Below are 144,179 nucleotides of genomic sequence, written 5' to 3' on the forward strand. Positions count from 1 at the left end.
TTGATCCTTTTGAATGGTGCTGGTAAGTCAATGGATACTGACAATGGCATGGAAGGTGATTTTCCTGGAAAGCAAGGGAGCCACCTGGGGAGGTTAAGAGGGGTAGGGGGAGATTTGATTCCTGTGACGGCAGAGATGTCAGAGGTTATCTAATTCTACACATCTGTCCTATGATACAAGTTGGGAAATATGAAGATGATAAAATCACCAGCCAATTAAATGGCAGAGAAGGGATTAAAGCCCAGCTCAACAAATTCTCTGATATTCTTCTGCACTGTGATGTCTTGTTTTCCCCACTGATGCCTCCTCCAAAAAACAAGTAATTCTTGTGCCCTTCTGAGACTTGTAGTCACTGAAGTTGGTTAGAATTATTAGTTCTGCACAGGATAAGTTGCATTACATGATACAATTGTCAATACTTTACAGTCATCGATGACAGTAATGACTTTATAAAAAGCAGCTCTAGACTAACCATATGCTCAGCCTTAGCTCCCACATCATTTACTTCCTTGGTGAGAAATCAGTGACACACGGGCCACATGTACACCTGCACCAAGCTTGGCAGGGTGGCCTCCTTTCTAGAGTTTTAGGAAATTGCTCATCTTACAGATGGGGAAACCAAGGTCCAGAAAGGGCTAAACTCAGCCACGTCCTGGCCCAGACCCAGCTTCCAAAGCTTTGTGCTGGTTGAGAGCTTTAGCACTTACCGGCTAGGTCTGGCAGACAGAGGAGGATAAACTGATAGGGCTGGGTTTGATTGATGGATGGCTAGAAGCCACAGGTGGATCTAATGCACTCAGTCTGGGAAGCAAAAAACAAACATTAATTGCCTGATGGTGTTAAGAGTGGAGGAGGTTGTTTTCTAGATGAAATTTAAAACTCTGCTACACAGATGCTGTCAATAAGTGGACTGAGAAGTACAATAAGTACTCCTGTGAAGGTGGTACTTCTTTCACATTAAAGATGGGAGGCAGTGGTTAAAAGTGTGGTGACTACCCGAATTTAATTCCTGGCTCAGTAACTTAGCTGTGTGACATAAGGCAAGTTACCTAACTTCTCTAGACTTCATTTTCCTGACCTGTAAAATGGGAAAAATGATAGTACGTTACACAATTGTTAGGACTAAATGAAAAACGTCACCGAGAGAGAACTCGACATGCTCCACGATGCTTGCTGTTATCATGCTGTGGTTAAAAGAAAAACAACTCTTGTGTTACAGAACATAATAATCAGAATTACTTGAGATACCCTTAACCTTTTGAAATGTAATAGTTTGTCAAGTTAGTGAAGGGACAACAAAACCTTTCAGTCGAAGGTGTACATACTGGTCAATAAAATTTGTTTGAAATACAGCATTATAGTCAAATACAGCAGTACACACTATGGAGCAATTTCTGAAATGTTACTACTTCTTACTACTCTCCCCCTGCCTCCCCAAAACACAACCCTGGCAATAAACAACAAACAAAAAAACCCCACTAGGCACAGTTGCAAATACCCTATTCAACATTTTTTTAGAAGACAGAATGTGTGTGTGTACTGTATATATATTTTATTTATTTATTTTCTGTATATATTTTTTAAATGTGTCCTCCAGATATTTTAATTTTTCCCTTGGTCTTCTGCAAAAGGAAGATATATAACACATCTTCAAATATACTTAGAGCTTTATCTTAATATTAATCATAACGATGATCTTGAATTACCAGGAGAAAAAAAGGGCACTCTCTTTAGAAAGGCAGAAAAATACAAGTAGTAACTATTTTTACCTATACTCAATTACAAGATATCCCAGCACATGAAAGTTACCCCTTTGTTTAAAACAAACAAACCACCCCATCAAAAAACACACTCCAAGGACTCTAGAAGCTTACTGAACTACAAGTACCAACATTAGTTTCATCAGAAAAACCAAGAAATGGTGGTATTGTCCAGTGGAGGACCTGTGCAAAAATAAACTCCTCAATTTAATAATGCAAAAACAAATATGTCACTTAAGTTCTTGAAAAGCACTGGAAAAATGTGTGTGCAAGTAACTGAAATCTGTGAAACAGTTACAATCACCAAGATATGGAAGGCTTAATTTTTCGATTTTACTTAAAAAACAAAAACACAAACTGGTGATCAGTTTTTGATAAATTCTGGATTTGCCACATCTCCAGAAACTGTACAAATACAGTTCTTTGTTTTACTTATATTATTTATAACATGTGTATCACAAGGCAAATTTGCTTCATGCTTTACTTCTGTAAAATGGAAATAAAAACCTTTCTCCGAAATCGGCACTAAAGTTGTTTTGAGTTCTTAATAGCAAGGAGATACATCCAACTAAAAGCAGAATGAACACAGTCATACTACACGTCAAATCAAAATTGTTTTCTTTATATCATCAGCAATGAGTAACTCCAGAGGTAGTATGGAAGAAACGAGCATGGATCCTATCGGGTCACAACCAATGAAGAAATTAAATTTATTTTTTCCTATGGTTTTGACCATAAATTGCTTTACATATTCAGGACCTGAATAAAAACCACTCTCAGCAGAAACCCTGGTCCATTAAATCAACTGACATATCAATTTACAACTTTCAGGACTGCAGATATAAAAAATGTAAAGTATAAAATTATGAAGTTTGAAATGGTTTTAATCATATTCATTAAAAATATTTACATTTCCCAGTACTTACTTGACAAAACCCCTTGCAATATAATTCTACTCTAAACTTTTATTTATAAAATGAGGCTCATTTATGAGATTTCAATGAATGTTATACTGCAAATTACTTACATTCTGTAAAATATTTTAAGAGCTTTTCATATCAAAGGTAGTTTATATTGGATTATCTGAAACCCAATAGTGCCCACAGATGAGCTTCTTATAATTCTTTTCATTAATGCTTGGAAAGCACTGTGAAAATGAAAAGTGCTGTTAAGTGCTATCATCTCCCTTAAATTTTAACTTATACTGTGTGCACATTGTGAAATAAACACATATGCAGCATGTCCATGTTTTGATATGTATTTTTATTTCCCTGCAGTTTTCACTTATCAAGAACAAGTAACAGGGAAAGTTGTCTGAACTAGTGCATAAACAAACATTCTGAAACACCACTACACGTATCTAATATACAAGAACCGTATAAAAAAAGTCACTAAAACACTACACTGTGAAGGTGTCCAACGCTTACAGTCAGACGTTTTCCAACCCGTTACTTGCCTTGTAGCCACAGGAAACCTCTCCAAAACTGAAAAGACAAAATCTTGCCACGACCCCCCCCTCCCAGCACCCGGGATGGCTCGATATCTAGACCTCCAATGGTTACTGCAATCACACAATGCAGTACATACCTGGCAAAATATCCTTTATGTGGTGTGGTACAGGTAAAGCCAGTTAAAATATGCAGTCTTCAGATAAAATGTAATCCTTGAAAAATGTTCATACCTGCACAGTTTAAATGTGCTAGATGCATAATTTTTCCTAGTCCTTTTTTCTGTGTAATCATTTTTTATAAACTGGTATTATAAATAGAAATATACATTCAAAATATATGGAAAAGTGAGTTACTACATTAAATTTGCATGTATCGATCCATCCCTTTCCCCTGCACAGTAATAGAAAATACTATTTTGCCTTGAACTTCATATTTGACAGTGAAATGCCACTAAAGTATTTACCAAAAAGTCCATCTAGTCAAATTGTGAAACAAAATGAACCAAGTGAAAACTTTACAGTTCCTTTAGAAAAAAATTACAAGAATTTCATTTCCTAGCTATGAATCTTTAACTTTTTAGACACAAAGTTGGATTTATTTTTACAAGATACAAAATGTAAACATGGCAAAATAAATAGTTAAAACAAGTGATGCAGGATCCCATTTCATGCTCATGATCCCATTAAAGAATTATTTTTTAAAATCCATTCAGTTGCAAATTCAAGTGCAAAAGCATGATGATGAATATCTACTATTCAAGTAACAGAAATAATATTGATGATACAAATAAACTATATTACAAGGTAGTGATTTTCCCAATTTTACAAAATATACATCATATATCGATTTAACATCCGATATACTCTAGTCCATTTAGGTCCATTGTTACGCTCTGTGATCCACAGAGTGTCGCCTTTTGCATTCAGCTGGAATATGAATGACTGCACACCATCAGCACAGGTCAAAGCCACATGTTTTAGGTTATGTCACTTCCATAGCTACTGTTGTCTCTGCTATTCCATTTAAACCCAATCTTTCTGGTTCATGGTTCTCTCTATAATAAGGCAAAGAGTAAAATAAACATTAATACTCTCTAGAATATGATGTGTATCAGTATTTATAGATACATTTTTATGTAATTACAACAAAACACATACTGCAGAAGAACATCTCCCATTTTTATAATTTCTATACAGGAATGAGGAAAAGTTTTCTTCAGCTAAAAAATCCTAGTAATTCCTAAGAACTTGATTATAACTATTTACTTAGGAAAGACAGTAATTTAACACAATATTTCAGTAGAAGCCAATGATAAATTACTTATGAAATATATAACGTATGAAAACCCAAGTGTTTTTACAATAGATGGAGCATATGATGCTCAAAAAGAATAATCATTTGGAGAACAATATTACTTATTTTTCTACTATAGTTTAATTTTACAGGTTTAAGGTCATGTAGTTATTAATCCGTGCAAATCAATTTTTTTTATTCTCACGCATTAGTGTCACAGAAAGAAAAACTCTGAAATACATTATCATGGATTTAGTTAATTTCAGAATATTCTCAATTTTAAAATATACATAGAATAATTTACTTTCCCTTTGTGTATAATACTGAAGAAAATACAAATTTTGATTTGAAAACTAAAGCTCTGGAAGCTAATAACAACTTTAGCCTTCTGGACTGTCTACACTACAAAGAAGTAATAGAAGAATAAATTAAGCTTCTAAAATAGACTGATGTATTTTTTCAGTTTGATGGTTCCCAAGTTGATGTGGGTTTTTTTTCCTTTTTTTTTTTTTTTTTTACAGTTCTGATTGGCATTTAAACATCCTACCAGTGACCTCAAACAAATGATCTAGGTCACAGAGCTTTAGACTAAGCAGATATTCAGTATCTGTTGAAAAGCAAGTCAATCAATTGACAAGACATCTATTGCTTGAGCAGTTAAAAAAAAAAAAAAAAGTATCTTTCCTCCCACAGGATAGCAGAAAGGGACAGAATGATACTTGAAACACACACACACACACACACACACACCTTGCTATGCTGCTGATGGCACTGCTAGGAGTAACCTTTGGCACTCTGTCCATACTGGCAGCAACTGTGGCAAGTTTTAAGGCTGTTGGCGATGGTGCTGAAGTCCGTGTATTGATATGCACATTGACTGGAGAAACAACACTGACGTTATTGAGGTGCACTGCATTTGTCAGGCAGGAATTGTTCATGGGAAGTGTTTGAGGACTGCTTGTGCACAATGCTGGGATTAAGTGGTTTGTAGTGGTGTGGCCAACTGTCCTTACAAGTTGTACAGCTGAAATCCCTGGGCTGGATGATAAAGCCATGTTGGTGGAGTATAATGTTTTAGAGGTTCCTGAAGGAGAAGGAAAAAAAAAAATCGTTCCATTCAAGTCATGAGACGTTAAACTTTTTAAAAAATTAGCTTAAAAATAAAAAGAAATGCAAACATTTGTAATCTAGTTAAATACCAAATTAACCTTCCACATAACGGCCTCTCCAAAGAGACCTTCTGATTGGTAACATATTCACCTGTTTCAACCCCAAAGACACCCTCTTTCTACTAGCCTACACAAAAGGGTTTGCAAAGTATTGTCCTGCCTCCATATTTGGAAACTGTATAATAGGACAGAGAGCTCCTCTCTGGAGATTGAGGGCAGGTGTAGATGAAGGTTGGACTTCCATTAGAATGTACACATGCAAGAACATCAGTAAGGAAGGGCAATCACAATCATGGGTATATGTAAAAGCAAGAGGAAAACCCTAGGGTCTGAGCAGTAGTTGAGGGTTGATAGGAACAGCAAATCTTTGAGGACTCGGTAGTAAGCAGCAGAAATACGTTCACAGCAATACTGTATTTCATGAGGAGGAGTCAGAGAAAGCAGGCCTGTGAGTATGTAAGACTGGGAAGGTAAACCCAATTTCCAATTTACTGATAAATTGTATTTCACCTTTTTATAAATGTACAAATGATTCAACGATGATGGTTAGCAATTAGCTCGATGTGTTGCCTAAGATGTGAGGCAACTGACAGTATGTGGATAAAACGAGGCAGGGTGAAGTGTTACATAGGTAGGAATCCAGTGGGTGTGGGAGGAAACAGAGAGCAGGCTCTATGTGAATTCTAGAAAACATCCAGCTATTCCACCATACATATCCACAGATATTATGAAGAGTCCAGATTGATTTCTTGTACGATGTTTTCCCTTGGATTTGAAAACCAAAAACCATACCTCAAATCACTGAGTTGCAACTTTGAGCTAGTAAGTATCACATGAAACAACAGGCTTACCTGAAGGCTGGACTACACCGTTTATGTTGTTGTGGCCAGTGTTCTGTTCCTTGGTTACCTCACTGCGACTTGGAACAGGTGCACTGACCACCGCAGATGCAGCAAAATGGGCGCTGGCTGAGTCAAGTGTTTTAGACATACAGTCAGAGGTGCTTGAGCCCTATAAAATAAACAAAATTAAACTCTCAGCTTTTTAGACATGAGTTCACGAACATATTAAGAAATGAGCAAACTCAAGAGGCTGCTGCCTTTTTCATCTTGAACAGTTATAGGTGTTTAGGTTAAGAGATCTAGGACTCGATAGGCTATTTTCATCATATGAAACAGGTAAGCGACTAAAAACTGGAAAGCAATTATTTATGAGAAAGAGCTAGGGTAGTAAACAACCCAAACCTTTAATGCCCTATTCATTTTGCCAATAAGTGTTAATGAATGCCTTTAAAAATACTTGACAGTCTACATACTATGGGCAAAATGAAATAACAGAGATGACTAACAGTCATTTTTGTCCCAATGTAAAACTGTGTCTTAGCCTAATGTTTCAGTAGGTTGGACATACCTGAGATTCAGAAAAGGCAAACAAAGGCAAATTTAATGGTCATATTCCTTTTGATTCTGTATTAAACTGCTTAGCTGTTACTAACAGCTTTTTAGTGGCTTAAACAACGTAAGTTTATTCTCAAACAGTTCTGGAGGCCAGAAGTCCAAAATCAGTCTTACAGGCTCATATCAAGGTGTTGGCAGGGCTTTTTTTCTTCTGGCAATACAGTTTTATAAGGTATTTTTACTCTTATCCCAACTGTCAATCATTTAATGGTGCCTAGGAAAACCTCACCTAGTGGCAATTTTTTTTTCTTCAGGGAAATGTGATTCAAATAGGCAAAGGGCTATGTTGTCTGGATTTATGGCACAAGTCGAGACAATTACCTCTCAGCTCATGGGGCACGTTCACATGGCACTTAAATGCATAGGTTAGGAAGGAGTTAGGATAGTCATATCCTTGACAAAAATATTTCTCGGGGAGTAGGGGTGGGCGATGATGGTTCTAAGAGAATATAATTACTTCTATGAATTCTTAATAACCCTTCCAAAAATATGTACTTATTTCTTTCCTAAATTAAAAATACTATATTTGGCTCTAGTGCTCCTCTCATAAAATATAAACTAGTCACTTAAAATTATGTAAATTAACTGAAAAGACACTTAGGTTTGATCTCCAGAATCAAGAGTGGTAATGACAAGGTTATCTTCTGTGACCTGACTAAAATTTTCAAAAAAAGACATAATTATGAAAGAAAGGGACAGACATAACCATGATTAAAAGACAGGTTTACCTGTGCTTTTGGATGTGTCTGTTGCGAGGAATGCTGAGATTGCTGTTTCTGCTGAAGCTGAGCAAGTTGCTGCCTTTGCATTTGAACTAACTGCTGTTGATGAGTCTGAAATTGCTCTTCTGTGATACCCCCTGTCACTGGAAAAGGACACTCATTTTAGAAATACGTATGTTTTAAAGTACCTTTAACAACACAAATAGAATACAATATGAAGTTATTCCACGATTAAGATGAAAAGCAATTTCAAATCACAATATACATCAGCAGCAAAGAACTGAATAAAAACGACAGATCTTTCAGCCAAAGTGGCTTATGCTAATATCTATGACCTTCTAATATCACATGCTAAAAAAGTGCCTATATGTAGATTTTACTGTATAACGTAGTTCAAATATAAGGATTCTCCCTTTTATTCAGACTTAAACCATAGTTTAAGCCAATAGATTTGATGTCTAAAAAAAGTCCTATCTATGAAAACACGGGCTGGAAATCAGAGGAGTGTTCAGCATCCTCGGATGTAATCAACTATGCTGTTACCAACTGTTAAAAGTTATTAAATGTCAAATAAAGACATTTAAAACTTTTATTTAAAAAATTACTTAAGAAAAAGTTACAATAAGAAACACTTTTTTCAAAGAAATGTAAACAAACTTTCATTCACCACTGATATTTAAGGAGATCACTGATAAACTGATTTAGAGGACACAAAGCTATCTCCACAGAAGTCAGTATGTTACTAGAGTCACAAAACATTAAATCACATCAGAATACATGTACTACTAGAGTAATTTTACTCTATTTTTCTTTATTGCTTTCTTTCCTCTCTCCCAACTATTTCACTTAATCATCAAGTATTTACTATCTATGACGAAAAGTGCTGCATTAAGAGTTAAGAATGAATACAGGGAAAAAATAAATTAAAAAGAGGGTCCCTGCTATAAACTCCTACAGTGTAGTTGGGAAGAAAAGATACATATAAAGAAACACCAACTAATATGAGCCAACCTTTAAATGTAATCTAGCTATCTAATCTATATGACCTGAAGGAGTTTAGATAGGAGACTATACCTTCAACCTATGTTACGTAACGAGCCCCGGTCCCCAAGTTCTCCATTTAGTAGGATCATAAATGAGAAATTTAAAAAAAAAATTTGATGGTAAATTAGACATATAACAAGTTATGCAAAGTACAGCTTATTTTCTATGAAAAAGGAATTAGGCCCCAGAGATGGACAAAGCTTTATATATACCTTCATTTCTGTTCTACAATGTTATCATTAAAATTAGTACTGGACTATCAGGAAAAAACAGTTCTGAGATAGCAATTTTATTTTTAGAAGATTAAAAAAACTGGGCCTATGATAGTGCTCACTCTAAAATTTTACTATTACCTGTATATTTGAAGTACACATTAGTTATCTTACTGAATTACCAACAAAATCAAATGTCTTTCTTTGCACATGTTAAGTTCACTGCAAGTATTCTATTTTTAGATGAAAAAAAATTTAATTCTAAATTTTAAATCTTCAAAATGAAATGAAAATGTGAAGTATTCATGAATTTCCAGCTGTTTGAAAACCTTGGGAGAGATGAAAAATAGTTTATTAGATACAAAGCCAGGAAGGAAAATCTTAAGTTAAACCCAAATACATCTGTTTAAGTCCTATGTGTATAAACAGCGTACCAATTCAAAAGAAATGGACTTGGAATCTGATGTATGGTCTACTCACTCAAATTCAGCGTTATGTTTGTCCAGAGCTAAGATTTATGTTGTGATGAAAAGGTGAGAAGTCACAGTGGTTAATTTTAAGTGAGGAATAAACCAAATAAAGAGAATACACTTTTAGTAGCTATTTAAAAATTGAGAGAGAAATGAGAATCTTTTCTTTTTCCAAAAGCTTTTAAGTCAGACAATTATAAAATCTTACTAATCAGAATAAAGTATACATATAAATTACTAGAAAGAACAAATTGTATTCTTTTAATAAAAAAATTACTTTTGGTTAGTAGTCATTAGCTAACAAAGTGTTGCCAACTAGAGGTATTCTACTTGCTTTTATAAAAAGATGATCACTTTATATAGCTATTAAAAAGGGATGCTAATAAAATTTCCTGTTTTCTGGGGGGATATGTCTACTTACTGCCCTGACTTGTTGAAACCATTAATTTGCTCAGGAACCCCATCCTTCTCCCCATAGAAAACTCATAAAATCCCAACCAAGACGCAACTGAAATTACTCAAATTAATGTTCAAGTGTTGCCTAACTTTTTAAAACTCAGGCTGACTTTGATACCAAAATTCTCATCCCTGATTCTGTTATTAGTTGAAAACAACTGATATAAAACTTAATTCCAAAATATGGATATGCTTAAAATATTACATTCACTTTTTTCCTCTTCCCCCTCACCACAAGCTCAGCACGTTGGATTCATTCTTGACATCTAGTTCTTTTTTTACTAAAAGGTGTTTTGTGCTTGAAAAATGCTTATGTTGCCCATTCAGAATTTTCTAGAGCATTAAACACTTTTAGACAAAAATAGCAATTAGTAATCATGACACAGAATTGGAACACATACAAAACATCCTCCCTAAATGACCTCTTTCATTTTGTTAGGGTGAGTGGAAAGTGGTAAGAAATGTATGGTTTTAATGACACAGACACAGTATTGAATTATCATCTTCAGGGTTGACTTACTAGTAGGTGGAGGATGGTAATGTGATTGAAAGCACCTTCTCCACTAATTATTTTTCCTTTCATAAATTACTGAAATACTTCCATAAGAAATTTATTTCTTACATTGGCTTTGAGTTATCAAGAGGCAAGCATTAAAATAACACCAGGAAAAGGTCATACTTAACAGTGTGAAGAAATCTCTTTAGGAATGAGATACAGAATAGGGGTCCAGCTATGGATGGGTGGTAGTGGCATAAAGGGGAAGTGGGAATGTATGAAAAGAGAAACGATATCTGCTTCTCTTGCTTAGGGCCAAGCCAAGTTGTTTCTACTAGCTGCTCTCATGAGTTGCTAGCTTAAAAGTAAAATCCATGCTGGTCATCCATCTCCCCTACCCCACACCTCCAAGTCCTGTCAGTTTAAAAGTAACCACACTCTGATTGTTTTGTGAAGGCAATATTTCACTATTCCAGACAGACAGGAAGTGTTCCTTTCCCTAAGTAAGGAGTTTTGCAAATCTCCCTGGGTAACACATTCTAATAGGTCACATATTACAGAATTTCCCCTTTTACGTATGCAAATACGTTATTCTGTACATTAATAACACACTTGCATTTCTAAATATTTTGTGTATATAACTGACAGTCTGTTTTTCACTAAGCCTCTAACCTTTCTGGCTTTCTTTGTACCTGGCTCTTTACCTATCTTGGGTTTATCAGTCTGACTTACTCCTCAGATGAATCCATGTACTTTTTCTTAGAACACTTGTCACCATCCTTAGAATGTTGATTCTGTTTTCAAAGATCCTAGGTATCCCTCATTTCTTTCTTCACCTTTCAGGCATGTGGTTCCTATAAGGTGGTTCTGCTAGGTTGGTCCCTCATCACCTTTCCCTCTCATAATCTGACAGTGATCCATCAAAAACATACTCTAGGTATCTCCACTAGATTTTACACTGCTGTATTGATTCTAAAGCCCTAGATCACTGTTCCTTAAACTTGGGCCCACGGAGAATATATTCTTGAGTATGTGTGAAATCTTTACAAGTATTTGTCAACTTTGTATTGATGTTTCATTGATAAACTAATAAAAAGAAAAATCTAATCAAAACACCTTCTGTATTTTCTGGATGACCACCCCACAACAGAATATAAACATATGATTTTTGGGCTTGTACCTGCTGCCTTTTTAAAATAGTCTTTTAACTTTTAATGCAGTGTTTCTCAAAGTGGGCTAAGATGATTTATTCTTGGGAAGCCATGAATTTTTAAAAACACTAGCTTAGACCAAGTTTTTGTAGCTTAATGAAGAACATCTAATGTGGTAGGAAAGATTATCTAAAAGTCGAAATGAATATATTATTCAGCACTTCTTCACCTACCAGGCAGGTCTTTGTTATAAAAGTTTTAATACATGCTTTGTTGAAGCAATGCTGACTATACGCAGTTTTTGTTTGTTTTAAAAGCTAGATCTGGGGCTATATGGAGGGGGAGAGAGATCCTATTTTAAACCTTCTAGGTCATAGCAAGGAACCAGGTAAAAGTTCACATAAAAACACTGGAGCTACTCTGAGGACAAATCTTCCAATCCATGAAAGATGACATTACCTGTCCAGCACTACACATCCTATAATGTAACTAATGAATAAACTGAAAAACTGTGGGGATAATAATGAGGGTGAAGATGGGAGGTGAGAGGGTGAAGGGGGTGGGGAATGAGGAACAAAGGAGATGTGAAGATAAAGAAAACAGACTAAAGATCCATTTAAACTTCCGACATCCAAACTAAATAGTTATAACTGAAATTTCAATATTATTTCCTTTAGCAGTCAAACTAAAATCTTTTAAACTCCTGAAGTCTGAATCCATTTCCCACCCTTAGAAGTGACCCTAACTAAAAAAATAAATCCTTGTGAGTACCTTAGCTAGTTGTTAAAAACATAGTTTTACATTTCTTAAAACTTTTATGCTTGCAAACATTTTATGGCAATTTTAAAAAGAATGGGAAAAGACACTGGAAAAATTAAAAACCAGGAATTTCTCTTGGAAAACTGCCCAAAATGTTGCTGATTTTACAAACTGGTAATATTAAGATATTTGAATCTGGTCAAAAGCTTCAAGAAGAGTTGCCAGTATCTATCTATTCAGTATACAATACAAATGAGAAAAAAAAAAACATGTTAACTTGCAACCATACTTTGGTCTAAACCAAGATTAAAAGTAAATTAATCCTTAAAGATGCTAAAAAAAAAAAAAAGCAAATTAACCCGGCCCTTCAAGTCTGAACAAGCAATGCTACTTTTAGATGTGAAATATATTTGCTTAAGGTTAGGATTTAAGAATAGTGTCTCAAAAGAATAAATACTGCAGTTTCAAATGACTGAAAACTTTACCACCTATTTATATAAAGAATATCTGTCATGTATAATCCATGTATAAGCTCCTTGAAGGTAAGGATTATTGTCTTCTAAAACTCTGCAACTTTTAAACACTTAACATAGTGCTTTGCATATATTAGATCCTAAATAATTATGTATAAACTTAATTTTCCTTGGTTATCCACTTGCCATGTTCAGCACATCTATCCTTCCTTTCTGTCCTGCTTCTATTCTTTGAGAAGAGATTTTCAATTAAGAAAACATACTTTTATTTAACAGTTAACTAAATGAAGTCTTTAGTTCTTACTAATAACTATGACACACAGTTCTATTTGTTTCCCTTTAAGTCCATTCAGTACCGTATAGAAAATAATAATTAGAATACGTTCAGGACACAGAGATTATGACTTGAAAAACATTAACTGGGTTAAGAACAACATAAAAGTAAGAAAATACTTTGCCATTGGTCCTCAAGTTCAAGGTGTTTTTTTTTTTAAAGAACTAAGGAACTTGTGATACAAATAAATATTATTGTCAAGTATATCAGGTTTCTATTTCTTTTTTCCCCATTATTTATTTATTTTTAAAATTTTTATTGGAGTATAGTTGCTTTACAATGTTGTGTTAGTTTCTACTGTGCAGCAGAGAATCAGCTATACGTATACGTATATACATATACGTATGCGTATATACATACATACATATACATATATGTATATACATACACATATACGTATATACATATACATATCCCCTCTTTTTTGGATTTCCTTCCCATTTAGGTCACCACAGAGCACTGAGTAGAGTTCCCTGTGCTATACACTAGGTTCTTATTAGTTATCTATTTTATACATAGTATCAATAGTGTATAATATGTCAGGTTTCTATTTCTGATTAAACCCTTTATTTGCCAGGATTTCCCAGCTGTGAAACAGAAAATTCAGTACTTGACTCTCTGCCAGGTAACTGACGAATATCAGTCCTGTTACTCTTAAAGACAGGCATGCTTTCCTGATCAAGTCCACAAAGAGTAAGCAGAAGCCAAAAGTGTTAGACACACAGATTAAAAGAAACCAAATATATGAAGATTCAATTCTTTTGTACATGTCCATCAAATATAAAAATATAACTTTAAAAAATTCCTATAACCTTTTCTTTAGGTAGAAAAGGAATTTCTATCAGTATTTACTGAATTATAACTGAATCCACTTAAAATGATCTATCCAGAACTGAGAAACTATGTAATGAATATAACTGGTACAGGTGGGTACTTAAAACTGCCACGGGAGAACTCCCTGGCAATCCAGTGGTTAGGACCCCGCACTTTCACTGCCGTGGGACCAGGTTTGATCCCTGGTAGGGGAACTAAGGTCCCGCATGCGACATGGCGCGCCCCATACAAACAAAAATACTGCCAGAGCTTTTCAGTTGTTTACAAAACTGTTGTTAAAAAGACTTGTTTCATTATGAATTTATACACCGTGCCTAATATTTTGAAACAAAAGAAATTTGTTAAAAACAAAACACCTTGTGGCCTCAATGACTAGAGGGTCATAGTTAGCAGAGAAAAAAACTTGAACAAAATCCTTTACTCTAGTAATAAATAATTAAATACATATTTGAAAGACCTGATTCTAAAACACTGATTCTAATGTAGCTTAGGTGTTGCTTAAACCTTGAACTTTTTTAAGGGAAGAAAGAAATGGTACTAAGTTGAGACATAGTACCATTACATAACATACATAAACATAAGGCAGGAAAAATTACACAGACCAAAACTACTATTTTTTTTCTGATGGTAGGGGAAAGGCAAAAATAAAAAAAGTCTTATTATCTACGATGTTAGCATTGCATATTTGTGATTTAAGTTCCCTGAGAAGTGCATGCATGCCTAAAATAATACTTTAAATGCTTATTTTATGCTGATATATGGTAGTGTCATAAAATTCTAGAACTGATTGTATGGAATTATTTACGTTACATTCTGAATCCACACATACAGAGTACTGATGATACAATAACATGCGCAACAAACATTTTCTGGAAAACAGTCGAGTCACATAGATCTGGAGTGTATCAGGAATGTACAGTAGAAAGCTGCAAATATTTGGCCATATTCAACTTAAGAAGGAACATATTAAAATCACTTTTTTGTTACGGTATTCATTGGTAGAGAAAAACTTCAATCTATGGTCAAATCTAATTATAAATGCCTATATATGATGTTTTTAAACTCACTTTTTGGCAAAAGCTATTGTGAGTAAATTTTGGTACAGGAATTCCAGTTAAGTTAAATAATTTGAACAATGTCTTAGAGTTGGCTCAAAAAAAGATTTGACCTAATATTCGTCAACTTCCTACTATTTTTAGGTTTCTACGAATCCTACAACCTGAAGTCATAATAGGTATTTATCCATTTGAGCTTCAAAAGGTCATTAAACTTCACAGACTCATGAACTTTATATAACGGGATGCCATTTTCCTTACCTAAATTCGTTTGGGAGAAAATTAACCAACTAATTTGGAGAAATGATATGCCACCTTCCAATCATTCAAACAAATCCAATTTTCCATAACAACCTTTAAATAGACAAATGTCTAAGTCAAGTTTGAAAATAAACAGTTCAGTAATTAAGAAAGACGGAACACTATTGAGACCAAATGTCAACCTAAAATGATTTAAAATCACTTTGAAGAAGTTTAACATAACAATTTTGCATACTAAAATGCACCATCTAGGAAATAATTTAGAAATATATACATTTTAGAGAAAGAAAGAATATCAATAGTATAAGTCAAGCCACATCTAGCTTTGCCTCTGGATACCACGCATTTTTTTGCAATGTATACATTACAAAGACATTTATAAATTATACATACTTGTATACATGTGATAAAGAGAAGACTATCCACAGAAGAAAACAAATCAAGATTACATTTTAGATCCTCTAGATGTTATACATTATTTTATAATGCCTATGTATATTAATTTGAATACAATGTCTCTTAAGAGGAAAAAAACTTTCCAATCTCAATTAGAGAGGTAAGTTATCAGACCAAAATTACAACTATTAATAGGGAACCTCTTTAAAAATCATTTTTCAGAAAGAAAACTTTTAATGGTACTCCTGAGAAGCAATGCTTACATTTAAGCAAAGTTAATATAATAAAATGAAAATTTTCTTTAACAAAAGCAGACAGTATTGTGCTATGATGATCTGACAGCAGCTTATAACCACTTTGCCCATAGGGAATTCCTTATGCATTGTGGCTACACATTCACCATACCAGGCACACACATTCAAAATACAAGCCAGTGGTTTTATAGGTATCAGTTAGGACATTTTGGTTAAAATGTAAACCACAATAATAGAGTTTAGTTTCTTAGGTTGGAAAAAAAATGTAATAGGTTAAGATAAAGTTCCTTTCCTCGGCAGGATCATGAAAAGAAACCTTCAAAATTCACCCTGAGAGTCTATTTAGTGGATAATGAAAAATTAAGGAGAAGAGGATATACTTTTAACAAAGTGACAACTTACCTGATATGCCATTCTTGCTGGTGTTCAATAAAGCTACAGATGCTGCAGAAACTCTTTTATTGTTCACAGTCTGCCCTGGTTTTCTTGAGGTACATTCTTCACTATCACTGTCCTGTAAATTTAGTAGCCTTGGCTGGAAACACTGTAGTCGACATGATCTGATATTGCTTAATATTTCAGAAAGGGACAGTCTATTTTCACAATGTTTACTGGAAGCATTGGTCCGAGAGAAATTAGAAGAAAAGTCTATAGTTTGGGAAGCGCTTGAAAAACCATTCAGCATTTCAGGGTCTATCTGTTTCAGGACTGGGTCATGTTCTGTGGATATCCGGTCCATTATGACCCTGAAAAGCAATATAAAGCCAAATATTACCTAGAAGAACTTAACAACATTTTCTTTATACCCTCCCTTCCAGCTTGTAAACAAAAACCAGGTCAAAACACATAGTTTACCTTCCACCTCTGCCAATTCGCCTCCTTGCAAATCCTATACATCTTCTCGGGACTGTGAGCATTGTAAGGCAATGCCTGTATCTCAACTTATCCAAATCTACCAATTCTGAATTTTCAAACAAATGGTTAGTTTGGTCCAAACGAGGCTGCAAAAAAAAATATTAATAAATAAAAATAAAATTTAAAAAACCTCATGGAATGATTCTGAAATGAAGAAAAGTTAAATCATGATAAAAATAAAGTAACTACAGCATTAGCAGAGCAATTAAAATTTAGATATAAAACTTTAAAATTAGGGTTTAAATATTAACCAGGTAAAATTCTACAAAACTGACTTAAAAGTTCACTCACCAAAATAACTCAAACTAAATTTAGTTTATGACTACAAATACATTTAAGATAATATTATATTTTAAAAGAAATATATCTTTAAAGAATAATGTGGCTTTTAACATTTATGTAGAAAAGTAGAGATAATGAAGTTAGTAATTTATAGACTTCCTACAGAGATAAACTAGAAGGAAATTTTTTGGAGTAAAAATTGCACTTCAAGAAGGTATGCATGGGTCAAATTCATACTTCCTCTTTACTTGTAAGAACATACAGTCCATTTCTTTGCCTTCCTATTTCTTCTAGCATTCTATTTTTCTATGTTACCACTTTCTGTCTCCTTTTTCTTAAACACATAACTTATAAACAATTCTCTACACCTCTCCTACATTAAATACATACACACACACACACACACACCCCTGAAAAAGCTATAAGTGTATATGTTTACCATAATGCAACAAGACAAAAGGTCTCCAAAAGCCATATATGAGAGCCATCCTCACTACTCCATCGTTACACCTTACTTGAAACCTTAGTATCTGGAAGTGAGGGTCATTCCTTGATATAATATGCACCAAAACTTGACTTAACAGCACAAAGCATTTTCTAAGTGGGACAAAAAGTTATGAATATAATTATTTGACAATATATTGCCATGGGGGAGGTTTAAAAATTATTCCTTTATGTTTGTTACTTACTGGGTTTGTATGGAAAAGATGGGCTTGCCCAAAAGTAAATTTCAATAAACACTCATCAGCCATCTAGGGTTCCATTAGAGATTCTGGGCTCACCTAACTCCAGCAATGACATAGTGAGTAGCTGTCGTAACTGCTGAAGTTATAGTTAAAGCCCAAAGTGAGCTAGATTTCTAAAATATGAGCAGTTATCAATTTCCAAATAAAGGGTTCTGATCTCCTTTGAAAGGACTCAGTACCTTCGAACATCTTTTACTGTTATCTGCATAGGGGATATTAAATAAAAAATGCTGATTGACTTCCCATTTTTAGATCAAGACTAAGTCACCTTGACATGAGTTACCTGTTAATTCCAGTTCACAAAAACACCACAAAAAATAAAGTTCTTACAGCATAATACTGGCATCCTGCCCGCCTCCTGAAAGCACAGGGACCATCAGGATCATTTTCTTCTTCGGGTTCTGATATTGGGGACGGTACCTAGAAGAAGAGGCATGAAGCATTCCATTTAGGAGTTATCAAAAGTCAACAATCTTTGTAATGGTCTAAAATTAGAATCTGATCACAAACAGTGAATCACTCCTATATTACATACAGTAGGCAGTGAATTCCCCAAAACATTTAAAGATTAGCAAAATTTTTCTATGGTTAAAAATCATTATTCTTAATGGACTGGTTCTTGCAGGTAAGCTCACATGGTATTATTGCTTAACTGTTTCTGAACATGCAAGGATTATAGGCTTAAAAAGAATTAGTATGGTTTTTATATATCCCATTTACATTTTGTAAATATTATATGTGGCCATAAATACTTTGTAATAATAGTTATGCTTCACCTATAAGTAGAGATGTTTTTACACAATAACTTTATTTCTCTATAATAAAGCCCAAAACTAGGAAGATAAAAAAGGTTTATGAATAGCCTCCCATCCCCAAAAGCCACAAAGGTCATACATTTCACTCAAAGGGGAGTCCCTTATTTCCCCTCATTTTTATAAATCACTTTTTAAATTTAGCAGATCAGAAGCAGAGAATCAGAAGAGGAAAGAGGACCCGCTAAAAGGTAAGCAGACTGGTTGCAGAGAGAAGTACTAAGCCCACCAGACAGCAAAAGAATACTTTCAAAAAGCTGTCACATATTAAAAAGCATAGGACCAAGTGATACTAGGTCAAATATCCCTACATAATCTGAGTGGACCTCTAGGGCAGCACTGATATATTATACAACAGCAAACTTTATAAATGTCATCAAAAACAGATTAAATGAAATACAAATATACTCTGATATGGCAGGGAAATAATATGGTTTAGATAAATTTCTACCCATAATGGTTAAAATTAAAAAAACAAGTTTTAGTACTTAAGTTTCAGTTGTCTCGCAATTTCACTTTGGAGTACATCTCTTTTTCTGACAACGCTGACTCAACCATATTTACTTGCAAATTACCTCACGAATCCCTCTCTTCCTATTTTGAGAGGAAAAATGCTTTCTCCACATTATTTCCAAACTGTGGTAATTACCACTGAGCAGGGTCATCCAGGGGAGAAAGGCATTTGTTTGAGGTTCCAATATACCTCCACCAACACTATGGGGGAGACACAGAAATAGTAAGCTGGGGCTAATTCTTCTTCCTGGGGAACCAAACCCAAACCTGAAATTTGAAAGGAAATCCCAAATGTGAATTTTACACTTTGATTCCTTTACAAATCATCTACCTCTTTTAAAATATATACAGGAGATGTCACAAAGCCTCAGAAATTTTTTGCATCCCTTCCTCCTGACTACCCCAGGAGGGGATTCCAGGATTTGGTCTGAGACATAGGAAGACAGAGCTGATGTTAGGAGAATCAGAAGCATGATCGAGAAGAGACTGGGTTTTTATTCTGCTCTGCTGCAAATCAGTTGGAGAAGTCTGGTTAAAATGCTTGTTCTCTTAAGGCTCCCTATTCCTTTGTTCTTGTTTATTGGACAAAGAAGAAGCATATATTATTTTAACTATCTTTTTAGCAATAAAATCCTGATTTTGTAAGAGCTACCTTCTAAATAGCTGCCTCACTGAATAATGTCCAACTTTAGGTACATGCCTGCCTACAGTTTAGCAACAGGGGGATACCATTATAAAAATTAATGTTGTCAAAGACGTAGTATAAGGGCTCAGAGGAACCTAAAAGTTTCAAAATGCAATTTCATGTGGGAATGGGGACTATATGAATAAACATATGAATTTAGAACAGAAATGAAGATCCCTTAATAGATGAGGAATATATGACTAGTATGCTGAGTGTGTCTATCAGGATGGATGGACTGATTCTAGCAATAAGGGAAAAGTTTCTACTGGACATAGTATCCCCCTGGCATCACTCTTAAAGGGCTGGGAGTGTATAGCAAAACTTTACTGGCTTTTATAAATGCATTTATCTAACTATGTCATTTCTTACTTAAAATTCTTTAAGAACTTCTCAGTATATATAATGTCGATAGAGGCCGTTTGCCATCCGACTACTACTCCAGGCATCATTCCGTTCACCTCTCTTCCCCTTTGTGTTTTATGCTCCAGCAATGCCAAACTGCTAGCAGTTCCCTCTAATATGCTGTTTTCTCTGCCTTGAGCCCTTCCCTACATCTTCTACCTGGGAAAGACCTACTATTTGTTCTCTCATTCCTTCAAATGCCATCTAATTAATGTCCCATGACTATTCAAAGCCCTGCCTGAGTCTAACTACATGATCCTCTGACAATTTTAATAAACGATTTCATTTAAGTGCTTTTTAAGGGCATACGAAATTAAACACATTTTTGTGCATTTGTTACAACGCGTATGAATGCTAAAATATTATCTGGGGTAGAAAAACTAAATCATCTACAAAAGAATAAAACTAATATAATCTAGCCAAAGGGGACAAGTTTTATGTAAACTCTAGATTTTAAATAGTTACAACAACAAGGTGTTTTATGAACTGTCTTGATTCCAAACATATCTGTCATTGCTTCCAAACATATCTGTCATGTTGGTTAAAAAAAAAATGTTTTTTAAATCAAGTAAGTCAAAATGTTAAAATATGATAAAGCTTGTTATAGTACTCTCTTTAGGTTGCCTACAACATACGGAAAAGAAAAAAGGAGGGCATTGCTAGATCAGGTGCTAAACAATATATGTTTTAAATTGATCCTTTAATATATAAAATAAGGTCTTGTTTTAAAGATAGCACATATGAAACAAAAATTAAGATTTTAAAACTGCAAACATTTTGCTATAAAACTGTTGTAATATAACCAAATAATTATTTTCACAAGTTAAAACTTGAACCAGTTCTAAATTTTCTTTAGAATCAAATAGTTATTGCCAAACAAATTAGCAGAATTTACATTAAAAGTTGTAAAATACAATGCTGGTGGAATTATTGTTGGTGAATATTTACAATGATGTATTAAATGTCTTAAAATATTTATAATCTTTAGTTCAGGAATTCCATTTCTAATAATCTATTTTAAATACAGAGGGAAGAGGTAGAGATGCTAATTTTTATAAAAGGGAAAGCTGAAAACCACCTAAATGCTACACAACAGAATAAACTTTATTCAACTGATAGAAAATAACAGAAGCAAATACCATTTCAGTAGCTAACATAAATAACGTGGAAACTGTTTATGTCATAACATTAGGTGAAGAAAGCAAGAATCAAAACTCTAAGATGTCAATTATGTTTTAAAATATAGCAATACAAAAGACTAGAGGAAAATGTCTTTAAAAATAGTTTTAAAACAAGCACCTGTGGAAATTCATCTTCATCTGAGCTGTGAAAGTCATACTGCTTAATGTCACTCTTATTGATCACAGGCAGTGTCTCAGGAGCGGGCTGCTGAGACGCTAGCAAAGCCTCTGCTTTAGGCTTCTTTGGGTACTTCTTCTTTTGACGAACCACATCAGAAGCCTCTTCTTTCAAAGACAAATGATGCGGGTGCTGTTTACATGACGATTTTTCCCCCAAAAGGAAGAAATGAAAATCATTTTAGAAAGCATGAAAAACTATACTGCTCTTTAAAAAACATACATTTTTACCCCAGAGGTGATTTTACTTTCTGGTTTTAATATGCAAAAATTATTATGTGACCATAAACTGAAAAATGTTTTGCTTTCACAAATTACAGTGAAAAATAATTATGACACTTAAATTTACTTTTTACATTGTTATCAATACTTAAACTAAGATGCTAATGATTTTTAAAAATTGTTCTATTATGCAATCCAGCATTTAAAAACTATTTATATTTTAATTTTATTTAAATCTACTAATTAATGATGAAAATTAACTATTTTTTTTAAATGACTTGAATTAGATTATAAATTCATAAATTCATTTCTATGCTCATTTTCAATTTTTAAAAATGTCTACATGTGGGGTAACTTTTTTGAGACAGATAAGCTTATTAATTAGGAAAAAAACTTCACTTTTTCAAATGAATAATTACTGCCTCAACTGAACAATAATCAAACTGTTCTCAGGTACCCCAGAGTTGAGTGGTGGTATGTGAGAGACCATCTGGCAAAGAAACTGACTGATGGGGTGGGTTCTAGCACCCACCTCTCCTCAACAGAGCAGCTCTGTTTCTGTTTTAACATATTGCCATTCTTTTTTTTTTTTTTTTTGGCAGTACGCAGGCCTCTCACTGCCGTGGCCTCTCCCGTTGCAGAGCACAGGCTCCAGATGCACAGGCTCAGCGGCCATGGCTCACGGGCCCAGCCGCTCCGCGGCATGTGGGATCTTCCCGGACCGGGGCACGAACCAGTGTCCCCTGCATCAGCAGGCAGACTCTCAACCACTGAGCCACCAGGGAAGCCCTTGGCATTCTTTTAATAAATAGAGATCTACTACTTTAAAAAGCTTGAAAATGACTGTTCTAAGCATCAAAGTACAAGCACTATGAAAGTGTAAAAATATTGAGGAAGTTACACCTTTCCCCATGTAGCTCAGGTTTTTGTAAAAACTACTTTAGGGTCAAAAATGTTACACATGATGAAAATGTCGCTTAAATGCCAAGTTACTGAGATATAAATGGTTTCATACAATGGATGTAGCTATGACATCAAAAAGAAACCCCCAACTTCTCAGAAACTAGTTATATTTTAAGGTGGGATGTGTGACAAAGGAAATATAGTTAACTATGTGAAATAGGGTAGAGCAACAATGGATGCAACCATACTTCTAAAATTAATATTTAAATAGGGTGGGTGTTTAATCTTAAAGATGATCTAAAATAAGAATCAATATATAACAAAGGCTGATTCTGTCAGTAATTTGGGGTTGAGATTTTCATATTCTATGCCTACCAATAATATGTCTTGGAAAAGCATTGATTTATATAAAAAGGCTTTTTTAAAATAATGTACAAAATGACATTTATTGTATTGTTTATGGCGAAGCAAGTGTGATTTAAAGGGTAGGTGGGCTAGATGCCTGTGATTAATAAGAAAGAACTTTGTTGTTTGAATTGACATGAGTTGAATAATGGAGGAGTCTTCCTGCTCCACATCCTTCCTTGACCTTTAGGAATGAACGCATGAAAACTGAGGATTGTGCACATTTTTAAAAGATGAATTTTCCACAAACACCCTAAGTCACTTTTAAAATCTTGCTACACAGTACAGCTCTACTGTCTAAATGCTCAGCCAATAACCTGTTTCTTTTTAAAATCTAAGCTCCTTAAAGGTTTTATTAATTTTTGTATTTCTCAACTGAATACTTTAATATTCACTTGGAACAGTGAATAATGAATAAATATAATTCTTCAGTCTAAGAAACTAAAGTAATTACTAGTGCTCTTTATTAGGAAGAAACTGTGATCCAGAAGTTATAGGACTTTTTCAAGTCAAGATAGATAGCAACTGATAAATGCTGGTTATGGCAATAGTGATGACAAAAAGAATAACTTCCAATAGTCTCAATGAGGAAAGCTTTAATTTTAGATTTTGATGCCTGCCACTATGATGCAGGATTTGCTAAGGCTCGTGATAATAACTAAGCTTTAATTACCCATATTCTATAAAGAAGCAGACAGCATAGTTGAAAGCACACTGTCTTTGATGTTAGACCTAGACTCAAATTTTGAATCTGCCACTTAACAACTTTACGATCTGGAAGTCACATAGAGGTAAAAATCTATCTCAAAGGGTAGTTATAAGGATTAATGAATCAACATGTGTATAAAAAATCCTAGCAAAGTGCTTGGCAAAAAGTAGGAACTCAAGCATGTTAATAACTTTCTTCCTTAACCAAACTATTATAAGACAACTTCAGAAAACAACTGTCTGATCAATACTACCATACATGCTTCTCCCCAGAAGATATTCACCTTAGTTTTACATTCTTGGACTTTGTGATGATTTCCATTATGGTGAGTTGCTGGAGTGGCATATAACTCTTTTTCTGATCTATTGATCTTCACTTCATTAAGGATTTCACCACCATAGTCTCCCAAATGATATCTTGAAAAGGAAATAATATATAAGAAAATGTTACAGTTTAAAAATAAAGAAGAAATAAAAAACCAATGATACTTCATTTACTTGGAACACAACTAATCAAACAGAGCCAACAATTAATCAGATTTTTTTTTTTTTTTTTTGCGGTAAGCGGGCCTCTCACTGTTGTGGCCTCTCCCGTCGCGGAGCACAGGCTCCGGACGCGCAGGCTCAGCGGCCATGGCTCACGGGCCCAGCTGCTCCGCAGCATGTGGGATCTTCCCGGACCGGGGCACGAACCCGTGTCCCCTGCATCGGCAGGTGGACTCTCAACCACTGCGCCACCAGGGAAGCCCAATCAGATTATTCTTAAGAGAGAAAACTTACGGGAATAAAGAAGCCCATATTTGGGATTTAGTAAAAACAAAACCATCCCCCACCCCCACCCACCTAATCTCTAAGGGACACAGAAGACGGAATCCTCATATATTTTATATTTTCAAGCACTAGGAAGTGATGTTTAGAATGCCTACCTCAGCAAACACACAAAATTTTGTTAGGTTTAGCACAGTCTACTTAATTATGTAGGAAAAGGATGATTACATCAGAGGATACATTTTCAAAATGCAATGAAACAAGTATTTCCTAACTAATCAGAAAATAAAATCAAATAAACATTTCTCTCTCTCAAATTTTGTTTAATAGAAACTTTAATTCAGAGAATTGGATAAGATGATCTCCAAGTTCTTTTCTAAATACAACTCAATGATTCTGCAACAACAAAAAATTACATATAACAGAGGATCTACACTACACACGAAAATATCCCCCAAATTTGCAACCCGAGCTGGTAACTTAATCTGATTTTTAAAACAAAAAAGTAGTAATCACAATTTTCAAAAAATGTAGATTTTGTTATATAATCAATTTCAGTTGTTATAAAGCTTAAATTTGGTTACATTTTGCCTATCATTTGACTAAAGCTGTTACTGGTTTGTAATAGTAGCAATGTTACCTTTTTTCCACAACTTCTAAGGTTAAGTGCAATAATTCTCGTTTTGTTTTCTCTCTTCTCTTAATCATTTCCAAAATTGTTATGGCTCTACTAAACTCTCGTCTCAGCTTCAACATCTTTTCATAAGAGGCTTCATCATTCTTACGATTCTATTGAAAATAACAAGTTTAGAAGAATAAATCCAATTGTCCACATTTCCAGCTTCATTCAACAAAATCTTATCAGACCCAAATTCATTCTATAAAAGCAAAATGTTAAAAAATCATCTAAAAAGCAACTACATTAAGAGAAACTATTTAACTCTGAAAATAAAAGTATAAGCAAATATCTCAATAAATATTAAAAAAAAATGTTGCCAGCTGTTGAAAAGATGGAATGACATAGAAGGGATAATTCCAATGTAAACAAAATTTTTAAAGTCTGTCTGAAACAAAACCTACTATATCAGAAAAATGCAGTCTTTTCATATTGTTACAAGGTATTTTGCAATGACAGAGGGAAAGAGTTGTCAAATCAAGGTTACCTAAAAATAGCTAAAATGAGAGGCTTATTTGGGGGCTGGACAGTTCAATACACTACAGTGTAAACAATCATAATGATAAGCAAAGCTTCACTTCAGAAACTCAGATATAAAACTGATTATGGGATATAAAGGATCTCAAGGAATCGAATGATCATGCTTCAGTGTAGTAACACCTAATTACAGAGTAGAAAAGACATCCAGTGAAAAGTCTGAATTTCATTAGAAGTTCTTACTTTGAACTGTAAGAAGTAACTTGAACTAACTCACAGGTGAAAGTCCTATCATAACTAGAGAAGGCTCAATTGTAATTAGCAGCATCATTTGCATATAAAAGTAACTGTTAATAAAAATATTTTGTTCAATCAAATATCCACAGAATACTTACTTTATATTAGGCATGGAACTATTTGTTTTAAAATAGACCACTACCACCCCTCATTCTATATGTCTAGACAGACTGCATTTAAGCAAGCTTTCCATACCTGACTTAATAAAGCAATATGACATTAGAAGGAACCCAAAGAAAGCCAGGTTTCATACTGGAGGATTATAAAAGAGAAAATAAAACTTGAGAAAGATTCAAAGTTTTACTTTTTTCTTTTTGTGTATAGTTACTTGTATTTGAAAATTAATCATCACCTATAAAACATTACCTAAACTAAGTCCCATTAAGGTAGTGCATACTGAATATTAAAAAATACTATGTTAATAAATCATTCTTTTATCTTATCCAAAGGAAATCAATCTTTTTCCCCCTTCAGCAGTACTATGTGAGAAAAGGCAAAAATCTAAAGCATGGTATTAAGCAAATGTTTTTTTGTAACCAGGCAGCAATAATACCTTCCGAATGAAAAAAAACTAACATTACCAAGAGCAAATATTAAAAGTGCTCACTCTGTACAAAGTATTGCACATGTCCCCTACGCTCAAAAGGCTTAAAGTCTAATAAGAATGAGAGATATACAGATTCAAAAGATGAATAATAATAGCAGCTGAACCAAAAGTGCACCAGAACCTTTTAAAATTGTCCTCATTTTCACTAAGGGTTTCTCTTGGACTGTATGCTTCTCTCCCATCTTACTCATTCATTTCCCGCTCTCTTTAGGCCCAAATAACTAGTGTTCCTAATTTTTCTTTACCCCAGTCCTGCCCTCTCTGCTCTACTTTGTAACCTTTTATTGTGAAATAATTTCAGATTACAAAAAAGTTACAAAAAAGTATAAAGAATTCCCATATATCTTCATTCAGATTCTCCAAAGGTTAATATTTTACACTTGCTTTATGTATCTCTCTCTATGTATGTATCTATGTATGTATGTACATACACATTGTTATGGACCGAATGTTTGCATCTCCTGATAACTCATATGTTGAAATCCTAACTCTCCAATGTGATTTTTATTTGGAGGTAAGGCCTTTGGGAGTCCTGTAGAATGGATTAGTACCCTAAGAGACCCCAGAGAGATCTCTTGCCCCATCTGCCATGTGAGGACACAGCAAGAGGACCATCTATGAAACAGAAAGTGGTCCCTCAATAGTCAACAAATCTGACGGTACCTGGAACTTGGACTTCCCAACCTCCAGAAGTGAGAAATAAATGTTTGCTGTTTAAGCCACCCAGTCTAATGTATTCTTGTTACAACAGCTCAAATGAACTAAGACACATGTATATATACAAACACATACACACATATATAAACTATTAGCAATGGTGTTTTAAATATTTTTCGAGAAAAGTTGAAGATATAATGCTCCTTTATCCCCTAAACACTTTAATATATATTTTCTAAAAACAATGATAATCTCTTATACACAGTACCATTATCAAAATCAGAAAATTAACATTGATATAAAAACTATTACTTAACTTACTGACTTTATTCATATTTTGCCAATTGTCCCATTAATGTCCTTCACAGCAAGAAATAGTTATATACATGTTTTATACATTTATATAATGTTGCTATAAAGGACATTAATAGGACAATAATAACTTTATTATTAAAATTCATTAATAGTAATAAATTCTTTTTCCTGGTCTAGGACCCGATTCAGGATTAAAATTGTGTTTAGCTGTCATGTCTCTTTACTCTCCTATAATTTGGAATAGTTCCTCTGTCTTTCTATGGTGATCATAACCTTGATAGTTTCAAAGAGCAGAAGCCACTTATTTTTGTAGAATGTTCCTCAATTTGGGTTTCTTTGATGTTTTTCCACAATTAAATTCATGTTGCAAACTTTTGGTAGGACCATCACAGAAGAGATACTGTGTCTCTCACTCAGCATATCAGGAGTTAAATGATACCTATTTGTCCCATTACTGCCCCATTGATCACTTGATTAAGATGGTGTTTGCCAGATTTCTCTAGTCAAATTAGTATTTTTCCTTTTTTAATTAAAAAGTATGCTGTGGGACTTACATAAGCATCTTGTTTCTCATCAAATTTCCCCCATCAGTTTAGCTTCCATTAATTCTAACTTTTGCCAGAAACAATTGCTACTATGGTGGTTGCCAAATGGTGATTTTTGAACTCCATCATCCCACTGACATTTATAAGTTGGAAATCTATGGTAAGGAAAAGTGTTCTCTTTCATCTATCAATCAATCAATCAATCAATCAATCATCTACTTATCCATCTATCCATCCATCCATTTATATCAGTATAGACTCATGGGTTACTTTATGGGTTATAATCCATTACTCTCCTTATTTTGACATACAAACTTGCCCACATCTGATCAGCAGGGTCACCCTTTAAGCTCGCTCCTGAGGCCTTCGAACATGGCTCCAACATTCTCCAATCACATTCTTATATTCTGGCAAAGCAGAATGTTCCAAGCTTATCTTTATGCTTTCCTAGCACCAGACCTAAAATCATTTTTCTAAGGAGTCCTGGTTCCCTTTAATGGAAAACAGTATTTAAAATCAAGATTTACATGCTAGTGTAATTGCTTCTATACCCTCTTGCAAACAGAGCTAGGAAATAAGCCTGTAATATATTTATGTACATACCCATGCATAGATCTATATCTATTTCTAGCTATATCAATATTAAAAGCTGTAAGTTCATACTGACATCTTTTCTGTGCTTTTAAGATGGCCCTACTCCCTATATTCAAATCTACTCAATTCCCTTTACCCTTCTTCACAACTGTCTCTGCTTGGAGCAAATTCCTGTCTTCTTGTTCCAGTTACATATTATAGTTCTGACCAACTGCCAAATCTATAGGGAAGTGGTTTTCAAACTGCTGTAATTTAGAGTTAACTATAGATCTTTTTAAGCCAAGGCTAATTCACGAGTGATTGTTATGTGCAGCCAGACTGAGAACCACTACCCTGGAAGTTTCCTCTCCTAACTATCTTGCCACACAGAGGGAGGAGAGAAGGCACAAACGCTAACAGTTTTACCTATGGGGTTAAACATATGAACGTATATGCTGATTCAAGACTTCCCAGTCAGTGCACTCAGAGATGCTGGTACCTTAACACCATGTCATTTGAGAATGTCCTAAAGCACTTAAGCACTCCCAAACTAAACATTAGTTTAATGATTAAAATTAAATTATAGACTTCCAAGCAAATATTTCAGAAGTCCTTTACTCTAGCTTTTGCATCAGCTATATAAATGTTTTTACATTTGTGGGAATAGAAAAGGAAGCAGAGGACCTCTGTTAGCTGGTATTCATTTTTGCATATCTCAATGCCTGACCACCTCCTGAACACCTAGGGTGTCCACTCTCGATTGCTTTCCTAACTTTCTCATTTTAAAACTCATAGACATTTCTAAGCAGCAAGAGTGTACATGAAGGGGAATAGTTTTTGGTCCCATAACTGAAAACAGAGAGGAATAAAAATACCATTGGAAAAGAAAATATACCACCTTGGAGAGGAAGATGAAAATAACAGGTAAGAGAAAGGGTAGGAATCAGAGTGTCAGGAAAATGCTGGCCTAGTTATTACACAATGGAGAAATGCCTAAACACAGGAACCTATTTCTAGCAATTCTCAAAACACACTGGTTAGAAAATAGTGATTTAACCTATTTAAGAATAAAACATGTTTAAACATTTGTAATATTGTTTATATGTCAATAAATACTGATAATTTTAAGTACTTCATACCCATTCACTAAAAGAAGCCCAACAGTACTTTTCCTTCAAAAGACATTGCTCTAAGTCTATCTTTTGCAATACATCTGAATCAATTACATTTCTTTTAAAAAGTAACTGGAAGTTCAGATTTTTTCAATAATCCACATAAACCTCTCCTTCCTCATGTCCATATTTATAAAGCTTTACTGTATTTACAAACTCATCTCATTATAGTCTTTTCTAAACAATGCACTAAATCTTCAAGAAATAGCTAATATTTCCTTAGCTAAGAACCAAAACACCAAATTGAAAATTCAGTCTGGGTTAGGGAATGTCATACACAATTGGGAAATCCAAGAAAGAGTTATAAAAACTCTGGTTGTTAACCAGTAGGGAAGTTTCCCCTATAATGTACTATCCCTGGCAGCTGTTATGCTTCACAGCTGTTATATTAACAGCTGACAAGGACAAGCATTCAAGAGAATGAGAAAGCATTCTCATTCAGGAGAAACAGGAATCCACGGAAAATGCTTTGCCTCCAATTATAATTCCTCATGGTTTTTACATTTATATGTTCCTAATATTCTGCAATGTTAGAGGATGTGTTACCATGTCTGATGTTTACCGTTAATTATGAGAAATGGAAGGCAGCGACTACCAGTCTGAAATAATGCTTTCTTCTATACTGTATCATTTCACAGCCTGAGACCCCATTTCTCTTAAAATTCTGGCTCATCTTGCTTCTGAAAGCCAGATTAGGACAAGTTTGTCAATTCGAAATCTGACACAACCAACAACTCAGAAAAGGAGAAAAAGGTTCCATTGTGTTACTTGCGACTGTTAGCAGAACAGGCTTGAAAATGAACCTTTCCCAACTTCCCATGACCCCACAGTAGTTAGAGGGAGTAAAGTCCATTTTCACATGCATGATTTAGAATATGGTTTCAAAGGAACTCTTAAGCTTCCCAAACAGAGGATATGTATAGAATGTACAGTTTACTGAAGAATTCAAAACTTCAGAGTTTTCTTCCTAACACGAATTTCCTCACATCACTTCAACTGCAAGCCTAAAATGGTATAACCAATAGATTTATAAAGCCCATAGGTATTAAATAAACATTGCAAACAACTGGGGGATAGAAGCTACTGAATAGCAGGCTTTCTAATATAAAGTTCAACAATGTCATTAGCTTCTCTTTATATTCGAATTACTGAAAATTACTCAAGCTATCAGCAAAAAAAAAAATATTGGTCTTAAATACTATCAAGGTACATTCAGTTAAATCTAATTTGCATATTACCTTTCTTTCTTCCTTTTTTTTTTAAACATCTTTATTGGAGTATAATTGCTTTACAATGGTGTGTTAGTTTCTGCTTTATAACAAAGTGAATCAGTTATACATATACATACGTTCCCATATCTCTTCCTTCTTGCGTCTCCCTCCCTCCCACCCTCCCTATCCCACCCCTCTAGGTAGACACAAAGCACCGAGCTGATCTCCCTGTGCTATGCAGCTGCTTCCCACTAGCTATCTATTTTACGTTTGGTAGTGTATATATGTCCATGCCACTCTCTCACTTTGTCACAGCTTACCCTTCCCCCTCCCCATATCCTCAAGTCCATGCTCTAGTAAGACGCAGACCTACTAGAGCATATTACCTTTCGAGTTTGCATTTTCTCTGTTCTCCTCCGAAAGGCAACATAAGGGTCGTTGTTGGTAGAGCCATCTCTTTTCTCTTGTTTTATCTGAGGAATGAGGGATGGTCCCCTGCAGTTTTTACGTTTTCTCACCCAGTAGTCATATACAGCTTTAATAAGGTAATCATCTTCGTTTAGCAGCAGTTTTGCTTCTTGAAGTGTTACAAGCTAAATAAAAAATAAAAAATGTCATCAACTACAATGCTTAAAAAAAATTAAAATTAAACTATACCTACAGGAAAAAATGTGATCAGTCTAACAATTATGATCAGATACCATGATGGCAGAAAACACAATTCAAACAAAGACTTTATTAAGATTTACCAAAATTAGAAATTTGCCCTAAGAGGTAGTGCGTTCCACCACTTAAAATATTTAAGAAGCCTGGATTAATGATAAGACTACAACAGATTTATGACTCAGGAAAGTCTTGAACTGGAAGACATCCAGGATCCTTCAAAATTCTGATATTCTGGGATTCCACACATTGGAGGATCTACTAGTTTTCAATAGTCTACTAGCTTCTTTCAGTGTTTTTGTTTTTCAACAGAAACTAGAATTTACAGGTGGTTTCTTTTTACCTCCCTCCAAAATAAACTATGAATATTTTCCAACGTATTGCAACTAAATAAACACATGCCTCCTTTGAAACTGAAAAGGACAAACTTAGCATGTTTCCAGAAGTCTCAACACTAGGCAATCTTGAATTTCTTGTACCAATTACATATATAAACAATTCCTCTAACAAAGCTGATTAAATACTAGAGAATCCTTGTTCTAAACACTCATTTTGTTAATGACATTGTCATGTCTGGGACAGTGGCATCTCAGGGATCTATTTCTCCTTTATCAGTGCAGCCAATATATGCTGACATTATCTCAAAGTAAAGTTTGTAGAAATTTGCTTGGTCACATCTGTTTCCTTGCTCCTTGTGAAGATCAGAGAGGCTAATCAGCTTTAGTAAGATGGATTAGGGGTTACACATATCCATTTATAGTGAAGCTTAGAAAAAGATTATGGAGTTTTAGAGCTGTGAACCCTTACTGAAGTGATGCTATCCCAATCTTTTTACTTTTATCATTCTAGGGATGAAGATTCATTTTCAAAACAAATTGAGATATCTCTTAAAAACTTGGAAATGAGGGGAAAATTTTTATCACTGAAATTTTAAGATCAACATACTAATCAATCTGCAGGTTGTAGGAATTCATTTGAAGAAAGCATGACTTAGCAAATAAATTTTTGCTATGATCTGACTTCTCATATTGGTATAACTTCATGGAATAAATGTAATAATCACTTGGACTTCCAGTCCTATGATGGTGCTTACTAAAGCTAATTAGTTGGTTTCTTATTATAATTTGGCTGCCAAGATGGTTTGACCACAGGAAGAGAATACAGATGGTATCAACTCAAGTATTCTAGTCCACATGACAATAAAATTATAAGTGGCCATTCTTTGGTTTATTCAAAGTCTCAGTGGAGTCAGCTTAACTGCATCTGAGACGCCGAGTAACTTGACCTTTAAAGTGGAAAGCCGGAGCCTGAAACATGAGATCAAACCAAAAGAACCAATATTTCCAAACATCAACTTTAAGTGGACACTCTCCCACTGTTAGCTGAAGTTCTCTGGAATGGTGATGTGTACCTCCAAAGTCTACAAGGACGGTGGCAGAATAAAAATAGAGCTTTCTGGATCTAACAAAATTCCACCAAATGCTTAGAGCATAGCATAACTGGTAGCTCTCATGTGCTCTGGGGACCAAAGGGAAACAATGCTGTGATATGCTATACGTGCTTCAGCTGTTTGGTCATTCTGCTTCTGATAAAATTTTATAACCTTCACTAATTAAATCAAGAACTTAATCTAACCTTTGAGTGGGGAGGAAGATAATCTCTTTCCTTCAACCAGCAGAGCAGTGGTGAGTTTCTTATATAACAACATTATCAAAATAACACTGCTTCCTATCTTCCTGCAGGAGGTGTCAGGAGATTAAAACACTGCCTCAGATTTTCTTCTCTGGTGCTTCTTGCCCCTGCTTTCAGAAATGTCCTTCTGCCTGGTGCTTAAGTACCCTCTTTATATCTGAGGTAATAAGAATTCAATACACAGTTTAAACATCCTGACATTACTTTCCTATGTTAGCTGTAAGTCAACAACTGCTGTTTTTATATTGTCACACGGCCAATTTTTCTTTTATTGGATAATTTTGGTTTTAGTCATTCTGTAAAACTTATCTTTAGCTATTCTAGGGCAACTGGTATCAGTGCCTCTCTGCTATCATGGTGACAGCATCAATTTGAGTGGACAAGAACTATTTACAGAGAAAGTAGTCACAAATTATGTGACATGATTAAAAATCCACAAAAATCAGAATCCTACTACTTTTATACCTAAGGAAAAAGTTCTGCCATTTAGCATTTCATCTACTAGAAAGCAGTAGAAACCAGTATTCAAGTGGCAAAGGGGTCTGTGATAAATTTATTATTTCCAAGGCAGCTCTGACTTACTTTATTTACTTATTTTGGGGGCTTAGGGATGGGAGATAAAAATTCTTCTTTTTCTAGACTGCAACAAGCTCCATCATTTAGTTTGCTTATATACAAAACTCATGGTCTAGCAATTTCAATAAATGCACAAATTTAATACACAAATGAATAAATTACATGTAAAAATTAATGCTTTTACATATAAAATAGCCAATTAAGCAGTAAGTAGTTAATAACTACTATCAGCCCATCATTTGTGCTACAGGTTGTGCGGAAGATAACAAAAAAAACTTTAAGACAAATCCAATCCTTAAAGAAACTTACAGTATGGGAATTAAGGTTAGACAAATACAAATTAAACAATAAGAGAACGTAAGAACTTTGCAACTGGGTATTAGTGCAGTAAGATAGAGGACACAGTCACAAAAAACTCCATCTGAAAAAAAAAAAAAAAAAAAAACTCCATCTGAGAGTGCCTGTGTTGGCAGCTTACGGTACAAGAATAAATTCTGAGGATAGATACCAAAGGAAAAGAACAAGAGGTAGAGGAGCTAAGGAAGAGGAGATGAAGAAACAAGAAGAATCCGGAAAGATGGAGGTCAACAAATCCAATACTACAGGGATATTAAGTAGGACGCAGACTAAAAAGAGACTCCTGGATGATAATTAGGAGGCCATCAGTGACCTTAAACAGTGCAGTATCAGTAAACTAAAATGGACTAAAAGGTAAACAATATGGCTTATCTTTTGAAAATTTAACTGTGACTTAATAAAAAAGGAGAGATGTAGGGTAGTAGTTTATTGAAAATTTAGGGACTAAAGGAAAAGGATTTTAAAAACCCACAAGATCCTGAGTTTTGGGAGTCACTGGAGAGAGAATGAATACAGTATAGGATCATCTGGAGTTAAGAGAGTAAGTTAAGTTTTGAAAAGGTTAAACTTGAGAGGTCTGTGGACCATCTAGATGGAGATGCCAACAGTCAGCACAAAAAGAGAAAAAAGAAAATCCTGGGGCTTGAGAAAGTGGTCAAGCCTAAAGGCATAGGTATTACTATAACCACAAAAATGCTCGATGAGGTGATATTACCCCTCAAAATAATCAGGACAAGAATACCAAGAACAGAATTTCAAGAAACTGATGTTTGCAGGAGTTGAATGAAACGGAGTCAGTAAAAGAAAATTAGAAGGAATGGTCATAAAAAAATCATAAGAAAACCAAAAGGGAATGAATTGTATTCAAAAGAACAAAGGTGAGGACAATTTGAAGAAATAAGGAGAACTCAAATAAGACAAAGGATGGGAACTGAAAATAATCACAGACTTTGGCAACAAGAGTTTTCAATAATGACTTCATTGCAATAGTCTCCACAGAATAATGCCAGCAGAAGCTTCTGCCCCAGTCCATCTTTTATGTCTTTCTCTACCAACTTAATAAATATTGGTTTAACCACACACTTGATTCCTTGCCCTGGGATCTGGTACTATCCTAGCCCCCAAAAAGAGAAACTAAAGAACTCCATGAATCCTCCAGATCAGACACTTGGAATGAGGGGAGGCTTTTGCTATCTTTAATCCTTGGTTCTATTCATAAGACAATTTTCTTGTTCCTGTAACAAAGCCTTCACCTTAATCTCCTCTGCAGAAAGCAGATGCTATCAAGCTCTGAGAACCTAGCCAGTTGTTTTGGAGTCTGGAAGCTTGCCACTGAGCAAAGAGAACTAAAATAGGATGGTGCTGATTATAGTGCATAGTTAATTTGCTGTTTACATGCTTTTTGTTTATCTTGTACCCACTTAGATGATAAGCTCCACAAGGGCAGAACTTCTGTCACTTGTCTTACTCACCTGAGCACTAAATAAATATTACTAACTGAATGAAAAAAAGCAAATTACAGAACACACAGAAGAAGGCTTCTGATGATATAATTTCAACCACCATGAGAATTTTGGAGCAATCATGGAAAACAGAAGAAATGCCAAACGTCTGATCAAGCCTAGGTTTGCTAGGAAAATTTACACATAAAGAAGAAAAACTGAAATTATATCTGATGCCAGTGATCAAAATCCTAGGCAAACTGTGAGCACTAATTATAATGAGTATCAATTTGATAATTAAACAAATTTCCAATAAAAAAAAGACAATCCCTCAAAAAACAAATTAAGTTGAATTTTACAAACTTCAGTTTTAATGTACTTTTTTGGACAGTACACTAGATATTACTTTCCATCTAAATGGGGGACGGGTCCCATCCAAAAAAATGAGATGACAAAAAAATATGCTACGGACGAAGGAGCAAGGTAAAAACCTACAAGACCAAATAAATGAAGAGGAAATAGGAAACCTACCTGAAAAAGAATTCAGAGTAATGATAGCAAAGATGATCCAAAATCTCGGAAATAGAATGGAGGCATGGATTCAGAAAATACAAGAAATCTTTAACAAAGACCTAGAAGAACTATAAACAACAAACAAAAGGGGATGAACAACACAATAACTGAAATGAAAAATACACTAGAAGGAATCAATATTAGAATAACTGAGACAGAAGAGCAAATAAGTGAGCTGGAAGTATGGTAGAAATAACTGAGGAAGAGCAGAATAAAGAAAAAAGAATGAAAAGAGAATTGAGGACAGCTTCAGAGACCTCTGGGACAACATTAAATGCACCAACGTTCGAATTATAGGGGTCTCAGAAGAAGAGAAAGAGAAAGGGTCTGAGAAAATATCTGAAGAGATTATAGTAAAAAACTGCCCTAACATGGGAAAAGAAAGAGCCACCCATGTCCAGGAAGCACAGAGTGTCCCATACAGGATAAACCCTAGCAGAACACAGCGAGACACATATTAATCAAACTAACAAAAATTAAATTCAAAGAAAAAATATTAAAAGTGGCAAGGGAAAACAACAAATAACATACAAAGGAATCCCTCTAAGGTTATCAACTGATTTTTCAGCAGAAACTCTGCAGGCCACAAAGGAGTGGCAGGATATATTTAAAGTGATGAAAGGGAAAAACCTACAACCAAGATTACTCTACCCAGCAAGGATCTCATTCAGATTTGATGGAGAAATTAAAAGCTTTACAGACAAGCAAAAGCTAAGAGAATTCAGCACCCCAAACCAGCTTTACAGCAAATGCTAAAGGAATTTCTCTAGGTGGGAAACACAAGAGAAGAAAAGACCCACAAAAGCAAAACCAAATCAATTAAGAAAATGGTAATAGGAACATACATATTGATAATCACTGTGAATGTAAATGGATTAAATGCTGCAACCAAAAGACACAGACTGGGTGAATGGATACAGAAACAAGACCTGCATACATGCTGTCTAGAAGAGACCCACTTCAGACGTAGGGACACATACAGACTGAAAGTGAGGGGATGGAAAAAGATATTCCATGCAAATGGAAATCACAAGAAAGCTGAAGTAGCAATACTCATATCAGATAAAATAGACTTTAAAATAAAGAATGTTACAACAGACAAGGAAGGACACTACATAATGATCAACGGATCAATCCAAGAAGAAGATATAACAATTATAAATATTTATGCACCCAACATAGGAGTACCTCAATACATAAGGCAACTGCTAACAGCTATAAAAGAGGAAATCGACAGTAACACAATAATAGTGGGGGACTTTAACACCTCACTTACACCAATGGACAGATCATCCAAACAGAAAATTAATAAGGAAACACAAGCTTTAAATGACATAATAGACTAGATAGATTTAAATGATATTTATAGGACATTCCATCCAAAACCAGCAGATTACACTTTCTTCTCAAGTGTGCATGGAACATTCTCCAGGATAGATAACATCCTGGGTCACAAATCAAGCCTCAGTAAATTTAAGAAAATTGAAATCGTATGAAGCATCTTTTCCAACCACAACGTTATGAGATTAGAAATCAATTACAGGAAAAAAACTGTAAAAAAACATAAACACATGGATGCTAAACAGTGCACCGCTAAATAACCAAGAGATCACTGAAGAAATCAAAGAAATGAAAATATTTCTAGAAACGAATGACAATGAAAACATGATGGCCCCAAACCTATGGGATTCAACAAAAGCAGTTCTAAGAGGGAAGTTTATAGCAATTCAATCTCACCTCAAGAAACAAGAAAGTATAAAATAAACAATCTAACCTTACACCTAAAGCAACTAGAAAAAGAACAAAGAAAACCAAAGTTAGTAGAAGGAAAGAAATCATAAAGATCAGAGCAGAAATAAATGAAATAGAAATGAAAACAATAGTAAAGATCCATAAAATTAAAATTTGATTTTGAGAAGATAAACAAAATTGATAAACCTTTAGCCAGACTCATCAAGAAAAAAAGGGAGAGGAACTCAAATCAATAAAATTAGAAATGAAAAAGGAGAAATTACAACAGACACCACAGAAATACAAAGCATGCTAAGAGACTACTACAAGCAACTCTATGCCAATAAAATGGACAACCTGGAAGAAATGGACAAATTCTTAGAAAGGTATAACCTTCCAAGACTGAACCAGGAAGAAACAGAAAATATGAACAGACCAATCTTAAGTAAGGAAATTGAAACTGTAATTTAAAATCTTCCAGCAAACAAAAATCCAGGACAAGATGGCTTCACAGGTGAATTCTATCAAACAGAGAAGAGTTAACACCTATTCTTCTCAAACTTTTCCAAAAAACTGCAGAGGGAGGAATACTCCCAAACCCATTCTACAAGGCCACCATCACTCTGATACCAAAACCAGACAAAGACATCACAAAAAAAGAAAATTACAGACCAATATATCTATCACTGATGAACACAGACGCAAAAACCCTCAACAAAGTACTAGCAAACAGAATCCAACAGCACATTAAAAAGAGCATACACCGTGATAAAGTGGGATTTATCCCAGAGATGCAAGGATTCTTCAATATATGCAAATCAAACAATGCAATACACCATATTAACAAATTAAAGAATAAAAACCATATGATCATCTCAATAGATGCAGAAGAAGCTTTTGACAAAATTCAACACCCACTTATGATAAAAACTCTCCAGAAAGTGGGCACAGAGGGAACCTACCTCAACATAATAAAGGCCATATACAACAAACCAACAGCAAACATCATTCTCAATGTTGAAAAACTGAAAGCATTTTCTCTAAGCTCAGGAACAAGACAAGGTGTCCACTCTCACTACTATTATTCAATAGTTTAGGAAGCCCTAGCCACGGCAATCAGAGAAGAAAAAGAAATACAAATTATAAAATATGAAGTAAAACTGTCACTGTTTGCTGATGACATGATACTATACATAGAAAATCCTAAAGATGCCACCAGAAAACTACTAGAACTAATCAGTGAATTTGGGAAGGTTGCAGGCAGGATACAAAATTAAGGCACAGAAATCTCTGGCATTCCTATACACTAACAATAAAAGACCAGAAAGAGAAATTAAGGAAACAATCCCATTTACCACTGCAACAAAAAGAATAAAATACCTAGGAATAAACCTATGTAAGGAGGCAAAAGACCTGTATGCAGAAAACTATAAGACACTGATGAAAGAAATCAAAGACAATGCAAACAGGTGGAGAAATATAACATGCTCCTGGATTGGAAGAATCAGTATTGTAAAAATGACTATCCTACCCAAAGCAATCTACAGGTTCAATGCAATCCCTATCAAATTACCAATGATATTTTTCACAGAACTAGAACAAAAAATTTTACAATTTGTATGGAAACACAAAAGACCCCGAATAGCTAAAGCAATCTTGCAAAAGAAAAACGGAGCTGGAGGAATCAGGCTCCCTGACTTCAGACTATACTACAAAGCTACAGTAATCAAGACAGTATGGTACTGGCACAAAAACAGAAATATAGATCAATGGAACAGGATAGAAAGCCGAGAGATAAACCCACACACCTATGGTCACCTAATCTATGACAAAGGAGGCAAGAATATACAATGGAGAAAAGACAGCCTCTTCAATAAATGGTGCTGGGAAAACAGGAATACTACATGAAAAAGAATGAAATTAGAACACTACCTAACACCATACACAAAAATAAACTCCAAATGGATTAAAGACCTAAATGTAAGACCAGACACTATAGAACTCTTAGAAGAAAACATAGGAAAAACACTCTTTCACATAAATCACAGCAAGATCTTTTATGACCACCTCCTAGAGTAATGAAAATAAAAACAAAAATAAGCAAATGGGACCTAATTAAACTTAAAAGCTTTTGCACAGCAAAGGAAACCATAAATAAGATGAAAAGACAATCATGGAATGGGAGAAAGTATTTGCAAATGAAGCAACGGACAACGGATTAATCTCCAAAATATACAAACAGCTCATGCAGCTCAATATCAAAAAAACAAACCACCAAATCAAAAAATGGGCGGAAGACCTAAATAGACATTTGCAGATGACATGACACTATACATAGAAAAGAAGAAGACATACACATGGCCAAGAGGCATATGAAAAGATGCTTAACATCACTAATTATTAGAGAAATGCAAATTAAAACTACAATGAGGTTATCACCTCACACGGGTCAGAATGGCCATATCAAAAAATTTACAAACAATAAATGCTGGAGTGGGTGCAGAGAAAAGGAAACCCTCTTGCACTGCTGGTGGGAATGTAAATTGATACAGCCACTGTGGAAAACACTATGGAGGTTCCTTAAAAAACTAAAAATAGAACTACCATATGGACCCAGGAATCCCACTCCTGGGTATACCATGAGAAAACCATAATTCAAAGAGACTCATGTACCCCAATGTTCATTGCAGCACTATTTACAATAGCCAGGACATGGAAACAACCTAAAGGTCCATTAACAGATGAATGGATAAAGAAGATGTGATACATATATATAATGGAATATTACTCAACCATAAAAAGAAATGAAATTGGGTCATTTGTAGAGATGTGGATAAACCTAGAATCTGTCATACAAAGTTAAGTCAGAAAGAGAAAAACAAGTATCGTATATTAACGCATATATGTGGAATCTAGAAAAATGGTACAGATGAACCTATTTGCAGGGCAGGAATAGAAACGCAAACACAGAGAACGGACGAGTGGGCACAGTGGAGGAAGGGGAGGGTGGGATGAATTGGGAGATTAGGTCTGACATAAATACACTACCATGTGTAAAACAGATAGCTGGTGGGAACCTGTTGTATGGCACAAGTAGCTCAGCTCGGTGTATAACTGAATCACTTTGCTGTACAGCAGAAATTAACACAACATTGTAAATCAACCATACTTCAATAGAAAACTTATTTTAATTTAAAAACATGGGGTCAGGGGAGACTGGTAGAAAGGCTAAAAACGCAAGAAAGTTACTTTACAATGGAAAAGTTTGGGAAATGTTCTGAAGAGTTGGTAATGCCTCAGGGATTTAAAGGACTTACTTGGAAGTTGGGGGGAAAATAATGAATTTGTATAGGTAAACAAGTGAAAACTTTTAACAGTCTAGTGTAAAAAGCTTATTTATTTATAGTGGTAACTTCTTACTACATTAATAAAAATTAGCATATTAATATACCACAGAGGTATACCAACAATTATTTTTTAAAATAGTTTTAAAATGTAATTGTAATATCATCACATGCCCATTATAGTAAATTTTGGAAAATACAGAAAAATAGAATAAAGAACATAAAAATCACCCATAATTCCAGCACCTACATATAACCATTGTTGGCATTTTGTTGTACATTCTTGTTCTTCTATGCACATGTAGAAATGCTTTAAACAAACCTTCAATAATCCTGTGTCCTATTTTTGAAATCTCACATTATATAATGATCAACTTCCTGTGCCACTAGATACTCTTCAAAATAACAATTTTTAATGGTTGTATGATATTCCATCCTACAGACAACTTATAAGTTATTCTTAACAACCCTGTTCAGAAATCTTTGACACCTTCACTAATTATTTTTCTTGGGAATGATTCCTAGAGGTAGGACCACGAAATCAAAAGGTATAAACATTTTAAGGTTCCTGACATATGCTGCCTAACTGTTTCCCAGAAGGAACATACCATTTTAAATTCTCTATACCATATATAGAATGTCCCATTAAAGAAAATTCTTTATTACTTTGTGAATAATTTTTCCTTCACTTAAAATTTTAAATAATATATAAATAAGTAAAACTAAAATACATTTTAAATGATAAGAGTAACTTAATATAAATCTGAGTAACTGAATTGGTATGAGGTGTCTACCTAAGACACCCAGCCAAGCAGTTAAGTTACTGAGGCACCAGAAAGATAGCTCCATGAAAAGGATCAAGAAGATATTATAAGAATGTAACTAGTATTAGTTTTATATCCAAATAAGAAAAAAGTCGGAATTGTACTCTTCATGCTCCTATTCAAAGAAAGTACGCTTAAGTATTCCTTAAGGAATATTGAACTGTCAAGGAATATTGTAAATAGAAATTGTAGGATCTCAGGAAAAGAAATTCAAGAGACAGTAAAATGTAATATACTCAGGTCTAAAGAAAATGCAAAATAAAGCTGCTAATTAGATTAACTGTTAATACAAGAGACATTTTTACAAGGTACAGTACCTGATTAGAACTTGCTTTTTCAAGTCTGTCAATCATAATTTCAAATTGCAAAGGCTTAATTTCCATCTTTCTGTTAAGTCTATTTAATAAGGTCTCATCTTCTGAATCCATATCATAATCTGGTTGTTCGTTGTCTAGATTAAAGGCTAGAAAAGAAAAAAAAATTCTTCAAACTCAGGAGAAATCATGGAGTTATATAGAGTTTATATTCAACCACAGGATACTCCCAAAGCATAAAGCATTGACCAAAGAGGAGTTCACGAGCAGACATCAAAAAATTGGTTTTACAGATTCCGTTGAAGAAAAAATAAATTTTAATTCACATATGATTTAAAGTTTCACAGAACAGTAAAAACAGCAACTAGAATTTTTTATTTTAAAAAGAAAGGGTCACAAATATATATATTAAAATATAAAGTAGCAATTATAAAAAAAGATATTTATTCACATGGTAGTTGGGAGCATAAAGAGAAGCTATGGAACTAAATTATCAGTCCAGAAATAAACTCAAGTATAAAATATATGATGGGAATGGCATTTCAAATCACTGGAGATAAAACAGATTTAAACAAACAAACAAAAAGAGGTGCTGGCCTGACAGACTAGTTTCCTTTAAAAATAAATAAATAAAATTAACATTTGCAACATTATAGATGGACCTGAGGGCGTTATGCTAAATGAAATAAGTCAGAGAGAGACAAATAATGTATGATCTCACTTCTGTGTGGAACCTAAAAAACAACCCAAACTCATAGAAAGAGATCAGACTTGTGGTTATCAGAGGCAGAGGGTGGGAGGAAAGGGAAACAGAGGAAGGTGGAGGAGGAAGAGTATGAAAGATAAGCAAAAATTGATAAGAAAGTATAATTTTCAAAATTTCACTTTTTTGGGGTACAGTTTCTTCTCTTGGCTATCTCTCAGGCTTTATCATCCATTAACAAAGAGAACAACCAATATGTCACATTATCAAGAGATACTGCTTGGAATATTCTTAGGGGTGTGAGCTAACAGCAAGAAATATGCTGTTTAAAATGAAATCTTCTGTAAGGATTGCCTAGCTCTGAGAAGTTGAATTCTGAATGTGCCCAGAAATTTATTTCTGGGCTCCTGAAGTCAACTGCTTCTTTTTATGAACTGACAAAAATCAGCATGAGGTACTCACTAATATTTAGAATGGACCACTATAATTTGATTTACATTAGTACTATAAAAAGTATAGACATTCCTGCTATAACATGATATATGAGTTCCTCAAAAAAAAAATCCTCTATATGCAAAATTGTACACCAAAAATAACAGGCTTATGTAAAATCTATGTAACTTTGTGTTATCAGAGTCCAAGCAAACCATAAACGTTACAGTAGATGGCCACGTCTACTACCTCAAGGGATACTAAAAATGCACAAAAATAACAGAATGGAATTGCTGGCTTGTGGATACTGAGAGAACACAGACTGTAAGGGAACTTGGCGCGTTGGGGCTCCAGCAGGAAATGCAACCTGCCTCTATATGAGAGCTGTGCAAGGCTAGGGGGTATACTTTTCTGGGAAAGTCATCTTAGGTGCAGGCACTCATTTTTAATTTTTTTTTTTTTGCGGTACGTGGGCCTCTCACTGTGTGGCCTCTCCCGTTGCGGAGCACAGGCTCCAGACGCGCAGGCTCAGCGGCCATGGCTCACAGGCCTAGCTGCTCCGCGGCATGTGGGATCTTCCTGGACCGGGGCACGAACCCGTGTCCCCTGCATCGGCAGGCGGACTCTCAACCACTGCGCCACCAGGGAAGCCCTAAGTTTTTTAATATAGAGTTGAAAGGACTCTTTCCATGTTGAGCAGTCAAGGAAAAGCCTTTGCTCCTCCCTACTGAAGATTTTAATCCTTCTGTTGCTATTCCAGCCCCCTCTGGCAAAGAAAAATCATAGAAGAACCAGGACAACTTCCATGTAGTATTGACCTCATTCCCCCCTTTTATTGATTGTTGTTGAGCTAATTGGTATCATAAACACTTGTGCAGAGTAGTCTGTACAGCAAATGTGTATTACTAAGGACAAAAGTAATAATTTTATCCAGATCACCTGTCCTGATATTATTTTTCTTATAAAATCCTAAACGATACAGATTCCCCATGTCAAAGCTCTTTTTGTAATGAATGAGATATTGTTTATAAATCTACCAATTGATAAATGAGAGAAATGTATATAAAAATATTTCACAGGCAATCAACTACATAATTATATAAGCATCTACGTTACTACTCACATTCAATTTGCATTCAAAGGGCTTTTTTTTGGATGGGGGTGTCAAGAGAAAGTGTTTTATTTTTTTAATGTGGTAAAATACAAGTAACAAAATTTATTATCTTAAGCATTTTTAAGTGTACAGTTTAGTGATGTTAGGTACACTCGCAATGCTGTGCAGTCATCACCACCATCCATCTCTAGAAAGCATAGGAAGGATTTTATAATTTCCTACTACCATTTCTTGCTTATGCTACCAAAAATATGGATATACTTAGTACTGTCTAGAAATAATACCTACCTCCTACATGTATCACAGAAACAATTTACAGAGTAAATCAAAAGATGTTTGTAAAACATACAAAATCCTGGTTTAGTACTAATTCAATTTATTAAGTGCTTACTTAATACGTCAGGTAGAAAGCTAGGTATGGTAGATGAAGAGATGAATCCCTGTCTGTAGTTCCTCATTTGGAGTATGACAGTATTGACTTATACTTGTAAACACTCCTGTATAGGAAAAGAACTTTCCGTCTCTCAAGATTTTCCTCCCAAACACACATACCTGGTGGTCACTGGGCTTAGAACATTGTTTGTGTGTGTGTGTGTGTGTTTAAAAATCATTACTTATTTCTCCCGCAGTGCATCCCAAGTCTCTCCTACACCTGGTTAGTTCCAAAACTATTCAACTCCAGAACTGGTCCAGCAATGCAGCTGCCTGCAGCCGAGCCTGGGAATTATCAGATATCTGCCAAGGTGTTGTAAGGCATGGGCTGTGTCCAGAGATGGAAGTGTGGAAAGCAGTCCTCCCAGTACCACTCAGCTCCACATCTGTCAAGCACCTGGCTCAGGTGGGGCTTAGAATACTGTTTGTTCGTCTTAACAAAGCATTATAATATATCCTTTGAATTACATGACCATATCCCAGTTTACATCTTTTCTGTCCTCTGATTTAGAGGAGCAGTATGGCTATATATCATGCTTCTTTTGGATACTTGCAGTAAAGAGGTTAACTTGGGTACATATTTCTGAATTCTAGTTCTTTGGAAGGGAATTGCACCCCTGATGGATACTGTGTGCTACTGATGAGAACGATTCAATTTCCATTCCAAATGAGTAAACCCTTTTAAAACAAGCCTGGCAATATCCCTCATGTTCTTCCTTTCCTACCAGGTCCCAGGCAATATGGCTCTAGGAAATAAAGAGAAAAAAGGCCATTCTGCCATCAAAAAGAGAGTGACCAGAGAATACACTACGAATATTCACAAACACATCCATGGAACACGTACCTCATATATCGAGAAATCTGAAAACTCACTATGAAGGAGATGGAAACACCTCATGTGTATACTGCTAACAAGCTCAACAAAGCTGTCTGGACTAAAAGATTAGGAATGCACCCAACCATATTTGGGCTTGTTTATTCAGAAAACATCATTAACATGAAGATTTGCTGAAGAAGCTCTATACACTGGTCACCTATGTACATATCCTCACTTTCAACTTGCAGAGGGACAGGAGAGCAGTTTACAAATCTGAAGACCAGAAGGCTTTGCATTTCTTCCTTCTACACAGCATAGAGTAATAGGCATCTTGTAAAACAATGGGCAAACTAGGGTCATCTGTGTGGTCTACAATGCATCTAATAATAAGCTGGTCTGCACCAAGACCCTAATGAGAAACAGAATTGTGCTCATCAATAGCACACAATACCTAGCAAAGGTACAAGTCCCACTATGCACTGTTCCTGAGTCACAAGGGGCAAAGCTGACTCCTAAGAAGAAAATTTAAACAAAGGCAGTCAGGGCTTCCCTGGTGGCGCAGTGGTTGAGAGTCCGCCTGCCGATGCAGGGGACACAGGTTCGTGCCCCGGTCTGGGAAGATCCCACATGCCGCGGAGCGGCTGGGCCCGTGAGCCATGGCCGCTGAGCCTGCGCGTCCGGAGCCTGTGCTCCGCAGCGGGAGAGGCCGCAACAGTGAGAGGCCCGCGTACCACAAAAACAAACAAACAAACAAAAAAATAAACAAAGGCAGTCAAAAAATTTAAAACAAATATGACTAAGAAGGAAAATTTCTGAAGGAGTTCCTCCTCCACAGCAGACAAAGCTTCCTGAGAGCTTCGCTTCAAGGTCTGGCCAATGTGGTCAAGTGGCTAAGCAGATCGCTTTATGTGCTCAAGAGAGAGAAACTGGAGTTCCATCTAAGGAAGATCAGGGCCCACAGAGGCAGACCCTTCTCCCTCCCATCTTAGTTCAAAAACCAAACAAACCCCAACAGACAGTTATTATGAAAAAAGTAATTGTTTAAAATCACAAAGTTACTAACAAGGAGAAAAAAAAGGGCTGTCCAATCCACCTTGAATACTTCCAGTGAAGGGGCAGACAAATGTATTGTTTGACAGCTGCTTCTTACACTGAGTCAGTATCTGTCTTGTATTATTTCTTCTTCCACACCTCTAACAATTAAGTTTACTTTCATATTAAAGAAAAAATTTTCACCTAAAAATTCACTCATACACACATTTTTATCTTCAATTTGAAACAGAAACAAACCATAAACAATACTCTTGAGATTTAAAAGTTTCACATGTAGATAAAGTGATATAAACAAGAGAGCAGCAATTCCTGATTTTAAATGTTTTTTTATTATCAAAATTACTCCATTTTTATTAGTGAACATTTTTTTACCTAAAGTTGCTTGTCTTCTGAACAGGAATCAAAGAAAAGGCTGCAGACACTAAAGGCCATGAGAATGGAGACAATATTTATTACTATGCTTTCAGATTCCTTTCCTTATGAGTTTATTTTCTCTGAAGATCAACATATATCATTAAGGGTCTATAATGTGCTAGGTTCTAAAAACAGAAAGGAAGAATGGGAATACTCAAGATTGTAAAAAAATTTTTTAAATCTATATGCAACCTGTCAAGAGGAAAACTAGAATAAACAAAATATGCTGGGAGATCTAGACTCCAATTACCTTTACCCAAATTATATAGTAGTTACTCTTCTCTAGTAAACAGAGGGTAAAAATCTTAAAAAGTAATAGTTCTGGGACTTCCCGGGTGGTGCAGTGGTTAAGAATCTGCCTGCCAATGCAGGGGACATGGATCGATCCCTGGTCCAGGAAGATCCCATGTGCCACGGAGCAACTAACCCCGTGTGCCACAACTACTGAGCCTGTGCTCAAGATCCCGTGAGCCACAACTACTGAGCCCATGCACCAAAACTACTGAAGCCTGCGTGCTCTAGGGCCCATGTGCCACAACTACTGAGCCCACATGCTGCAACTACTGAAGCCCACGTGCCCAGAGCCTGTGCTCCACAAGAGAAGCCACTGTAATGAGAAGTCCGTGCACCGCAACGAAGAGTAGCCCTCGCTCGCTGCAACTAGAGAAAGCCTGCATGCAGCAATAAAGACCCACCGCAGCCAAAAAAAAAAAAAAAAAAAAGGAATATTTCCTAAGGATAGTTGCAGACCAAAACCCCGATGTTCAATTAATCATGTAATTCCCTTTCCTTGTGTTGGTGGAAAAACAACAGGCGTGGAGGAAAATTACGTAACTAAAAAATGTTTACTCAACAATATTTAATACAGTAAAAATCTCACTGTCATAAAGTAAACTGGATAATTTTCATTTTTAAAAAGTTCTTTTTCTTATTCCTGGAATCCATTTTGAATTTTCTCTTTCAAATCTCCTTGTTATCTTTTTTCTTTTTCTAGTACACTAGGGTCACATTAAAAAGCAAGACAATACAAAAAAGTTTACAAATAATAAAAAGTTACATGACCTAGAGTTGGAAACATCTTATCTTACAGATCAGAAAACGGAGGTTAAGAGCTTCGGTGAGTTGAGCACAGGTTTCAGGGTCTTGACTCAGAGCTCAGTGCTTCTCCCACTACACCACACAGATGCTAAGTTAAACCCTTCTAATCATAATAGCTGTAATAAAAAGTTCTTTGACTGTCAACGGGAAATAAATTAAAAGACTGTTTTTGTTCAGCCATGGACTTAAATTATTAAGATAATAAATTGCATACATTTAATAACCAAAGATAAAAAAGATTAATTTACAAATAAAACAAATGCCAGTTGACTACAATGCATGTAAAAGAAGATACTGCGAACCCAGTGCACCAGGCACTCAAGGATTTGTTAAAAACAAACAATAGGGCTTCCCTGGTGACGCAGTGGTTGAGAGTCCGCCTGCCGATGCAGGGGACACGGGTTCGTGCCCCGGTACGGGAGGATCCCACATGCCGCAGAGCGGCTGGGCCCGTGAGCCATGGCCGCTGAGCCTGCATGTCCAGAGCCTGTGCTCCGCAACGAGAGACCACAATAGTGAGAGGCCCGCGTACCAAAACAAAAAAAACCCCCAAAAAACCCACAAACAATAAAAATTAAAATGAGAACGAACTCTAATAAGACTTTCCCACTTAAAGTTATTTTACATCTAGAAAATGTCCAACATTTACCTATGAATCATCAATGATAATTTTTTTAACATAAAAAGAAGCAACATTATACAAAGCTCCTACTTTCATGCATCTTTAAATTTCTTAAATGCTTACTTCTGGACACTATTTGCTAATATCCAATCCCTTTTTGTTTCTTTTTCTTTTCTTTCTTTCTTTTTTCCCCCAATCCCTTTGATGCAAGCAACAAAATAAGACAGAGGCACTAATGCACCTTGTTTTGTAAAGTTTCTTCTTTGAAAGTATTAACAATAACACTTATAAGAGTGTCATTCACTTAAAAACTCTCTAGTCTACCTCTTCTTCCAGCTCTGCATTTCCTTTCTTATACAACTTTCCAAAATTATGTTTATTAATCCTTTGAACCCAGTAACAACAAACACTGACTAACACCCACTAACAACAAACACATGTACAACATGAGTAACAGGCTCCCTGATAAATTAAGATAGATAACAACACCATAAAGCATAGAGAAAGTGGTGAAAGGTAATTCCAGACAGAGAGGGTAGCAGGAAAAAAGACAGAGAATATGCTTAACTACAAAAGCCATAAATTAACAATAATGAGTTTGGATAGGAGGCTATATGATTCCAATGTACCTTCAAATAGTAGGACAAAAATTCAAAACCATATGTCCACGGAAGCTGTATGCACATATATAAAATGTATATATATATTTTAAAAGTAGAGTTGAAGAGTTTTACAAGTCTAGCATCAGCAATGCTACTGCATATCTAAATCTCAGTTAAATGCAACCCAGTGTACAATAAAGTGGGCTCTGACCAGGTAGACCTATGAACTAGGAAGCAGTTGGAATAAAACATCTTCCTAAGATCCCATATACTTAACTCTAAGGAAGTCCAGGGATCTGACAAAGGCTCATAAGTCTCTCCTTGACATAAGTAGCATCAAAGCCTTTAAAACAGTGTTTCTCAAACTTAAGCATTCACCAGAATCATCTGATTGAATCAAACAGATTGCTGAGCTTGATGACCAGTTTCTGACCCAGTAGATCTGGAGTGTGCCTTGTGAATTTGTATTTCTAACAAGTTCCCAAGTGATGCTGGACAACATTTTGAAGACCTCTAACCTAAACCCAAATCTTCACTCTTAAAAGATTATAAACTTTACTTATTCCTAATGTGAAATACAATGAATTTTAAAAATTCTTGTATTGTTAAGATCCTCAGGCTTCAAATAACTTTCAAAGATACTTAATGATGAACTAGTATATCTCAAAGTTCAGAAGCAACCCAAGCACCATCTCCTCCTCTGCTTGGAGCTCTCCAAGGTTCTGATAACCTCCAAATCTAGCTGTTCTAAATGTTGTACCAAGAGATCATATGAATCTTGATAAAGTCAGAATTCTTGACTTTGATTCTCCAAGATTTCCTATTGTTATAAGACTTGACTAGAGACCTTACTTACACTTTCCTCCCAATGTATAGAAAAAGAAAGTGAAGTGCAGAAGAGTTCAAGGCCACTTTTTACAAGATTATATAGTGATCCAAGGCTGTCTACCAACTGATTTATTCTGTAAGGAGTTCCAGGTTTATACTATAATCAGGATTATTCTCGTAGTCTTTCTGCTGACTAGCCAACAAACTACATTCCTCTCCCACTTTGAAGAATTCACTTTTTATATATAAAAAAAGTATTACTGGTCAAAATCAGTAGCAATGACTACAACTATGGGAATCCCAGACCATGAGAATGGGTAAGTGGATACTCTGAATTTTCAGATAAGAGATTTTCATAGTTAGAGAGGGGAAAGAGCCTAATGATATTAGATAGGACCCAGGGGGTGTGATAATGATTTTTTTAAAAAAAGGTGTATAAAGACAATGATCCCTTTATTCTCCCTCAAATTATGCTTTTTCTTATTAGTCTTCTCTTTTCTCCTCCTTCAGATTCTTCCTCCCGTGTTTTCTAACAACTCAATAGACAACTGGACAGTAACAGTTCAGGACATAAAAATGCTAATGGATTCTAATCACATGAAAAGACCCTCAACCTCATTCATAATAAGAAATCCAAATTAAAACTATACTGAGAAATCAGAGTAAAGTTTGGGTTTCAGGTAATGATAATAATGTACCAGTATGATTTCTTAGATTCAACACATGTGCCACAGTAATGCATGATGATAATATTAGAGGAAACTGAAACTGGATGAGAAGTATACAGGAACACTCTGTACTACCGTCACAACTTTCCTGTAAATCTAAAGTTTTTCCAAAATCAAAAGTTTATTTTAAAAAAATTACTACTGATACACTGAGGTGTATCATCTCTTACCTACCAACTGGCAAAAATCAAAAAATTCAAAAGCAATCTTTTGACCAGGATATGGGGAAACAAGCTCTCTCATACTTTGCTAGTGGACATACAAACTGTTATAATCCTTACAGAGGGCAATTTGATAACTTCTGTAAGAAAAAGATATAATCGTACCCTTATGAAATTCTTTATATTCAAAATTATTCACTGAAGCACTATCTGTAATAACAAAAGACTGGAAACAATCCAAGTTTCATTCCATAGGAAAATGGATAATAAACTGGCACAACCCAAACACAAAGGACTACTTATGCAGCAGTAAAAAGGCATGAGGACACACTCTACACGCTGATACAGGACAATTCCTAGACTACACTCTTACACACACACGCACACACACACAAAATATGCTAAAAAGTACATATAGTGTGCTAATTTTTCTGTAAGAAGGGGTATAAGAATATAATTTCCTATGTACCTCAATTTGTGTAACAAAACCCTAAAAGAATAGATAGACTAATACAAGTGGTTACTTATAAGGGGAGGATGACTGGAGTAGAGGGTAGACAGGGATGAAGTTGTTTTTGTATATTTTTATTTTGGAATATTCTAAATGCATTATCTATTTAAAGATAAAGTAAAATCACGTTACTTTGCGACTCTAAAAACGATTTTGTGCTTTAAGAAAATATTCTGGGTCTGTGATCCCTATGTACTGTGATCCCCAGATTCTTCTGTTCAAACCTCTTATCTTATTCACTCTCAACCAATCTTTCAACAAGTACAGTAGGAGGGCAAAAAGCCTCACTCAGACATCTGGGTTCATGCAGTATCTTGGCTTAATTAGTACAAACTAATTCTACAATTATATATTTTATATCAGTAAGAACACACATTCTATTAATATCTATAGTGTAAAATAATTAATAAATAAGTCACAGAAAGAGAACATATCTCTCTAGCCCACTAAATGGTCAGGAACTTGAGAAATTAAACAGCAGTATTCTTTTTTTTTTTTTTTGCGGTACATGGGCCTCTCACTGTTGTGACCTCTCCCGTTGCAGAGCACAAGCTCCGGACGCACAGGCTCAGCAGCCATGGCTCACAGGCCTAGCCACTCTGCGGCATGTGGGATCTTCCTGGACCGGGGCACGAAGCCGTGTCCCCTGCATCAGGAGGCGGACTCTCAACCACTGCACCACCAGGGAAGCCCTAAACAGCAGTATTCTTATAAAGAGAATTGCTTTAATGTTAGCAAAGTATTAAATGGACAATGGAGGTAAACTCAGTATACAGAAGATATCAGAAAGATTTAAAATAGAAATCTTAATAGATCTGAAAAAATCCAAACGTATAAAACATGAATTAGAGAGCAATGAATAATTTCCTTTACAAAAAGAGACTCTTTAACTAAAGAAGATTTCACCAAATATTCTTTGCAAAAATCAGCCCTACGGTAAATATATCTCATTTTTAAATACACATTTTAGACTTCAAAACATATTGCAATGACACAATAATCAAATCGGTGTGGCTGCCATAAAGACAGACATACAGACCAATGGAACAGACAGCAAAGAAATAAACCATTATGTATATGACCAAATGATCAAAAAGGGTGCCAAGGCTAAACAATGGAGAAAGGATAGTCTATTCAACAAATGGTGTTGGGAAAACTGGAAATCCACATGCAAAATATGAAGATGGACACTTATCTTACATCATATACAAATATCAACTTGAAACTCCTAGAAGAAAACAAAGGCAGAAAACTTTGTGACACTGGATTTGCCTATGATTACTTAAATATGACACCAATAGCACAGGCTACAAAAGCAAAAATAGACAAATGGGACTGCATCAAACTTAAAAACTTCTGCACAGCAAAGGAAACAATCTAAAGAGTGAAAATATGGAGTGGGAGAAAATAGTTGCAAAACATATCTGATAAGGGTATAACATATATCTTTATGTAAGAATATATAAAGAACGCCTACAACTCAAGAACAAAATACCAAATAACCGATTTAAAGGATATGAATAGACAATTTGCCAAAGAAGATATACAAATAGCCAACAAGCATATGAAAAGATGCTAAACATCACTAAACATTAGGGAAACACAAGGCTACAATGAGATGTCATCTCACCCTCATTAGGATGGCCACTTCTAAAATAAAACACAACACAAAAAATTACACTTGGGGTGAAAGTGGAGAAATTGGAACCCTGTGCATTATTGGTAGGATGATAAAATAGGTGCTGCCACTGTGGAAAAAATATGAAGTTTCCTCAAATATTAAAAGTAGAATTACCATGTGATCCAGCAATCACACTTCTGTGCATATATCCAAAAGAACTGAAAATAGGATCTCAAAGAGATATGTGAACACCCATGTTCATTGCAATGTTATTTACAACTGCCAAGATATGGAAGCAACCAAAATGTCCATCAACAGATGAATGGATAAACTAAATGTGGTATGTACATACAGTGGAATATCATTCAATCTTAAAAAAGAAGGAAATCTTGTCATATGCTACAACATGGATGAACTTCAAGGACATTATGCTAAGTGAAATAAGCCAGTCACAAAAAGACAAATACCACAGGATTCCACTTAAAGTAGACAAATTCACAGATACAAAAAGTACAACGGTGGTTGTCAGGTACTGCGGGGAGGGTGTTAACAGGGAATTGTTTAGTTTCAGTTATACAAAATAAAAAATTCTAGAACTTCCCTGGTGGCGCAGTGGTTAGGAATCCGCCCGCCAATGCAGGGCTCACGGGTTCGAGCCCTGGTCCAGGAAGATCCCACATGCCATGGAGCAACTAAACCCATGTGCCACAGCTACTGAGCCTGCATGCCTCAAGTGCTGAAGCCCGCATGCCTAGAGCCAGTGCTCTGCAACAAAAGAAGCCACCGCAATGAGAAGCCTGCGCACCGCAACAAAGAGTAGCCCCCGCTCGCTGCAACTAGAGAAAGCCCGCACGCAGCAACAAAGACCCAACACAGCCAAAACTGAATAAATAAAATAAATAAATTAAAAAAAAAATTCTAGAGATCTGTTGTACAATGATGTGTACATAGTTAACAATACTGTAATGTATACTTAAAAAGTGTTAATAGAGAAAATTTGTTATGTGTTTTTTACCACAACAAAACAACAACAAAAACCCCATTTTAGGGGTCCAGCAGTTAAGACTCTGAGCTCCCTACACAGGGGGCCTGGGTTTGATCCCTCGTCAGGGATCCCGCATGCTGCAACTAAGAGGCCACATGCTGCAACTAAAGATCCCGCACACCGCAATGAAGATACCGCACGCTGCACCAAAGATCCTAGAGCAGCCAAATAAATAAATAAATATTTAAAAAACAAAACAAAAACACCCATTTTAACCTGAATCAAATCCCAGGAAACAGGCAAACCCAAATTGAGGAACACTGTACAAAATAACTGGCCTGTACTCAAAAATGTCAGTGGCATGACGCACAAAAAGATTTAGGAATAGCCCAAAACCATCATGTGATGGCTGGATGCAACATATCATCTGAAGTTTTCCTTCACTATTAAGAATATTACTGGGGCAATTATTAAAATGCAAATGAGGTGAACAGATTAGGTAACTGCAGTGGCAATTACTGATTTTGGTAACTGTGCTTTGGTTATGTAAAAGAATGTGTTTTTAAGAAACACACACTTGGGCTTCCCTGGTGGAGCAGTGGTTGAGAGTCCGCCTGCTGATGCAGGGGACATGGGTTTGTGCCCCGGTCCGGGAAGATCCCACATGCCGCGGAGCAGCTAGGCCCGTGAGCCATGGCCGCTGAGCCTGCGCGCCCGGAGCCTGTGCTCCGCAACGGGAGAGGCCTGCGTACCGCAAAAAAAAAAAAAAAAAAGAAACACTTAAGTATTCATAGATAAAGATCTGTAACTTACTCTAAAAGGGTTCAAAACAAAAATAACGTGGAAGTAAGGACATTGCTGAACTCAACACCACTATCAATCATATTATGGATATAATGGACATCCACAGACCACATCAAGCAACAACACAGATTACACATTCTTTTCAAGCTCACAGGGAACACTGACCAAGATACCACATCCTGGGACATAAAAAAACACCTTAATAAATTTAAAAGAATAAAAATCATACAATATCTGCTCTCACATCACAATGGAATTAAACTAGCAATCAATAAGAGAAGCATAGCTGGAAAATCCCAAAATACTTAGATATTAAACAATACACTTATAAATATGGTCAAAGATGAAATATCGAGAAATTTTAAAATATTTTGAACTAAATGAAAATGTAACTCATCAAAATTTGTGGGATGTAAAAAAGCAGTGCTTAGAAGAAAATTTAAGCATTGAATGCATAAATTAGAAAAGAAGAAAGATCTAAAATCAATAATCTAATCTTCCACCTGTGGGAACTGGAAAAGGAAGAGCAAATTAAATCCAAAGTAAGCAGAAGAAAAAAAATAGAGTAAGAAATAGAGCAGAAATCAGTGAAAGTGGAAACAGGAAATCAATAGAGAAAAATATCAACAAAACCAAAAGCTGTTTTTTGGAAAAGATCAGTAAAATCAATAAGGCTCTAGCCAAGCTAACTCAGAAAAAACGAGACAGAACATAATTACTAATATCAGAAATTTTAAAATAGGGAGCATCACTACCGAATCCATGGACATTAAAAGGATGGTCAAAGAATATTGTGAACAATTCTATGCCCACAAATTTGATAACCTTTATGAAATGGACTAATTCCTTGAAAGACACAATCTGCCAAAACTCACACAAGAAAAAATATACAATCTGAATAGGCCTGTCTCTATTAAAGAAATTGAATCAATAATTAATAATCTTCCAAAACTGAAAGTACCAGGCACAGATGGGCTCACTGGTGAATTTTACCTAACATTTAAGGAAGAAATCGTATCAATACTCTACAATGTCTATCAGAAGATAGAAGCAGAGGGAATTCTTCCTAACTCATTCTATGAGGCCAGCATTACCCTAATACCAAAATCAGATAAAGACATTACAAGAAAACTACAGACCAATATCTCTCACGAACACAGAAGCAAAAATCCTCAATAAAATCGAATCTAAAAATGTATAAAAAGAATTATACTCCATGACCAAGTGAGATTTATCACAGTACCTGTGATAAATACCTTTTTTCTCTGCAAAGCTGGGGGAAAAAAATCAATGAATGTAATCCACCACATCAACAAAGAAAAAAATCAAAATTATATCAATAGATATAATTATTTCTGCTCTATTTTGGTTTCTGGTCAAACCAAAAACCAAAACTATTGGTATCAGTAGATTTCTGCTCTATTTCTTATCCTATTTCTTTTCTTCTGTTTACTTTGGATTTAATTTGCTCTTCCTTTTACAGTTCTCACAGGTGGAAGATTAGATTATTGATGCAGAAATAGTGCAGAAAAAGCATTTAACAAAAAAATGCTTTTTTGTTAAAAAGCATTTAACAAAATCCAACATCCATTCATGATAAAAACTGACAGCAAACTAGGAATAGAGGGAAATTTCCTCAACTTGATAAAGAACATCTACAAAAAACTTACAGCAAACATCATACTTAGTGGTGTGAAACTAAGAGCTTTCCTACCAATATCAGAAACAATGCAAGGATGTCCCCTCTCACCACTGCTTTTCAACGTTGTACCAGAAGTCCCAGCTAACACAGTAAGACAAAAAAAGAGGAAACGAAAGCTATAAAGACTGGGAAGGGAGAAATTAAACTGTCTTTGTGCACAGATGATAAGCTTGTCTATGTACATATGTATATACATTCTATTAAAGAACTGACCAAAAACTCCTGGAACTAAGTGATTATAGCAAGGTTGCAGAAAACAAGGTTAATATACAAAAGTCAAACACTTTCCTATATACTGCAATGAGAAAGTGGAATTTGAAACTAAAAACACAAAACCATTTACATTAGCATCCAAAAAAATGAAACATTAAGGTACAAATCTAACAAAATATGTACAAGTTCTATATGAGGAAAACAACAAAACTCTGGTGAAACATATCAAAGAACTAAATAAATGGAAAGACAGTCATGTTTATGGGTAGGAAGACTCAATTTGGTTAACACATCAGCTTTTCCCAACTTGATCTAAAGATTCAACACAATCTCAATCGAAATCCCAGCAAGTCATTTTGTGTATCAATCAGTACTGACAAAGTGATTCTCAAGTTTATATGAAGAATCAAAAAAATCCAAAACAGTCAACAGAATACTGAAGAAGAATAAAGTCAGAGGACTGACTTCAAGACTTACTATGAAGCTACAGTAATTCAGACAGTGTGCTATTGACCAAAAAATAGACAAAAAGATCAGTGGAAGAGAACAGAGGGTCCAGAAATAGCCCCATACAAATACACTCAACTGATCTTTGACAAAGGAGCAAAGACAAATTCAATGGAAAAAGAATAGTCTTTTCAACAAACAGGGCTGGGACAACTGGACATCCATATTAAAAAAGATGAATCTAGGCACAGACCTTACACCCTTCACAAAAATTAACTCAAAATGAATCACAGACCTAAATGTAAAACAGACCTATAAATCTACTAGAAAGTAACATAGGAGAAAATCTAGATGCTCTTATGTTTGGTGATGAAATTTCAGAAATACCACCAAAAGCAAGATCCATGAAAGAAAAAAATTAAGTTGGACCTCTTTAAAATAAAGAACTTCTCCTCTATGAAGGACACTATTAAAAGAATGAAAAGAAAACCAAAGACTGGGAGAAAATATTTAAAAAACTCATATCTGATAAAGGACTCCAAAATATACACAGAACACTTAAAATTCAACAGTAAGAAAACAAAGATCCAAATTAAAAAATGGGTAAAAGATCCAACAGACACCTCACCAAGGAAGATATACAAACCGCAAATAATGATATGAAAAGGTACTCAACATCCTAGGTTATTAGGGAATTACAAGTTAAAATAATGAGATACCATTACATACCTATTAGAATAGCTAAAATCCTAAAATTGACAATACCAAAGCTGATGAGGATACAGAGCAACATGAGCTCTCGTTCACTGCTGGTAGAAATGCAAAATGGAATACCCACTTTGGAAGTCAGTTTGGCAGTTTCTTACAAAGCTAAACACTGCCTTACTGCACAAACCAACAATTGCACTCCTAGGTATTTACCCAAAAGAGATAAAAACTTACGTCCACATAAAAACATGCTATTACTTAGAGTACATTTTTCATAATTGCCAAAAATTGGAAGCAACCAAGGTGTCCTTCAATAGGTAAATGAATAAACAAACTCTGAATTATCCATACAATGGAATATTATTCAATGATTAAAAAAAAAACTATCAAGCCAAAAAAAAATTAGAAGAATCTTAAATGCAAACTGATAAGTTAAGGAAGCCAGTCTGAAAAGCCTATGTACTGTATAATTTCACCTATATCACATTTTGGAAACGGCAAAACTACAGAGAGAGCAAAAAGATCAGTGGTTGCCAGGGATTTGAAGGAATGAATAGGTGAAAATACAGGGAGTTTTTATCGTAATTCAACTATTCTATAAGATAATGTAATGGTGGATCTATGACATGGATTTTTAAAAATCCATAAAACTGTACAACACAAACACCAAAGAGAATGGACTTTAGTTAATAAGGTACTGACTACATTAACTGTAACAAATGTACCACACTAATGCAAGATAATAATAGTGGAAATTGTGTGTGTGTGTGTGTGTGTGTGTGTGTGTGTGTAGGAGGTAGTATATGGGAATTTGCTGTACTATCTGCTCAATCTTTTGTAAATCTAAAAATGTTTAAAAAAACCCCTATTAATCCACTTAAAACTATGTAAAGGACCTGAACAGGCATTTGTCCAACGAAGATACATGAATGGCTAACAGGTACATGGAAAGATGCTTGGCCTCACTAATTATTAGGGAAACGCAAATCACAATCACAAGATATCACCGCATGCCTGTTAGAATGACCAGCACCAGAAAGACAAGAGATAACAAATGCTGGTAAGTATGTGGAGAAAAGGGAACCTTTTCCACTGTCAGTAGGAATGCAAATTGATACAACCACTATGGAAAACAGTATGGAGGTTCCTCAAAAAGTTAAAAATAGAACTACAGTATGATTCAGCCACCCCACTTCTGGGAATAAGCCAAAGGAAATGAAAACACTGTGTTGAAGAGATATATGCACCCCCATTTTGCAGCAGCCTTATTTACAATAGCCAAGACAAGAAACAACCTAAGTGCCTATCGACAAACTAAAGTTGTGGTACAATGGAATATTATTCAGCCATTAAAAAGCAGGAAATCCTGCCCATTTACGGGCATTATGGATGGACCTTGAGGGCATTATGCTAAGTGAATTGACTCAGACAGAGAAAGGTAGCAAATACTGTATGATCTCACTTAGAAGTAGATATAAAAAAAAAAATTTCCAACCCCCCACCCCAAACTCATAGAAAGAGAGATCAGACTTGTGATTACCAGAGGTGGGAGGCTGGGGGAGGGAGAACTGGATGAAGGTGGTCAAAAGGTACAAACTTCCAGTTATGAGATAAGTAAGTTCTGGGGATGTAATGTACATGATGACTATAGTTAACATGGCTCTATGTTACATATGAAAGCTGTTAAGAGAGTAAATCTTAAGAGTTCACATCACAGGGGGAAAAATATTTTTATTCTTTTTTCTTTTTCTGTATATGAAGTGAAGGATGTTAACTAAATTTATTCTGGTAATCATTTAAAAATATGTGTAAGGCAAATCATTATGCTGTACACCTTAAACTTACACAGTCCTGTATGTCATCTATATCTCAATAAAACTAGAAGAAAAAAAAAAGCATGGATTCTGGAATCTGACTGCCTGGTTCAAATTCTGGCTCCCTTAATTACAAGGTCTTGGGAGCATGCTTGGGAGCAGTATTTCATTGTGTATATATACCACATCTTCTTTATCCGTTCATCTGTTTATGGACACTTAGGTTGCTTCCATATCTTGGCAACTGTAAATAATGCTGCTATGAACATTGAGGTGCATGTATCTTTTCAAATTAGTGTTTTTGTTTTTTTCAGATATACACCCAGGATTGGTATTGCTGGGTCGTATGGTAGTTCTATTTTTAGCTTTTTAAGAAACCTCCATACTGTTCTCTGCAGTGGCTGCACCAATTTACATTCCCACCAACAGTGTATGAGGGTTCCCTTTTCTCTACATCCTCACCAACGTTTGTTATTTTTTTTCTTTTTGATGACAGCCATTCTGACAGGTGTGAGGTGACACCTCATTGTGGTTTTGATTTGCATTTCCATGATGATTAGTGATGCTGATCATCTTTTCATGTGCCTGTTGCCCATCTGCATGTCCTCTTTGGAAAAATGTCTATTCAGTTCTTCTGCCCGCCCCCCCTCGTTTTTTTTGGCCATGCCAGGCAGCACGTGGGATCTTAGTTTCCCTGCCAGGGACTGAACACGCGCCCCCTGCATTGGAGTGCTGAGTCTTAACCACTGGACCACCAGGGAAGTCCCCTTCTACCCATTTATAAATCAGGTTGTGTTTTTGATGTTGAGTTGTATGAGCTGTTTATATATTTGGATATTAATCCCTTATTGATCATATCATTTGCAAATATTTTCTCCCATTCAGTACGTTGTCTTTTCATCTTGTCAGTAGTTTCCTTTCTTGCACAAAAGCTTTTAAGTCTAATTAGGTCCCATTTGTTTATTTTTGCTTTTATTTCCTTTACTTTAGGAGACACATCCAAAAAAATATGGCTGCAATTTATGTCAGAGTGTTCTGCCTATTTTTTCCTCTAGGAGTTTTATAGTATCCAGTCTTACATTTAATCCATTCTTAGTTTATTTTTGCATATGGTGTTAGAGAATGTTCTAATTTCATTCTTTTACAAGTAGCTGTCCAGTTTTCCAAACACCACTTATTGAAGAGATTGTCTTTTCTCTATTGTATATTGTTGCCTCTTTTGTTGTAGATTAATTGACCATAAGCAAGTGGGTTTATTTCTGGGCTCTCTATCCTGGTTCATTGATCTACGTGTCTGTTTTTGTGCCAGTACCATACTGTTTTGATTACTGTAGCTTTGTAGTATAGTCTGAAATCAGGGAGCATGATTCCTCTGGCTCTGTTCTTCTTTCTCAAGATTGTTTTGGCTATTCAGGGTCTTTTCTGTTTCCACACACATTTTAAAGGTATTGTTCTAGTTCTGTGAAAAATGCCCTTGGTAATTTTTTTTAAATAGTGGACATAAGTAAATGCATATAGGCCCAAGGGGCATGCTCCTTGTACTCAGACTTCTCTATCACTTCTCTATCCCAGACTGTCAAATGATTATTTCATTTTCCCAAATACCTGGAATGACTTAATATGTAATTTTCTAAGTTTTAGGGCTCCTCATCCTTTCCTGGATTAGTAGTTACCCAGATACTGCTCTACCATTTTAGCACTACTGCCCACACTCACAGCTTTATCCAAGGATAGGAGGCTCAGCACAATCTTGAGAAGAGAGGAAGACCCTTAAAGCCAGCTAATCTGAATGCAGGTTGTCCTCAGGGCCTGACCTTGCTCACTGCCCCTGATATCACTCCTCTGACCACCTCAACCTGGAATCTAGCTTCACCTGGAATGTGTTGTTCATAAATCTGATACAATCCACTCCTATACTTGTGGCCTGGCTTTTCTGGTATTTATTTAAATGTGTGATGTCATTTCTGCTCAATTTGATTTCTTAATAGATATCCAGTGACATTTTTACAAGAAATGATGTTCCTAGAATGCACCCTTTCCACCAAAAAGTTTTACTGTATAAACAAAACAATGCTCTTCATTTGGTATCTTCTCCAACTCCTTCCAATCAAAACATATTTGCCCTGCCAAAGCAAAAGGTCAGTTATCATCATTTTTGTTTAATAGGGAGAACAGCAAAAAAATTCCAAGGATAATGAAATTAAAGTTGGATGTTAGATCAGCATCTGTCTCGCTCCTGTTGAAAACCTAGTAGAATACATACGTCCACCTTACACTAAATAAGCAGAATTTTTCTTCTTTTCCAATTGTAGACTTGACAATGGCCAGCTTCACTGAACTGAGGAGTCAGTTTCAAGTGTACTGAGGTGTACAGCAGTGTACACGCATGGACAGGCACCTTCCCAGGGCTTAAGATGTTGGCTGCAGACACAAACAGCAGAATTCAGTTTCCTTTGAGTGGGTTCCTCTCCCTGCCTGACAGATAACAAGGGGTGCTACCCCACCAATTCTTTCTCCTGAACTCTTTCTTTCAGCCAAGAAACAGGTGAGACATTCTACTGATCTGTGTTTGTAGGAGTAATGCACTGAGAAGGGGAAGTGAACCTTCATTTCAAAACAAGCAAAGGAGTCCTGTTTCAAAGAAGCATTTAATTGAGTTCAAAACTGGATATAAATTAACTACAGAATACTTATGAAACAATATCTTAAGTTCCTTCACTTTCTAAAATTCTGAGATACTGTAAAATATATTAAGTAAAAGGGGTAATGGGAGGTCAAAATAAAGAATTTATTGCTATGTAAACAGTCATTTCCTTAAAAAAAAAAAAAAAAAAAGGTTTGGATCTTGAATTTAATGAAGTTCTTAAACTCCTAAAGGAATGAAAGAATTTTAACATCTGGGTTGAGGTACCCAAAGTAAATTTGTTATAACAGTAAGTAAAACAGAAGTAGCATTTTCTGTATGTTACACAACTGACCAATGTGTAGAATTAGCTTAAATGAGGAACAGTTTGAGTATCTTGGGTCATCAATGACTATAGGTCACCAAGATGCTTTCAACCTGGTCAGAACACCACAATGTGTTGTGATTAAATAAGTTCCCCTGAATACCAATATGGGTTACTATGGCGAACTGGTACCAAAAGGGACAGGAAAGAATAGGCAGGTTTATCTCACATCCACACCAAGACTGGAGTCATTCCACTCCTAACTCCTTCCTGGCAGATAATTTTTGTCCTAAAATGACACTGTTGGTGAATAAGTGAGCTCAATTTTTAACCTGATCCACAGAGCAGGTCTCTCAATTTCACTGTACACACCAATAATTTTATTCTTGTATTTAATTCTGTATATAATTTTGAGTCCTACGAGATCAATGTCTCAAAAAAGTCATGATGTGTACGCTTATATCTTCACCATTCATTCACTGATTTATTTATTTGGCAAATATTTAACTGCATACCTAATCATATGCTAGGTACTACAGTAAGCAGTAAAATTAAAAGGGAAAAAAGAAGTCCCTCCTTTCAATGAGCCTTATGACCTAGTGAAGCAACAGAGGGCAAACAATCACAACTGCAGGTGGTCGATGCACACAACACAGGAGGGCTTGAGGTAAACAGTGCCAAGACCTCTGCTTAGAGGGGTCAGGAAAAGGCTCCTAAAGGTAGTCCTGGAGATGAGCCTTGAAGAACAAGTTGTATTTTAAAAAGAGGAGAAGAGAAGTAAAGGGCTATGTAAAGCCCTGGAGGCATGAAAAAATAAGAGATAAGCCAGAGATCTAAAAGGAGCTCATTATTATTGTATCTGGAAGTGTGAAGGGTTAGAGGAATGGGGGGTGGGGTGTGGTGTACTGAGACTGTAGTGTAGGACTGTATGGAGAATGAGATGCAGCTTCTGTTCCTGAGGAACTTACAGTCTAGTGGAGGAAACAGACCTCCAACAGTTCATTTCAATGAGGCTGATGTCATGGTGGAAGAATACACAGCAAATTGTGACTGGACAGGCACAAAGGAGGGCCTTAAACACCATACAAATATGTTAAAATTTTATCCCACAGGCAACAGTGAGTCTTTGAAAAATTCTAAATGGGTACCAATCACAACAGTGGCAGTGTGGATGACTGGAAGGTACAAAGACAAGAGCAGAGCAATACAATACAATACTTTGGCAGACCAATACAAAGGTGTCTGCCAGAGCCCAGGCAAGCAATGTGATGGGCCTGAGCTAAGCCGCCCCACTGTGGCAACTATGCTTTTCTAGCAAGGGAAATGGGAGGCGATTCTTTCAAATCTATCATTAAAAGAAGAAAAAGAAAAATCCAGAGCAATATTTTCTGAAATTCCTTGTATTCAAGGGCTTAGAAAGAAGTTATATCAAGCCTTCCTTGAAAAAAGAGTCAACAATAACGAGTTTAAATTTTAGTACAGATAAACTTAAGGTCAATAATAGGCACAGAGGTAAGCAAATAATGGAATATAAATTTGATAGAAAATTATATACACATTGAAAATGACAATAGGAGACTACAAAAACCTGAGGAACTTAAAATATATGTAGAAAAGGCAGGAAAAAAACTGTATGTGTAGTACAATTTAGTATAGTATATAAAATATATATATGCTGACAGACTAAAAGAGAAAAAATGAAAGTTAAAATAATTTTCTATTATTTTTATTCCATTTATTACAACAATAGAATAAAATGAAATGAAAAAAACAACACAGATTAATGTTTATTGTATCTAATGGGCCCCACCCAGATGGGTTACATCCAATTTCTGGTTCCAGTTTCCTACAATGGCTTTTACAAATGGTCCTATTGTCCAGCTACATTGTTATTAAAATACAAAAAAAGGGGGGAGGGGATACGTTGGCTTAAAAAATCCTTAAAATTCATATTAAGAACAGCTATCTCATTCCTGATACAAAGACAAGGAAAATTCAACATGCTAAAGGGACTCAAAGTCAAAGACATAGTGGAAACAAATCACACAATTTTTGCAAGTGTATTTCTCTTGAATCCTTAGGGGAAAAGTCTCTGGAAAATGCTTTTGACACCTAAGGGCTTTTAAGCCATTTAAAAACAATTGAACCAGTCAACAAACATGCCATTTATTGAGCATCTATAAGCCATGCATTTAACACTAAAGATACAAAGGGAAAATAAAACATAGTACCTGCCCTCAAGGAGCTCACAGTCTAAAAGGAGAGAAAGAATGGCTACAAACAATTGCAATCAAGTATGCTCAGTCCTCTGTTAGAGGTATGTACAAGGTACTAAGATAAGCAAAGAAGAGAGGTAGAATGAGAAATCAGGGTAAGCTTCAAAATGGAGTTAGGTCTTCAATGAGCTACAGAAAGGGAAAGAAGACTTGAATAGCATATGCAAGGAAATGTGAAATGTGAAACAACAAGGCAAATGTGGTTAATTTTAAGTTATTCCCTATGATGCAAAGAGTGAGGGAAAGAGCAACAGGAAATGAGGTTAAAGGGGTAGCAGGTAACAAATCACAAAGGGCCTTGTATTCGAATTAGAGAATCTGGCTATTACTAAATTTTGTCAAATCTATATAAGATGCACCATTACTTTATGTACTGCAAGAAAGAAAAAAAAAAGCTTTATATTGGGGTCTATCAATAAATTTAATAGAATACTCCTGCATAAAGCTATACTACCAAAGGGCAACAGCCTCAGTGTAAGATAAAGAAATAAACCAGCCATGTAGAAAGGAACAGCATGAAACTATATTTCTCAACTTGCCCTTAGGTGGAAGGAGGGGAGAAAAAACCTCTCGCTGAGAACTGAATTCCAAGCTGGTCTACAGCCTACTTGTGTGGTCTAAAAAAACAAACAAATAAAACTAAAGCTACCAGTGTGGTCCAAAAACAAACAAATAAAACAAAACAAACAAGTAAAGACTTTAAGGTGGTCTCAGGTTGGTCCCCAGACGCCTGGCAAAAACAAGTAGAAATTCTCTTTAGACAAACCAGATTTTAATCCACGAGAAAAGCAATTTAAGATGTAATCTCATTTCAAATATGGCAAAGGCACATCTTAGAATCGATGAAAAATAGTAGATCTTACAGCCAGCCTTGAATCTGGAGACGTTTCAGAATCACCTGGAGAACTTTTTAAAAAAACTTATTACCAGGCTGCATACCAGAGATTCTCATACAGGGAGGCCTGACACAGCCCTAGAATCTCTATTTTAACAAACTACTAAAGGTTGTTTTTCTTTAAACACAGCCAGACAAGATACCAAGACACCAGCATTCTGTCTGCAAAATTAGCTGAAAATTCCTATTGTAGAATAAAGAACAACAGTAGGATTTTAAGCCACATCATGATTTGATCAGATGGACACTTTAGGAAGACCACTCTGGTGCCAGTGGACCTGTGGAGAAGATAGGTTAGAAGAGGGTAAAGATAGGAGATGGTGGATAGTAAACAGAACAGTCAGGAGATCAGTGAAACAGTTTTAAGGCAAAAGATGGTGATCATTTAAATAGTAACGATGGGGACAAAAATAAGAGGATCGAAGGAGGCAGAATTAGAATTCCATAAAAACTACATGAAGGTAGAAGTGTAGGATCTAATTCTAAAAATTTTAGAAGACTTGCCCCTAATCAGCATAATTGCCACTAGGCCTTGAAAAATAAATTTTTATTTGGGTATGGTAATCTACCACCTTTTAGCTGTATAATAAAGTGTAAGTGCTATAGAAAATCTTGTACTACATAACTATCAAATGTTCCAAATGCAACTCACACTCCAAATGATCTTGAAGTTGAGATGTAAGCATAGAGGGATTTTATTCTTTCATGTTTAACATTTCTATAAATCAGTGCATACGAACTGAAAAATTAAAATCTCTTTGGGCAAAAAGAAAGGATTTTTCACTGGTTGATAAATTTAAATTACAAACAGAAAACAATGAATTAACAAACTTACGCTGAATATGAATGAACTGCTTTGGCTGTTTAAACTCTCCTTTGTACAAGCGATTGTAATAGTTGACATTGCTCTCTGCCTCAGGAACTGGAATGACCATGCTCTCTTTTTTTTCTCTGAACACTTGCTGTGCTGAAATAGCTCGCTGTAAATGATGTTCCTGGAAAATGTAAAGTAGGCAACATGAGTTGTTTTAATAATGTCAATTCAATGCAAAATTCTATTTACAATTTATTTTGTTTAATAATTGCACAGTGCTTTAAGAATCAATTCTAAACAGTTCCTTTGCCACAGACCTTCAGAAAACATTGCTATCATTCTCCCTTAATACTTGTACTCATACTGATACCATGTTAGATGATTACAATTTTAATAAGTAGGATTTTTAAAAAAAAGATTAAATATTCACAAACTAGAATTTAACATCTCAAGAATTTAACATTGCAAGAAAATCGATCCCCTGTTTGCTAAATTAATTGAGGTGTTTATCACCAATAACAAGATGACAGAAAAACATGCAAATAACAGGAAAAGAATTTGTATCACAGATTTTAAGTATCTTCTGCATTTATATACCTCAAACTTCAACAGTACAAAATTCTGAATAAATCAAAGAAAAGATAAAATTATATTCAATAGACTATATTACTATCATGGCAGGAAATATTTTTTAACAAAGGTGAAACAAAAAGTTCTTATAAAATACACCCAGATTCTAGTAACTTTTCATTACCTCCACCACTTAATGGACACTTTCTCCCTTGACCCACTATGGACCATTCCCAACAAAGCACCTTTACCTTGTGGAAGGCAGTAAATTAGGTCATGTCATTCCCCAAAGGATCCCCTTCATACTTAGATTAAAGGTTAAAATCACTCAACGCTTACAAGGCTTTATACCTCTCTGACCTTATTTCCTACTTTTCTCCTCCCAAACTTTATTCTAGCCACACTTCTCCTCTCCTTTAAGGTTCCTAAATATCCAAATGGATTGTTTCTGAAATTCCTTCAAGTCTCATGTCATCAGAGAGGCCTTCTGTTATTTCCTTACCTAAAAGAGTACTGGCATATACCCAGAGAAAACCATAACTCAAAAAGACACATGCACCCCAATGTTCACTGCAGCACTATTTACAATAGCCCAGTCATGGAAGCAAACTAAATGCCCACTGACAGACAAATGGATAAATAAGATGTGGTACATATATACAATGGAATTTTACTCAGCCTTAAGAAGGGACAAAATTGGGTCACTTGTAGAGATGTGGATGGACCTAGGGACTGTCAAATACAGTGAATTTAGTCAGAAAGAGAAAAACAAATATCATATATTAATGCATATATGTGGAATCTAGAAAAATGGTACAGATGAACCTGTCTGCAAGGCAGAAATAGAGGCACAGGCGCAGAGAACAAATGTATGGACACCAAGGGGGGAAGGGGGGGGATGAATTGGGAGATTGCGACTGACATATATACACTAACTAACATGTATAAAATAGATAACTAATGAGAACCTGCTATATAGCACAGGGAACGCTACTTCACTTCGTTGTGCGGTAGAAACTAACACAACATTGTAAAACAACTATATCCCAATTTAAAAAAAAGAGAGAGAGAGTACTGGCTATGCTGCAATGCATAAATTAAGATTTATTTATCAGCAGCCATCCTTTCAACACATTTCAGAGTACCTGGCAGACACCAGATACTACTACTGTCCCTGAGAATTATGAGTGAATGAGAGACAGACTTTGCCATTAAGGAACTTAGGTAGTGAAAGAGAGATACCTGAGTATGCAATCTGAGCTTGACAAGTGTATCTCTTTTCAATTAGTCAAACCACTCGTTTTGGGAGGATAAAGATGTCCAAAGAAAGTAAAATGTAAACTAAGAGTTTTAGGATCAACAGGGATTTTTAGCAAGGCAAAAGAGGAAAAGAAGAAAACAACTCAGGCAGAGAAAACAGAATATCCAAAATGGACAAAAGCCCAGAGACAGTCAATAAAAGGCAAATATTGAACAAAGGGACATGAGGGTGGGTGCTGGTTTAGATCTGAGAGTTTCTTCACCTTCAGTGCAAGGAAGAAATATGTTTTTCTTCATAGGGTAGAATCCCAAGTTGGAGCACTAAGTAAATTTCCCCATATAAAAACTACTATTGATTTAGTTAAAATCTATTAGTACTCAAAATTTTGAGTCGTCTAAGAAGTTGTGATGGGATCAAACACGCAAACAGCATCAAGAAACTAGGAAGCCAGGCCTTGACTGAGGTTGGCAATCTCTAACATTATTTAAGCCTATACTTTCCTATTACCTTCATGATATTTCACCTCTCCTAGTTAAAGAAAGTGATGCAATATGCAATGCCACCCTGCATTTATATGTTTTACAGCTCTCGAAGTACACCCACAATCACATGTCTATTAGCTCCTTACAATCTGGGGACACAGGTGTAGCTATTATCTCATTTTGTAAATGAGACTCAGGAAACAAGTGACTTGCTCTTAGCAAATAGGAATGATATATAAGAGAGCCAAATTTCAGGACTCTGATTCCAGTGTTCCTTGACTATTCCATCCTTATTAGAAAAGTCTGACAGATAAAAAACCATGTTCTTGTAATGCTAATAATCTACAGACACAGGTAAAAAAAGGAAACTGAGCACATTTTTTATTTGAAGAGATTCTTTTGATATATGACTTTGCCCTAAATACATTTTTAGGTATTATCCAATTTTGAAATACATCCTTAATAGATTAAGATTTAACATTAATTTTACAAATGAAAAAACTTAAAAACAGATCATGGATGACTCCCTTCTTAACGCGGCCTACAGATGACAGATGCAGCCAGAAATTAAGAGGCCAGATCATGACACCTCCCCCATTTTAATCTACAGACTAATCAGTGGCAAACATACAAAAGGCTCAAAGTAGGTACCAGTTTTGATTTGTCATTTTATTGGGGGAAGATGTTGACAGGAGTAATGCTGATTCCTTGTTACATGCTGCATCATACACTGGTGAGGTTACCTAATTTTTAAAAATAACTAAAAACCAAGCACTACCTAATTTCCTTTCCTTTAAAAAAGCATGCCTTTGACCCACTAACTCCACTAATGGAATTCATCAAAAGGCAACAAACAAATGGGCAACACCGACTAAATGAAAATGCTCACCATGGCACTGTTTATAGCACCAAAAAAAAAAAAAAAAAAAGTCTAAATAGCAATAAATACAGACTTAGTACATCTATTATGTCATATCCATAAAATGGAACTCTTAGGTAGTAGAAAAAAACAACATAATTTAGACCTCTATTGACACGAAAAAAGCCTGGAAGAATACAGAATAGAACATTCCACAAAATGCTATAAGTATTTCTTCTTTGTCCCCTTTTGCAGTTTCAGAAATTTTCTATAGTAAATAGTAAATCTACATTTCTTCCATAAACTAAAAAAAAAAAGAAAAATGCTATAAAAGTTTAACATCCTAAATGAAAGGACTCTCCACCAAAATACACAAAAATCACTTCTCATGGTTACTTTGACATTCTGAAATATCCTTTTGAAACCTATCATATTGTACCTAAACAGGTTTTGTGTTTCCCTAGAAATATTATACTTTCTCTGTACTTTATACTTTTCCTAGTAACACATGAAATTACATGAAAAGCCATTAAACGCAAACTAAAAGATGCTAAATAATTAATGACTTCTAGTCATGTATAATAAGTATCAGGCACAATCCTACAGGGACAGAGTAGAAATATTTTTTCTTTTGGAGATGAGTACACTAAGACTATGATTTCTATGACGGAAATCAGCAGGACTGAAATTTGAATCATTATTTGTATGTCTCTTTTCCATCTTGCCAAGCTCATGCCCCAATTTGTAGGGTTTCAGAATGTATTGGGTTAGGCTGCATACAAAGTCAAACATTATTTGTTGATGTTTTAAAAATTTACACCCAAAATTCCCAATTAAAGATACCTGACTGAATAATACATTTACCTACTCTACCTCACTATAATAGTAAACTTACTAGTAAAGGACTAAGAAACTTAAAAAGCCACTATAACAAATTGAATTAGAAATGAGCCATCAGCACAAAACAGAATACCGCAAAATTCTGGGAGATCAAAATCAAAACAGGAAGTTTCAAATCCTTGCAGAGAAGAAAAAGATAAAAACTGAGACCACCTCACCTATCCTGCAGAAAACCAAATGATGGGGATTTTGAAACACTAGCTAGAAAGAGCCAGAATGAGACAAGTTATTCTCTGCCTACTCCTCAAAAGCAGATCATGCTACACAGTCTACACAGACAAAAAAGGGAACCATTGAACTAGGAATGTTGTGAACCACCCCAAATCCACAAAAAACGAACAGAAGAAAACCTAGTAAGTCTAGTACTATTATTAAAACCCAAAAAACGAGATTCAACTATACATCTAATAATGAACTCTCTCTACTCCAAAGTGGAGGTGGAGAAGAAAACTTTAAGAATGTCCCAAACTTAAATATCCTCGAAAGAAACACTTACGGATATGAAAAAAAAAAAGTCACCTGAATAAGAAACTTAAAAACTAAAATCAGAGAAGGGGGCAAAAAACTCAGGGAAAAAAAATAGCAAGAGTTGACTGAACTCAGGAAAGAAAGAAAAAGACAATTACCTCAGAGATGAAAACTAAAATTACTAGAAGCCCAATGCAAAATGTACTCAAAGACATAAGTGTGTTGTATAAAGGCTGTCAAATAATCAAGAGAATAAAAATAAGATGAAAAAAGAACTAAAATGAGTAAGAAAGAAAATGATAGGATACAAAAACAGGCAAAGAACAAATGACATTCATATAATTGGAGTCCTTGAAGAAAGAACAAAAAATGCAACAGAACTAGTATTTAAGATAAAAGATATGAATCTACTTATCCAAAAAAAGCCCAACAGGGAGCAAAATGGCACACAAGAACTTGCATAACCAGACAAGATCTGATACTGTTTGGAGCAATCAGGAGAAAACATTCTGCTCAGAGCTTCTCCCTTGGGAGGGAAAGAGAAGAGTGGAACGTGTGTCTAACATTCCAGCTTTTTGGGAAGTTGCCCAAGGGACTATCTTCTGTCTCACTTAACTCAGAAGGCTGACTGAACCAGCATTCTTTGGATGCCTGGGGGCTGTGGAGAACAAAAAAGAACTTAGAGTCTTGCTGCAACACCAGAAAACTTGCAGTACCACTGACAAACACCAGAGGGAGCAAAAGATTACAACAAGATCCAGATAAAGAAACAAGTAAACCTCTCTAACTGGGAAATTATGTGCAGATGCCCAAAGAAGATGTATCTCCAGAAAAGGTTTGAGGGGCTTCCAGACCCCCTACCTGAGTTGATTGGTAAGGGCCTTACCCTGTACGAAGCCCATTCATAAAGACCGGGAGTGGTGGCTACTTTTTCAAATGCACAAATTACAACAAAAATTAAAGGCACATGAAAAAACAGGAAAAAAAATGGGTCAATCAAAAGAACAAAATAGGGCTTCCCTGGTGGTGCAGTGGTTGAGAGTTCGCCTGCTGATGCAGGGGACACGGGTTCGTGCCCCGGTCCGGGAAGATCCCACATGACGCGGAGCGGCTGGGCCCGTGAGCCATGGCTGCTGAGCCTGCGTGTCCGGAGCCTGTGCTCCGCAACAGAAGAGGCCACAACAGTGAGAGCCCCGTGTACCGCAAAAAAAAAAAAAAAAAAAAAAAAAAAAGAACAAAATAAATCTCCAGAAACTGACCCTAAAGAAATGGAGATCTGTGAATTTTCTGACAATAAAAGTTTAAAATAATCATCTTAATAAAGTTCAATGCACTAAAAGAGAACACAAATAGACAACTAAACAAAATCAAGGAAAATGATGCATGAACAAAATGCAAATATCAAGAAAGACATAGAAAACATAAAAAAGACCAAATGAAAAATCTGGACCTGCAAATTACAGTAACTGAATTGGGGGAAAAAAAAAATCCACCCAGAGGGGTTCAACAGCAGAATCAATTAAGCAGAAAAAAGAATTAGTGAACTCAAGGAGAGTTCATTTGAAATTACTGAGTCAGGGGAATTTCAATACTCCACTTTCAATAATGAATACATCAACCAGAAAGAATATCAGTAAGGAAACATAGGGCTTCAACAACACAAAGACCAGCTGAACCTAACAGACATAAACAGAACACTTCATACAGCAGCAGAGTACACATTCTTCTCAAGCTCACACAGAACATTCTCCAGGACAGATCACATGTTCGGCCACAAAACAAGTTTTATCAAATTTAAGAAGGCTGAAATTACATCAAGTATCTTTTCCAACCACAATGGAATTAAAGCAGAAATCAAGAACAAAGGGAAAACTGGAAAATTCACAAATATGTAGAAACTGAACAACATACTTTTGAACAATCAATGGGTCAAGAAAGAAATTACAAAGGAATTTAGAAAAGAGACAAATGAAGATGAAAACACAACATAACAAAACTTAAGGGATGCAGCAAAAACAATACTAAGAGGGAAGTTTATAGCAATAAATTTCTACCTACATTAAAAGAGATCTCAAATCAACAACCCAACTTTACACCTCAAGGAATGAAAAACAGGACAAACAAAACCCAAAGTTAGTACAAGAAAGGAAATAATAAAGATTAGACCAGAAATAAATGAAATTAAGAATAGAGAAATTTAAAAAACATCAACAAAACTAAAAGTTGTTTTGAAAAGATCAACAAAATTGACAAACCCTTACCTACACGAACTAAGAAACACTCAAATACCAAAAATCAGAACTGAAGGAGAGACATTAAAACTGATGCCACGAGGGTGGCGGGGGGATGGGGGGTGCGGTGGGGATCATAAGAGATTACTACAATTATATAACAACAAACTGGATAATTCAGAAGAAACACATAAATTTCTAGAAATATACAGCTTACCAAGACTAAATCATGAAAAAATTAAAACCGTGAAGTACAGTAAGGATATTGAATCTATTCAATCAGTAATCAAACACCTCTCAACAAAGAAAAGCTCATCAACAGATGGCTTCACTAGAGAATTCCACCAACATTTAAAGACTCATCTACAATCCTTCTCAAAATCTTAAAAAAAAAAAAAAAAACAAAACTGAAGAGAAGAGAAAACTTCCAAACTCATTTTATGAGGCCAGTATTAACTTGATACTAAAATCAGAGAAAGATACTACAAGGAGGGTGGGGAACAGGGAAATGGGTAAAGCTGGTCACAAGGTACAAAATTCCAGTTATAAGATTAATAAGTCCTGGGGGTTTAATGTACAGCACAGTGACTACAGTTAATACAGTATTGTATATTTGAAAGTTGCTAGGACAGTACACCTTAAAAGTCCTCCTCACAAGAAAAAAAAGTAACTACATGAGGTGATAGATGTTAACTAAACATATTGTGGTAATCATTTCACAACATATACATCAAATCATTATGTTGTACACTTTAAACTAATACAATGTTATGTATCAATTATATCTCAATAAAACTGGAAGGGGGGAGGCAGAAGGATACTACAAGTAAAAAAACAAAAAATACAGAAAAACAAACTACAGACCAATATTGCTGATAAATGTCAATGCAAAGGTCCTTAACACAATACTAGCAAACAAAATTGAACACATGAAGATGATCACACATCATGACCAAGTGGGATTTATTTCTGCAATGCAAGAATGCTCAACATATGAAAATTGGTTAATGTAATACACCATAATAAGAGAATGAAGGACAAAAACCACATGATTATTTCAATTGACATGCTGAAAAAAATTCAACACTCTTTCATGATAAAAACACTCAACAAACTAGGAACAGAACAAAATCATCTCAATACAATAAAGGCCATATATGAAAAGCCCACAGCTAACAATATACTCAATGGTGGAAAATTGAAAGCTGTTCCTTTAAGATCAGGAACAAAGCAAGAATGCCTGCTTTTGCCACTTCTATTCAACACAATACTGGAACTCCTAGGGAGAGCAATTATCAAGAAAAAGAAACACCAAATTGGAAAGAAAGAAGTAAAAATATCTCTGCCCACAAATGACATGACCTTTTATGTAGAAAACCCTAAAGACTTCACACATTAAAAAAAAAAAAAGTTAGACCTAGTAAACGCATCCAACAAAGTTATAAGACAGAAGATCAACACACAAAAATCAGTTGCATTTCTATACAGTGAACAATCTGTAATGGAAATTAAGAAAACAATCCCATCTTAATAGCATCAAAAAGAACAAAATACTTAGGAATAAATGTAACCAAGGAGGTGAAACGCTTGTACACTGAAAAACACAAAACACTGCCTAAAGAAATTAAGAAAGACATAAGTAAATGAATGATATCCTGTGTTCACGGACTAGAAGGCTTAATATTAGAAAACAGAACTACCGTATTATCCAGTAATCACATTTCTGGGAATACATCCAAAAGAACTGAAAATAGGATCCTGTAGAGATATTTACACACCCATGTTTACTGCAGTGTTATTTATAATACAATAGCCAAGTGGTAGAAGAAACCCAAGTGTTTATTGACAGATAAATGGATATCAAACAAAGTGTGGTATGTACATATGATGGAATATTAGCCTTAAAAAGGAAGAACATTCTGACACATGCTACAACATGCATGAACCTTGAGAATATTATGCTAAGTGAAATAAGCTAGTCACAAAAGGACAAATACTGCATTGTTTATATGAGGTCTAAAGTAGTCAAAATTCTTAGAAAGAGTGGTGGTTGCCAGGGGCTGGGGGAGGAGAAGAACGGAAGTTGTTGTTCTATGGGTATAGAGTTTCAGTTTTCCAAGATGAGAAAAGTGCTAGATATCTGTTGTATAATACTACTGTACACCTAAATATGATTAAGATACTAAATTTTAGGCTCTGCATTTTTTACCACAATAAAAAAAGCTCATCAAGTACCTGGCAAAAGTAACCCAGAACAACAGACTGTGACATATATTTGAATAAAAGTTATTTCAAAAATAATGAAAAAATCCTCAAAGCCTCCAAGCAAACAGTAATAGTAACAATAACATATAATAATAACTTAAAAGGCCAAAAGAATCAGATGAACATCAGACTTTAAAAATAACATAAAGCAAAGCATCAATGAGCAGCATTTTCAGAAACCTCAATGAACATAAAGTATGAATCAAGGATTTTACATCCAGCTAAGTTATCCTTTAAGTATCAAGGCTACACAAAGTACTCAGGGAATTCTGTAGGGGACTTTTGAGGAATCTACTAGAATAGTACTGTTCAGAAGAAATGTAATGGAAGCCACAAATGTAACCCACACATTTAAATTTTCTAGTAGCCACACCAAAAAAAGTAAAAAGAAAAAGGATGAAATTAATAATATATCTTATTTAAGCCAATATAAATATCCAAACATTATCATTTCAACATGTAATCAATATAAAAAGGTATGGAGATATTTTACATTTTTTTCTTCCACACCAAGTCTTAAAAACCTGTATGTAACACATGTGTTTTAGACGTATAGAACATCTCAATTCAGACTAGCCATATTTCAAATGCCCACCAGCCACAAATGACTAGTGTAGCCCATCATCATCTTGGATTCATCCAACCATGATATGAATGGAAAACTTCAACTATACACACACACACACACACACACATATATATACACACACACATACACACATATATACATATATGTCAAAGATGGGGAAAAGGCTGGAGCACTAATGTACAAACATCTGCACAGTAAAGTAGAAATAATGCAACTAAAAATAGGAGAAGGAAAACAAGATGAGAGCAAAATAAAAAAAACTAGCCAATATAACATAATACAAAAAAATTAAATATTATGAAAGAGTTGAGATCAAACATGTTCACTCATATCAATAAATGTGAGTGGACTTATCTCACCTATGAAAACAAAAAGATTTTCAACTTGTCTCATAACCAAAGACTCAACTATATGCTTTATGCAAGAAATACCCCACCACCACCACCATCACCACAAAGAGTGAGTGAAAAAGAGTAAAAGGAACAGAAAAGTTTATCAGGTAATGGAATACAGTAAGAAAGACAAGCAGATCCTAATATGAGACAAGTAGAATTCAAGCCAAAGAGCATTAAGCATGACCCAAAACCCACAATTCATTACAAAGATCTTGAACTTCTATTCATATTTATGAATATCTATATATCAACAATAATTTATGATCAAATAATCATTTCATGAAGAAAAAGCTACAGATATGCAAAGACAGACAAAGATACACTAAAAATAATTTTAAAAGACCACTCTCAGGGGGTTTCCCTGGTGGCGCAGTGGTTAAGAATCCACCTGCCAATGCAGGGGACTCGGGTTTGAGCCCTGGTCCGGGAAGATCCCACATGCCACAGAGCAACTAAGTCCATGTGCCACACTACTGAGCCTGCACTCTAGAGCCCGCAAGTCACAACTACTGAAGCCCATGTGCCACAACTACTGAAGCTTGTGCGCCTGGAGCCTGTGCTCTGCAACAAGAGAAGCCAGCACAATGAGAAGCCCTCGGTAGCTAGAGACAGCCCGCGCACAGCCACAGAAGACCCAACACAGTCGAAAACTAACTAACTTACTAAATAAATAAATCTATATATATATAAAAAAAGACCACTCTCAGCACAAGACAAATCAAGTGGACAAATAACAAGCAAGGACCTAATAAGCAACTTAATAAGGTAGAACTTATAGTTATTTATCAAACTTCACACACAATCCCCCTTCTTCTCAAGTACTCATGGAACTTTCACAAAATTGATCATAAATTGGCTAAGAATCACAAAGAATAGGGTATTATGAATGGAGTAGAAAGGATAAGGAGGGAGTGACAATTCTCTGAGCATATATCCTTTAACAGTTCTGAATTTTAAAACCCTGTTTATGTTTCACATGCTCTAAAAATAATCAAAATTAATGACGGTGTGAAGAGAACCCAAATTATAACACAAAGAGAAAAAACAAACCTCATTTATTAGAAATGAATATTCATATGTCTACAATGAAGGGGATTGGGAAAGAAACTTACATTCCTTTTGAAAATAATGATTTAAAGCTTATCTGTAAAATTTAGACCATATACACTTCAAAGGATTGTTGTGATGATTATATAAGTTAATAAGGTGTTCAGAATAGTCCACAGCACACTGTCAAGGATAAAAGTTTCTCATTTTTATTAAAACATATAATTAAAGTGCAATATTAATAGAAGCGAAATTTTTGAGAACAAAAGCAAAAAAAAATTAGAAAATTTGACAATTCAAAATCTTTTTTCAACACCCATTCATAAGAAAAAATTCACTGAAAGCAAGAAAAAGATGTCCTCAATCTGATAAAGAGCAGGCAGCACAAAGGAAAACCTACAGACCATCATACTTAATGGTCAAAGACTGAATTCTTTCCCCCTAAGAGCAAAAACAAGCCTAAAAGGTCTATTCTCACCACTTCTAGGCCACATTTTCCCTGAGTTTCTAGCCACTGCAGTGAGGAAAGAAAAAGAAATAAGGGCAGGCAGACTGGAAAAAAAGAAGTAAAACTGCACATAATATGATCATGTAGGGAGAAAATCCTAGGGAATCTCAACAGAGCTACTAGAACTAAAAAGTGAACTTAACAAGACTGCAAGTCAATATTAATAACTCAATTGTACCTCTGTATACTACCAACTAAAAAATAAAAATAAAAAGCAATTACCATTTACAACAGTGTTAAACCACTAAATATTTACAGATAGGTTTAACAAAATATGTGTAAAACTTGCACATCAACATAAATGGAGAGATGTAGTATGCTCATGAATTGGAAGGTTCAATACTGTTCAAAAACTTTACTTGTGTAAAATTTCCCCCAAAATTCATCTAGACACTCAACACAATCCCAATCAAAACCCCAACAGGCTTTTTTTTTTCTTTTTTTACAGAAATGGACAAGCTGATTCTAAAATTCATATGGAAAGGCAAAATAGCCAAAATAATCTTGAAAGAAAAGAAATTTGAAGAACATACAATCTGATTACAAGCTACATTACAAAATATAAAGCTAAACTATTCAAAACAGTGTGTTACCAGCATAAGAATGTATATATAAAGCAATGGAAAAGAAGTCTAAACATAGACCCACATACATACATACACATAATGAATTTTAGATAAAGGTGCCAATTAATGGGGGAACTGAATGTGGGTAAGCATAGTCTTGCCAACAAATTGTCTGGACGTCAGTTTGGAAAAAAATAAGCCTATACTCCTAACTCAAACTATACACAAAAATTAACTCAAAAATAGGTCACAGAGACTTCTCTGGTGGCGCAGTGGTTAAGACTCTAAGCTCCCAATGCAGGGGGCCCAGGTTCAATCCCTGGTCAGGGAACTAGATCCCACATGCATGCTGCAACTAAGAATTCTCAAGCCACAACTAAGGAGCCCACTGGCTGCAACTAAGGAGCACACGTGCTACAACTAAGGAGCCTGCAAGCCACAACTAAGGAACTCACCTGCCACAGCCAAATAAATAAATTTAAAAAAACAAAACAAATAACTAGATTCTTTGACTCCACCCCAGACCTATTAAACCAGGATCTCTGGGAGAAGATTCTAGGAATCTGTGTTTAAAAAAAAAAAAGGTCACAGACCTAAACACAAAGCCTAAACTTGTAAAACATCTACAAGAAAACACAGGAGAAAAATCTTAGTGACTCTGGGTTTGGGTAAGATTTCTTAGAACATAAAGCAAAACACATTATAAATGAAAGAATTGATAAGCTGGACTTCCTCAAAATGCAAATATTGTGCTATTCAAAATACATTCTTAAGGAAATAAAAAAACAAGCCAGACTGGGGGAAAAAGTATTCACAATAAGTATGTGAGAGGCCTTGTATGCAGAATATATAAATAACTCTTATAACTCAATAATAACAAAACAACCCTTTTATTTTTTTTTTGGCTGCAGATTGCAGCATGCAGGATCTTAGTTTTCCGACCAGGGATCGAACCTGTGCCCCCTGCACTGGGAGCACAGAGTCTTAACCACTGGACCGCCAGAGAAGTCCCCAAAACAACCCAATTTTAAAAGAAAATGAGCCAATGATTTAACAGATATTTCACAAAAGAAGATGCAGGAATGACCAATAAACACTTGAAAAAATGTTCAACATCTTTGAATCAGGAAAACGCAAAATAAAATCGCAGACAGTTTTGACTACACACCCACAAAATGACTAAAATTAAGAAATTGACAACATCAACTGCTGGTGGAAGGGTCAAAAGGTATCACCACTTTGTAAACTGTTGGGCAGGTTCTTATAAATATACTTATCACATGACCCAGCAAGCCTACTGCTAAGTGTGCACCTGAGAAGTGAAATGCATGTCCACAAACAACTTGCACATGAACGTCAACTGCAATTTTACTCAAAATAGCCAAAAACTGGAAACAATAAAAACGCACATTAACAGGTGACTAAAGTAAATACATTCATTCAAAGGAATGCTACTCAGTTAAAAGAAAAAAGGAGGAGGGAGGTGGGGGAGACAAACTAATCATATATACTACATAGATGAATCTCAAAAGTACAACAAGCAACAACGAGATACAAGCAGCTACATTCTGTATGGTTCCCTTTATATGAAGTTTGAGAACAGGCAAAACTAATCTATAGCGACTGAAATCAGATCAGTAGCTGCCTGAAAAGGGGGTGGAAGATATGACTGCAAATAGGTTAAATGGAACTTCTGTGGGGAATGAAAATGTCCTATTCCTTGTTTGGGATGGTGGTTACACAGGTATATTTGTTTATTAAAACACAAAACCATAAACAAAATAAATTCTTTATGGTAATTCCCTGGCGGTCCAGTGGTTAGGATTCCACACTTCCACGGTGGGAGACACAGGTCTGATCCCTGGTTGGGGAACTAAGATCCTGCATGCCACATGGCACGGTCAAATAAAATAAAATTAAATAAATGCTTGGGCTTCCCTGGTGGCGCAGTGGTTAAGAATCTGCCTGCCCATGCAGGGGACATGGGTTCGAGCCCTGGTCCGGGAAGATCCCACATGACGTGGAGCAACTAAGCCCAAGTGCCACAACTACTAAGCCTGAGTTCTAGAGCCCACGAGTCATAATTACTGAGCCCACGTGCCACAACTACTGAAGCCCTCACGCCTAGAGCCCGTGCTCCACAACAAGAAAAGCCACTGCAGTGAGAAGCACGCGCACCGCAAGGAAGAGTAGCCCCCACTCACCGCAACTAGAGAAAGCCCGCACGCAGCAACGGAAGCCCAACGCAGCCAAAAAAATAACAAATTATAAAAAATAAATAAATATTTTCTCAAAGAATTTTCTCAAAGAATACGTACTACAAGAAAGCAACCAGTGCTAATCTTTAAAACCACTTAAACTGATCCCTTTCATGATCAAAAAAAAAAAAAAAGGAGGAAGACAAAGAAAAAAGAAGGACTCTAGATAAGTCCTTATCCTATTCTAACTAAACCTGCTTCTCTTCTAGAACTAACTTTCCAAATCTGATTCTCAGTCCTGACAGCATATTAAAATCACCTGCCAAGGTCAAATATGGACTCTGGGAGATAAAAGCAGCAGCAGAAACCATTTAAAAAGCTTCAGCAGCTAACTTCCACTCTAACAAAGATGAAATACATACAGTGGATATCATTCAGCTATAAGAAGGAGTGAAATACTGATGTATGCCACAACATGGGTGAACCTTTAAAACATTACACTATGTGAAAGAAGTCAGATACAACAGGCCACATATTGTATGATTCCATTTATAGGAAATGTTCAGAAATAGGCAAATGCATAAAGAAACTATATTAGCGGTTATTAAGGAGGGGGTTGGTGAACAAGTAGGATGGAGAGTGATTAGTGGGTATGGGGTTTCTTTTTAGGGTGATGGAAGTGTTCTGGAATAAGACAGCTGTGACACTGCGTAACATTGTGAATGTACTAAAAACCACTGAACTGTACACTTTAATATGGTGAATTAAATATTATGTGAATTTTTATCACAATAAAAAATTGCAAAAAAAAAAAGGGAGAGGGAATGAATTTACCCTTATACCTGAAGCAACAACAACAAAAATCTGGCTAAAGAGTTGAAACAATGGTTTTCTAAACACCAGACATCAGGCAATAAAGGACAATGACTAAAACCAGTGAGCCCCATGACTGCCTTATCTTACTACCTTCAAAGAATATTCCACGTTGTGGAGCAGGAGGATGAAACGGAGGCAGAGGCTAGAAGACCTCCTGAGTTGAGGAGACAGAAATAATAGTCCAGGAAGACTAAGGCACCTAAAGTCCATAGGGAAGAGTACCAAAGAGGAAAGAACTACACAGAGAGAGGACCCAGGAGATCTGCAGAGGGTTCCCCGGAGTATTCAGCAAAATATTCATCAGCACTTGTGTGTGAAGAAACTACATAACAATGGAGAATGAACTATAACAAAGGATTAGCGGGAACAGTGCCTGTCACTCAGGGCCAGAAAGATCACCTGCTTCCATTAACCAGACTGGAAAAAAGATATGCTAACATAGAGGAACGAAGATAAGGATGACATCTGATTTCTCATCAGAAATAATCCAAGTGAGAAGACTAGAGCACCATTTTTTTAAATACTAGAAGGAAAAATTGTCGACCTACAATTCTATGTCCAGCAAAAATATCTTTCAAAAACAAAGTTAGAGATCTGTTGTACAATTCACACAGCTAGCAGTCTGTAATGCACATTTATAAATTGTTAAGAAGATAAACTTATGTGCTTTATCACACACAAAAAAAGGTGAAATAAAGACATTTTTAGATGTACAAAAGTAGAAAGTATTCATCACCAGCAGACCTGCATTACAAGATGTGTTAACAGAAGTCCTTCGCGAAGAAGAAAAATGATACCAGATGAAAGTCTAGATATAGGATATATTTATGAAAAGCAGGAGTAATGATAACTACCATGGTAAATATATACATCTTTTTCTTATTATTTCGAAGTATTTGAAAATAATTGGTTCTTTAAATTAAAAAATAAGAATGTATTATAGGGTTTATACATATGTAAAATGCATGAAAACAATAGCGTAAAGGCTGGACAGGGAGAAGTGGAAGTACGTTATTGTAAGGATCTTACAGTGTACATAAGTGGTATGTCACTTGAACGTAGACTGGAATAAAGATGTATACCCCAAATCAGAGTTTCTCAACTTTGGCACTATTGATATTCTGGGCAAGGTAGTTCTTTGTTGTGGAATTCTGCCTTGTGCTTTGTAGGATATTTACCAGCATCCCTGACCTCTACTAAAGAGACGTCGGTAGCACCCTCTAGTTGTGAAAAATAATAAGTTTCCAGGAATTATCAAGTGTCCTCTGGGAAATAAATCAGACCCAATTGAGAACCAAGTCCCTAAAGCAATCACTAAAGTAACAAAACAAAGACCTATGTGTAATAAGCCAAAAACAGAGATAAAATGGAATCATAAAAAAAAAAAATCCAAAAGAAGGAAAAATAAGAAAAGGGAACAAAGAACAGAAGAAACAAATAGAAAACATTAAGATGACAGAGTGAAACCTAACCATATAAAGAGTCATATTAGGGCTTCCCTGGTGGCGCAGTGGTTGAGAGTCTGTCTGCCGATGCAGGGGACACGGGTTCGTGTCCCGGTCCGGGAAGATCCCACATGCCGCGGAGTGGCTAGGCCCGTGAGCCATGGCTGCTGAGCCTGCACGTCCGGAGTCTGTGCTCCGCAACGGGAGAGGCCACAGCAGTGAGAGGCCCGCGTACCGCAAAAAAAAAAAAAAAAAAGTCATATTAAGTCTCAGTAAACTAGTAATAGAGTACTTCCTGAACTTGATAAAAATCTACAGCTAACATTATAGTTAATGGTGAGAAACTTGAAGCTTCCCCACTAAGGTCAGATATAAGGCAAGGATGTCCCCTACCACTATTTTGTTTCAACATCATACTGGAAGTTCTAGTGAATGCAACAAGACCAGCAAAAGGAAATAAAAGATACACACATTGGGAAAAACGACATAAAATTGTCTTTGTTCACAGATGACATGATAGTCTATGTAGAAAATCTGAAAGAACTGACAAAAAACTCCTGGAACTCATAAAATAATTATAGCAAGGTTGCACGATTCAAGGTAAATATAAAGTAAACTACTTTCCTATATACCAGCAATTAACAAGTGGAATTTGAAATTAAAACCACAATATCATTTACCCTAAAAATGAAATAGTTGTAAATCTAGCAAAATGTATACACTATCTCTGAGGGAAAACCACAAAATTCTGATGAACAAAATCAAAGAGCTAACTAAATGGAGAGATAGCCCATGTTCATGCATAGGGAGACTCAATATCATCAAAATGTCAATTGTTCCCAACTTGATTTATATCATAGATTCAATGTAATTCCAATCAAAACCAGCAAGTTATTTTGTGGGTATTGACAAACTGATTCTAAAGTTTATATGGAGAGGTAAAACATCTAGATTAGCCAACAAAATATTGAAGGAGCTGAACAAAATTAGAGAACTGATACCACCTGACTTCAAGACTATAAAGCTACAGTAATCAAGACAGAGTGGTACTGGGGAAAAAACAGACAAATAGATCGATGGAAGAAGACAGAGAGCCCAGAAAGAGACTCACATTATTAGTCAACAGATCTTTTTTTTTTTTTTTTTTTTTTGCGGCACGCGGGCGTCTCACCGCTGTGGCCCCCCCCGCCGCGGAGCAACAGGCGCCGGATGCGCAGGCTCAGCGGCCATGGCCCACTGGCGCAGTCGCGCCACGGCATGCAGGATCCTCCCGGACCGGGGCACAAACCCGTGTCCCCTGCATCGGCAGGCGGACTCTCAACCACCGCGCCACCAGGGAAGCCCTAGTCAACAGATCTTTGACAGAGCAGCAAAGGCAATATAATGGAGTGAAGGCAGTTTTCAATAAACGGTACTTGAACAACTGGACATCAACACGCAAAAAAATTAAGGTAGACACAAACTTTACATCCTTCAGAAAAATTAACACAAAATGGATCACAGACCTAAATGTAAAATTCAAAACTATAAAACTCCTATAAGATAACATACGAGAAAACCTAGATGACCTTGAGTATGGCAATGATGTTTTAGATACAACACCAAAGGCACCACCCATGAAAGAGTCATCATCCCTCCGTATCCAAGAGGGATTGGTTCCAGGAGCCCCTGCATATATCAATATCCATGGATGCTCAAGACCCATAGTCACCCCTCTGAAAATGGTTCCAACAATATGACATTCTGGAAAATGCAAAACAATGGAGACAGTAAAAAGATCAGTGGTTGAAGGGGGATGGAGGGAAGCAATAAAAACAGGATTTTTAGGGTAGTGAAAACACTCTTATGATACCATAATGATGGATACATATCATACACTTTTTCAAATCCACAGAATTCACCAAGAGTGAACTGTAATGTAAACTATGGACTTTGGACATTTATCACTTGTCAACGTAGGCTCATTAATAGTTAAAAACATGTAACATTGTAACAAAATGTACCATTCTGGTGGGAGATGTTGATAATGGGGGAGGCTATGCACTTATGGGGACAGGGACTATATGGGAAATCTCTGTATCTTTCCCTCAATTTTGCCGTGAACATAAAACTGCTCTAAAAATGACCACCTAGAAGGGTGGGATAGGGAGATGCAAGAGGGAGGGGATGTGGGGATATATGTATATGTATAGCTGATTCATTTTGTTATACAGCAAAAACTAACACAACATTGTAAAGCAATTATACTCCAATAAAGATGTTAAAAAAAGAAAAAAATAATAAAGCCTTAACTTAAAAAAAATCATATTAAACGTAAATGGTCTCAACAAGATAATTAAGAAACAGAAATTGCCAGACTGGATTAAAAAATTTAAGACCCAATTTATAGGCTGCCTACAATAAATGTACTTTAGATATAAAGACATAAACAAGTTAAAAATTTTTTAATGGAAAAAGATACACCATACTAACTCTAATCAAAGAGACTTATTATGACCATATTAACATCCAACATAAATTTAAGAGCAAAGACTGTCACCAGGGATTAAGAAGTTTATTTCGTAATGCTTAAATGGATCAATTAGTCAAGAGAACATTACAACCCGACCCATCTATGCACCTAATAACAGAGCCTCAAGATACATGAAACTAAAACGAATACAGGGCTTCCCTGGTGGCACAGTGGTTAAGAATGCACCTGCTGATGCAGGGGACACGGGGTCAAGCCCTGGTCCGGGAAGATCCCACATGCCGCTGAGCAACTAAGCCTGTGCGCCAGAACTACTGAGCTTGCGCTCTAGTCTACAGCCTGCGAGGCACAACTACTGAAGCCCGTGCGCCTAGAGCCCATGCTCCGCAACAAGAGAAGCCACCGCAATGAGAAGCCTGCGCACCGCAACGAAGAGTAGCCCCTGCTTACCGCAACTAGAGAAAGCCCGTGTGCAGCAACAAAGACCCAACGCAGCCAAAAATAAATAAATAAAAATTTTTTAAATGTTAAAAATTAAAATAAAGTAAAACAAATACAACTTCAAGGATAAATAGATAAATCCACATTAGAGATTTCAATACCACACTTTCAATAATAAATAAAACAACAAAAGAACGACACTACCAGCTAACTTGACGTGACTTTTTACAGAATGCTCCATCCATCAAAGGCAGCATACATCTTTTCACAATTACAGGGAACGTTTACCAAGACAGGATATATTCTAAACTACATTACAAAAAATTTACAAGAATTCAAATCACACAAACTATGTTCTCACAGTAGAATTAAGTTAGAAATTGCTAAGAGAATGATCTCTGTGAAACCACTAAGTATTTGGAAACTAAATAACAGAGTTCTAAATAACTCAAGAATCAAAGAAGAAATCAAATGGCAATTAGAAAGTATCTTAAACTGAATAATAAAAAAAAAACAGGTTGTGAGATGCTGCTGAAGAAGCCCTCTGGAAGAAATTTATAGCTTCTAAACATTGTAAAATAAATGTCTCATATCAATGACATTAGCTTCCACTTTAAAAAAAACTAGAAAAAAAAAGCCAATTAAGCCCAAAGTAAACTCTGAAGAAAGGAAATAATCAAGATCAAAGTGAAAATCAATGAAATACAAAGACGATCAACAGAGAAAAATCAATGAAACCAAAAGTTGATTCTTTAACAAAATCAATAAAATTGATAAACTTCTAGCCAGATCAATGAGGGAAAAAGTGAGAAGACACAATTTACCAATGTCAGAAACAAGAGAGACATCATCCTAGAGAATATTATGAACAGATCCATGCCAATAAACTTGTCAATTAGATGAAAAGGACAAACTGCTTGAAAGAAACCAACTGCCAAAGCTCATTCAGGAAGAAATAGGTAACCTGAGTAATCTTATGTCTATTAAAGAAATTCAACTGTAGTTAAAAACCTTCAAACACAGAAAAACCTAGAGACAGATCGCTTCACTGGTGAATTCTACCAGATATTTGAAGAGGAAATAATACCAACTCTACAAAAAAATTTTCCAAGATACTGAAGTGGAAGGAATACTTCCCAACTCATTCTATGAAGCCAGTATTACTCTGATACCAAAATCAGAAAAAGACATTACAAGAAAAGAAAACTACAAATATCCCTTGTGAACATACATGTAATCATTCTAAACAAAAATTTAGCAAATTAAATCCAATGATTTATTAAAAGGACATGACCAAATGAGGTTTATCCCAGGAATGCAGCTCTAGTTTACACCGAAAATCAATGTAATCACCATAATAATAAATCAAAAAAGGAAAAGGTGTATGATCATCTCTGTACATAGAAAAAAGCACTTACAAAATCCAACATCCACTCCAAAATTTCTCAGAAAACTAAAAATAAAAGGGAATTTCTTCAACCTGATCAAAGGCATCTACAAAAAAACTACATCATCATAATTAATTGAAATATTGAATACTTCTTCCCTAAAAGTAGGAATAAGACAGGGATATCTGCTCTCAACACTTCTATTCAATATTGTACTGGAGGTTCTAGTCAGTGTAATCACCAGACAGGAGGCAGGCAGGCAGAAAGATGGAGTGAGCAAGCACCCAGACTGAGAAAAGATGATGTAAAACTGCCTTTATTCACAGACCCATTTGACCTTCTAAGTAGGAAACCCAAAGTAATCTATAGACAAACCTTCTAAAATTAGCGAGTTTAGCAATATTGCAAGATACAAAATCAATATACAAAAATCAACTGTATTTCTATCTCCTAGTTACAAACAATGGGACAATGAAGATAAAACAGATTAATCAAGACAAAGACCCCATTTCAAACACTGAAATATAACAATGTTCTAGTTCCTATGAATATATACTGAAACAACCTGCCACACATCCAACTTACAGCTGTTTGAATCAGTTGCTATGCAACCCTGAGGTCTTAACAAGCATGAAGAGTTCTGACCAACTAAGTCTTCATCTAGGTGAGACCAGTGTCAAGCTTTTCAACTCTATCAAAATAATTTTAATTATGTGATCCATAATCCTGGTATCAAAACACCAGAATCTTCTCTTTATTCATTTAGCACATCAAACATTTCAATCTTTACTTTAATTACATGTGTTATTTTTTAAGAATCTGCGACAGATTTAATTTTGTAACCAACCCTATATTTCATTCTTTTACTTAATAGTTGGCACTTAAGTTTAAACTCTATCCAGTTCCACCTAAAAAAGCCCAGTTAATCAGCATTTTAGGAAAAAGGCCAAGGCAGTGGCTCTCAAACATTTCTAACAAGTTCCAATGTGATAATAAATCTGTGGGAACCACCAGTCTAAAGCAGTGGTACTCAGATTGTGGTACAGAAATTTAGAATAAGCATTTAGGAAGTTCTGAAGCATTTTGACAGTAATTTTGTCTGTTAAAATTATTAAAAAAAAGAGTCTTTGTATTTTCCACATTTTTCTTTTATTTAGCTTTTCTAGTAACTCATTTTCCTTATACTTGAGAAAAGTATTAGCAAGCAATGAATTAAAATTAATTTTAAAAAAACTGGTCTTTCACCACAGAAATTTTGAAAAACATGGGCCTAAAGCACATACTAGTCATCCACTCCTCTAGTATTCTAAATACTGCCTTGGTAAGTAAACTTGCAGGTACTTCATTAACTTTGCCTCCCAAAGAAATAATCAGCTTTAGCTAAAAATCAATAAAATAAAGTCACATTATTCATGTTTCTGTTCTTTTTTTCCTGTAAAACTGTATTTAAAGGCATTTATCGGGACTTCCCTGGTGGCGCAGTGGTTGCCTGCCAATGCAGGGGACATGGGTCCGACCCCTGGTCCGGTAAGATCCCACATGACGCGGAGCAACTAAGCCCGTGAGCCACAACTACTGAGCCTGCGTGCTGCAACTACTGAAGCCCGCGTGCTTAGAGCCCGTGCTCTACGACAAGAGAAGCCACCGCAATGAAGAGTAGCACCCACTCGCTGCAACTGGAGAAAGCCCGCGCGCAGCAAGGAAGACCCCCACCCCCGTCCCACAGCCAAAAGTAAAGTAAATTTATAAAAAAATAAAGGCATTTATCAACTGAACAGATAAGTGCCCATTTGCAATAAATTCCTTTTAGAATTTAATAACAGGGTAAAGATTTTTCTCTTCTGAAAAACAGCTGTGTTAAATTTTAAATGATTAAGAACTGAATCGCTCATTGCTTCTCTTTCTCCCTTAACTGCTTGTGGGGATGTAAAGAAGAAATGGGGGTAAGGGGCTTTACTGGCCTGAGTAACTCATATCTTAAACAGAAGTGAAAAAGTGAAAGCAATCTTATTGTGTAGAAATATTTTATCACAAGCATTATAATTCTAGAATGTCTAACAAATCAACTTTTGGAAAACAATTTAAAGTTATACATCACTAACTTGTTCCACTTGATAAAGTAAATGTTTACTCTCTTGTTATCTAATTGTGGGTTTTGAAACCTCATTTTATGTATTTATTTTTAGAATTTTTATTTTTTGGCCCTGTGGTGCAGCATGTGGGATCTTAGTTCCCCGACCAGGGATCAAACCCATGCCCCCTGCACTGGAAGTGTGGAGTCTTACCACTGGACCACCAGGGAAGTCTGGAAACCTTGTTTTAAATTGAGAATTTTCTAATGCTCATTAAGACCATGACCTTCAACATCAACACTAATTTAGGAAGGTGACACTAACATCAATGTGGCTTGGTCTTAAATATTCACACAATAAATGAGGATGAGTAGTAGTAGAAAAAAATTTGAAACAGCAGGCAAAATAAATGATGGATATTTGGCTTTAAAAGGCATTATTTGATATTCAGTTAATTTATCTATTGATTAACAGTCAACTTCTGATATTATTTTGCATCCCTTGAATACTAAGAGTAGATAGATACCCCATACTGAAAATTTCAAGATACCTATATATGAAAATAACCAAAAATTAGACCACTGGTTATGAAAAAGAAAAGTAAGAACATTAGGGGGAAAAAATGCTAGCAAATGGACCCATTCACCAGATAAATTACACAGAAAGAAAATGAGTATCTCTTACCCACAAGAAATTGTGCCAAACTAGAGAGCTCTACACTAGAAAAATGCCTGGGAAGCAATTCCTCCTGAAACTGCCAAATCTGAAATGGGCCACAGGCAAAAACACTTTATTGCCATAAGCAAATCACCAGAAAGCAATCATCTGAGAAGAACAGAACTTTCAAATTTATCAATATTATCTGTCAAGATTTTTAAAATCCTTCCTCCATCTCCCAGCCACATTTGAGAATTTCACAGAAGTGTCAAAGCCCTGAAGTGGTTATAGCAAAAAAAAAAAAAAAAAGGGGGGGTGGGGGGAGAGTGGAGCAGGTTGAGAACTACAGCTCTAAACCAGAGTTCTCAAATTCTAATGTGCTTCTGAACCACCTAAGGATCTACTTAAAATGCACATTCTGATTCAACAGGCTGTAGGATGGAGTATGAAATTCTGCAATTTTAAGGAGCTCCCAGGTAACAAATCCACAGACCAAACTTTGAGTAGCAAGGTCCTAAACTATGTAAACAGCTCCCAGAAGGTACCGCTATGGTGTTAACCACTCTGGAAAACAGTTGGACAGCTCTTTTTTTTTTTTTTAATGAAACGTTTTAAATTTACCGACCATACATTCAAGCCATTTCACCCACCAGGTATTATTTACCCAAAACAAATGAAAGCAGATGTACATACATAAATGTTCACAGCAGCCTTATCCGTCATAGCCAAAATTCAATGAACAGGTGGATGGATAAACTGTGGTATGTCCATAAACTGGAACACTATTCAGCAATAAAAAGGAATGAATATTGATACATGCTAAAATATGTATGAATCTCAAAACAACTATGCTGAGTAAAAGAGGCCAGACCAAAAAAGAAAACACACTGTATGATCTCATTCACATAAAAGTCTAGAAAACGCAACCACTAATCTACAGTGATAGAAATCAGATCAGTGTTTGACTGAAGTGGGAGGGAGCTTATAAAGGGACATGAGGAAACAACTATTGGAGGTGATGAATATGTTTATTATCTTGACAGTAGTAATAGCTTCACAGGTGTATACAGATGTAAACACTTTCCAAACTGTACACGTTAAGTATGTGCAGTTTATGTGTCAATCATACCTCAATAAATCTATTTTACAAAAATATCTGCCAAATACAAAATTCTGGCTAAAATAATGTTACTATATGTAACAAAATTCTAATTCTTTGAAAATTACACGTAATACTGTAATATTGAGATTTAAAACAAGAAATATATATCTGGTCTTTGTCCCATTTGTGGCACAGAGCTCCTAAAGCCCTTGGAATTTCCTTAGTGATAAGACTAATAAAAGTGTCTTGATATTCCTAGCAAATCCCTTTTAAACACCACTGAGTTTATGTTATGAAGTGACATTTGGAAAGCACCTAAGGATGGGAGCTGGTTGCCAGGAGGACCAATCACATCATTAGAGGGTTGGAACTTTCAGACCCACTCCCCTGACGTCTGGGCAAGGGAGAGGAGCGGCAGAATGCAGATCAATTACCAATGGCCAATGATTTAATCAATCGTGTCTATGTAATGAAGCCTCCATAAAAAAACCCAAAAGGACTGGGTTCAGAGATCTTCCAGGTTGGTGAACACATGGAGGTGCTGGGAGAATGGCACTCTCAGCGAAGACATGGACACTCCCTGTCCCTCTCCCCACACCTTGCCCTATGCATCTCCTTCTATCTGGCAATTAGAGGTATACTATTTGGAAAAGCAGAGGTAAACTACCTCTATTAGCAAGTGATATGATATCTATATTTCAATAACCCAAGAGAAGCAATTCAAAAACAAGTACCAACAATTAAATAATAAAGTCACAGGATATAAAATTAACATATAGAAGTCAACAGCTTTTTAAAACACAAGCAATAACAAGTTATAAGGTATAATGGAAAAGGAGATTAGATTTACAACAGCAACCAAAGAGATAAAATTCCTAGGAATAAGCTTAACCAAAAACACACAAAACCAATATAAGAAAAATGCTCCTGAATGATAATCAAGTAGACTTCAACAAATGAAGCGACAAACCATGTTCCTGGATAGGAAGTCAACATCACAAAGATGTCAGTTCCCTACAAGCTAATTTATAAATGTATGGCGAATTCCAATAAAAACACCAACATTTTTTTTCTGGAGTTAGACAAAATAATTATAAATTCATATGGAAAAATAAGCAACAACGATAAGAAACACTCTGCAAAAGGAGAGTAATAAGAATGGTAAAAGTGGGCTTCCCTGGTGGCGCAGTGGTTGAGAGTCCGCCTGCTGATGCAGGGGACACGGGTTCATGCCCCGGTCCGGGAAGATCCCACATGCCGCGGAGCGGCTGGGCCCGTGAGCCACGGCCGCTGAGCCTGCGCGTCCCGAACCTGTGCTCCGCAACAGGAGAGGCCACAACAGTGAGAGGCCCGCGTACCGCAAAAAAAAAAAAAAAAAATGGGAGAAGTGACTAGCCCTATCAGATTATTTTTTAAATGATAAAAATATAAAGATAATGAAATGATTAACGATAAAGAAAATAAACTTTGTGCACAATGAAACAAAACAGAAAGTTAAGAAATAAACCCAAATGCCTAAGAAAATTCAAATATGAGGAACGTCACATCTCAAACCAGAGAGAAATAATTTCTTAAAAAAATGGTGTTTGGACAATTAGATATCCAATTGGATGAAAAAATTGGATCTACAGAATGAGTACCTTACTGTGCTGTATTAATGTCCTAACAGTAGAAAGTGAACAAGTTAGGCAACTCTTAATTATGTCATTGTTTCTAAACACAATTCCACTGCAATACAGGCAAACAATACATTTTACTTTAGTGCTTAAAACAAAGATTCTTCCTTTATAATCAATACATTTATATTCTTCGGTGACGGGTTTCCATGTAAAAACTCCAAGAATCCGTGAATAAAATTCTGCATTTCACAACAGTATAAACTCAATATAGGGCTTTTTAAATACCTCCTTAGACATCTCAGAATATTTAGAACTTTGTGATTCATATAAAATAAGGCTTAACAATGAAAAAAATCTGTATTATCTACGAAAAAGAGATTCTTAACTTCCTGTGAGTCATTTAGTCCATTATAACTGGTGATTGGAGAGAAGGAGAAGACATACATATAAAACTGTGGTTAAAAAAAAAAAATTCAGTAAGTTCTCAGACCCCATTAAGTCTATCTAGGTACCAGAGACATTAGTTAAGAAACCCTGATATAAAATTAAGACAACTGAAATCTCTTAATTCACGAGGCATCAAAATTGTTTTTACTCTATCACAAATCTGCTGAAAACACACAGCCAGAAATCCCATTTCCAGTGCACTGGCCTCATAGCTAGCTTTGTCTCTAGTCTTCTGCCACTGCCGCCGCCGCCACCCCCACTGCTGCTACCACCCATGTGCTGCCCTCCACGATCCATCTGACAATACTGACCTTTTACAAAGACAAACCTAATGATGTACCTCCAAAAGCCTAGCTCCCTATTATCAAGATTAAACCCTATGGTCTCTAAATGAAAGAGGAGTGTGTGTGTGCACATGGAGAGAGAGTTTAATATCACTTACTATTTTATCATTACATAAGGAGTAAATAATACATAATCTCTGTTGCTGAGTTAGAGCAGTGTTTTTCAAACTGTGGGTTGAACCACTAGTGAATCATGAAATGAAATCAACAGAGCAGCTCATTTAACAAAACAGAAATGAAAAGGGAAAAAATATGTACAGCCAATCCTCACTGGCTCACAAATTCCATTCTTGCAAATTCATCTACTAGTTAAAGTTTATCTGTGACCCCAAAATCAATACTTTGATTTCACAGTCATTCACAGAATGTGCAGAGTGGCAAAGAATTTGAGTCGCCCCACTGGTCCACAGGCTCCCAGCTGAGGTCAAACAAGGCAATGCTCTGACTTCCTGCTTCAGCTCTCATACTGTAAACACGTGTCCTTTTAACATTCTATTTAGTGCCATGCTTTTCACATTTTTGTGGGGTTTTTTGAAGATATCATTGTTTATGCGCCTCTCCCCCAAATACAGTGAGGTGCTGTCTAATGTTTCTAAGCAGGAGAAGGCTGTAATGTGCCTTACAGAGAAAATGTGTTAGACAAGCTTCATTCAGGCATGAGCTATAGTGCTGTTGACTCTGAGTTCAATGTCAATAAATCAACAACACATAAAAGTATCTTTAACAGAAACATATATAATGCAAGGTTATGCATTGATTGCTTGATGAAATACTGTGACCAGAGGCTAAAAGGAGTCGAGGAGCAATGGTTCAATATTCGCTACTTCATTGTACATGGCAACTTTATAGAACATAACTACTACAAAAAATAAAAACTGACTGTATATTAGTATGTGTGTGTCAAGTTGTACTTTATTTGGGGTACACACACACACACACACAGAGACACACGCACACACACACACAGTTACAGTCAAAAAAGTCTGAAAGCCAATGAATGAGAGCACAAGAGAAGAAACCCTGAAAGGAGTGGTAAAATGGCAAGGCAGAAAGGCAGGGATCATAGGCACAGATACTAATCCTTTTTTCCTATCTAGAATCAGAATCACCCATAAATTGTGATTTGATTGGTAAACCTAGGGGAAAGCCTACACCTGTACTTTACAAAAGCATCCCAGATAATGTGATGTGTGGCCAAGATGAGAACAACTAGTCTCCCTCTTAAATTGGTGGTTCTCAAAGTGGGGTCACTGGACAAGCAGCATTAGGATCACCTGGGAATTGTTAATAATGCAAATTCCGTGGGCCCCATTCTGCACCTACTGAACCCTACACTCTGGGAATGGAGCCCAGTTGATCCGTGTCCCAGGTGATTCTGAGGCATGCTGAAATTTGAAAATCACTGACCTAAACCTTTTGTAATTTTTTTTTTCTTGAGGTATTTTGAGAGCCCTGATGAATTCTGCTAAGATGGTTGAGCTATTTCAAATAAGGCTGAAGGGTAACTACTACTTATCAAAGCACCTATAATGTATAGACAATCTTCTTCCTAGTATAGTACTTTCTTTATGGAAAGTGGCCCCTGTGCTTTAAACAAAAGGAAGTAAATCTGTACACTGTCTGTGTAATAATCAAGCAGCACTGTTTCTTTAGGCCATTCTCCATAACACAAAGTTTCCTTTTCCCCAGAACTCTTTAAACAGGCACTATTCTTAACACGAGTTTGCCTGTCCTAAGAGGTGAACTTACATGAGACCACAAAAATTCTTTCAACCCTCTAACAACTCTCCTGGGCGTCACACACTTCTCAATATGAAAAGTAATGACATGAATCTTTAAAAACTCATGGATTCTGGCATATGGAAATAATTTCAAAACTAATTTGTAAAAATTACTTAAATAATGTATTATACTCAATTAGCTATTACTTAAATTCATATATACTACTCCAATTCAAATGTCCCTTGTGACACAAATTTCCACAATATCATTTTTATCTTCCACATAACACACTAAACCTCACATGGAGTTATCTGTGCTCTTTTCGGGGGAACTACAAGCTGAAGACAGGTAGCACATCTTACCCCTTTCTGTATCTCAAGTACAAAGCAGACGTTGTTCATTCTGTCGGCAAATATTTAGTGAGTAACTGCCATATGTCATTTACTGTATTGGATGATCGACACAAAGGTAACACACACACAGTTCCTGTGTTCATGGAGCTATTTACTAAATGAATAAACATCACAGACGACTACAGTGAAAGTCTGACAGGGTGCAATCTGTACGAAAGATCCACCTTACCGAAGTGATACCTGAAATAAGACAGCTTTCTTCAAAAGGGTATCCTATTGTTGCTCTTCTGACCTAGGATGCTATTCAAAACTGTAAATAATTGTTAGAGAAAACACACACTGACAAGTTACTTAATCAATAGTTAATCTGACTTTAACATACTTTATATATAGGAAAATAAATAAAAGCCTTACTATGTACAATGCAAGGCGTACTTACAACCAAATTCCCACATGGGAATAACAAGTTAAGGTTTGATAACCAAACTCCAAACAATCCAACAGAAAACTACAATATGCGAATTCTCAATTCCTGAGAGATTTTAAAGAGAAGAAATTTAAAATCAAAATTACCTGACTTTATGACTCTAGATTAAAAAATTAACTCTAAGGTCACATATTACTCACTTATAAAATGAATACAACAAGAGAAAAATGTGTCCACTTTACCAAGTAAAAAGCATTTGTTTAGAAATTTTCTAACGCACGCATATGCACACAATGCTACCAATAGCTGCCTCTGTAGAGTGTCTGGGGACGTAGGGAAGGACACTTACTTTTTATGTATGTTAGGTTCTGCTATAAGGTTTTTATCTTTAAATCATGTGGGTCTATTACTTTTCAATTTTAAAAAGCTAGAAAATGTCTTAAACATGAAAAAAGAATTCTGTTTATAGTAGTATCTCCTTTATAATGATGGGGATAAAATCCGTAGCCTGACTATATTTTGGCGACAAGGATGACACAGAAATAGAACTGCCATTTAGGCGACAGAAACTCTTGAGGGGTTCTGAACCTCAGGTCATATTCCCCAAAACATTCACAGAAAGCATTGAGGGGCCCATGAACTTGGGTGAGAAAATAATCATTTCTCTAATTTCACTAACTTCTAACAAATTTACCATTTCCTTCAATTATTAACATAGGCAACAGACCACAGTAGTATTAGCAATACTTGTGACCTAGCAATGCAACAGAAATCACAAACCTTTTCATTGTCATGTTACAGTAGTTGCACTTGTCAAAATATTTATACTTACCATTACTTCGAAAAGATAATCAGATCCAACTCTAGATCCTATTATTAATGTGTTAATAAAGCACGTAAATTAAAAGTTGTCTTAATACTTTGATAACTTATTTCAATATAACTAGTTTGGTTGATTTTATGCATTTAAAACATCATTCTGAGGAGTTTCAACAGACTGCCAAAGGAGTCCAAGTCACAAAAAAAATTTAAGAAGGCTTAAAAAAAAATAAAAAATAAAAAATTTAAGAAGGCTTAGATAATGGTTCTCAAATCAACTGCAATAGTCCACATTGGGAAAACTTGAGGGAGGGAACATTTGGAGGTTATTCCAATTGGAATGCTACCACGAATTAGTGGGCAGAAGACTGATGTAACAAACATCCTGGTATGCCTGTGACAGTCCATTCAACCAGCTACGAACTGAATGTCAAAAATGTCCCAGTTTAGAAACATCTCAAGGATCAAACAAATGGCAAGATTACTCTCTTCAGTAGCCTGCTAGTTCCCAAACTTAGGTGTTCATCCCAGGGTTCACTGGTATATTAGAATATCTCTCATCATTCATTCTCTAGTGTACACCTCCCACTGAACAGATTTTCATCACTAAAATCTCCATGAGTTTCCTCCATGACTAATCTGTCTAAAAAAAATAGTAACTTCTAAAAACAAATACAATATTTAACTAGCAATTATTCAGGATTCAATTATTACTCTGAGAATTAGCTGAAGATTTAGTCCTCTTGGCTGCTAATTTTTAAAGACTTTCATTTTTTTAATCAATTTGATTGTTAACTGCTCTGCCAGGAAACAAAGATGGAAGGAGCAAAATATACATACTGATTTGCTAATGTTTGAAAGCTGTAAAAATATATTTAACTGGCAGGAGAAAAAACATGAAACCACACCACAGAGTAATGTATGAAGATACTCTGTATATTTTACTCTTCTATATTCCTTCACATTTATTATCCTGTATAACTGAAAATCGTCTTTAATAATTAAAAAAATAGCAGTCATCTGTATAAGGCACTGACTTAAGTCTTTACAAAAAAGTTAATCTTTAAAATTACCTTTTGAGATACTTCTCATTAAACATATGAAGAAATGTGACTTAAAGAGATAAAGTAATGTATCTTGCCCAGAGGGAAAGTGATAGAAGCCAAAATTGAAACCTACGTCACAATTTCAAAGTTCCAACAACTTCATCAAATTAGCTGTACAATTTAGGGCTGCTTGTCAACTCCCCAGCCGACAATCTCATGCTCTTCTGCCAGCAACGACAAAAAAGGAGGTAAGAAAGCGAAAAGCAAAGATACGGATGTGAGTTAGAGAGCTAACAGACAGGCAGGCTCTTCCACTCTGCGTTCCTCTGCAAGTAAAACTAGCTGACGAGAAAAAAGAAACCTAAAAGCAGATATAAGGAAATGGTGGTAGGGAGAATCTGGAAGTGACTGCCCTCTTCCTCCAGTATTAATCCCACAAAGAACAGTAATGCATAATGAAGTAGGCAAATCTGAAGTTCTGTTCCATTTAAATGTAGACAAGGCAAAAAATCAGTTTTAAGATAAAAATCAAATAATTATAATGGACCTTCTGCTATCTACATGGGTCTGCTTCATGGCTTATTCCTACCTATCATCCTTTCCTCCTCATGCTGTCCCCTATGCTTCCATTACTGTTTCTCTACTTCACCTCTACTTAAAATGAAATAAGATGTCCAGCTGTATATTTAGTAATACAATCAAATTCAATCCCAGTGCCAGGATCATGGTCAATGTCTGTATTACAAACTTTCTATCACATAAGTGCCTGGGTAGGTATCCAGCCTGTGCTGAATAAAACAAAGACATGAAAGCATCCTTAAGGCATCTGGTCTACGTGAGAAAATAAATGTCTATTCTCTCACATGTACTTAGTCTGTCATGCTATAACCGTACCCATACACACACACCCCTCAAGTGAAAAACATGAGATATTAGAAAATTAAAATAAACTCAATGTTATGAGCTATAAGTATACCAAAATTCAAAACATTTATAGCAATCAGTAATAGTAGTAAAGATGGTGAAAATTTCATGAAAGCAAGGGAACTGATCATACCCAAAACACACAGAGTGGATTGCTCTCTTGATCTCTAGGAAAAAATAGTACAAGATAGTGGATAAATGTAACTGATCCTCATAAAAAAAGAACTCTAAACCAAATAGACAGATTCCAATAGTGTTAAAGAGTTAAATTTTACCTATTAATATCTTCCTAATATCCAGTCTCTCATTTATTAGTTCTTCTCATCTGATTTACATTCTGTACAATATGCCCAGTAAGTAGACATGTGAATTCAAAGAAGCAAGTAATTTTTAGAGCCAAAGGTACTTTAAAGATCATTCAGTCCAATTCTCAGTCCAATTCTATTTCACAAATGAGGAAACTAAGGGCCAGGAAGGTTAAATAATTTATTTGAAGTCACAGAAAATTTCATCCCTTTCTGCTCTGAATATTAGTAAGTGTGGAACATTTGCTTTCTTTAAAAGGATTTTGGAGACTTCTTCTACAGTCCTTAATTCAAGTTTCATTAAAAAACATAATACAGGGGCTTCCCTGGTGGCACAGTGGTTGAGGGTCTGCCTGCCGATGCAGGGGACGCAGATTTGTGCCCCCAGTCTGGGAGGATCTCACATGCCGCGGAGCAGCTGGGCCCATGAGCCATGGCCGCTGGGCCTGCACGTCTGGAGCCTGTGCTCCGCGATGGAAGAGGCCACAACAGTGAGAGGCCCACGTACCGCAAAAAAAAAAACAAAAAAAAAAACCCCATAATACAAAATATTCTAATCTCCTTAGAACACCTTACAAATTTGAGGTTTGCAAAAACACAACTAAGAATACACATTCACCTTGGGTCAAACCATGGATTAAACCAATCTAACTTCGTAACTTCTAATAATGTTATATATCCACCAGTAGTAGGTCTCTCAGGGCAGCTCCCTAGCTAAGCCCCATTCTCAGGAGGGTAGCCCTTAACAGCACTTGTATACTAACTTCCCCTGTTCCTTGACTTAGAAGTAGATAGATACCTGATACAAGCTAAATCAATAATGTCCTCTATCTCAGGAATCTGGAGGGCTTTGTTTTTGTTTCTTTGTTGGTTTGTTTGTTTTGCATGATATAGTGTGAAACTTTAATACAATGTGGTTAAACACAACATTCAACCACATGAAAGTCATCTTCTGACAGATGAACTGGGCATTATTTCAATAGATTCCTTAGTGTAACTTTATAAAATTCTTGCCTTCAGAAGTGTCTGACATTGATCTTGATACTTGTTAAAAACTCTGATATAAGATAATCACATCTCAACAGACAGAGATTTAGGAGATTATCCTAACACCCATCTTCAGAATGCATCATCAAAGAACTGATCACTGTCTCCATCCCTTACTTCTTGGTATTTCCCCCAAAGTCTGCCCCATGGATTAGAGCTATGCAAGGAATCTGGAGTTTGAAGCTAAAAGAAATACAACAGTGATGATAATAGCTAATATTTATTGAATGTTTGCTGCATGTCACAAACTATTCCAAGCACACTACAATTTCATCTTCCCAACAATCCCCATGAAATTTTACAGATTAAATTAATCCGCCCGAGGACTCAAACCCATAGAGTCTGGCTCCAGAATACATGCACTTAACCATTACCCTATACTACTTCTCAAAAGTCGAGAATTACTAGAATTGAGTGATATTAATGTCAGTTGCTGCTGAAGGGCCCACAGCTGCCCTGGTTCCTGGCTAGCCAAGCCTTGACTGTTCAGCCCTTCCTTGGTGCCTGTGAGACAACCCCCAGGAACCTTAAAGAAATCAAATTTGGTTTCTGTTACTTGAAACCAACCTAATGGTCCCACATGTCAAATATCTTTAGGCCTCATTTTTTTTTTTTAAGAGTTTTAAATTTTTATTTATTTACTTATGGCTGTGTTGGGTCTTCGTTTCTGTGCGAGGGCTTTCTCTAGTTGTGGCAAGCGGGGGCCACTCTTCATCGCGGTGCGCGGGCCTCTCACTATCGCGGCTTCTCTTGTTGCGGAGCACAGGCTCCAGACGCGCAGGCTCAGTAATTGTGGCTCACAGGCCCAGTTGCTCCGCGGCATGTGGGATCTTCCCAGATCAGGGCTCGAACCCGTGTCCCCTGCATTGGCAGGCGGATTCTCAACCACTGCGCCACCAGGGAAGCCCTAGGCCTCATTTTTAAAGAACTGATGCATAAGAAATCTAAACTTAAGACCACAGATAAACCATTCCTTTATATTTTTTAAAAAAGGAACATGTTTACAAAAGGCATTCTCCACAAAGTTTCTTTCATAACATCATTCCCTGAGACAAAATGACTCCTCCGTGCCCATGGGCAAATAAATGATTGGACATAAGAGATGTAATGAACTTTAGATATCATCTAGTTCTCAACCCACTCATTTTACAGATGAAGCAATGGTGAAGATGAGAGCACTGGAATCAATCACCCACAGGGCATGAGTTAAAATACTAGCTCTCCCATGTTCTGGTATAGGTAGGGGTGACCTTGGGCAAGTTGCTTAATTTCTAAAGCTTCAGTTTCTTCTTCTGGAAAAGAGATAGTAGCATCTACACATCCTACCATTATAATGAGCTCTAAATCACCTACTGAGTTTAATAAAGTACCTGGCACATGCTCAACACACTAACATACACTCAATAAATGGTAGCTGTGATGGTAGTGATGATCGACGTGAGGCTCAGAGACGGTAGGCAAACTTTCCCAGATCATATGGCCACTTAAGGACAGAACCAAAACCAGAAACAGACTTCATACTTACACCTCAATACTTTGTTCTACACCTTCCTACAAACTCCTGGACCTAACATTTAAAACTATCTAAAATCTGGTATAATTCTCCTCTTTCAAAAATCTAATCTCCATCCCAACTTTTATTCATTCATTCACCAAATATTTACATAGTGCTGTCTATGTTCTAAACAGTTTCTAGTGCTGAAGATATAGCAGGGAACAAAGGAAGGGGAAGAAAAGAAGTGAAAGCCATCTGCATGTCCAAATAAAGGAGAAAGAGCTAAGAGAATAATGTGCTCAGAAATAACAGTGTTACCGTCCTGAAGTTTCTATCAGCAGGGGAAAAAGAATAAACAAGGATAGATTAAAAATATAACACGGAAGAACCTTCCTTTAGTCTACTTAACATCCATAGAACTTGCTTTAAATATTCCTGTACTCAAGTATTTGCTTCAACATACACTATAAAATCAAATCTTAAAGTCCAAATTACTAAATTTCTTTCCAAGAAGACTTCTCTATACATTCCAGCAACAGTTTACTCTTATTCCTATCAACTATATTGACATCTAACTTTTTCTAATGCTCTTTTAAATATCTGTCAGGTTGACTTAACCTGGTAGTTTTTTGCTAACTTTCAAGATATGTTTTTGACCCCAATGACTCATTTAAGTCCCCAATGACTCATTTAAATTCCCTGAAGTCAAGATCTGTATCGTATGCTTCTTTTAATCCTAACAACACTTCAGCACACAGCTTTACAATACTTTTGATATTCAAACCCAATATCTTATTTCCAATATCTTATTTTCCAATATCTTATTTAGATAAAGCCTGGCACTTACACGATACCTGGCCAATATTTGCTTTTGATGAAATAATAAATGTGTAATGTTTTTACAATATCAATCTACAAAATTGTATTTTATATCCTAGAACCCTTCTATTATGAAACATGAAATATATTAGTACCAAAGATAACTCTGAAATGGTAGAAAGACTGAATATATTCTGACCCTATCATTCAAAATATCACTTAAAATATTAAGATAACAACAAAAATCAGGCAACTAACATGAGCAGAGAAATGGCAATCTAAATCAATCATGGTCTTTTACTTTAAAAACAAGCGGAATCACATACTTCATGTAGATTTTGGCTCACTCTAATGTGAGGAGGTATTTTACGCAAAGCTACATACACCTATGAGAGGAATAATTAACGCAAGATAAAGACCAATACTGACGCCATACTCTGCGTAAGAAATTCTGCATTTAAAGAGGCCTCTGACTCAAGAGGAAATAAAAAGATTTAGTATTTAAGTATCCATAGTTCCAAAGTAAGAAACCAAAAAGAGCATCTGGAAGAATAATTTACCAAATTCTGCTAATGAATTATACACATACACACACACACAGAGCTAGAGTTTCACAAAAACATAGCTCTTGGTATAGAAGTAGAAGCTCATCCAACACTCAAACATTTATCAAGCATATGTTATGTGTTAAGGCACAGTTCTGGGCAACTGGAGTATATTAATGAACAAAACATGCAAAGATCCTTGCCCTTACAGAGATTACATTCTATTAGGAGAAAATCTAAAAAATAAAATAGGATAGTTTACCACAAACTTCTCACATACTTAAGATACCATAAACACTCAAACATAATGATGCCAATATACGGAGAAGCAAAGTTGATAGACTTCTAAGAAAAAAAAAAAGACCAAAAAAATCTGAAAGGCCTAGAGCAAAAGTCAGACAGTTAAGTGATAAAAACTACACTTCTTGGGCTTCCCTGGTGGCGCAGTGGTTGAAAGTCCGCCTGCCGATGCAGGGGACGCGGGTTCGTGCCCCGGTCTGGGATGATCCCACATGCCGCGGAGCGGCTGGGCCCGTGAGCCATGGCCGCTGAGCCTGCGCATCCGGAGCCTGTGCTCCGCAACGGGAGAGGCCACAGCAGTGAGAGACCCGCGTACCGAAAAACTACACTTCTTAATAATTTAATATTCCAATAAAATCAATATCACTTTTTAAAGTTCCCATAATTATAAAAGGTAAAAATTACTCACAGAAACTATAATGAAGTTAATAACAGTTCAGAAGATAATTCGGGGTTCTGTAAGAAGTCAATACGGAGCACCGTGGTTATGAGAATGGGTTTTTGTTACACTAGAGGACAAGAGTTTCAATTCTAGCCCTGTCAGTTACCAGCAGGGAGAACTTTAGGGCTGTTACAAAGATTAAATGAAAACCAAAAACTAGAAATAACTCAAACATCCAACAACAGACGGATGGATGAATATATTATAGTATATCAATTCACTGAAATGTTATTCAGCATTCAGTATATAGACTAATATACCCAACAGAAATGAATCTTTTTTTTTTTTTTTTTTTTTGAAATGAATCTTTAATGCATCACACTAAGCAAAAGAAGCCAGACATAAAAAAGTATGTATGATTCCATTTATATGAAATTCTAAAAAAGACAAAACTAATCTGTAGTGAAAGAAGGCTTAGAACTACTGGAGGGACAGACTTGCAAAGAAGCAAAAGGGAACTTTTAGGGTATTTGATATGTTCCTATATCTTGATTGTGATGATGTTTCCATGGGTGTACACATTTGTCAGAACTCTTTAAACCCTATGCTTTAAATGGGTCTGTTTTATTTTATACAGATTATACCTCAAAAAGTTGATTTGAAAGAGGATTAAATGGAATAATATATGTAAAGTTCTTAGCACAGTACCTGCAGCTCAACAAGTGTTCAAAAAATGGTAGATATTATTAAAATCATCAGCTATCATTATACAACACTCCTGGGGAGGTAGCAGAATACCAATTACCTGATCTTTCTGGTTGTTTAGATTCTAGGTAACTCTAAAGTATCTGACCTAGACCAAGTGCCATGAGGAGCACCAGAGACACTGAGTCATAAGAGGATGCCAACTGGCAGACCTTACGCAAATACAATGAACATAGGAAAGGAAAGAAAAGAAGTATGCTTTTGTGTCCAAAAGAGAAGAACTAAGAGAATGATATGGCCAGCAATGATAGAGTGTTCCAGTGCCAAAGGACACCTAGACCACCTCACCTAGGTATTATCAAAATGTAACTCAAAACTGAGTTTATGACTACATAAACAAAGTCTAATAATAGTCCAATAGCTACACGGAGACAGTCCTTCATCTTATGGCAGGGGTGTGGGGATAGGGAGATGGGGGCAGTGGATCCATGAAGCCCATAAAGTGAAGTCAAATTATTCTGCCAACCAAGCAGGAAGAGGACATACTGTGGATGATTTAGAAATGCCAAGCAACAACTATAAACCCATAAACCAAGGTTTTTGTTGTTGTTTTTTAACAAGTTATGTGATTAAAAAGAATATACTTATAAAGGGAACTAATTAGAATATTTTGATAATGGAAGTTAAATTGAAACACAACTCAAGTGACACATTCATGAAATTTATATTTTACTGCTTCTTATAACTGTTTATCAAGGCAGAATATATAGAGAACAAATAATTATGTTTAATAGGTCCTATAAATACGACCAGAACAACTGAATTGGCTGTTACTCATTGAAGCACAAGTCCTCTGACCTATATGTTACTTTAAAAAAGAAAACGAATGGGACGAGGTGGCCGAATGGTTAAGGCAATGCACTACTAAAAAAGAAAAAAAAAAAAACACCCCAACTGGACATTATGGAAAGCAAAAGACTCTAGACTATAAATCTTAACTGCCAGAGTTTGTTTAGTTTTGATTTTAAGAACCTTCACTTGTAACATTGAAGAGGCAGAAAAGACAGGACAAAGAGTCAGAAGTCCTGAGTTTCAACTCTAGTTCTATCAGAATCTGGATTTCTTCTTACCTAAAATTGGGCAGTTGAAGCAGGCTACTGAAAATAATAAAAATTAGCACCCATGCTCTAGATTGAAAATCACAGGGCTTCCCTGGTGGCGCAGTGGTTGAGGGTCCGCCTGCCGATGCAGGGGACACAGGTTCGTGCCCCGGTCCGGGAAGATCCCACATGCCGCGGAGCGGCTGGGCCGATGAGCCATGGCCACTGGGCCTGCGCGTCTGGAGCCTGTGCTCCGCAAAGGGAGAGGCCACAACAGTGAGAGGCCCACGTACCACAAAAAAAAAAAAAAAAAAAAAAGAAAATCACAAGTTTTACTGAAAAGGTTAGTATTATAGTACAAAACTGTAAGGGAGTTAAGTATTTATTTTTAATGCATCATTAAAACAGGAACTAAATTGCAAGTTTTCTTCTAACTTAAGATAAAATACCAAGACCTATGTGACCAAGGACCTAAAGCAATAAATAAGTACATTGCTAATCACTGTTGGCAAAAAGTAATATATCTTCCAGGGGCTAACTATTCATTCTAGAACAAGTTTCTTGATTCAAGTTCTTCCCAAACCAAAATAATAGGGTCCAAGTAATTACATACAATATTGATACTTTAAGACTCATGAGCTTCCCTGGTGGCGCAGTGGATAAGAATATGCCTGCCCATGTAGGGGACACGGGTTTGATCCCTGGTCCAGGAAGATCCCACATGCCGCGGAGCAACTAAGCCAGTGCGCCACAACTACTGAGCCTGCACTCTAGAGCCCGTGAGCCACAACTACTGAGCCTGTGTGCCAAAACTACTGAAGCCCACGCGCCTAGAGCCCGTGCTCCTCAACAAGCGAAGCCATTGCAATGAGAACCCCGCGCACAGCAACGAAGAGTGGCCCCCGCTCGCGGCAACTAGAGAAAGCCCGCGTGCAGCAACGGAGACCCAACAAATAAATTAATTAAATAAGCCAAAAATAAATAAATAAAATAAATTTAAAAAAAAGACTCATTAGCCACCTTTCTTTTTGGGAAATAACATTAATAAAAATGTAACTTTGTGGAATCCCAAGTTGTGTTTTTTAAAGCTCAATTAAATTAGTTCTTGTACATACTATTCCTTATTTTAATTATCTTTCCCATGGAAAATTGAGCTAAGCTAGAAATAAATTTTATTTAAAAACAGAAAGAAAAAAAAAAAAACAGAAAGAATTTTCACATTTGACTTAGCTCTAAACCTTCAGCATAAATGCTGGGTTTTCATCTTGCTTACTTTTTAAAAAGTTGAATGTTCATCTGATATTGAGGACATACTTTTTCTATGGCAAGTGCAAGGCTTTCAAAAACAAACACCGAGAAACGTGATTCAATCACAGCAGAAAGTAGTAATAACAGGGTAATATAATGAGGTCACAACTCGAGCAGCCAATCAAAAGCATAAAAGCATTTCCTGCAATATTAATAGTCAAAAGAGAAAACCAATCACAGAAACCTCAGGCCTTCTTTTGACAGTCACAGAAGCAAGAGAACCAATCCACGCACACCCGGGGTTGACAATAAGGCGGGACCACAGGTTCATTGAAGAAATTCTTGAGGTTGCAGTTACTATGAACTTCGCACGCAAGTAACACCACTCCAGAGTCATAAACATTCTCAAGCCAGGTGAAATTCAACCGTATCCAAAATTTAACCCATCAGGGGGAAAAAGCATTTTTGCCCTAAACTGCTGTTGTTATAAAAAATGCAGCTGTCAATTTCGATGCAGTAGGTCCTCAACTTCTAAAAGACACCCCCCAACGCACATGACAATTCTCCGGAACGCGGCGCGAGGACAGCGCAGCGCCGGCGGCTCGCAGCTGAACATCCCCGGTCCCTTTCTAACGCCGCGCACTGAGCGGGCGCCGTCCCGGCTAGGCAGGCCGAACGAACTCGCTCCGCGGAGCGGAGCTAGCCGATCAGCGGCTTTCTAGCGCTACATCCTGCTGGTAGTGGCGGCCCCCGCCCTCCCCCGCCGCAGTGCTGCACCACCTTCATCCCGCTGCACCCAAGCGGGCCGGGGAGCGAGGATTACCTTGCTAGAAGGAAGATGATGTTTGTTTTGAAAGCGCTTTACTTTCCGTTAAGTCATTTCAAAGAGAGCCCAATGCAAAACTAAACCTAAAAGTGGGGGGGGAAATCTTCCCTAGCTAAAGGATCCCTCGCATCCCGCGCCGGGGGAAGAAAAAAAAAAGGTAAACAGAGGCCGTACGCCAAGTGCGGCCAGAACATCCCCTGCGCCATTCCGGGCCGCCGCTTACGGCAAGGCCCCCTTACGGCAGCGTAAGCGGCGCTGCGAGCTAATCACAACACTGGGACGCAACAACATGGCGGCCGCGGGCGGGCGCTGCGCCGGCCGAGAGGGTTTACGCTACTCCGCCGGCGTAGGGTCCCATGCGTTAGAGCGGCTGCGGCGCCCTCCAGCGAGCGTAAAGCGCTCTGTGAATGGCGAAGCCCGACTGACAAAGGGGAGGGGGGAGGAGGGAAGGGGGGGTAATAAACACTCGAGTCCCTACCGATTCCTCCTCCTTCTCCATCCCGGTGGGCATCTGGGGCACGGCCCGGTTGATGGAGACGCAGTCGTTGAGATCAGGCATGTCCTTGCCGCGGTAGATAGGCAGCGGTTTGGCGGCGTCCAGCGCCCGCGCTCGGAAGGAGAGTTTACTCATTGTCTCCCCGCCTTACAGGAACAGCCCGGGCGGCGGCGGCGGGGCGGGAGGGGAGGGGGGGAGGACTCCCGCCGCCTCCTCCACCTCCTTCCTCAGTGCAGCGCGGCCGGCCCGCTCCTCCTCCTCCTCCTCACTGCCCCCGGCCACAGCATGGGCGCCCACCCCGCCCGAAAACAGCCCCCCGCCGCCCGCGGCCGCTTCTACACACTAGATCCGCCGCTCGCCCGCCCGATCCGCTCCCTGCGCCATGGCCAACATGGCGGACATTACCACAGCGGCGGCGAGCGATCCCGGCAGCCCGCGCGAGAGCGCGCCCCCGCCGCGGGGACGCGCTTCGCCCTCTCCCTCCCTCCCTCCCTTCTTCCTCTCCCTTCCTCTCCCTTCCCCTCCCTCGCCCGCCCACCCACTCTCTCCGCGGCGCGGCCGGCCCGCGGGAGCGTGCTCAGCCTCCGGCCGCTCCGGGTGAGGGGGCGGTGGCGGCGCTCCGCTCGGCAGCCCGCGCTCTCGCCGTGTGGCAGGTGCCAGGTGCGCAAGTTAACCCGCGCCCCCGAGCGTGCGCCTCTGCCTCCGCGGCCCCGACACCCTGCTCGCTGGGTGCCCCGGAGGACGGTGCCGGGCAAAACACAGCCGCCCTGAGCAGCGCGAGCGTGCAGAAGTCTGTGAGCGCGAAAGGAAAATGTCAACCGGAGCCACAACTGCCCCACCGAGCCTCTACTTATAAAGAGCTTATCTCCAAGGCGCCCCGAGCGCCGGCTAATTCGCATCCTCCAATTCGCACATCCCTGAGAGGTGCGAAAGGTCCATTCCTTCTGCCCACTACGAGGCGCGCCGACCTGCCGGGTCTCTCCTGCCGGGAAAACGCTTACGCAGTCCCAGCCCTCTTCCCCGCATCCTCTCTTTAGTACCTGACCGAAAGAGCTCTCCAAGGTAAGGCATCCTCGCTTTCGCCGGGAGGATGCTAACGGCAATGAGGAAAAACGTTTGAAGCTGCCAGATGCAACAAGTGCGCTTGAACCTGTCACCCAAACTTCATAGAATTCTTTAGTGGATGACAGATACTTCTGATTTCAAAAATATTAGAGTTCTTAAGCTTATAGCATTTAACCAAGGCAGCACACATTTCCAACGTGGCCGATCTGTGTAAAATATTGGTGCTGTGGAAGACACAAAGAAGTTTGAGATACATAGTTCCTGCCCTGTGCAGCTTTCACATTGATGGGATGACAGAAAGGTTGGACAGATGAGATTTAAATAGTTGACGAACAGGGCAGCCGTAAAGATAAATGACGGCAAAAAAAAAAAAAAAAGTTTATCACTTGAAGAAAACTATATAGGCGATACAAGGCAGTAGAACATGAGTATTACCAAATGAGTCGTACAGGCCGTAACTGCCGCGAGAGTTCAGAGAAAGGAGACTTCTTTAGCCTGAACCGGTTAGAGAAAGTTCTAAAGAGGAGAGAAAATCCAGTTAACTCAAATAAGTACCACCTATTGTTGACATCAACCTCGTTTAGCTGAGTTCCTTGGTTAGACTTTAAGCATTACAGTTTTCCCACAAAATCCCTAGGAAGAGTGTAACACATTTTGCCATTTTCTAATAATTGATAAGTATTTTGCCTAGCTCAGAGAAAAGTCGATGGTTTGCTGACATCCAGAATAGAAAAAAACCTATTCCTACTGTCATTTCTATGGGACATCAAAGCCCCATCTCTTCCTCCACTTCCTCATCTACTTCTTCCCTTCTATCTTTTTCCTTCCTGTCCTCCCTTTTCTCTCCACCTCCCGCTTTGAGGGCAAAATGGTGGGTATAGACTGCACGGCATAGTCTAACCCCTTTGGCCCAGCAAGAAATTCAGGCTTTTAGTGGGGCTTGAGTGTTTTCCATCTAAAGAATGGAGGTGCAGTGACTCACTTCTTGTAAGCAATACCTTCCTCAAGCTTATGGGCATGTCCTGATCTGAGTGCTACCCTCTGGAACAGTTCCAATTCTCTGCAAGGAAGAACAAGATGTTGTTGGGAGGGGGTCAGCCCTGGATTCAAGCCTGAGAGGGGTGGGGGGAAGCAATGGTTGAAGAAATGAGTCATCCAGGGCTTTCATCTGGCACTTCTCAGGTTCAGAAATGATAGCTTTCTTCTGTTCCCTGTATTTATTGCTACTCTCTCTCAAGAAAGAAAATACTGAATATCTATAATATACCAGCCACTCTAGGGATACTATGTATCTATTATCTCAATTAATTGTATTTTAATAGAATCCCACTTAATTCTCATTATAGCCCTGTGAAGAAATTACAATTACAATTTTACTAATAAGGAAACAGGCTCAGACAGATAGTTTGCCAAGTTTCAACAATAATAAACTTGAAGAAGTAGGTTCAAATCCAGGTCTAGCCTAACTCCAAAACTCTTGTTTTCTCAGCAATGCCACCCTGTTATCCAAGCTCTTCAGTTTATTGACCATTCAGCATTCTACACTTGCTGATCCAAATTACTGAGACCTTCCAACCAATGGCTAATAGAGTGCATAACCCAGAGCCTAAGGATGCAATAGCCTCAAGGAGGGTAGGACCAACATCTGCTCTGTTAATCACTGTATCTCCAGTTCTATGCCTCACGCATAGCCGGCACCTACTATATAGTTGTTGACTGATATCCCCTGAAAAAATTCAGTGATACTGACCCCATTCCACTCCCACCTGGAATTCACATATCTTCTTAGCCTGTCACCTGACCTAGCCATTGCTGCCAATATCTGCTCTTATGGCCTAACTGGCTCTTCAGCTTCCCCTTTTTGGGCCTAGGAATTTTAGAACCAATCAAAGCCATTCAAAGAAACTTTTGTGAAACCTGAAATTCTATTACAGGAATGGGTTTTTGCTGTAGTAGTTGTTGGTTTGTTCTTTTTCTTTGACCATGTAGCAGATTTTTTTCCCCAAATCTCCATTTTCCTCTTGCCCTGTAGGCAATGATTATAGAGCTGGGAATAAAACAGTTTGAGGCAAATAACATAATACACTTTTCAAGTGAGACACAGCCTGTGTTTTCTTGGCTTCAAATTCAGTGCCCAAACCAGAATGCCTCTGTTTCACATTTGGAAACTAGCTTTTATTTGTATACAAATATTATTTTTCATAAAGTTTATTTCTAATCTATCTGTTGAATACCCATACACTTGTTAGTGCTAAAAACAGAAAATATTCTTCAACTTTTGAAGTACAGCCTGTTATAAAATGTCTTTATCAAAACCTGTTTCAAATGGTTGTGCAGCCTAATCTATTTTAGTTTCCACATACAATGCACTGAATATAGTCATTCTAGAATCAGTCCACTTCAAATATTCTCTGGACCAATTCCAAAGGACATGAATTTGGCCAAGCAAGTGTAATATATAAACACCCAAGAATTAGAAATAGTTTTAAAGCTATATCAAAATAAAACTACTTCTAAATGTACTCTAAATTAGAAAGGTCAAGTAACTGTAAGAACTGAAATTATATTCCAGTTTCCACTTCCCCCCGTACTACTACTACGATCAGGGCAGGCAGCTTCGAAATAATGAACAAATTACCTTTTGAAAGGAACCTTAAAACTAGTAAACACAGTTGCTATTCAACTACTCCAGAGTTTTGTAAATGTCACGTTCTTTCTAATTGGCTCCTTATTTCTGCGAACCCAATTGAAAGTTAATTGGGTTGGTATGTGAACTGCATCCCCACCCCTCCCCCTTATGTTCCCAGGAATGAGCCCAGTACCAATAAAGCTTCCTTGTTTTCCATATGTAATCTGAATGTGGGGTCTGCATTCATTACCATCAACTGGAATCAGCCCCCTGCTTCCAGTGCCCTTTTACTGAGGCAACTCTGAATCTTTGAGACATGGGGACAGAGGCTATGCTCAGAGGTGATATGCCAAACATCTACTTCCACCTTTATATTCCCCACAGTGGGAAAACCAGATGCTAAATAAAAATTGGCGGCTGTGCTTCTGTCTCTTAGCAGCAGCGCTCCGCTCAGACCTGGCTGGAATCACAGGGTGCCACCTTGTGTATAAGTTGACAATTTACTTCCCAAGTTCCACAAAGGGTCCAGACAGACTCAAAAATAATCAGCCCATAAGCTTTGTATTTTATTAACCAAGGAAAAATGAGACACATGTAATTGGAGGAAACAGATTTGGAAACACATAGCTCCAGAGGGGGCACAACACTCAATTTTGAATCACGCCGACAGCCTGTCTCATTTGTTGCCCCATCCTGACCGGAAAACACACCCAATACCCCACACATGGAATAGATTGACGCTGCTCACTCAAGCTTCTGGATAGAGATACCAGAAATCAGTAAAGCTCTTGTGACAGAGCTAATGAATCTGACGAGGACAGTTATCTGTGTCCAAGCAGCAAGAAAGCTATGTAGATTTAACTTCAGGGCTCTGGGTTTCTGAGAGGCACTAGGTTCCATGGAGGTGATGATTATGATCCTAATTATTTTAATAAAGTGCTGAGTTTGAAACAGAGAAATAATTGTTGGAGCAAGTCCACAGGAGGTAACATAGGCTCCTTCCCAATCCACCTACCTTGCCCTTGGGAAATTCCACACTTTAAATTCAGCACAGCTGCCATTCAGCTGAAGCCATGTTACATTCATGGAACTGGCTGGACCTTTCATGTTATTTTCAGTAGAGAGTTGGGAGTGGAGAATCTGGGGCTTTGGGGCTGCAGTTGCACATCTCCTGTTGGCTTAGGTCTCCCGTAACATCCATTCTTCTCAGTTGCCTTCCCTGGCCTCCTCCACCAGCGCATCCTTTTCTCCTCAAGCATCTCTGAAAGGTAACTTGGAAGGTGGTTTCTCTCTCCCTGTGAGGGCAGTTCAGTTTCACTGATGTGCTGGCGCACCTCAGACGAGTAAACCAGGCTCAGAGCATCGAGCTCTCTGGGGTCCAAAGTATTAGATGAGAGGAGTCCATTGTTAGGAACCTTGGGTTGCTATTCTAAATGTGGCTTCCTTTACCTATTTTTTTCTCTCTCCCACCACCAAAAGACTAATGTTGGGCTTCCCTGGTGGCGCAGTGGTTGAGAATCTGCCTGCTAATGCAGGGGACATGGGTTCAAGCCCTGGTCTGGGACGATCCCACATGTCGCGGAGCAACTGGGCCCGTGAGCCACAGCTACTGAGCCTGCGCGTCTGGAGCCTGTGCTCCGCAACGAGAGAGGCCGCGATAGTGAGAGGCCCGCGCACCGCGATGAAGAGTGGCCCCCGCTTGCCACAACTAGAGAAAGCCCTCGCACAGAAACGAAGACCCAACACAGCAAAATTAAATAAATTAATTAATAAACTCCTACCCCCAACATCTTCTTTAAAAAAAAAAAGACTAATGTTTATAAACACAGATTTGTGAATGGAATATGCAGTTGGAATCCTGAATTAAAGAAAATTGGTAATTGATTTAGTAATAGCCACACACCTTGTTGACTTTATCTTTGTGTTCCCAAGAACAAAATGGCCTGTTTCTTAAGAAAACGGCCTGATATCAGCATATTGAGAGACCTCTGAACTCCAGAGTGACTTGTTAGGAGGCAGAAAGGAAAACAACTTTGTCTCCAAATTAGAAAACAGGTCTGCTTGTCTTTCATCAGCTACTAATGGTGACTTTGGCAGAGAAAGAAACAGAAACCACTGAAATAAAATACACTAGTTACCTAGATATTTACTAGCTCACCTACACCCCTCACCTTTTTTTCAGAAGGGATTTCAGGTGGGTTTTGAGAGTAGCTAAAATGCTAGGATAACATTTGGGCTGTAAGTTTCCTAGTAATGTGGTGTTTCATAGCTGTGTGAAACTAGGAAACCTTGTCGGCTTCACAGATCACAATGTCCATTAGATAAAATGATTGCTCAGAAGATTTACAATTATTCCTGGTCCTAATCAGAATATCCAAGAGTAAACAGAGCAACTAGGTGGTATGAAAGACACCTTAACGGTATCCTTATAATAGACACAAAAGGGAGCATCCTCTGGCTGTTTCTTATAGTAACTTTCTATATAAGCTGACAGTATCATATGCAATCCAGCATAAACAATCCTGCAAGGGTTAAAATGGACCTGGATGTCTGAGGCCAAGAGCCACACCCCATGCAGATTCTGGAGCCGTGAATGGACTCTTCAGCCTCCAAGCAATTCTCCCTGAACAGTGTTTTTCTCTCAGCTGTGTCCTGATAAACTCTGTGACTGAGAGCTCAAAATTGTGGCTCCATTGCAACTGCCTGAAGTGTGGCTCTTCTAAGCGCCCAATTAAAGGCAGCCTTAAATGACTGTGCTGTGGAGGACAGAGTTAATGTCCTTTTCTGGAAAGAAAGGAGATTAACAAGGACCAGTGCCTGAACAGAGAGCTGTCCCTCCTGCTCTTGCAGTGAGCTAAGGGTGCACCCACTAGCTGAGCCTAGAAGTAATTTTGCCTTTGCATAAACAAGACATGCATTGCTCTCAGGTTAGATGGCATGGGGAGGTGGGGTCCTGCACGCTGCATCCACACGATGGTTGCCCTCTAGCTGGTGGCAATAGCTGTTGTTTGCCAGCTCTGTTCTCTAGCTTTGTGTGTAGACGCTTTTGCACCAAGTTCCCCATCTTCCACACTTACCCGCTCCCGCAGTCCTTCGCAGCAGTGGTTATTCCCCTCTAGGGCTGGAACACAGGCCCGTGCCTACAGATGACCCTGGCACTTTAGGATAACTTAACGGGACTCCATGGACAAAGGGACTGTGGAAATGGACATCAGTTTGGAGGCCAATTTCCCCCACCACATGGATGCCCTCCACTAAGTTTGGGGGCAGCTATAGCTTGGTCCAGAGTTTGCTGCTTGAAGACTCTACTGACTTTCTTGGTCCTTTCTCCTACTACTTCTCTATTTCATGGGGATGAAATGGCCTGAATAGTTTGTTTCAACCCATATATGCAATAGCTCCAGCTGTTTAAAACGTGCCTGAGTCCTTAACCAAAGAAAACAACATTTGAAACCTATTTTAGGCAGAGACAAGCCTGGACTATTCTACCGAAATATTCCCCCTAGTGAGGGAAATGAGATTGCAGGGAAAGGGGTGGTGGTAGAGAAAAATTCTTACTTCTCACTTCATAAACCCCCCTGTACTGAGTAAATAATAATAATAGTAATTCTAGATAGATGAATTTAAAAACTCCTTCTAAAAAATTAAAGTCAGATAAGGGAGCACTTGGGCTTGGGAGAGAGACCAAGCTTGTCTCCATGTATTCTACAACTCTTGTTATATTGCTTAACCTCTGTGAGTTTACTTGTGAAATGGATCTACTGTGCCTATCTCATAGGCTCCTCATGAGAGCTAAATGAGACAACGTGGTACAAATTAGCTAACACAGTGCCTGGCAAATAGTAGAGGCCCAATCAACATTAAAACTACTATTTCTTTTCTCTGCCCTCTGCCTTTTTATTTCCATGGCTTGAGGTGGTTAAAATTAGATACAGTTAGAACTGTAGCATATATAAGATGAAACCCTGCATTTCTACTCTGGCTTATGTTTTACTTTAAACTCTTTAACTTAAAACTAAATTAGGGCTTCCCTGGTGGCGCAGTGGTTGAGAGTCCGCCTGCCGATGCAGGGGACACGGGTTCGTGCCCCGGTCCGGGAAGATCCCACATGCCGTGGAGCCTGCACGTCCGTAGCCTGTGCTCCTGCAACGGGAGAGGCCGCAACAGTGAGAGGCCCGCATACCGCAAAAAAAAAAAAAAAAAAAAAAACTAAATTAAACAGAACATTCCTCCCACCCCCTCAAAACACCTCATTCCCTGGCCCTGTTTGGGTTCCAGGCATGTAGAACTATTATTCAAATCATCACAGCCATAGGGCCATGCCAAAGACATAACATTAGATCCTTCAAAGTGAGAAGATCTTATATTTATTAAGGATGGACATATTTATAGCTACATACTTAATCAAACCCTCTGAAAAGTTCAGTTTATTTTTCATTTTCCAAAAGTTCTCTTCAATGACTATTTATCACGTGGCCTTAAGACCCAGATTTGAAGGGAAGGATCTGCCTTTCCTTCCTTCTTTTTTCTTACCCTCCTTCCCTCCTTCTTTTCCCTGCTTCCATTTGCTTCTTATTTTAGGAAATTCTAAAGCTAATTTTTAGAAGTTCAAGTGTCTGTCTAAACAGCAACACAGTTATTTCCTGTTCAAAATCAGACAGAGATAGGCTACTTACCCATGAAAAATCTCATATTATAATCATGAGCTCGCTTGTGGCTGAGTTTATGTTCCCCTGGAAAATGAATGCTACCACCTTCACGAGTGAGACTACAAAGGATATCAGCAGGGGTTCTAACATACCGGGAGGACTTCCAGAAGAATTTGCAAGTGATGTTTGAAAATAAAGTTTGTCTGATTGTTTTCAACAAATCTGTTGGAACACATCCACCCTAATGTATGCCCTGCCTTGGCTTTGTAAAGAGCCAGACGTTCCTCAGAGTCAAACCTGGTGACTCAAAGTGAGCAAGCCATTAGAGTAGTTTGTTTTTGTTTTGGTCACAGAGGAAGGAGGTAATGATAATGGTTTGCTTGCGTGATTTGTAAATTATCTCTGAAGGCCTTTTTCCAAAAGAAGAGTTCCATAAATGCAGTAAACTTGTCCAAGTCTCCACTTTGAAGGATCACACTGATTTGGGGGTATGTATACTGCCCACTATGTGCTTTTAAGCCAGTCCCATCGCTTACTTACCTTCTCTCCTCTTTATGATCCATTGGTATAACTTAATTAAGAGGAAAATATTGGAACATAAGACGGGTAACCTTAATTTTACCCACCTTTCCTGACTCCTGAGCAATGAGAAAATTCTTCAGATGAGACTTTAGCCACAAAGGACAATAACATCCTTCTCGGCACTGTGTTCTCTGACAAGATATTTCTTCTTCATTATTTTTACAAATTTATGAGCAGCTCTGAAGGCATTTTATTCAAATAAGATGGAGAATATTCAAGCTTGACTTTGTTACTTTTAATATAGCCTGCAGTCTGTACAGAATTCATCACTTTTAGAGTCACCTTATTCTAATTAGAAATAATTTGCCATTATATGAAATAGTAAGAAGAGCGGGAATAGCCCCCAAAATACGTAGAATAGAGAATGTCAACTTCGTTTCCACCTGCAAACCGAAGATTCCTTTCCCACCCTAGAAGTTGTGCTTGCTCTCAATAGCACAGCTAACAGCCCGGAGCAGGCACAATTATTGACTTCTCCTCTGCCCTGTTGCTTGATCTATAGCAATAAATTCCCAGGGCGGCTGTGCAATTATACACAATGTGATCACTATCACAGCAGGCCCAGCTAGATATGGATACACAACATGATCACTTACCCAGTAGGCACCGTTCGATATGATTACACAATATGATCACGACACAGCAGGTCCTTTAAATATGTATTCCTAACATGGCCGTGACTAATATACCAGGCAACTTGCATGCTTCTGGACTGCAACCACCATCCCTGCAGGAACACCTTGATGGGGACGTGTCATAAAATACCCAACTCCACATGTGCACTCAGGTGTAGACACCCTGCACAAGGTCGTTTAGCACAGCAGGTGCTGCCCTACAAAAATTTGACCGTGGACACACTGGAAACAGATTTGATCCTGCAGACAACATGTGATAGGACCTTCCAGTGGACTGCTAACATGGCAGGCGATATTCTGACTTTAGCCAAGTGCAAATAAGCAAAAGCCTAATGATGAACAAAAGACCTGTAATTTAGAAAACGCTGCAACAAATGGCCCCAAAAGAAAAGACAAGGAGCTCACTGCCTTCCGTGGAGTGTGGATTTTCCTGCACCCACACCTCCAGTGCCCCTGGTAGAAGAGGATAGCTTTGACATTATCCTGTTACTCTCATTAGAGCACATCCTTTTGATGGAAGGTGCTGTGTCTCTGAGCTGCTTTGATGTGTGTGAAAATACACCAACTTCTTTGTGTAAAGTAACGTTATCAGCAGTTCTGTAGAATAAAAAAGAAAAGCTTTTTAAGCAAATAAATGGAATACTTCTTTTTTTGCCAGCTTTAAAGAAACAAATGGATTTGCAAATTTGAAATCCAAATAAAATTTGAAATCAAATTAACAAAAAGGAGAGTAATTATTTTATCAAAGAGCTTTTCATTTACTTTTAAATGATGTTACTCCCATAGATTCCAATTTGGCTGATCTGGAATGTGGCCCAGAAATGTACATTTAACAGATACACCAGGTGATTCTGCATCAGAGTATTTTACACGGCTTCATCCCATTGGTTTTCTTTCCTCCTTCCTCTTTTCTTTTCTCTAATTTTCATCTTCCTCTTGCTTTCCCTCTGTCTCCTCTCCCATTCTCTCATCTTTTTTCCCTTGGCTCTATCTTCCTCCCGTAATTTTTTGTTTTTTCTCTAGGTATGGGCAGGAATGGGGAGACTGAGTGAAGGGCCATAAGGAAAAGAGAAGAAAGAAAATCCTGTCAATTTCATAAGCCTCAAGTCATGCTCCAAAACAGTGTGAGGTGTCACTGTAGTCCCTGTGCCCCTTTGATTGTAGCACACAGATCATGCCACCTAAGTTTCTACAGTCATGTTTAATAGAGGGAGGTCACCAGGAGTCAAGAGAAGACAGGCAGAGATCTTGGACTGAGCCTGCAATCGTCCAAGTTTGTTTCCACCAACTAAAAAATGCTGCATTTAAAGTACTTACAGCAAACCCAGGATTGGAACAACTATCACCTTAAGTTCCCAATAATGGTCTTTGTAAATAAGGAGGATCCAGTATTCATGGTCATCCCTTTCCTCTGCTTTTTACCCCGACTCTCCATCTATTTACTGGTCATCTGTTGGTTTTTTTTTGTTTAATATTTATTTATTTGGCTGCTCTGGGTCGTAGTTGCTGCATGCGGGCTCTTAGTTGCAGCATGCGGGCTCTAGTTCTCTGACCAGGGATGGAGCCTGGGCCCCCTGCATTGAGAGCATGGAGTCTTAACCACTGGACCACCAGGGAAGTCCCGGTCATCTGGTTTTGTTTGCTTCTCCCCTGGACTGTTTCATTGAACACAGTGAAGTAATATAGTTTGAAGAACCCTAATTTAGGAGTCAGGAGGTCTGTATCCCCATCTGGCCCTGGCATTAGCTACCCTGTGAACCTGGAGAAGTCCTGCAACCTCTCCAGTCTCATTGTCTTCACTGTAAATTAAGGGGGTTATCTGCAATGCTCATTTTAGTTCTAAAATTATATAGATTAAAAAGAAGTCATATTCCTCTCCTATAATGCTTCAAGATAAATAAGGCTAGGCATAAATTATAACAAAGTTTTTAGCATCCAGAATAAGTGATTTTTTTTGTCCTTAAAAATTTAAACTAGCAGTATCTTGTCTAGAGTCAGAATTAAATGGCTGCAAGATTTCCTACTGTATTTGTTAGCTCATAATCAAAGGTAGTCTGAATGGTAAAATATAAACTTAAAAAGAGGTTGATGTTTTGAATTGAACTACTAGCTTCTTAAATGTCCTGATTATTAAGGATATATTATTTTTATCATGATTATCATTTAAGGAAACTACAAGAATGCCTTTTTAAAATTAAACAGTTTGAGTGGATTAAAACATTGGCTTTATTATTGTCACAACTCATATTTAGGATCCCCCTGAGTAGAGTGGGGAAAAAATATTTAAACATCTTTTCTGAACACTTACAAACAAGATGAGAGTAGGATATAGAAATAAGGCATATGAATTCTTAGGACAGAAATCTTTCTCCTTGGACACAAAGTATCAGCCTTTATGGTGATATTCCACAGAAGGAGGGAAGAAGGGTACGGGAGCTGCAGGGAGGGAGGAAGAGTAAGGACAGAACTAACACTTACGGAACAACGTCATTTATCAGGCACTGTGTCGTTTACCAGGCACTGTACGAGGCACTTTGAATTCATTTAGTACCTGACCACTGAATATCTTCTGTGCCTAATCTGAGAGCTGATCATGGAGTGTCAAGGAAGGAAGACATGGCCTTTGCCTACATTTAATCTCAAAAAAGTCCACCTTTAAAAGTCCATATTATTGACCCATGTTCTTTGCACAGCTCACCTTGCATTTTACTGAAACTCATAAAGTTTACAGCGTTTCCTCCCACCCCACCCCCACCCACAGGATATAAACATACCTTTCCTTTTCTATCCTATACCTAGTGTTGGTCATGAATTAAGTGCTATTGAGTAGAGAACTATACAGGATCTGTAAAGCAAGTATTACCTCCTTTTACTCAATTAACAAAATTAATAAGAATATTAGCATCCAACTTTTACCATCTTCCCAGACAGAGAAGTCAATCAGGAAAATTAACAACAGCCTGAAATTTCCTTGGATTTCATACAGTTCTATATTTTTTGTTTTAATTTTTAAAAATTAAACTTACTTTAGTTGCAGTTTAAAATTAAATTAAATTTTTTTTTTTTTTTTTTTTTGCTGTACACGGCCTCTCACTGTTGGGGCCTCTCCCGTTGCAGAGCACAGGCTCCGGACTCGCAGGCTCAGCGGCCATGGCTCACGGGCCCAGCCGCCCCGCGGACCCGGGGCACGAAGCCGTGCCCCCCTGCATCGGCAGGCGGACTCTCAACCACTGCGCCAGCAGGGAAGCCCTAAAATTAATTTTTAACTGTACAGTTCAGTATCACTAAGTATATTCACACTGTTGTGCAACCAGTCTCCAGAACTTTTTATCTTACAAAACTGAAACTCTATGCCCATTAACTAACAACTCCCGTTTCCCCTCCCCCCAGTCTCTGGCAGCCAGCATTCTACTTTCCGTTTCTATGAACTTGACTACTCTAGGTACCTCATATAAGTGGAATCATACAGTATTTGTCTTTTTGTGACTGACTTATTTCACTTAGCATAATGTCCTCAAGGTTCATCCATGTTGTAGCACGTGTCAGAATCTCCTTTTTTAAATTTAAGGCTGACTAATATTCCATTATATGTGCGTACCACATTTTGTTTATCCATTCATCCATCAATAAGCACTTGGGTCACTCCTACATCTTGGCTATTGTGAATAATGCTGCTATGAACATGGGTGTGTAAATATCTCTTTGAGACCCTGCTTTCGATTCTTTTGAGTACATACTCAGAAGTGGAATTGCTAGATCATATAGTAATTCTATTTTTAATTTTTTTGAGGAACCTCTGTACTGTTTTCCATAGGGGCTATACCATTTTACATTCCTACCAACAGTACACAAGGGTTTTAATTTCTCCCTATCCTTGCTAACCCTTTTTATTTTCTTCTTTTTTTTTTTTTTTTTTTTTTTAATAATAGCCATCCTGACTGGTGTGAGAGGATACCTCATTGTGGTTTTGATTTGCATTTCCTTAATGATTAGTGACGTTGAGCATCTTTCACATGCTTTTGGGCCATTTGTATATCTTATTTGGAGAAATGTCTATTCAAGTTCTTTGCCCATTTTTAAATCAGGTTATTTGATTAAAAGTAAGTAACTTGACTGTGTGGCATTTTGTGGTTTATGTAGCATTTTCACATACTTTACTATATTTTATATTCACAGTAACCCTGTCAAATTGGCAGGTAGGTATTTTGCCATCTACAATAACAAAAACTGAGAATGAGAGAAACTGAGTACTTTGACCAAATAGCCATTAATAGTCAGGACCAAGAGTTTGTGAGTTGAGTTCTATATTGTTTTTGTTTGAACATTTAAAAATATTTAGTATATGTAATCAATGGAAAAAGCACAGAATGAATTTCTGGACCACTCATTAAAAATCATAGACAAGATGGGAATTCCCTGGTTGTCCAGTGGTTAGGACTTGGCACTTTCACTGCTGTGCGCCTGGTCAGGGAACTAAGATCCCACAAGCTGTGTGGCATGGTTTAAAAAATAAAAAAATCATAGACAAGAAAACGAAGCTGTGAGTTTGAGATAAATTTCCTGGTGTCTTGTGGACCTAATCCCAATTTCCATGCCCCATTGCACTATATACATTTTCTTTTTCCAGATATCAGATACAGGAATCTATTGTCAACAAGACTCTTTTCCAAACTATGAGATAGACATCCCTCGGCCTTCCTTCTGCATTCTGAGGGAAGTGAAACAAGGAAGCAGTGGAAAGGAGCCCTGGGGTATTCAGTCAAAGGCGTTTCCCATCATGGCCCTAGGATCCTTGTTCTTAATCAGACATGATTTAAGTTAAAGGTCCAAGACTCCCAAACATAATACTGGTTTTCCATATATGTTGACTCAAGTTTGATGCTCTTCCCTCGTTGACTTTGTGTAAGAAATTAGGGGACTCTTCCATTAAAATTAAACAGAAGGTACACTGCTTGGGAATCTTTGAACTTTTCTAGAGTGTGTTTCTGCTTGCAACCCCGGAATAAGAGGGGATGCTGGGGAGAGAGAAAAGTTGTAGAAACAGTTTCTTTTCCAAAGACCATGTCCTTGGGACTTTCACCTTTTTCACATCATTCATTCAAACAGTCAGTAATGCCTGCTACACTATCCACTTTCTACCAAGTTAGTAATGCTTTCTACTAAGTGCTATAATGATTCAAAGATGAGAAAGTACATGCCTTTAGTGCCTATTGCCTGGTAGAGGAGACAAGACATATACACATTTAACTATGATGCTACATAGAAAGTGATAGGTATCTTAAGAAGCCCACACAAAAATGCTATGGGGAGAGAAACTATGGAGAGATTACTTCTGGCTGATAGGCTTGGGAGTACGTCAGAGAAAGGTTTAGGGGGAAATATTCTCTGATCCTTGAAAAATATACGAACAGGTAGAAATGGGGCAAGAAGTTCATTCTTGGCAGAAAGAAATGTGTGAACAAAGACACAAAGGAGGAAAGGAGAGGATGCCTTCCAGGATCAGGAACCTGAAGGATGAAGCATGGTGAGTGGAAAGATCTAAGAAACAGTCCACAACAATTCCAGTACTGGTCCTGCCTTTTCATAACTATTTGTTCAAAGTACTCAGTTTCTCTCATTCTCAGTTTTTGTTGTTGCAGATGGCAAAATATCTACCTGCCAACCCCACAAGGGTTATTGTGAATATAAAATATAGTAAAGTATGTGAAAATACTATATAAACCACAAAAAGCTATACAAGCGTAAGTTTTTATTGGTGGGTTGGGGCCCAATGATGGAAGGCCTTGAACATCAGACTGAGGGATTTGCACAAGCCACCTGCATCAGACCCAGAGGTCCTTCACCAAGAGTTCCCATTGCTACCCAGGGAAAGTCCAGTTACCTCTTCTACACAATGTGATGTAATCTGGTACACCAGCTGTATACACATTTGGTAACTGGTATAGGTTACACACCTGTAATTCACTTTGTTAAATTAACTTGCTACAGTTTCAAAATTTTAAGCACAACCTTCAGGTTTCTCTGTTTTCCTCTTCTATAGATTGACAGGTTTGTCCTCTGGCCTGGATGTTGGGGCCACCATTTCAAATTTCTTGTTTTCACAACTCCCCTTCTCAAGCCCACACTAGGACATTCCTCCCAGCTCCACTGATTCCTGAAGAATCAGACTCAGTCCTGGTCTGAGGTTTGGAACGCACTGCTCACCTCACATTGAAGGTAGTTCCTGCTTCACATAGATGAAAACAATTTAAATTCATTAAGGGTGAGTATATTCATTGGCAACAATGTCTCAGAGGACCTGCAGTAGGAGTTAAACTGTCATCGTTTTGAAATTTGTGCTGGTTTTTATTTTATACTTAACTTTTCAACTGTCATTAACAATGGATTATTTGCAAAATTAAAACCATTCAGAATAAAGGTAAAGTGAATTCCTCTTTCCTGCTGCCCACCCACTAACTGCTCCCAAATGCAGCACCATTTCTCTGTAATCAGATACTTTTGCCTGGACTCCTACTGGTCTCCTACCTAGATGCTCCTGCCCAGTCTTACCTTCTTCCCGTCCAGTCTCCACAACGGTGCCAGAATGGTTGTTCTGAACAGGTACAGCTGTTTGCGCCTTTCCTTTGCTTCCTTGGCACTGCCTACAGCCCTCCATGACTTCCCCCTCTGCCACTTCTCCCCATTCCACACCACCCCTCACCACCCCGCCCCGGTGGCATGCCCTTTCAGCCACAGCCCACACCCACTGCACTCCGAGCCTGCTGTGCTCTTCCACAGTTGGCTTTTCCATGTGCTATCCCCTGGAGTTTCCACTCTATCCTCAGAGTCCACCTTCAAGTCTCGTATCTATCAATCCCTCCTCGGTGAAGACACCCTGATGGGGATGCCCGCCCACCTTCCCCATCCCCACCCGGGACATCATGGATTCAGGCTTTCTCTCGGCACTTCGCGCAAAATTAACTCTATTGGGGCATTATTCGTATTTCATTATCACTATTTGTTTGCTCACTTGTTGCCACACTGGATCCTGAGCCTTTTATTTTTCCAAGCCTGGGTATCCAGCACAGTTGAGCCCAATAAATAGTTGTTAAATGAATGAATAATGTACCCACAAACCTTGACTTTAGAAAGTGCTCTACAAATCCTAGTTCCCTTTCGCCCGTTTTCCTGTCCCCTATTCTCTTCAGTGTCTAACGACCTTAATTTCCATTTCAGCTCGACCCAGGTCACCATGTGGGGACCCCAACCACAGATGTCCACTTGGAGGGAGTCATCTTGCCAGTCATGATGAAGAGGCCATTTTCTATTTTCAAGCAGACTAGAGTGGAAGAAAAAAATTCTCACATCCATCAACTCTATTGCACTCTCTTGCCTCAATCAACCTTTTGGTTACACTTTGGAGAGAAATAGTTTTGTCATATTCATTTCTACCGAAGTCTTGTAAAATAGAATTTTACCCAACTGAGTAATGACAGAAAAGAAAACTAAAGGTGATATACCAACCAATTTAAACTGGAAACTCAGTTGAATATTGCATGGCTTCTCTGTGCTGGCCAGGGTGTGAGCTAGGTCTTCACACATATTCTTCCCTCTGTCTGGAATAATTTATTTAGTTCAGGTTTCTCAACATTGGCGCAATGGATATTTTGGGCCTGATAATTCTTTGCTGTGGGGCTTTCCAATGCATCCTAGAATGTTTAACAGCATCCCTTGCCTCTACCCACTCGATGCCAGCAACACCCCTGCCCCAACTGAGACAACCAAAAATGTCTCAAGGTATTGCCAAACGTCCCCTGGAAGGCAAAATCACCCCTGCTTGAGAGTCATTGACATAACTGATTCCTGCCCACCCTTCGTATTTTAGCTAATGTGTCACCACCTCCTGGAAGCTTTCCTTAACCCCTCAGAATGGATCAAATGCCCCGTTACATGTTCTTATAACATTGTACACCATTTCTTCAGAATATGTATCAAGGGTGGCAACTATATATTTATTAGCATGGCTATTTACTTATTATTTTTTCCTAGTCTATAAGATCCATGAAAATGGAAACTGGGTCTACTTTTCTCCCTGTCGTATGCCTTAGCACAGTTCCTAGTTCATATTAGGTACCACCGTAAACAAACGCTGTGTAAAAGAGAGAACGGGAATGCAGAGATCAAAGATGCCCTCAATAGCAAAATTCAAAAACCTTCAGAGGGAACATAGATATGAACCATTGGCCAGAGGCATCTAAGAAGCAATGTAGTTCACAGCAGATGGGAACTTGTAAGTAATATTCTTTCCATATACTTGAAAGACAGTGGAGAGCAGCTATGAAATTAATGTCTCAGGAAAGTCTCAGATGAGACACTATAGGGGTGTGAGAGGATGGGTACGTACAGACATGGAGTCATCTGCAAGAACAGTGCTGTGGATGCTAACATTAGCCCAGGAGCTGAGGCTCACATAATGGACTACAGGAAAACTTTTACGATACCATCTTTAGATGGCAGGCCTCGACCTGCACAGAAAGCAGCAGCTCTGTAGCCCTTAAGGGAACCCAGGACAGGAGGAAACTAGGGGTGCATGGAATCATCCACTCACAGTTTCTGATACATACTGTATCCATGGCTAAATTCAAAACAACGTAAACATTTTAAAATTTCCTTTACTGAATGAATAACAGATCATTTTCCTTTGTGAAGATGTAAGCAAAATAGGAGCTAAACTATTTAATCTATCTGCTGTCAACGTCTTTTCCAAATAAGGGCTCTTAAATTGTTCTCACCTTTTCGTACTCTAAACTTTCCACTGTGATTTGTTTGATGTTTGTTTATTAGAGGGGTGTTGGAGTCGGGGTCTTGGCAGGAAGAATACGGACACAATAAAGGAATTGTTTATAGAATGTGTTGAGAAACCACAAGGATGGTGCTATATCTAGGGTCTAAGAGTGAGGCACTCTTGTCACCTCTAAGCCTGAAGGGGTAAAGGAGAGGGGAGTGGTTACAGGAACAGGGAGACAGTTACATAGATAGAGAATGCAGCCAGCTTGTAGTGACCAGGCAGAGAGGGAGCACAGAAAATGAATCTATACCCAGCTTTGCTCTGCTTCCCATCTCCACCTCCCTCTCATCTGCTTTTGCTCCTTAGTGGTAGCAATCCAGCAGGCAAGGTTACCTGCTGATTCAGTTCATAAAGGTGAGTCTCCAGGGCCCAGGACAGGAAGGAGAAGGGTACAAAGAGAATGTGGAGGGGCAGCAGAAAATATCCAGCACACTGTTTCATTACACACCATTTCCAGATGGTGGACAATAATGTTATTTTGGAATTAACACAACGCTTTGTAAAATAACATTGATTTTGTGATATCACTTTTTTACTGGGAGATAGAGTATATTTCAACTGTGTGTATACTTTGAAAGTAGACACAACATAGGAAATCCTGCATGGCTATCTCAGAGACTTGACAGTTTCCATAGTCATTGTAGTGACTCAGACTAAGAACTAGTCTAGCGCCAGCTTCCAGGTCCCCTGTTACACTCTTGAACGTGGCTGCATGACAGAGACACAAAACTTAACCCGCTTCTGCCTCTCTCCTTTAGGGGTGTGATAGGATCACATAGTAGAGCCTTCTTAACTTTCCCTGCGAAGGATGTAGGAGCAGCAGACGTGAGAAGAGTCATCATGGTCCTTTGAAGAAGTTTAGAGGGAGGGAGAGAGGGTGGGAGAGAGAGAAAGAGAAAGAGAAATAAGCAGCTGTTGGGATGAGAGGGATGCTGGGGCAATAGGTGGCTAAAAAGAAATGTTAGGATGTTTGCCTGTTTGTCATGCAATAGTACACCTCTCCCCTTGGAATTTTCTGAGAGACCTAAATAAAGATTGAAATTACTTCCCAATTTAAATATGAAGCTGTTCAGAAAGAGACCCCAAGCCATCTCAGCCTTCTATAGGCTATAGGAGCAAAGAACAGATGGCCATCTGGACAAGGGCCCTAGAGCCAGAAGGAAAATCCAAAGAGCATGGCAACTCAGAGATGCCAGCATCAACATGATGCCTGGGTGAACTCTCCCCTACTCTCACCTACATTTTCCAGGAAGAGAGAGCACTTTCACCAAGAGCAACATGGAGAAAGTACAGCCTAGCTCAACACACTAATAGGTGCAAACATCAACAAATGGGTTGGCGGCCACACCTACTAGACAGACCCCATCTTGGGATGATGAAGCCTACTGGGGTGATTCTAGTTGCTGAGACCAAGCTTGGGCTTCTGTCTGTCCCATCTCTTGAGTCCTGACCTGGGCTTGTCGCCCAAGCTCCCATCTGTCCTGCTCATTACTTGGCACTCTTTCCTGTTCACAGACTCAGCCTCCACCTGTGTGTGCCTTTGATGAACCCCTTCTGCAAACTCTAGCCCTAGCATGCATTTGAATTCCAAGTTTTGATAGCTGCTTTTCTCAACACTGCATTTCTTCCAATTTTGTTTGGGATTCTTGACACTGTCTTGGCTTGAAATATTGATATACACTATTCTTACCTCATAACCAGGACCATTTGGGGTCTGATGCTAAACCAAGTTCGTGCCACTATCCTCAAGATACTCCAGCCTGGCCAACTACCTCAATTCCTGCAAACCAATATTATATCACTAATATTTATTGTTTTTTTCCTATAAGCCTAGAACTTTGCATGAATTCTCTCTTGTAATCCACAGGAAATACATGTATGTAAGAGAATACTGCCTTTCCTATTTTACAGATGAAAATACTAAAACATAGAAAGGTTGAGTAACTTGTCTAAGATCAGAAAGCCAGCTGGTGGTAAAGCTGGCATTGGGACCCAGGCAGCCAGACTGCTGAGTCTATGCTTTCACCCACGCATTTTAGAACATTTCCAACCTTCCGGAAAGGGGATGACCCAAGACCTTGCCTTCCTTCCGGTTTGGAACACCCTCCCTCATTCTGTACCTAGTGAGATCCTTCTTCACGTCTCAGTTTACATGTTTCCTCCTCAGAGAGACCTCCCTGTTCACCTGGCTAAAGACAGTCTCCCCTGCTTATATTCTCTCATGCATTCTGTTTTTCTCCTCTGTTAAATTTATCCCAACAAACATTCCTTTGCGTGTTTACTTGTGGAATGTCTTACCTTGCTCTGTAAGGGACGGGGTCTGTTTTGCTCTGTACCATGTCCCTCACATTCAGCTCAGCAACTGACCCATAGTGGTCAATATTTTTTGAATAAAGGAACAAATGAATAGACTTCTTTCTGGCATTCTCCTCACTGCAGAACCTTTCAAAATTCCATGCAGTACCTAAATTGCTGGGTCTGTGGCAAATGCTTTTTGCTGTGTGCTTACTGCTGAGAAAGCACACATTCATCCTTTGAAGGTAGATTTTATTTTTAGAGGTAGATAAAAGCCTTTTGAGATCAAATTTGCAAGGAGCAAGCTTGTCACAACTAGGTAACCTAACTTTGGTTCAAAAGTGCCTTGTGATTATAAAATAGTAAGGCTGTGTGTGTATGTCCTACGGACACTGCAGAAGAGGGGTTCTAATGGTCGCCCGATGGCCGTGTTCCTCACCAGTGTACAATCTACAGGGAACAACTCAATTGGTCACATACATTCTAGCACATCAGTTCAAGATTAACTTTATTACTTTCTAATTAGATTTCCAGTGTGCCTCGTTTAGTCCAGTGTCCTCAAACATTTTGGACTTCTGTATTCTTAAAAAGTATTGGAGATCCTCAAAGAGCTTTTGCAATAAGGATTATGTCTATCAATACTCACCATACTAAAAATGAAAACTGAGGAATTTTAAAATCATCGATTTATTAGATCGCTTCAAAATTACATTTCTTTTGCTATGTCGTTTTGGAAAAAAGAAATCCAGCGTCACCCACGTATGTGGTTAGAAAAGGAAAAGTGTTTTAATAGCCTTTTCAGATAATCGTGGGATTCTTTGATAGTATACCCTAACTCAACAACTGGCAGTTTCTTAAAGATTAGTTCAATATGAAATAAGAAACCATGTCAATGAAATTTTTGTTCTTTGCTGCATTCAAATCCATTCCCCTATCTTGCATGATTTGGATCGACCCATGCGTGATTTTGTAGTATCACGTATTTGGTCAGTTAGGCCAAATATTGGTTCACTGCGTTATGCACATCTTCCAAAAGCTTGTGTATTTTGTCATACAATATCAAAAAATAACATTCATTAATATCACTACTAACATTGTCAGGAATCTTCAAGTACCGGGAAGTTGTCAAGCTGCTAGTGGCGGATACGAGATTTCCAAAATTAGTAATTTTTGTTTGAAAGCATGAATTTATCATTGGCAACAAATACTGTCAGTTATTTTCCTTCATAGTGATAGGCCCACTTTATTCATTTTCAAGAAAATGTCTACAAAATAACCATGAAAAAAAAAGGGTAGTTTAGCTCACAATTCAATCAATCACACAGTTGCTTTTCTTTGAACTACATTTGGCATACAAAAGTGCTTTATTTGTACTTCCCATTATATCAGACGGAATGTTAAAAAGACTTGTACTCAAGACTCAAGATTAAATGAAATTAATAATTTTTACTACTTCAACAAGGAAATTCTTAACTGAAACTGGCTTTTCTTTTTCTTTCTTCTTTCTTTCTTTTTTTTTTTTTTTTACTGTGATTTTGTGGCAGTTAAGAACACAATGACTACTGCCTGGTATCTTGACTTGTGCAAAGGCACCAGCAGGTTTGCCCACCATTGCTTTCACACCAGTGCAAATGTCAACACAGCAGCAAGGCAAATAACATCTTAGTATCTTAAAGAAAATAGCTTTGACCTTTCTAATCCCCTGAAAAGGTCTTGTGGACTTCCAGGAATCTGTAGACCACTCTTTGAAAATGGCTGTGTCCGTCTATCTGCTGTGAAACTTTCCAAAAGGCTTCAGCAAAGGTGTGGCATTATCTTCCAGCATAATGTGACCAGACAATAAAAACAGTGTAAGCCTGAAACTGGAAAATGGCTCAAAAACCATGAGAGAAAAGAGAATGTGTGAGAAGAGAGACTCAGTTATAGACGAGATTAGCAATTTTTGTTACAATATTTAGATACAAACAGATTATCGTGGCACTGATTCTAAAATCTGCTTTTCTTTGCCCACAACATGCTTCGAGAACAGTCTCAAGGATCACTGTCTCTTGCTGGCTTCTTCTAATTCCAATTTCTCAGAATATAAACTCTAGAAATATGAATTTGCTTTTAAGGGGGAAAGGTAACAGGAATTCCGGGAGGAGGCGCCTTTACCTGTAACCAGAATTTGCCTTTTAGCACAAATTCAGTTGCTTCAGACCAGTTGGATTTGAGTTCTCACCTCTGGCTAATTTCACTTCATCTACACTTCATCTCTTTCCCGGGTGCTTTTCTGGTAGTGTTTAGTAGCTAATTCATAAATGCCTGATGACATCTGTGAGAGGACAACCTTGTGAGTAAGATATTTATTTGGGGGGGGGCAGACTTTATTTTTAAAATGCAGAGCACAGTGGTTCCTTTAAAGCATGTGGCAGCCATAGAGCTGTTCTCCGCGTGGAGCAAATGCACTGTGTTCACAGTCAAGGAGCAGTGAGCAGGAGAACCCAGCTCTTAAGTACCTTTGTGTAATGTCGAACAACCTGGGATGCTGTGTTTGCACAGCGGCCCTAGGGGAAGGGACCTCCAAGAGGGAGCAATCCAGGTAGGATCTGGATGAGGGGGGAAAGAGGGAGGAGAACAGGCCACATTTGTCACATTGGTGCAGTTTGACTGTCAGAGAAAACAAAACCTTCTGTCTTCTTGGCCTCTTCACTGGCTCTGAACGGTGCAGGCAGAGTTCTCCTGGGCAGAACCCATTCCACTCCTGGGGATTAGGCTTGTACCAAAACCTCACTCTAGCACCAGGCCAGTGAGCCAGAAGCACTGAGAGAGGTTGCTGACCAGCGGCCTTACCCTGAGACTGTGGAGGTAGGGCATGGGGGTGGGCACAGCAGTGGAATCCCAGAAGTGGGTCAGCTGCTGCTTCCTGTCCCCACCCCTAGAGTGGATGGCACGGACTCTGCTGTAGCCCCTGACTGATGAATTGCAATCAAGAGAATTTTTCCCAACCTGCTGTGTCAATAGGCAGGAGGGAAAAGATTATGAAATATGAACCAGGAGAAGGGGAAAGGGAACCAGAATGTTTTTCTTCTCCTGGGGAAAGGCTCATTGACGGGAGAAAACTCAGCCTGGGCCAAGGCTGCCCATGGCAACAAAAACAAGGGTGCCTTACATTTTCAGAAGTACAACATCGTCATGGGGCATTTCCACACTCCCTGTCACCACGGCTGCAGCTCACTACAACCAAATGAGGTGGGCAAAGGGAAAAGTGAGCGTCACAACTCACAGAATGCTGGGGAATATTTCTAGAATAAGGAAATATACGACTTGTAAGAGCTGCCTGTACGTTGGAGCCACAAGGCTGCTCCTCCGTGTAAAGCTAAAGGTAGAAATGAATGCCAGTGTGAGTGCATTTAGAAACATTTCTTTCTGATGTCACAAAAAACAAGAAGGACCTGACCTTTCTCTCAAACGTAGAACATTCACAATGAGAACAGAAGGTACTCTGTTTTGGAGGTTTCTGATGAGATCGTTACATTTTTCTTTTCTTCAAAACAAGAATAAAGGCATCCAGTGACTTTCAGTTTGCCTTAGTCTTTTTCACTCCAAGGGCATTAAGACTTGACAGTGCACACAATTCCAGTAATAAGCGTTTGTTTGGTACCCGGGTAAAATCGCCAGTATCAGGACTTTCTCATACTTAAGCTCCCATGGGCCTCCTGTTGGCACCTAGTGTCAGAAGAATTGGGAAAAGATTCCACTTCTTGGAGCCCAGGCTTCACGTCTGTGAAATGCAATGACAATGTCTACTTTACAAGTGCTGGAGTAAAGGAGACACAACACAGGTAAATGTGTACAGCACAACTGCCTGGCACTACAGTGTTGAGTAAACTCATTCGATGGCGTGCTGGAGTTGATTTGTATGAGCTCACAAGAGCTGATTGTTATATTTTCCTGAACTTTGCTAGCCAGCTGCTAAACCACTGGTAGCCTGAGACCCATCATGCTAAGAGTATTCACACAACAGAAATTAGCAAACTATAAATCAGGGTTCCTTCCCACCCAGTCGCTAAAAATTTACAAATGCACCACTACTGCTCTTATTTTTTATTTTTTTAAACGAATTTATTTATTTATTTATGGCTGCGTTGGGTCTTGGTTGCTGCACGCCGGCTTTCTCTAGTTGCGGCGAGCGGGGGCTACTCTTCGTTGGGGTGCATGGGCTTCTCATTGCGGTGGCTTCTCTTTGTTGCGGAGCATGGGCTCTAAGCACACAGGCTTCAGTAGTTGTGGCTCACGGGCTCTAGAGTGCAGGCTCAGTAGTTGTGGCACACGGGCTTAGTTGCTCCGCGGCATGTGGGATCTTCCTAGACCAGGGCTCGAACCCGTGTCCCCTGCATTGTCAGGTGGATTCTTAACCACTGCACCACCAGGGAAGTCCCTACTGCTCTTAATAAATATGTTTTTCTCTTTTCTCCTATTCAATATTGTGCTAAAAAATAGGATAAACTAAATATTTTTTGGGTATAAATGTCTTGAAGATGCGATGAATTTTCTTTCACTGGGGCAGAGCCTCTGTTGGTTTAAAGCACCAGTGAGCAATTGTGGGATTCCAGGAATCAGCAAGCTTAGTGGCTATAACAGACACTGTTGGCTGCCTCTCCAACAACCACTGCTCCCCACCCTGCCTTTCTTCCCTCATCACCAAACTGGATTCCTTGATTTCAAGGAAGGTAGGCTCCGATCCAAATTTACAGCCCCAGAGATGGATCATGATTGTTCTAGTCAGTCATGACAGTGTGATTCTCCCTCACCTTTGATTGGTCTAGCAGCACTCATATAACTGATTTCTGGCTTCCCTTCTTGGATAAAAAAGCAGACCCTTGTTCCATATGACCCAAAGCAATCTACAGAATTAATGTGATCTCTATCAAATTACCCATGACATTTTTCACAGAACTAGAACAAATAATCCTAAAATTTATATGGAACCATAAAAGACCCAGAATTACCACAGCAATCCTGAGGAAAAAGAACAAAGCTGGAGGGCTTCCCTGGTGGCGCAGTGGTTGAGAGTACGCCTGCCGATGCAGGGGACACGGATTCGTGCCCCGGACCGGGAAGATCCCACATGCCGCGGAGCGGCTGGGCCCGTGAGCCATGGCCGCTGAGCCTGCGCGTCCAGAGCCTGTGCTCCGCAACGGGAGAAGCCACAGCAGTGAGAGGCCCGCGTACCACAAAAAAAACCCCAAAAAACAGCATGGTAGTGGCACAAAAACAGACGTATGGATCAATGGAAAAGAATAGAGAGCCCAGAAATAAACCCACTCACCTATGGTCAATTAATCTTCAACAAAGAAGGCAAGAATATACAATGGAGAAAAGACAGTCCCTTCAGCCAGTAGTGTTGGGAAAGCTGGACAGCTTGCATATAAATCAATGAAGAGAGAACACACCCTCACACCATACACAAAAATAAACTCAAAACAGCTTAAAGACTTAAATGTCAAAACATGACAACATAAAACTCCTAGAAGAGAATGCAGGCATAACATAGGCTCTGACATAACATAGGCCCTGACATAAATTGTACCAATGTTTTCATAGGTCAGTCTCCCAAGGCAATAGAAATAAAAGCAAAAATAAACAAATGGGACCTAATAAAACTTATAAGCTTTTGCACAGCAAAGGAAACCATCAGCAAAATGAAAATATTGCAAACCATGTGACTGACAAAGCCTTAATTTCCAAAATACAGCTCATACAACTAAATAACAAAAAAACACAACACAATCAAAAAAGTGGGCAGAAGACCTAAACAGACATTTCTCCAGAGAAGATGTACAGATGGCCAATAGGTACATGAAAGGATGCTCAACATCACTAATCATTAGAGAAATGCAAATCAAAACTACAGTGAGGTAACACCTCACACCGGTCAGAATGGCCACCATCAAAAAGTCTACAAATAATAAGTGCTAGAGAGAGTGTGGAGAAAAGGGAACCCTCCTACACTGTTGTTGGGAATGTAACATTGGTGCAGCCACTTTGGAAAACGGTATGGAGCTTCCTTAAAAGAACTAAAAATGGAGTTACCATACTCCTGGGCATGTATCTGGAAAAAACTCTAATTTGAAAAGATACATGCACCCCCATGTTCATAGCAGCACTATTTACAATAGCCAAGACATGGAAGCAACCTAAATGTCCATTGACAGCTGAATGGATAAAGAAGATGTGGTATATATATATATATATATATATATATATATATATATACACATATACATACAATGGAATACTACTCAGCCATAAAAAAGAATGAAATAATGCAATTTGCAGCAACATGGATGGACCTAGAGATTATCATACCAAGTGAAGTAAGTCAGAAAGAGAAAGACAAATACCATATGATATCATTTATATGTGGAATCTAAAATATGATACAAATGAACTTATTTACAAAACAGAAACATTTTCACAGACATAGAAAACAAACTTATGGTTACCAGAGGGGAAGGGGTTGGGGAGGGGTAAATTAGGAGTTTGGGATTAGCAGATACAAACTACTATATATGAAATAGATAAACAACAGGGTCTTACTACATAGCACAGGGAACTATATTCAATATCCTGTAATAAACCATAATTTGAAAGACTATGAAAAAGAACATGTGTATATATATATATATATATATATATACACATATATATATAGAACACACATACACACACACACTGGTACTTTGCTGTACACCAGAAACTAGTACAACATTGTAAATCAACAATACTTCAAAAACAAAAAGCAGACCCTTGTTAGAAGAAAGCCTTTGAGTCTTTTTCTGCCCATTCACTTTAGTATGGGGATGGGATGCCATGTGGCCATAAGACAACAGGCAGGTGGGAGAAAAGCCAACTCCCTGAGGAGGTCTGAGTGGAAGAGTGGAGAGTGTCTATTTCTGTGACAGCAATATTGAGCCATTGAAAATGGCTCTTACCAATAAAAAATTGTTTAAACCACAATTCTATTTTTCTATTACTTATAGCCCAAAGAATTCCTATCTAATACAGGAAGGCGATATATTGCAAGTGAGGCCGTCTTTTCAAAGTTCCCTAGATTACATTTTGTAGTTAACACCTACTTATAAAGCCCACCCTGGCTCTAATTTCAAAGGGCAAAGGGCTCAGAGTGAGAGGGGACCACATATTATGGTGAGAAGATAGGTATGGAATGGGAGGGGAGATATTAATGGGTCTGGGAACTCCCCTCTGGACCTATGTGGATTTATTCAACTATTATAATTGAATCAAGCAAAGATGGGCATTCCTTTGAAGTTCTTAAAGGAACTTATAGGGTATTCCTCTAGGTACAACATCATTAGGATCTTCTTAGGATTACTTTATCCAGACTTATTCTGAATACTTCCCAGAAAGGATATCTGGGAAATTCATACACAGCTGGCAAATAAATGAAAGCGTTTTTTTTTTTGAAGTATAGTTGCTATACAATATTATATAAGTTACAGGTGTACAACATAGTGAGTCACAATTGTGGTTATACTCCATTTATAGTTATTATAAAATACTGGCTATATTCCCCCATGTTGTACAATATATCCTTATAGCTTATTTTATACCTAATAGTTTGTACCTCTTACTCCCCTACCCTGATATTGCCTCTCCCCACTTCCCTCTCCCCACTGGTAACCACTGTGGAATCTAAAAACTACAACAAACCAGTGAATATAACAAAAAAGAAGCAGACTCAAAGATACAGAGAAAGAGGTTTTCAGTGCTGGAGGAGGCGGTAGGGCTCTCTAGACGCTGTACCTATTACCCTTTCAAACAAAACTTGAGAAGAATATGTCATCATACATGTGAGAAAATAAGAACCCAAAGAGGATGAGGCTTTTCTAGCAGAGGAAATAGTGAACTCGCACATGATGTACTGGCCAGGTGTCAGAATCTGCTTATGACCCTCCCAAATGACAAGAGTCTTGCAGCCCAGTCAGGGGACTGCCAACAGCCATGGAGCAGGGAGGAGGACATTTCAATGAAGTCGGCAGTGTAGATCTTGTTTCTGGAGGCAGAGGCAGAGACCTCTCTGCTGGATGGTATGGTTTCCCTCCATGCTCCACAGCAGGGATTTTTCCAGACTGCTATAGGAGCTCCGGGCTCAGGAGACAGGAAGTGTGATTCAGGAGGGTATGCAAACAGGCCTATATGCTTCATCTCTCACGGCCACAGTTCCCAGCTCATCTCTTTCTCTGCAGTGTCTGTGACCATGTCTGATGGCAGCTTCTTCGTATACGCCAAAGGCTATAAGCTTCTGAGAGCTCAGCTGGCAGGCAAGTGCCGGAGAGGGACAATGCCAATAGTGAGAAGCCACATTCAGGGCCTTTAGCATTGGGAAATGACAGAGAATGCTAGGAAGTCCATGAATGGCCTCTGAGGCTGTTTAGAGCTTATCAAGTCCTCCTTTCTCCTTTTGCTGAAAACTCCCATGGAAGTGAAAGGAATCTCTGTCTTGTTTATTTCAAAGGGGGGTTTGTAAAAAAAAAAAAAAATTCAACATTATCCAAGTAGTTCCTTACTGGCTAATTTTCAGAGCTAAATATCTCAGCTGTTGCAAAACATATCTTTTTCATATTAGTCAAAGAAACTGGTGATGGGGTCTGACATCAGATGCATTTTCCGTTTATACATTCTCTTTCTCTCTCTTTAAAGAAATAGCCAATGCTTAAGGCTTTTCGGAAACTATTTTTAAGGAACAACTGCTCACTGATAAGAAGTTCATCAGGATAAAATCAACTTCAGGAAGCAGGGGAGTTACTGCAAAGTGTTCTTGTTATTTGGGATCAATGAACGGCAATGAACGGCTCTTAAAGCTGTCATAGACCCACAAAAGAAGCCTGTTCCCCACATAGAAAAGTAAGCAAGGATGTGTCAGGGGCACTCAGGAGTCATGGCCTTTACTTGGGGGTGTGAGTGGAATATTCCAGAAGTGATCTCTGAGTAAGTGTACAACCACTCCACTTCTCTCTCATCCAGGAAGCAGGCACAAAAAAGCTGTGTGTGTGTCTGTAAGCTATAATCATGCTATGATTACATCATTCAAAATAAGACTATAAATAGTTTCAGTGACAGAGACACAATCAAGTTACCTTTAAAAATGTGTGTTGGGGGCTTCCCTGGTGGCGCAGTGGTTGAGAGTCCGCCTGCCGATGCAGGGGACACGGGTTCGTGCCCCGGTCCGGGAGGATCCCACATGCCGCGGAGCGGCTGGGCCCGTGAGCCACGGCCGCTGAGCCTGCGCGTCCGGAGCCTGTGCTCCGCAACGGGAGAGGCCACAACAGTGAGAGGCCCGCGTACGGGAAAAAAAAAAAAAGTGTGTTGGGAGCCATGCTTCTGCTGCTACTGATAACAATTTTTTAAAAATGGGACCCCCCCCCAAAGCCAAATACCCTGCCATAGGGAGATCAGGAATTGGAGTAGCGTTGGGTGAAAGGAGGAGGAGGAATTTGCCCAGCTTCACACAGGTGGCCCGTCACTTGCTCTTCCTCAGCTCCTCTGCCCTCCTGTGCCTCCATTTCACTATTTCTGCTTTCTCAGAGTTTTTGCTTCCTCATCTTACAGTTTCTGTTTCCCCTTAACTTCTCTGACCATGTGTGGATCTAACTGTACCTCCCAATTTCTCTCCATACACCCTCTCAGCCCCTGAGCTTGCTTCTCCCTGCCTCACTGGCCAAGTGTTTCCTCATTCTGGGCTCTGGGAGAGGGTTTGATGGCTCAGTTCCCCACTTGCTATACAGCTGGCTGTCCTGAGGATCGATTGCCCTTAGATACAGCCAGTAGTAAGTTATGAATAGGGTCATGTGACTCAAAATGGGGAAGTCTTGGAGGTCTCTTACTTGGGTGCAGTGCATGGGGCAGATAATAGGAGATGGTTAATAGTCCTATTAACAATGGTGGGTACCACGATTGACATGTCTAATATAAATGTGTAAGTATGCAGTTAAAATATCCTCTTAATTTAAATTTATATTGAGGATTAAAAAATATTGATTTGTCTAACAGGACTGAAGTGTGTGTGTGCGTGTTTTATCCTGAATAAGAATTCTGAGTGAAAAAACAAATGGCATAGAATATGCATCTCAATTGAAATGTTGCCTCCTCATGGCCTTTCTTCACCATCAAATATAGAGGAACCACTGAGCCACTTGCCCCCAACTCCTAATCACTTTATTTCCTCCATAGCTCCTATTATCTGAAATTACATTAAAAGATAATTTATTGCCTCTCTTTCCCTCCCCCCGAGACTGTAAGCTTCTTGAGGGCAGGGACTTGGTTGATCTTGTTTACCATTTTATTCTCCAGCACCTGAGACAGTGACTGACACAAATAAATATGAGTTAAATAAATGAATTAATAAATAAAATGGAGTTGATGATGAATATATAAGAGAAAAAGTATTTGTAGTCTTTAGAGCTCTAGCTTTAGTGTATATAAGAATCACTTGGTTCTTGTAAAAATGCAGATTCTTTGCAGATATCCTGATTGAGCTTTTTTGGGTTAGAGCCCACCACTGTAAACAACCACTCAGTGATTCTGATGTGAGTGTGCAAGGACCACATTTTGATATACACTGATGTAGTTGAACCTGCAAGACCTTTGACTTGAAATTCCCCACCCAATCAATACAAGAACAGATGTGAGATTACAGGGGCCAGAACTTGGAAGATCAGAGCTTGTCGCCTTTGTCATCAGGGCTGTCATGAGCTATGTCCTATCAACTAGTTCATTGTCCCCAATTAGAGCATGCGCTGCTTTTACCAGAAGAAAGAAATGGATGCTAGGCAAGCATAAACAACGGATTTCCACTACAAATACCTTGGCAAGATAGCGTCACTCCCAAACTCCTTTTCGTGGTGGTAAGGCATTTCATGACCTGATTTCTGAAGATCCACCCAGCCACAGCTGTCACAACTAACCAGTCTCACTATTAAAAGGGAAAGGCAGCACTTCTGGCAGTTTCCAACAGACCAGCACGCTCTTTATCACCTCTGGGCAAGGGTGTGTTGGTGAATGTTCATCAACCGGGTTTTCTGAGGCAAAAAGCCCTGATAATTGGTGTTTGCCCATTTCTGTGGTGTAAATCCTCCCACTGCGACTGAGTTCAGGCTGTCGGCATCCAGTTGGTAAATGTAGGGTTGCAAGGAGAGGCACACAGTCAGCTCTTCCAATAGGTATGAACAGGATCCAGCCCACCACTTCCTTTGGCTCTTCACACAGTCTGTTCTTTCTGCTTAGAACCACCTTCTCCAAGTTCTTCCACTTCTCCCCACACAATTCCAGCCTAATCCCTGCAGAGCTTCAACTGGTGGCCCAGCCGTAGTCACCTTGCCTGGGGGTGGGAGGCAATGCTCCTCCTACTTGCTTCTGAGCCACCTGTGTTTCCCTCTAGTACAGATGCTCAGGAGTGTCTCCATTAGACCACAAGCTCCTGGCATCCACCAGACTTTGCACAGTACCCAGCACATAGTGAGTACTCCAAAATGTTTATTGCATGCATGAATGAATGTACTCCTTGAGTCACATGAAATCTCTTCTTGGGGGCAGCTGTCAAATTGACCTGGTACGAGGCCACGCAGAACATATTTATTAAAGATATAAACAATGCAGCTTGGGAAAGACTTTCCAAGAGCGGGGCTAGTTGCTGGCTCATTCTCACTTCATTAACCTGCTTGTGCCCAAGAGATCAATAATTGCATTTCTTGGTCCCTAGTCCTGCATTTGCCTTCCCTGTCCCTGAAGCCCCAGGGAGGCATATCATTAGTGAATGAGCACCTCTCACAAGGATGCAAGATGTCTGTGTGTGAGGTGAGTGCTTTGCTTGTTTTTGTTTGTGAGAAATGCTCACCAGAGGGACAATAAAGCCATCAGGATGGGGGGGGGTGTGGCATGGCAGAGGATGCTGGGGTGATGGTGAGAGGCATATGGGGACAAGGAAGAGTCAGGAGGCAAATCTGAAGGATATTGATTCATTCTCAACGTATTTTCTGAGCTTGGAGGGAGTGAACATTCTGTATTCAAAGGGCTTTGAAGGTTGTTTTAATATTGCACCTTTTTCTGGGAAATCGGAGATAATAGATCTTTCTGACTCTCAGCAATAAAAAATAGACCAGCACCTCAAAGAAGGATCAGTGTCTACTTGTACAGGAAGTAGGAAATGAAGTGGTCAAGTCTCCTGGGTAGCCCATGGAAGAGACCTTCTGCCCATGTCCCTGTCCTGCCCCATGCCTTCACCCCAAGGGACAGTTAGGGTTGGAGTGCGTGCATGGGCACACATCTGCGGGCACACTGGCTGCAGTGCAGATGGGAAGCAGATGACCGACAGCTACTGCCTCGTGAGTGTGCCTTTATAATCATGTGGACTCTGTTGAAAGGGAAGGGAACCATCATTCCTTGAGCCTTATAATATCTATAATATCACTGTTATTGGAAGAGTTTTTTTCCTCTTTATTCTCTGCTTCACTTACTCCTTACATTTCCTCCAACAGTTTCTAAAACATTTTCACATGAGAACAAACATTTCCAGAGCTCCACTGAGTACCAGCCCTGTAGTTAGATGGAGGTAGAAAAACAGAGGCCTTGATCTCTGACATTAAGAATTTTACAGATAAAAGAACTGGTTCTTTACCTGTGACCATGATCCCTAAGAGAGACCAGGGATGGCCTTCAGGGGTCTTGCACATGCCTTGAACTTGAATGCAAAATTTCAGTTGTTTGGGGAAAGGGTCCATCACTTTCACTGATGTGTCAAAAAGTTCCTTCCTGAAGCCCACGATGTTAAGAGCTGGGCTGATGATGTAATAGAAAAAGGCTGCACTCAAGGTATCAGGAAAGCACATGGTCTCAAAACAACCCTGTATGGGGGTCAGAGCTCGGAGGTGATGCCCTGAAGGAGAAACAGGTGGGCCTGGGCCTCAAACGGGTGAGCTTTAAATCCTGGCTCTGCCCCTGAGGTTTCGGGGACCTTGGGCAAGTTCGGTGACCTCCCTGAAACCAGATCCTCCCTTGCTTTGAGATTTAAATGAGATAGGGTCCAGTGCATTTGAAAAGCTGGGCAACAGGGTACAGATCGTTTATTTATTTATTTATTTATTTAATTTTTAACATCTTTATTGGAGTATAATTGCTTTACAATGTTGTGTTAGTTTCTGCTGTATAACAAAGTGAATCAGCTATATGCATATGTATATCCCCACATGCCCTCCCTCTTGAGGCTCCCTCCCACCCTCCCTATCCCACCCCTCTATGTGGTCACAAAGCACCAAGCTGGTCTCCCTGTGCTATGCGGCTGCTTCCCACTAGCTATCTATTTTACATTTGGTAGTGTATATATGTCCATGCTACTCTCTCACTTCGTTCCAGCTTACCCTTCCCCCTCCCCATGTCCTTAAGTCCATTCTCTACATCTGTGCCTTTATTCCTGTCCTGCCCCTAGGTTCATCAGAACCATTTTTTTTTTTTAGATCCCATATATATGTGTTAGCATACGGTATTTGTTTTTCTCTTCCTCACTTCACTCTGTATGACAGACTCTAGGTCCATCCACCTCACTACAAATAACTCAATTTCGTTTCCTTTTATGGCTGAGTAATATTCCGCTGTATATATGTGCCACATCTTCTTTATCCATTCATCTGTCAATAGACACCTATGTTGCTTCCATGCCCTGGCTATTGTAAATAGAGCTGCAATGAACATTGTGGTACATGACTCTTTTTGAATTATGGTTTTCTCAGGGTATATGCCCAGTAGTGGGATTGCTGGGTCATATGATAGTTCTCTTTTTAGTTTTTAAGGAACCTCCATACTGTTCTCCATAGTGGCTGTATCAATTTACATTCCCACGAACAGTGCAAGAGGGTTCCCTTTTCTCCAAACCCTCTCCAGCATTTATTTGTTGTAGATTTTTTGATGATGGCCATTCTGGCTGGTGTGAGGTGATACCTCATTGTAGTTTTGATTTGCATTTCTCTAATGATGAGCGATCTTGAGCATCTTTTCATGTGTTTGTTGGCAATCTGTATATCTTTGGAGAAATGTCTATTTAGGTCTTCTGCCCATTTTTGGATTGGGTTGTTTGTTTTTTTGATATTGAACTGCATGAGCTGCTTGTAAATTTTGGAGATTAATCGT

The 144,179-nt window shown here is 37.7% G+C and overlaps 1 protein-coding gene across 2 annotated transcripts; it reads right to left on the reverse strand.

Annotated features, from left to right (window-relative positions):
* Positions 1–2,361: 2,361 nt before the first annotated feature.
* EPC2 (enhancer of polycomb 2) lies at positions 2,362–109,631 on the reverse strand. 2 transcript variants are annotated; one of them, XM_022569688.3, is made up of 14 exons: positions 109,296–109,631; positions 67,576–67,735; positions 42,816–42,961; positions 31,683–31,889; positions 25,407–25,555; positions 24,283–24,415; positions 21,702–21,893; positions 18,321–18,410; positions 16,903–17,048; positions 16,450–16,793; positions 7,859–7,995; positions 6,525–6,684; positions 5,255–5,588; positions 2,362–4,265 (listed from the first exon to the last, which is right to left on the reverse strand). In XM_022569688.3, exons 1-14 carry the CDS (start codon positions 109,446–109,448, stop codon positions 4,193–4,195), a joined length of 2,424 nt encoding a protein of 807 aa, XP_022425396.1. In that variant the 5' UTR covers positions 109,449–109,631; the 3' UTR covers positions 2,362–4,192. The 2 variants fall into 2 exon arrangements, with proteins under 2 accessions (XP_022425396.1, XP_089772962.1); XM_089916836.1 differs by lacking the exon at positions 109,296–109,631 and adding an exon at positions 91,936–95,677.
* Between the last annotated feature and the right edge of the window lie 34,548 nt (positions 109,632–144,179).

The sequence above is a fragment of the Delphinapterus leucas genome, chromosome 8, assembly GCF_059928025.1.
Source record: "Delphinapterus leucas isolate spDelLeu-1000000601 "Yukka" chromosome 8, BTC_Dleu_Yukka2, whole genome shotgun sequence".
NCBI classification, from domain to species: domain Eukaryota; kingdom Metazoa; phylum Chordata; class Mammalia; order Artiodactyla; family Monodontidae; genus Delphinapterus; species Delphinapterus leucas.

What these genes read in the sequence shown, in the direction of transcription:
- EPC2 (XM_022569688.3), bottom strand. Translation starts at nt 109,448, where the DNA reads ATGAGTAAACTCTCCTTCCGAGCGCGGGCGCTGGACGCCGCCAAACCG. An exon ending in CAGGATGCCAGTATTATGCT is followed by an intron (nt 17,049 to 18,320) that starts GTAAGAACTTTA and finishes TTTTTTTTGCAG; the next exon opens with CCTCGTTTGGACCAAACTAA. An exon ending in CGGTGTAGTCCAGCCTTCAG is followed by an intron (nt 5,589 to 6,524) that starts GTAAGCCTGTTG and finishes CTTCTCCTTCAG; the next exon opens with GAACCTCTAAAACATTATAC.